This window comes from Brachyhypopomus gauderio, chromosome 8 (assembly GCF_052324685.1).
Source record: "Brachyhypopomus gauderio isolate BG-103 chromosome 8, BGAUD_0.2, whole genome shotgun sequence".
Classification (NCBI taxonomy): Eukaryota; Metazoa; Chordata; class Actinopteri; order Gymnotiformes; family Hypopomidae; genus Brachyhypopomus; species Brachyhypopomus gauderio.
The window spans coordinates 15,831-160,009 of record NC_135218.1 but is presented as its reverse complement, the minus strand read 5'-3'; the positions used below and the strand labels follow the sequence as shown (position 1 = coordinate 160,009).

At 41.7% G+C, this 144,179-nt stretch overlaps 1 protein-coding gene and 4 long non-coding RNA genes across 6 annotated transcripts; all 5 read right to left on the bottom strand.

Moving 5' to 3' along the window:
* Positions 1–25,958: 25,958 nt before the first annotated feature.
* LOC143521141 (uncharacterized) lies at positions 25,959–28,620 on the bottom strand. The gene is made up of 3 exons (XR_013132661.1): positions 27,605–28,620; positions 27,297–27,428; positions 25,959–27,116 (listed from the first exon to the last, which is right to left on the bottom strand). It is a non-coding gene; the product is annotated as an uncharacterized LOC143521141 (long non-coding RNA).
* A 670-nt stretch (positions 28,621–29,290) lies between these two features.
* LOC143521136 (uncharacterized) lies at positions 29,291–32,796 on the bottom strand. The gene is made up of 2 exons (XR_013132659.1): positions 31,681–32,796; positions 29,291–31,596 (listed from the first exon to the last, which is right to left on the bottom strand). It is a non-coding gene; the product is annotated as an uncharacterized LOC143521136 (long non-coding RNA).
* Positions 32,797–39,869: 7,073 nt separating this feature from the next.
* On the bottom strand, positions 39,870–103,655 carry mtif2 (mitochondrial translational initiation factor 2). 2 transcript variants are annotated; one of them, XM_077013693.1, is made up of 14 exons: positions 103,574–103,655; positions 103,013–103,169; positions 102,593–102,725; positions 102,295–102,466; positions 101,718–101,878; positions 92,026–92,202; positions 91,693–91,832; positions 90,548–90,672; positions 82,806–83,010; positions 80,977–81,229; positions 50,269–50,409; positions 49,749–49,913; positions 49,107–49,247; positions 39,870–40,214 (listed from the first exon to the last, which is right to left on the bottom strand). In XM_077013693.1, exons 2-14 carry the CDS (start codon positions 103,163–103,165, stop codon positions 40,045–40,047), a joined length of 2,136 nt encoding a protein of 711 aa, XP_076869808.1. In that variant the 5' UTR covers positions 103,166–103,169; positions 103,574–103,655; the 3' UTR covers positions 39,870–40,044. The 2 variants fall into 2 exon arrangements, with proteins under 2 accessions (XP_076869808.1, XP_076869809.1); XM_077013694.1 differs by lacking the exons at positions 102,295–102,466; positions 102,593–102,725.
* A 6,203-nt stretch (positions 103,656–109,858) lies between these two features.
* Positions 109,859–115,929, bottom strand: LOC143521134 (uncharacterized). The gene is made up of 6 exons (XR_013132658.1): positions 115,593–115,929; positions 115,254–115,387; positions 113,506–113,635; positions 112,450–112,743; positions 110,710–111,505; positions 109,859–110,579 (listed from the first exon to the last, which is right to left on the bottom strand). It is a non-coding gene; the product is annotated as an uncharacterized LOC143521134 (long non-coding RNA).
* Positions 115,930–140,194: 24,265 nt separating this feature from the next.
* On the bottom strand, positions 140,195–141,527 carry LOC143521132 (uncharacterized). The gene is made up of 3 exons (XR_013132657.1): positions 141,397–141,527; positions 140,838–141,311; positions 140,195–140,408 (listed from the first exon to the last, which is right to left on the bottom strand). It is a non-coding gene; the product is annotated as an uncharacterized LOC143521132 (long non-coding RNA).
* Between the last annotated feature and the right edge of the window lie 2,652 nt (positions 141,528–144,179).

Here is a 144,179-nt window from a genome sequence, read left to right as displayed (position 1 = left end):
TTTCAGAACAGTGCCCAATTAATTTGTTAGGTAGAGATTTGTTGTGTCAATTTTCAGCCATTATTGAATGCACACCGAGTGAAGGTAAATTAGCTGTCTCTGTCACCAACCACGATGAGCGCCTCAGAATACTTAATCAACAAGCAGCAGACGGCCCAGCTCACATTTACTGGGCCACATTACAACATCCTGAGGAACAAGCAACTGCAAAAAATTTGCTTTACACGTTTAATTTATGGAAACCATGGTTCCTGTCACTTCAGAGTATGACCCCACCAATAGACAGCACACACTGCACTTTTAATTACATCAGAGGGGAGGATGGGGTTTACGGACAGCTGTGGAATAACATTGAAGGTCAATTACAAAATATAAATTGTGAATCAATGATTTTTGGACCTGAAGGTGTGGCTGCACTAGTTGTGTTAACAGGAGAACAGATGACGTACTGGAGAAACCCGGACCAGCAGGATTCACTACCACATGTCTCGCTGTTGGTCTCGGCTGGACACGAACCTCGTGAGCTGGGCCCCATGCTGGCCACTGCCATGAAGGAACAGTTTCGCCCAACCTGTCTGCCAGGGGTAGAGGGTACGTCGGATGGTAAGTACTGGAGAGTCGCATGTGACACCAGTGACTTGGCGTACTTCTGTAACCAGCCCCTGACAGCCACACACGGCAGAGCACTGTTGGATCACCCCCAGGCCAAAGAACAACTAGAGACAGTCCCAGCCAACTTGTGGACCACGACAAAGGTAGATGTAGGATGTGCATCACACCACATGGCTCCTATTAGGTTAAAGCCAGGAGAAACAGTCGTTCATCAGCCACAGTACCGAATCAAGCCAGAAGCCATGGCAGGTATTACAGACACCATTGCAGATTTAATCAAAGTTGGAGTTCTGAAACCCACGACGTCACCGTGGAACACGCCCATACTACCTGTTAAAAAACCTGGAAAAGATGAGTATCGTATGGTGCATGATTTGAGGCGCATTAATGATGTCACTGTAACTGAGAACATACCAGTACCTGACCCCTATCGATCTTTGCAGAACCTAACGACTGAACACTGCAGCTTTTCATGCATAGATTTAGCTAATGCTTTCTTTTCTATACCAATTGATGAGAATGTGAAAGACATTTTTGCGTTTACCTTTAAAGGTCAACAGTACACATACAACAGGCTACCTCAAGGCTACAAAGACTCACCAGGCATCTTCAATCAATGTCTGTTGAAAGATCTGTCTAGATTAACTGACAATGATTTGATTGACTCTAACACCGTACTAATACAGTTCGTGGACGATTTGTTAATAGCTAGTACTTCACCCGATAAGTGCCTTAGAGACACCATAACCATTCTAACCTTGTTAGCTGAATTAGGTTACAAAGTGAACAAGTCAAAACTCCAGGTGGCCAGGCCGATGGTCACCTTTCTGGGGAGAAACATCTCACACAAAGGTCACACCCTGACTCCAAATCAGAGACAGTCAATACTGTCATTTCCAAAGCCCACTACAGTGTCCCAAATGATGTCATTTTTAGGCCTGACAGGCTACTGCCGCAACTACATACCTAACTACAGTGATTTAGCTCACAGCCTCAGAAAACTCGCAGTGTCAAAAGGTCTGAGTAACGGGAAGGTGGAGCTTGACTGGACGGTTGAGGCAGAGAGGGATTTTATAACTCTAAAACAAGCACTTGCTAGCGCTACTGAATTAGCAGCACCAGACTACACACAACCTTTTCATTTAAATGTCTCTGTAAGAGACAATCATGTTCATGCTTGTCTCTTTCAGAAGGGGGAGAGTGAAGGAAGGAACATTTTATTTTTTCACAGTTCCAAATTAGATCAACCAGTGATAGGAACAGGACCATGCACAACATACATGGCAGGACTCACCACAGCGATAGAGAAGACAGCACACTTGGTAATGTGTCACCCACTAATAGTCAGCACCAATCACGGAGTAATGGCGTTCATAAACTCACAAGCCTTTTCTTTGTCAAGAGCACGACAGAACAAGATAAAAGCCATACTCACACAGCCACACATCACGTACAACACTGCGTCAAAACTTGTGAATCTGACTGATAACATTGAAGTAGCCGAAGATGCGACACCACATGACTGCGCTGACGCCACAGAAAGATACATTCAGCTCAGACCAGAACTGCACAAGGTCAGAATTACTAAACCAGGAGCATGGGAACTCTGTTCAGATGGGAGTTGTTGGAGACAAGGTAACGAACTGAAGGCCTCTTACGCTGTGGTACAAGCATGTGGGGAAGAGTGGGAGGAGGTGGAATCAGGAGTGGTTCCACAACCAGCTTCAGCTCAGCTGGCAGAAATGGTCGCACTCACTAGAGCACTGGAACACGCGTCAGGTCAGATTGTGAACATTTACACAGATTCAGCATACGTGCACGGGGTCATCCACCATGAACTAGTCAGGTGGATGGATAATGGGTATACTAACGCCACGGGACAGCCAATCAAACATTTGAGAGCAGTACATGAGTTGAGTGAAGCTATCATGTTACCCAAAGAAGTGGCAGTGATAAAGGTAAGAGGACATCAGGGTAATGACAGTTTTGTTTCTAGAGGTAATGAAGCTGCTAACAGAGCAGCCAAAGCTGCTGGAGGGTACAACCCACAGAGCTTGTTGTTGCTGGAAACTCATAACATGCCTGAGTTGACGGAGAGCCACCTGGCACAGATCCAAGAACAAGCCACGGTCTATGAGAAGCAATTGTGGATAGACCGGGGAGCCACAGTCACTAAAGGACTCTGGAGGAGTCCAGAAGGGAGAGTAGTTTTGCCCTTAGAGAAGATGAAATTGATACTATGCGAAGCACATGGGCCTACTCACTCCGGAGTGTCGGCCATGGTGACCAAATTAGAATGTTTATGGTGGCATCCATACCTCAGAGACCACGTGAAGCAATACGTGAGCGAATGCGATATCTGTCAGTCATACAATGTGAAGAAACCATACCGGGTGAGAATTGGAGGATACCCAGTGCCCACGGGGCCATTTGAGGAGATTGTGATCGATTACACAGACATGGGGCCAGACAACAGGGTAAGGGGGTACAGGTACCTGCTGGTCATGGTAGACAGATTCACCAAGTGGGTAGAAGCTATACCCACCAAAAAGGAAGATTCAAAATCAGTCATAAAATGGTTGCAAAATGAGTTGATTCCCAGGTACGGCCTACCAAAAGTGATTAGAAGTGACAATGGGTCCCACTTTGATAACAAACACTTGGCAGAAGTAGAACAAAAGCTGGGCCTAACCCACAAGTTTGGCACTGTCTACCACCCGCAGTCACAGGGGTTGGTGGAAAGAGCCAACCAGACCATTAAGACTAAACTGGCCAAGGTGTGCGCAGCAGGAGACATGGACTGGGTTCAGGCGCTGCCACTAGTGTTGATGTCCATGAGAGCAACCCCCACGGGAGAATACAATCTCTCACCACACCAGCTCATGACAGGACGACCCATGCCAGGGTGCCCTCGACCAAGGATTGAGGGACCAGCTTTAGAAATCCAGGAACAGGAGATGTCAGAGTACATGAGAGAATTAACCAAATTGCTTTGTGAAATCAATAAGTCTGTTCAACAGGAAAAAGGAAAAGAAGACCTGGAATCACCCAAGGTGAAGGTGAAGCCAGGGGATTGGGTAAGGATCAAGGTGCACAAGAGGAAGTGGAACGAGCCACGGTGGACAGGCCCGTGGGAGGTCGAAGGTGCCAACGAGCACTCAGTGAAAGTGAGGAAAGACAAAGGTAAGACTTGGTACCACATTTCACACTGTGTTGCAGCAAAAGAACCAACAAGAACCACAGGAGAGATCAAGACACACCTGGAGGAGACAGGAGAAGCCCCAGGGAAGGAGTTAGTGGTGAGTACCGACCCCAGTGTAGCTTTTTACAGAGAATACATCACAGCCGAGGACTGGTGGGAGGAAGGTGAAGGAGACCTGTTGGAGACTGACTGTGAGGCTATAGCACACTGTGTGAGTGCGGACCTGAACCTGGGAGCTGGAGTGGCTCTGCAGATCAGACAAGCGTTTGGCACTACAGGTATAGCCAAGGTGCCCATAGGCAAGTGTGCCACACAAACCACACAGACACACATTATATTTCATTTAGTGACCAAAAGATACTACAGGGAGAAGCCAGAATTAGGAGATCTGATTTCAAGCATACAACACCTGGCCACATTGTTAATATCATTGAACATTAACACTCTAGCCATACCGAAGCTGGGTTGTGGACTAGACGGATTAGACTGGAGGACTGTGAAACCAATCATTAAAACTTTACTTAAACCAACCGGTACCAAGGTGGTGGTGCACCATCTTCCATCCTAGGATGGAATTGTGGGAAATAAGAGACATGTTGTCGGGACGTGTTGGACGTCCAGATGAGGCTCAGTACCAACAATATGTTAGAGTAGGGAGATTAACTTTGAGAACATGGACTTGGCTATGGGGGGGAACATTTCTAGCCGCGGTGATAATAGGAGCGGTGGTGATATTTAGTGTAGGAAATCAGAAACAATCCAATAACGTGAACGTGACTTTATGTCGGTGGGACGACAATCACACTGCCTGCAAAGAGGTGAGGCCCGATGAGATCCACAGCCCTAACCCGCTAGTAAACGCGACCAAACCAGAGAAAATAGACTTTAAAGTAAGAAAACCAAGAGGAGCTGGAACCAGGCCAGTAGGACAGTCCAAGGACCGGTGTGTACAGACATACGGAGGTGTGGAATTGAGTTATAGAGATGGTACAGCCTCGAGCTGGACTTTTGACTTATGTGAGGTAGTGGACTGCGGGGGAGCCAATGCCTCATACAGAGGATGTGATTTGTACATATGTTGGACCAATCAAGTTAATGCGGGCTGTCAAGGAAGGGGAAGTTTCTATAGTGCAGACTGGTGTCCTGGTTGGGGGTCGGTGATAAAGTACTCGGGGAGATGGAAACCGACATTAGGAGATAAGAAAGGTAACCCTTCCACGACCTCTTTGAGCAAATGGTGGGTCGATGTGTCGTTTCAGCGAGATTATCACGTGTCCCAAAATCCAGTAACTTTTTCTGTCAAATGGAATGGGCAGATATGGGGTAATAACAGACCGTTGTACTTCACCCTGGGGGTGGAGCAATCAGGACGTGACATATGGGGAATAATTAAACTCAGCTATTTAGCCAAACCCAAGCCACTCAGCCCAGCAAAACCTGAGGCAAAAATAAAAGAGGTGGAGGATTCAGCAGACAAGTTCACTCTAACCACAGATTTCACTAAATTATCGTCCCAGCAGTTAATAGAATTAGCAACCGGTTACAGCGGCTCGAATTTGTGGTTGTCATGGCTAGAACAAAACAGTAGAGAAAATGGGTTAGAAGGTTGTGTGGCCTGTGCAGCGGCCCGACCCGCGTTAATGACCTCACCAGCCCCACTGAATCCTGAAACAGATCCAGTAGGATATCAGTGTATGTTGAATTTAACTAAGGTGAAAAGTATTACGACCCCAAATTGTTCCAGCCTGGACAGTATTTTTCCGTATGTAAAAAATTTGGAAGGAGGTAACGCTCCTTTCGTGCCAGTAAAACTTAAAGGACAGTACCAATGTTTTAACTTGACCGAGAAAGACGCAATCATGAGTGTGGGAGAAATTGAACCAGATTGGTGTAACGCCACAACGAAGGTCCCGGGGATAGGGAGAGTAGCCCGGGCAGGGATCTGGTGGTACTGCGGAGGACACACTCTGTTGGCATTAATACCAGGAAGAGCTAAAGCAATCTGTGCTATGGTTAGACTAATCACACCAATAACAATGATAGGGCTGAGGGAAATCACACCGCAGCCTGCTACAGCCCAAGGGAGAAAGAAGCGTGATGCCTTTGATTTGTCCATAGGGTCACCAACATACATTGACTCCATAGGAGTGCCTCGGGGGGTTCCCAATGAATACAAGCTAGTTGATCAAATAGCTACGGGCTTTGAGAACATTCCAATTATATCAGCCTTGTTTCCAGTAACACCGAACAAGAATGTAGATAGGATCAACTTTGTCCATTACAATGTGCTGAGATTAACCAACCTAACGAGAGACACAATAGAGGGGCTGAGCGAACAACTGAGAGCTACCTCACTGATGGCCGTACAAAACAGAATGGCTCTAGATATGCTCCTGGCGGAAAAAGGGGGTGTATGTTTCATGTTTGGCGACAACTGTTGTACCTTCATTCCCAATAACACCGCACCGGACGGGTCGGTGACCAGAGCTCTGGACGGACTGAAGGCTTTATCTAAGGAGATGCAGGAGGCCTCAGGTATCAGTAACCCCATGGAGGAGTGGTTCACGAAGGTGTTTGGGAAATGGAAGGCATTAATTATGTCTTTGTTTATGTCAGTAGCAGTGTTCATTGCAATTGTTGTTATTTGTGGATGTTGTTGTATACCATGTATCAGATCTCTCACCCAAAGGTTGATCACAGCCGCGATTGAGAAGGGGGACCCAAAGAACCCACCACCATACACTATGCCACTGATGGCGGAGGATGATGATGACATATCATCTGAAGAAGACGATTCTGTGTGAAAAACTTGTTGTTTTTGATTAATTATGCTTGCTTTGTAGGTATTGGCAGCGTCTGCGACTGATGAAGAATGAAGACGCACCACACATTAGAGCACAACCAACAGCACATGAAAGCTGATTCACTAGTTTAAAAGTAATATGCATGACACATGGGCACATTAATAGAACGGGTCGAGGTGATCTCCCACCAGGCGGGACCTGGGTCTCGGGGACAACGTCAAGTCACGAGACCGTGGGAGATGAAGGGGGGCATCTCCAAATAGTCTGAAAGGTCTCGGCCCACGACTGGGGAGTGATCCAGAACCCACCAATCACATAAAAGAACACATAGACGTTGTACTAACTGACATAGTCACACTATGAATGTATACACATTTAGGGATTTTTATGATTGTCTTTCTTTTAATAAGTGCACTGGGCTAGATAGATTTTAGTATTAGATTAGAGTTAGACCAATGTTTGGGTCTAAAAGGGGGAATGTTGGAAAAAAGAAAATTAAAGGCTAATAACTTGATGTGTCAATTTAGTGTTTTTCAGGAAGACTGTGGGAAAGCAGGAGTAAGGAGGTCTCAGTGGCCTTGAGGAGAACAGAAGGGGCCTATTCAGTGCAGGATGTGTAGCAAGCAGTTTTTAGATAACCAGGCACACAGGCTGGGAGAAGAGGAGCAGGTGAATTTCCATGGAGAGCAGCCAGGATTGGGGAGTTATCGAAACTTAACAAATCGAAACTTATGGACAGAGAGTATGAAAGAAAGGACATCGCCCAGCACGACAGGCTTTTCGCTTGGACACTGCTGAGATCCACTTGGGTTAGGTAGATTCCTAGGCAACTAGCACCAGTGCACTGAAGAGTTTGTACCACGTATACTTCTATTATATTGCATTCAATTATATTCTATATAAATCATTTTAAAAGAACTTTTGTTGTCAAGACTTTGCTTGGACCACTCAGTCAAAAACCAGTCGGTTCATCGGGGCGGTGTTGGGGCCCGTCTGGGTCGGAGAAGAAAATTCCCAACACGTTCCAATCATACGAACGTTCTTCATTCATGTTGTGAAGCAGGACCGAGTGCTATCTACACTGGGGACAAGGCAGAAGAGCGTACATTTACCACTACATTTACCAGAACATACATTTCCCAGTGGATTTAACTGGGTGATTAATGGTTTCAATCGATTTATATTTTGCGGTAAAACAAAGTTACTGCCGTTCGCTACAGCTTGCGTTGAACACTGTCAGAGCTAGCCACAAACTCTTGTGAAAAAGATAGATAGATAGATAGATAGATAGATAGATAGATAGATAGATAGATAGATAGATAGATAGATAGATAGATAGGACAATTAAGTTTGTGTTGTTTTGCGTGTTATTTTGTTCGCATCAACAGTGACAAAATAAGTAACAAGATTTTTTTTCTAGTGTCTCTGTAGTTCTAACTGGTGAATCCATAGGGACGCGTTAGGATAACATTTGCGCCAGGGCTGAAAAGGTTGAAGATGAAGTTGTAAACTCTTGTCATTTGATAGCCTACCCTGTGCTTTAGCCCAGGTTAGAAGCCTTTTGTGACAAAATAAAAACATGTGAACCCTGGTATTTTTTACACTCATTTTCGCCGCTGATGTTATTTATTGGTTCATTATGACGTAATGGATTTGACTGAGCCATCTGGAATGGCGTTTACAGATCTGGCTCCATCCAATGATTGATTGATTGCTTTTTTATTTTGAGCAGAGGATATATAATTCAGCCATCAATGCAACAATATAATAACACAATATTAAATTAACAACAAAACTAAATTAATGACAAAGTATGACAAATCCATGACAAATCCATTGACAAGACAGGTCAATTTTTTTTCAGCGCGACATTATGTTGTGTTGAGAGAAGACAACAGGGAAGAGTGTGTCACGAAAGGCTTGCCGTGTGAAAGCTACTAAGCTGTTGCTATTATTTTTAGTAGGTGCTGTAGCTTTTATTAGTTCCACAAATTAATAAAGTAAGAGCAGGGGGAAGAGCCTTTTCTTATAAGGCCCCCCAGCTTTGGAACAACTTTCCAAAATGCATCCATGACTCTGACACAGTCACAATCTTTAAGTCTAGGTTGAAAACCCACTTGTTTAATTTAGCGTTTGATAATTAATATCCCTCCTTAGATAAAGATACAGATCCAGGGGTTCATAGGCAAAGGGTTTTATGGGGCGCTGGTGCTGTCATCTTGTCACTGTTTGTGGTCACTCAAGTTTGTTGACAGTGCAGTGGATGGATGCCAATGTCTCAGAATGTCTCAGAATGCTAGGCTGTAATAACACAGGTCTGCAAAAAAATATTTTTTAAAAGTTGTTTGAAATTTGATAACTGTTTTTTATGTATTTCTCAGCGCTGATTTCGAAAATGCAATCCATTTTTTTCTATCACATCAGGTTTTCTCACAAAAAAGGGATTATTTTTGGGTAAAATAACAAAATTTGACCAATTTTTCACATTTTTCAAACGTTACAGAATTTTATTTAATGTATAAATCATCTTCTAAACTATATTTCAAGAACACTTACATTTCTCTTTCAGCTTATAAGTCCTTATAATAACGTTTTCGCTTTCTATCGAAACTTCTTTTATTGCTTTTCCGGCTGTGGACTAACCCTAACCATCCAGCAGTAGTCCGCTATCATGTTGACGTTCCATCTTCCCTGATATCTTCTTTCCATTTCCTTGATGTCTTGGTGAAATCTTTCGCCTTGCTCTTCACTTACATCACTGAACTATTTATAAAAAATATCGAAAAAGCTAAAACTAGACAAGCAGTTTGTGAAATAACTGTACATGATGGAATTTTTTCACTATTTTTCCCAAAATCAGCGTTGAAAATACTATAAAAATCACTTATTAAATTTAAAACAATTTTTATGTCGCTGACCTGTGAATTTAACAAAAAAAATGTAAAACACAGTAGAGAAACTGCCAACCTCTGAGCAGTAGCTCCTCATCCTTCTGTTGATAGCTTGCTAGCATAGCTTGCTAGCGTAGTTTGCATGCTTCGTAGCAAAGTGACGGCTGATAATGTATTCTTTGAAAACAGCAACCGTTTCTTGGCATATCATACATACAGCCGTTGATGGGACTGGGTTAGTGTCTACAACTGCATTGTTTTTGCCTTCTAGCTGGGAGTTGACATGGATCTAGCACAAACGTACAAAATACCTGATACAGAAGTACTGACAGATCAACGGGTGTTTTAAAAAGAGAAATAAAATCATCTGTAAAATAAAATTTAATGGAAAAACAGATTATTAACTTACCAAAACAAATATCAAAACCAAAGCTTGGACTTGGCTGTTGCAAAGAAATGGCGAATCACACCATCACCAATTGCTGGATCTCCTGAAAGAAAAAAATACAATGCACAGCAGTAAACAGAAAATGTAGTTATGAAGATTTGATTATTTGTTAGTGTGGCAATCCCATGGAATAAACTGTAGTTCCAATTAAAGAAACCATGTGCAGGGGTGGCCAACAAAAAATAAGTATTATATCGCAATCGATCGATCGCCAGTAGTTGGCGAATTAGTAACTCGTGTGAGCGAGTCAAATGCGTGGTTTCCACTACGCCGGTTTTAAAAGTATTAGCGGCTCGCTAGGCTTGTAAACAAACAAGATGTAGCAGTGTGTCGCCCTCAGAGCTGATGAGGTAACCGGGCTACGGCACAGACCGTTAGTGCAGGTGAGAGCGGACCGGCTGGGGAGCCGCATGAAACCAGGCAAAGAGCCGCATGCGGCTCGCGAGCCACAGGTTGGCCACTCCTGATATAGACATTCACAATAATTGTTTTTCTACATGCTTACGATTGCTTTTGCTAAACTTACAAAATATTGTCTAATTCCTGTTATATTAATGTTTATCACTTTTATATTGTTCCTTGTAGTTTTGTTTAACAATCTTTATTTTTGTTAGTAAGAGATTTAGAGTAAGAGAGGGCACGTCCCTGAGGTGTCACTGGGGCTTGCATAATTGTCTGATGTGGCACATAGATATCTTGTGTTGCAGGTTTCCTGTACATGAATTCACATGTCCATCTTCACCTTTGGGGGTACTTGCATATTCTGTGGCTACCTCCATCACTACTCTGCAAAAGTATTGGATAAAAAGGTGATTTTGTTAGTGCATTAATACTTTTTATATTGCAATCTAGTACAACAAAAGACACAAAGTGAAATGTAATGGTAATTTTAAAAGTATACATTTAAATTAAAAAGAAAACCTCAAAAAAAGACCTACATTTTAACCTTTAGAGAGTTTATTATGGAATTTTAAAAGAAATAATTTATCTTTTGTCCCAATTTTTATACAGTCCATATAAGCTCACTGGACAAAAAAGTTAGTAGCAAATTCAGGATACAGCAGATGGGTGATCAGGCTATAAATTGTTCTGGTGGGCGCCAGGTGGTACAATGCATTGACGGTCTCATTTCATGTGTGGAAATGGCCTTTGGTTCACCCAAATTGTTACGTCCCGGTCTAGGCTACGGGGTATAACAGCAATGAAGACAAACTTAGAGAAACATGCGGAAGTAAATGGGGTTGTATTTACATATGTGCATTCATTTTACATAGTGGAGGGTTATTTTCTCAGGAACCGACAGTGCTCATAATAACAAACAATAATCCAACAAAAACACAAAACTGCAAATAAAAGAGTGTCGTGTTCCCTACTCACCCAAACCACACTCAAATATTATTTACAGTAATTACAAGACGTGGGCTTTATGCAGCTATATACAATTAACCAACAACCGAACCAAATAGGGCAAAACCAGAATCAATATCAAAAACCAGATCAAATCGGTACACAGAAAATCTAAGTCACAGAACACCCACAAAATCGCAATATGCTCACTCTCTCTACTCTCCCGCCCGTCCCTGCCGACTCTGTGCGATCTTTATCCGACGCTAAGGGCACACGTCACGTCTTGTCCACCAATCACGTGGGGAATCTGGTGTAAAGGCGTGGCGAAGGAGTTATGGACGAGAGGGTGCGGCGGCATCCCGAGGACGACAGCGGAGCAGAAGAAAAACACAACAACAAACAACAACAACAACAACAACACAAGGCACGCAGGGCCGTAACACAAATGCTGTCACCTCATAAACAGGCCATTGTTAGCATCATCTTTGTGACCCATGTTCCACATCTCTGAAGTCTGAAGTTACTCCAGTCCCACATGCAAGGTGATTCAAGGTGATTCAAGGTGATTTAAGGTGTACATTCACATGCACATACAAACATGCATTTTTTCATGGTGGTGCACTTCCTATGCCTCATGTCATGTGTCCGATGTATGAAAACATATGCCTTGAGCTAAAAAAAATGTGATGATGTAGCTGTGTACAGCAATACCTCCTGCACTCATCACTGTGAGCCTTGATTTGTGAAAAGGGGAATTCTTCTTCACAGGTGATGCATTTCTGAGGTGATCCAACTAGCTGCATTCTGGTCGACATACCTACAGAGGAGTTAAATGTTACAATTCATCACAAGAAGTAATGATCTGATGTTCACAAATGGAGCAGCAGTTTTAAGATTCAAGATTCAATAGAACTTTATTGTCAAAAATCTATGTAACAAGGTTAACACAGAAGTTTGAAATTGTGTTTAACCAGTTCCAATGTGCAGTTAAGCAAACATATAGATAGGACATTGATAATCACTCACTAACTCTCTCACACTCACACACAGACAAGCAGTGCAAATTAACATAACATGTTACAAAACATTAACATAGTAATAGACACACACACACAGTGTGCAGTAAAAAAAGGCTACACACACACAAGCAGTGTGAACTAACAATGATTCAAAACATTAACATAGTAATACAGACACACACGCACAGTGTGCAGTAAAAAGGCTAAAATACTAAGTACATACATACACATAGCAGCAGAAGGAACAGTCAGTGGTCGTATAGATTATGTTTCAAGTAATTTGGATGTAATATGTAAGGTGCAAGGGTAAAGTGCATGAGGCATGGTGAAAGAAATATGCATGGAATGTTCATAGGTAACTTTGAAATGTTCATGTAGTTCTCATCAGTGTGTTGATGAGTCTGATGGCTTGTGTAAAGAAGCTGTTTCCTAGTCTGGTGGTACGGGACCGTACGCTACGGTAGCGCTTCCCTGATGGGAGTATTGAAAACAGTTTGTGTGCTGGTGTGTGGGATCTTTGGTAATGTTCATTGCTCTCTTGAAGCAGTGTGAGGTGTACAGATCCTTGATGGCTGGTAAGGGTGGTCTGATGATCTTTTCTGCAGTCCTCACCACCCACTGTAGTGCCTTCTTGTCTGCAGATAGACAGCTGCCATGCCAGACAGAGAGGTTGCTGATCAGGATGTTTTCAATGGCACCCCTGTAGAAGGTGGTGAGCAGTGTTGCGTTAGGTAACGGCGTCATTTTGTGAGTAAAGGGATAATATAATTAATTACTTTTCGTGTCGTTACAACGCCGTTGACGTTACTGGTCATTAAAAGCGGTGCGTTACTATATATTGATATACTAACAGTAATGCGAGTGGACCGCTGCCCAGGCTAGTGAGGAGTAACAGATCTCGATAGGTCACAGTTCTCGGTGTAACACCTGTTTAATTTAACAAGTCAGTAAGCGATTGGCTAAGGCAGCGTTATGGTAGCCAATCAGAGCCAGTGTTTTTACACGTGCGCCGAAGCACGCCAGTGACACACGACATGGAGAAGAGGCAGAAATGGCGAGTCAGGAGTAAGCCGAAGAAAAATTTGTATTTTCAAGGTGGCGATATAAACATTATTTAAGAAAATACTTGAAGTTCCTGAATGTCTACCAGACTGGGTATTTGATTTATTTAATTAAGAATAGAGGTTTTATTGTTAAGTTTACTTCTGTTGTGAACAAACCAGTTGTCTCAGGTTGAGAGAATTTAATTTAATTTGATAGATGTAAATGCACTTTATATAGTGTAACTGTTTACTTTTGCTTTTTTTCCCCCAAAGATTTGGGATTTTAAAGGATTTTATCCTGCACTGGTCTGTTGATGTGCAATAAATGTCAAAAGTTAAACACCTTTATGATCTACTTATTTCAACTGACTGTGAAAACTGCTTTTTCAAAAAATCCTTATTCATTGGCATAAATGAATAAGGCACAATTGGCACAACTTCTGTGTGCGCAGTTAGAGCAACATCATCTGCGAACAACAATTTCCTTCCCAATTCGCAGTGGTGTGAAACAGTGTTGTGTTCTTGCTCCAACGCTCTTCAGCATATTCTTCTCCCTGTTGCTGCAGCGTGCTTTTGACCGGTCAGAGGATGGAATTTACATCCACACAAGAACTGATGGTGGTTTGTTCAATCTCGCCCGCCTCCGTGCAAAGACCAAGGTGCGCAAATTCCTGTTAAGTAAATTGTTGTTCGCAGATGATGTTGCTCTAACTGCGCACACAGAAGTTGAGCTTCAACAACTTGTCAACCATCTGGCACATGCAAGTGATGAATTTGGCCTGTCAATCAGTCTTACAAAGACCATCATCTTGGGTCAAGGTGTCAGCTCTACCCTCTGTATAGCTATTGGTGAACACACTCTAAACGTGGTGGAGAGCTTTATCTACCTTGGCTCCACCATCTCCAGTAATCTCTCGCTGGACCCTGAGTTAAATACTCGGATCGGCAAAGCAGCAGCAGCGTTGGCCCGTCTGAATAAAAGGGTTTGGAGTAATTCCATGCTGACCACAAGCACTAAGATGAAGGTGTATCAGGCCTGTGTTTTGAGAACTTTGCTCTATGGCAGCGAAACATAATGCATTTTATTTAATGCATTTTATTTATAGGCGCCTTTCAGGGCTCTCAAGGACACCGTACATATAGCAGCAATTAAAACATAAAACATTCAGTGATATAAAACAAAAAATACAAGATAAAACACAAACTAGGAGCTGTAAGCAGACCTAAACAGATGAGTTTTTAGTTGTGATTTAAAAATGTCCAGTGAAGTAATATTGCGGATATCAGGTGGGAGAGAGTTCCAGAGACGAGGAGCAGAGCAACTGAAAGCTCTAGCACCCATGGTGATTAAGCGGGCTGAGGGAACTGTAAGTGATATGGATAAGGAGGATCTAAGTGTCCGGCTAGATCTATGTATGTGGAGGAGCTCGGTGAGATACGAAGGGGCAAGTTGATGTATAGCTTTAAAGGTGAGCAGTAGAAGTTTGTAGTTGATGCGGAATTTAACAGGGAGCCAGTGGAGGTGTCGAAGAACAGGGGTGATGTGGTGAGTGGATGGTGTTTTAGTGATTATGCGAGCTGCAGCATTCTGAACCAGTTGTAACTTCTGGAGGTACTTGAGGGGAAGACCAAACAAAAGAGAATTACAGTAGTCAAGACGAGATGTGACCAGGGAGTGAACCAGGATGGCAGTATCGGCAGAGGTGAGGGAAGAACGAAGACGATTTATGTGACGAAGATAGAAATAAGCAGAACGAGTGATGGTATTTATGTGGGATTGAAAAGACAGAGTGCTATCGAGGACAACACCCAAACTCTTAACCTGCTGAGAAGAGGAGACCAAGGTGTTATCAATAGAAATGGATAAACTGTTAGCTTTGGAGAGGACAGATTTGGAACCAATGAGGAGAACCTCTGTTTTATCACTGTTGAGTTTGAGAAAATTTGAGGAGAACCATAACTTAACTTCCTGGAGGCAATCACATAGGGATAAAGGTGGAAGGATGGAATTAGGTTTGCTAGAGAGGTAGAGCTGGGTGTCGTCTGCATAGCAATGAAAATGGATGTTGTACTTACGAAAAATGTGACCTAGGGGAAGAAGATAAATAATAAAAAGAATAGGACCAAGAACCGACCCCTGTGGGACACCAGAAGTGAGGGGGGATGGCTGGGATGCAAAAGTTTTTAACTGAATGAACTGAGTGCGGTCAGAGAGGTAAGAGGTGAACCAGTCCAGGGGTTTATTGCAAAAACCAATATCAGACAATCTCTGGAGGAGGATAGGATGGGAGATGGTGTCGAATGCAGCAGTCAGATCAAGAAGAATGAGTATGGACAGTAAACCTGAATCTGCTGCAGTCAGTAGATCATTTGTTATTTTAACTAAAGCTGTTTCAGTGCTATGATAGGGACGGAAACCAGATTGAAACTGTTTATAGAGGTGATTGTCGGAAAGGTGAGAATTAACTTGTGCCGCTACTGTCTTCTCCAGGATTTTGGAAAGAAATGGTAGGTTGGAGATAGGACGAAGGTTATTTAGGTTGTTTGGATCTAAACCGGGTCTTTTTAAAATAGGGGTGACTGCAGCAGTTTTTAAAGACGAAGGAACACACCCAGAGGTGAGAGAAGAATGAATAATATTCGTTATAAGAGGCACAATGGAGGGTAAACATGTTTTAACCAGGGGTGTTGGGAATGGATCTAGCTGAGAAGTGGATAGTTTTGATTTATGAATAAGCTTGGTAATATCAGAAATAGTAGGAAGCTGAAAATGTGTAAATGGAGGAATTGGAGGAACTGAAACCAGGGCAGGGAAGGTGTAGGAAGTCACAGCCTGCAACTGAAGGTGTATTTGATTGATTTTTGTATTAAAAAATGACATTAATAAATTACAGTGATCAACAGAATAAAAATGTGTAGGTAAAGAGTCCGGTGGTTGGAGAGTGGAGTTAACAAGGGAAAATAAAGCCCTAGTATTACCATCAGAAGTGCTGATTAATTGGGAGTAGTATTTGGACTTAGCTGTTTGAAGACTGTTTTTATAGAGAAGCAGGTGGTTAAAATATAGGTCCTTATGAATTGTCAGACCTGTTTTCCGATGGAGTCGCTCCAACCTGCGTCCAGCTGTTTTGAGCTGACGCAGCTGGGAGGTAAACCATGGAGCTGAGTTAATAAAAGAAACAGTCCGGGTTTTTAATGGAGCATGTGAGTCCAGTAGAGAATGAAGTTCTGAGTTATAGTGGTTAACCAGATCATCAGTAGTGGCAGATGGACCCGGACTATGAATGAAACATGGACCTTATATTCTTGTCAAAAACACCGACTCAACACCTTTCATCTGCGCTGTTTGAGAAAGATTCTAGGTATCAGCTGGCAAGACCGTGTTCCAAACAAGGATGTGCTAGCAAAAGCAAAAATACCTAGTATGTTTGCTCTCCTTTCCCAGTCACAACTACATTGGCTTGGTCATGTTATACGAATGCAGGAGGGTCGGATCCCTAAAGACATCTTATACGGTGAGCTTACCCTGGGCTCCAGACGCACACGCAGGACACTTCTCCGTTTCAAAGATGTGTGCAAGAGCGGGCGAGAGAAGAAGAGTGGATCAGTGGGAGGTTAAGAGAATGCGCAAACAACAGGCTGTAGTGCCAGTAGACTCTAACGCTAACCTTGCCTGCAGAAATTGCGGCAGACTGTGCCGCTCGAAGCTTGGGCTGTTGAGCCATGTTAAGCGTTGTAACTATACAGGCCAAAACCAAGGCGCAAATTCCATTGTCTCTTGAGACAGACGGATGCCAACAACAACAAAAAAAAAAAAAACTTAAAAAAATTTTATTAATTTAATTTTTTTTACTGTAATGCAAACTGTTACTTTCCCTGGTAACGAGTTACTTTTACTATAGAGTAATTCAGTTACTAACTCAGTTACTTTTTTGAGTAGTGAGTAACTATAACTAATTACTAAGTAGTGAGTAACTATAACTAATTAAGTAACGTTCCCAACACTGGTGGTGAGTGCAGATGTGGGCAGGTCAGCCCTTCTCATCCTCCGCAGGAAGTGGAGTCGTGTCTGTGCCTTCTTGACCAGGGCGGTGGTGTTTGTAGGCCATGTAAGATCATCTGTGATGTGCACTCCCAGGAACTTTGTGCTTTTCACAGACTCCACAGCACTGCCATTGATGAGTGGGATGTGTGTTTGTTGTTTTTTCAAGTGAAGAACGTACAGGCTCTATGTTTAGGTTCCTTTGAAGTGGTCAAATGAAAATGGTGGCATGACCAATCTGGGTCTGTGGATCTTTCACATGTCTTACATGCCCATGGTGGCTGCTGCGGAGTGTTTTTTTCCTATCTGTTTGTTTGTTTACATCTGATACATCTACAAATACTTTCTGGATATATTTACTCATAACTCCGGCTACAAGAATCTCCACAATCCTTCGAAAGACAGAGTTGTTGACGGGGGAGTGGCGAACGTTAATTGTTGAGCGGGGGGGGGGGGGGGGGGGGGGGGGGTGGCGAACGTAAGTTGTTGAGCGGGGTGGGGGTTTGTATATTGCGATCAGTGATGGCTGTTACCTTGAGAAAGTAATCCGATTACTGATTACTCCTTTTAAAAGTAACTTGGTTACGTTACATATTACTTGATTTTAAAAGTAACTACGTTAGATTACAAGTTACTTTAGTAGTTACATTCAGCAGCAAAATACATTTTTCCAATACTCACTTTATTGGAAGTGCATTTTTAACAGTAACAATGTATTGAAGCAGGTTCGGTAACCGAGGCAGAAACTGCTTAATCCAAAAATCCCGAGGAGGGAAACTTTATTGATAACGCAACCCTCGCGCGCGCAGTCGCCGCCCCCCAGTGTCACTTCAAGGGCAAGACTCGCTGTGAGGAGTAGTAGTCGCTACAGTATCTCCTGACATTACGTTTGTGTAGCTGCGCGGTATTATTTGTAAATTTATTTGTAAACGTAATACAAGCGAACTGGGGTGGGTTTCCCGAAACGTTCGTAGCGCCAAGTACTTCGTAACCTCGTATGAAACGTACGAGGTTAAGAAGTACTTAGCGCTACGAACGTTTCGGGAAACCCACCCCAGTTCAGTCAGACAGCTTGTGAAACGAAATACCATTACAATTTCAAGCATTTTAAAGTAGGCGACGTTAGTCAAAATTCCAGCACTTTTCAAACGTGGAACACAAAGCAACATTAAAATTGGTCAGGTAAATGTTCCTTCCCCTGTTTTTGAGGGGTGTTTCTTTACACTACCACATATCGTTACGGGAGGACACTGCACAGAATGACGTGTAAAAACGCGCTCGCGCTCTCACAGGGTCGCGCGCAGCGTGCGGAGTCGAGCGCTACGGTCAGACGCAAAAGTAGAACTGAGCCAAGAAGAAAGCAAAAATATATATTTTACTAGGGAAAATATAAATAGTAACGCACAGTTATTTGGATAAGAAACTTTAATCTGATTACTGGACTGGAAATAGTAGCGCGTTATATTACTTGTTACCGAAAAAAGTGGTAAGATTAGAGTAACGCGTTACTGACATCACTGATTGCGATCGATCGCCAGTGGAGGGCGACATAGATATGGATCGGAGGTAAATAAACTAGATTTTTTTTTCTCGCCGTGTGAAATCGGAAGTGTGGCGTGTGAGCGTGTGAAGACGGTCAAATGCGTGTGTCACACGCTCAATGCGTGAGACTTGAGAGCCCTGTCTATGATCTTCCTGTCTTTTCCTTTTGTCCTTTTTTTGTCTTTTTTGTACTTCAGATTTGTTCTGACTGGCCACACATATCTGTCATCTAGCTCAGATTTACATAGTATCAGAAATGTAAAATTCCCACTGTTGTCCATGGGCCAGCTACAGTCAGTGCAGGATCAAACAATTTTTCTGTGGATCACTGAGGTGTATGCACTAATAATGTTTAGTTATTGAGCTGATTTTAAGTGGAAAATGTCATTCTAATGAAACATTCCAAGATTATATAAAATAATAGAATTAAAATATAAAATAAATTAATAGGGCTCTAACTCTAATAGGGCTCAATCGTTCTTTCTTACGATTGTAAAGCTGCTCTGTGACAACATGTATTGTAAAAAGAGCTATATAAATACATTTGACTTTTGACTTTGACCCTGAGGTCAGGGACAGGGGCGGACTGGGGAGAAAAAGTGGCCCAGGAGTTCCTGACAGACTGGCCGTGTGACGGGCAGGGTGAGCAAAAATAAATGGAAGCGATCACGGCGAGTCTCAGGGAAAAAGGATGGTTTAATATGTAAAGTGCGCAAACCAAAACCCGTGAACTGATCCAAATTAAGGATATAATAACCAGCGGTCAACTGGTACAAAGACAAGACATATATAGATGAACAAACGACCATGATCGCGGGCTCCGCCCACCTGAGGGACGAACACAACACCACACCCACAGGACAAGCTGCCGCTGTAGACGGGGGCGACCAGTAGAGGGGCGCTGTACCGTGACAGGCCCACTACATTTTATATATATATATGTGTGTGTGTGTGTATAGGCCTGTGTTGAAAAAATCAATTTTCCGATTCAGAATCGATTCGCATATAATGATCTGATAATCGATTCGTATATCCAAAGATCGATTTTTTTTTAGTGAACTTTTACCCCCGCCTCGTCACTGAATTCACGCAGGCGTGCTCGGTCTAACTAACTGTAAAACGACTTGGCGTCAGACAGTGCCGGTAACGACGATAGTTAAATCGGAACTCTAAAAACAGAAGGACAGTTTATCCAGTGTCAGTGACTATTTACAGTTAGTCCGTGTCACTGACCGTTTAACCCAGTGTTTTTACAGTTTAAAAAAAGTTTAAAATGTTCTTGTAACGTTGGGCGCAAGGCGATGGACGAGATAGAATCCTTTGCACTTTCCAAATCATTACGTTTATTACATTTACCAAAGCGCAGACAGCGCACATAAAACACGTTTACATAGAACATGTGTGACTCAAACAACGACGAGCACAGGACGCTGCGCGAGCGCAAATTAAATAGACAAACCACATCAACCCCACGTGATTACGAGACGAGCCACAGGTGAGGACTATCACAAGACGCACCCGCACCCACGGAGATACACCGACGTAGACGATTGGACGCAGACGGCGTTAACACGCCCAAAACGGAGGGGTCGGGGACCGTAACGTGAGAGTTCTGTTCTTATATTCTCACTTTAAAGAAAAATACACGTTTACATTTTATACTTTCAGTTTATTAAGTGTGAGCACTTTTAAAATAAAAATGCATTCGGTAGCAACAGCTTTTGTGTGAATTCTTAATTATTTCAATCATAATAATAATGCACTGGTTAGTGTCCCAGTAGGAGCCCACTGTTGCAGATATAGACACCTCAAAGATGTCCTCTGTTTATTGTCCTGGATTACCTTTCTTGAAGGTAGATTTATGATGACCCTTTTCACCAGTCTTCCAGCCATCAGTAACTACCAACTACCAGTAACTATCGATATAATACTAGTTTTAACATGTTGCTTCTGTACACAGTCAGGAAACAGCTCAAATACATTTTTAATAACACTAAACCCCGAATTGGATCGAATCGGATCGAATCGATTAAATCGGATTAAATCGAAAAAAATCGATTCCTAATCTTCAGAATCGGAATCGGATCGATTCTTGGAATTTGAATCAATACCCAGCCCTAATATATATATATTATATTATATTCAATCAGACCCTCCAGAAAGTCACGATGTTGCGATTTGCAACTTCAACGCAACTTCAAGCAAACCCCGCGAATTCAGGGCGGTGTTGCAACTTCAGCCAATCACCGCAACTTTCCCGCAAATTTGACCAATCACTGATGTCGTCTTGATGTGACGTCGACAAACTCCCGCCTTACTTCCGTATATACGTTCAAGAGGAGCAGACTGAAAGCAGCATGAGCGACGAAAATAACGGCAAAAAGATCGGGAAAAGCAGTATCCCGGTACACTACATGAAAGCGGGGATAAACTGTCCAGATCCTACCCGCGAATTGATTATCTATGGCCCCCTGGATGATATTTAATTACTATTAGAACCGGCCCGCAGGCCACAGCCGCCTGATGGTGTTATGCATGCACAAACACTACATTCCCCACAATGCAACGGTAGCCCGCAAAGTCACTGCAGCGCACGCAAGCGGCGAGGGTCTGAGATAAAGTTTATAAGTTTAAACTTTTTAAACTGAGATAAAGTTTAAAGTCAGAGATAAAGTTTATTTATCTCTGATCCATATCTATGAGTTACTAGTTCGCTCTGGCACAACCACTGGCGATCGATCTCGATATAATACTTAATTTGTGTCCATTTTACAGGCCGCCGGGTAACAACTTACGTTTAATTAATGTTCGCCACCCCCTCCAGGTTCAAATCTCACTCCAAGCGATCTTGAAAAGTTGGCAACCCTGAATAAATAGGTAAATAGATAATTAAAATGGACTACTAAATAGAGGAAACCATACAACATTTACTCCCTATTGTAATGTACTCACAAAAAAGCAAAAACACACCGCAACTTCCATCGCAATTTTTTTTTAAAACACCCGCAACATCAAACATTTTAGCCCGCAACAATCACAAAAAAGGCCCGCGAAATCCTGGTGGGACTGTTCAACGGGGAACTGGTAGTGACGTTTTAAAGTGTTCGGTGGTGTTTAATGTATGTGTTGGGGTTCAGACCAGTGTTGTTGTTTGAATTCAGGAGGCAGAGTTCAGGAGTGTGACAGCTTTTGGAAAAAAGCTGTTTCGGTACCTGGTGGTCTTAGTCCGGAGGCTCCTGTAACGCCTCCCAGAGGGCATGAGGTTAAAAAGTTTGTGTGCTGGGTGGCTGGGGTCCTTGATTATTTTCCGAGCCCTATCCATACACCGCTTCCTGTAGATGTCCTCTATGCCAGGAAGTGGTGCTCCAATGATGCGCTGGGCGACTTTCACCACCCTTTGCAGCGCCTTCCGGTCTGTGGCAGAGCAGCACCCGTACCATACTGTGATGCAGTTGGTCAGGGTGTTCTCAATGGTGCAGCGGTAAAAGTTCACCAGGATGTCTGAGGCCAGGTGGTTCTTTTTCAAAGTCCTCAGAAAGAAGAGGCACTGGTGGGCTTTTTTAACTAGCTTGGAGCAGCTGGTCATCCAAGTGAGATCCTCAGAGATGTGGACGCCAAGGAACTTGAAGCTGTTCACACGCTCCACAGCCGTCCCTTTGATGTGGATGGGTGGATGTGGGTCAGCATTCCTTCTGAAGTCCACGATGAGCTCTTTGGTTTTCTCAGTGTTCAGCTTGAGGTTGTTAGTGTCCCACCACTCAGCCAGACAATCCACCTCCTCCCTGTAGGCAGTCTCATCGCTGTCTTTGATGAGGCCGATCACCGTGGTGTCATCTGCAAACTTAATGATGACGTTGGAACCATCGACAGGTTTGCAGTCATAGGTGAAGAGGGAGTACAGGAAGGGACTCAACACACAGCCTTGTGGTACACCAGTGTTTATGATGATGGTGGATGAACAGTGGTTGTCCAACTGGACATGTTGGGGTCGGTTGGTTAGGAAGTCCAGTAGCCAGTTGCAGGTGTGGGAACTGATACCTAAGTCTGAGTTTTGTGAGGAGTTTTGAGGGGATGACTGTGTTGAAAGCTGAACTAGTCTAAGAACAGCATTCTGACGAAGGTGTTTTTATTGTCCAGGTGTGAGAGGACAGAATGCAGTGCTATGGAGACTGCATCCTCTGTGCTTCTGTTCTGGTGGTATGCAAATTGGTGGGGGTTTAGTGTGAGTGGTAGACAAGACTTGAGGTGTGCTAAGACCAGCCGCTCGAAGCACTTAGTGATGATGGGGGTGAGGGCTACCAGGCGGTAGTCATTGAGTCTTGTTGGGTTGGAGGTTTTGGGTATCGGGACGATGGAGGTGGTTTTGAAGCAGTTCGGTACCACAGCATGAGCTAAGGACAGGTTGAATATGTCCGTCAGCACTCCTGCCAGCTCTCCAGAACACGCTCTGAGAACACGTCCAGGAATGCCATCAGGACCTGCAGCCTTGTGGATTTAAATCCTACCCAGCGCCGCTCCTACATCAGTGGGAAAAAGAGTGAGGGGTTGGTGATCTGCAGACACATATGCCCTGGTTGAAGGTGTTGTATTCCCTCTCTCAAAGCGAGCATAGAAATTGTTAAGCTCGTCAAGGAAATGGGACATCAGAGGAGGGAGGGGAGGTGTTGATGGTCCGGTAATCAGTGATTGTCTGAAGACCTTGCCACATACGTCGGGAGTCAGAGTTGGAGAAGTGTTCTACCTTTTCCTTGTATTGGTGTTTGGCCTTTCTGATGCCCCTCTTTAGCTCAGCCCTGGCTGTACTGTAGGCCTGTGCATCCCCTGACCTGAAGACGATGTTGCGGGCCTTCAGCAGGAGACGAACATCCCTGTTCATCCAGGGCTTCTGGTTGGGGTATATGGTGATCTGTTTCTGGGTGGTGACACTGTCTATAGTGGTGGAGATGTGGTCCAGTACAGATGAGGCATACTGATCCAAGTCTGTATGAGTGAATGTATTCCAATCGGTGTTCCTGAATCGGTCCTGAAGCACAGCATCTGTCCCCTCTGGCCAAACTTTAATTGTCCTCACAGTGGGTTTCACACGTTGGATGAGTGGTGAATACCGAGGTGTGAGGAAAATGGAGAGATGGTCAGATTGACCAATGTGGGGGAGGGGTGTCGCTTTGTATGCTCCAGCCAGGTTAGAATAAACATGATCCAAGGTTTTGTCCCCTCTGGTGTGGCAGGAGACATATTGGTGGAATCTGGGGAGAACTGTTAAGTTGGAGTGGTTGAAGTCTCCAGCAACAATAAAAGCAGCCTCAGGATATTTAGTTTGATGTTTACTAATGGCTGAATAAAGTTCTTTCATAGCCAGTTTAGTATTAGCATCCGGGGGGACATAAACAGCAATGAGGATGATTGAAGTGAGTTCTCTTGGGAGATAGTAAGGTCTACATTTGACCATAATAAACTCCGCATTCGGTGAGCAATGTCTCTCGGTAGTAGCAGAGTCCGTGCACCAAGCTTTATTTATATAAATGCACAAACCTCCACCTCTGGTCTTCCCGGAGTCATCTGCTGTCCTGTCGGCGCGGTGTACATGCCGTCCTACTAACTCAATAGCGTTGTTTCGGCAGCTGTTGTTAAACCATGTTTCGGTGAAAATCATGGCCATAATTCGTCTATTATTGTCAATGGAGAGTCGTAATTCATCCATTTTATTAGCCAGAGAACAGACATTAGCGAGGAAAATGCTGGGTAACGGCAGCCGGTGTGGAGTTAGCTTAAGCTTAGCTCGTAGCCCTCCACGCTTACCCCGCCTTTGTTTACGTTCTCGGCGCCGCCTGCGTGCACTTCCGCCCGGCCGGGACGAGTGTGCAGCCTCCGGTGTTCTGGAGATCTCTGGAATGAGTTGGAGATCGGCTTTAAAACTGTCGGCGATTTGATTTTTGATGTCCAGAAGCTCGAGTCTGCTGTAGGACAGTAACGCCGAGCAATTCTGGATGAATAATCCATGTAAAAATAGGCAAAGAACTGTTAAAAAGCAGATTCTGGATAGACGCTGAGCCTCGCTTTGTTCACGCGCCGCCATCTTGGTCATATCTAAAGCATTGCTTGTTAATTAAATGATTACCATAATCTACCTGGACCTAACCAGACGACTATATGGCACTAAATGAAGCTATATCTGTCTGGCTATATATATGCTATATCTTTCTGGCTATTGATATGTTCATAAATCTGTCCAAATGGTCGAGGAGGTGGTGTCACCACAATATATGACTCTAATATAGGCATTTCTCAAAAATTCAGCTTCAAGTTTAATTCTTTTGAACATCTCATCGTCACTGTATCAAAAACAACCAACAAAGCATTGCAGCCGTTTATGTTAATTACTATTTACCACCCCCCCGATTCTTGCAGGAGTTTTCAGACTTCCTGTCTCATGTAGTGCTATCAGCCGATAAGGTGATTATAGTTGGTGATTTTAACATTCATTTTGAAAATCTATGTGACTCTTTTAGCATATATTTTCAAGCAATTCTTGATTCAATGGGTATCACTCAGAATGTGGTGGGTCCTACGAATAATTGTAGTCATACTTTAGACTTGGTCTTATTTTACCGGGTCTGACAAACATTGATCCGGAAGGACTAGACCATTTTACCGAGCACATCGAGACTGTACCATTGCAATATAAGAGAGCCACTGACAGAAAAATAGCGCTATGGTACAACGAGCACATGTGTAGTCTCAAACGATCCACACGGATCCTGGAGTGTAAGTGGCGAAATTCTAAGTGTATAGACCAGGGGTGGCCAACCCGTCAGAGACCAAGAGCCACTTTTTTTTTTTTTACTGTGTTACGGCAAAGAGCCACATCATAGTAAAAAAGTGGACACAGCGAGAAAAAAAAGACAGATTTAAAGTGTGCAGATACAATTTAAACTAACCTAGCGAAAATTAGGTTAATTAAATTATTTTTTTTTTTGCCGGGACCGAATATTAAAAAGAAGGAAAACCGGGACAGCCCGGGACAGGTGGCCAACCCACTATTGAGGTTTCCATAGTTAGCTACCTGCTGGGCTAGCTACTACCATTCACTTGAATGTGTTTGTCCTTTAGCACGCTAGCTTGATTTACAGGCTAACCAAATTAGCTGTTTAAAGTCCTAAACAGGTATTCGTTGAAATCATACATGACTATTATAGACAATGACAGATGGTATCAAATGAGTATTTATGACTGTTTGGTGTTGGAAAAACGTTTGTCGATGTCTATGACACGACCTAGCCTACCCAATTGGTATCTTTGGACCTATCTTAGACCTACCGTTCAACAAGCAATACATTTAAATTAAATTTGTATGAAGTAATGAAATGCAGTTTGGTATCTAATCAAGTGCAACACGTGCAGATTGTATAGAATGCAGTATTTAGAGATAAAATGCAGTTATTTACAGCTAGTGTAAGTAAAGATGGTTAATAGATATGTGCAGAGTAGATAAATTACCTAGGGAAACGCATGTGTGTGTAATGTAGTTATGGCAGTACAATGCACAGGGCAAAGAAAATATATGATATAAATAAATGTGATAAATACAGATGGAATCATACAGATAATATACAGATTATCCTATACCACTGTAGAAAGGGCTTTATGGATGTGAATTGAAGAGGAACACTGTACAGATTAGGGCAGTCGTGGCCTGGCGGTTAGGGAACTGGTCTTGTGACCGGAGGGTTGTGGGTTCGATTCCCAGACCTGAGGCCATGACTGAGGTGCCCCTGAGCAAGGCCCTTAACCCTCAATTGCTCACTTGTATAAAAAAAATTAGATAAAAATGTAAGTTGCTCTGGATAAGGGCGTCTGCCAAATGCCATAAAATGTAAATGTAAATTTTGTGTGGATGGTAAGGTATGGATAGAGGGGAAGGAAAGAATGGTCTTTGGGAAGAGTTCAATAAGGTGACCGCTGTGGGAAAGAAGTGGTTTCTGAACCTGCTTGTCTGCAAACGGTGAAAATGGTGGAGCCTGGTGGAGGAGCAGAAAAGAGTATGGCCCGATGACAGGAGTCTGATCTTACATGCCTGGTGCAGGCATCTCTTCTTGTGGACCTCCTGTGATTGCCTGTCAGCAATTCCCTCTCAGCATAGTACTCTTAAGTTTCACACTGTCAGTTCTCAAAAATTAAATGTTGATCATGGGTCAATACTCATTTAAACCTTAAAGTAATCAAAAAGTAATCCAAAAGTAATTAGTTACATTACTTTTCAAAAGTAATCAGAAAAGTTACACTACAATTACATTTTAAACAAGGTAACTTGTAACTGTAACGAATTACTTTTTTAAAGTAACTTACCCAACACTGTATACAATGAAGGTGTGTATATGAAGGGTGTGTATATTGGCGCATTTCCACTAGGGCAGGGGTGGCCAACCCGCGGCTCTTTGCCTGGTTTCATGCGGCTCCTCAGCCGGTCCACAAGCTCACCTGCACAAACGGGGTGACACACTGCTACATTTTCGTGGTGCGCGGTTAGTTTACAAGCCTAGCGAGCCGCTAATACTTTTAAAACCGGCGTAGTGGAAAACACGCATTTGACTGTCTTCACAGCTAATAATTTACACTCGCCGTAGTACTACAAGCAACATTTTGTGTGCTTTTACTGGCGTCTGTCTCGCATGGTGTTCACAAGTTCGCCAAGCACCCCGAGGAAAGCCCGGTTGAAGGAAACATTTTCCGCCAACTCCGCTCGCCTCGTCAGTGGAAGGGGAATCTTGAACGTAAAAAATAACAAATATTAAAAACAAGCATTCCCGTGAAAGCAACAACAATATAGCGTAACTGCACAAAATGGGTAGCACGTCATCGCTGCTCACACTTTGTTTATGGCTACAGCTAACTAGCAACTAGCAAGGCTAAGAGCTAGCTATTGTACAGTAGTGACTGTGGTGGTAACATTAACTACAAACACAGCTCTAAATTCCTGCATTTACAATATATGCGTTCATATTACGTTCATATTACATCTTTTATGAGCCTAGTAGTAAAACTGTGAAATCACAATACACTCACCATTCTCCGTGGCCTCCAGCACCGACATTGTCATGTCCAGCACGTTTTCTCTTCCGTTACTGGCTGGCCGGTGACCGTATATGGCATCCATTTGCTGGAACCATTTCCAGTCTTTGCGGTTTGCTCCGCTGCGTTCGTTATGGTCCTTCACCGCCCAGTAATCGCTTTTAAGCTTTTTTAGCTTGGACCGACCGGCACTGCTGAACGGACCGCTGGTAGCCATGAGTGGCCATTAGCGCGGAAACCTCGCTAAAAGCCTTTACATTTCTAGTGGCCCCGTCCAGTTCGCCCTGGATTTTTTGATCGCTGATTATTAACAGAAAGGTTTGTACCTCAGCGTTTGACCAGGGAACAGACTTCGCTCCTTGGGTTTTAAAAATGGCTGAGGAGTCCATAGCATAGCGGAGGAGTCGCTCTCCTGTCGCAACCTGTGACGACACTCCCTGGCCAATCAGTGTCATGCTGTTCGTCCACGTCACAGAACTGTACCGCTTCGGAACAGTTAGAACCTCGAGCGAGTAGGTACGAAAAAAGTACCCGAAGGGACCGGCAGACTGGGACCTGGAAACACTCCCAAACCGTCGCGAATCGAACCGTACTTATGGAGCTATTATAGTGTCACCAGAACCTGAACCTGAAATCATTATTACTTGAAAAAACAGTCTGTAAAATCCTCGCAGGTATGCAAAAATTCGAGTTAAAATTCAGGTTCGGGTCGCAATTCAGGTTCGGGTCGCAATTCAGGTTCAGGTCGAAATTCAGGTTCGGGTCGAAATTCAGGTTCGGGTCGTAATTCAGGTCCGGGTCGAAATTCAGGTTCGGGTCGAAATTCAGGTTCGGGTCGAAATTCAGGTTCAGGTTGAAATGCGGTTCATCCGGGATACGTAGGATGAGCAAACAAACTCAGAGCTAATCGAACTGCATTTAGCCAATCACAAAACATATCAGAGGTCATTAAGAGGCGCGTCTTTCTGCTAAATTTCCTGTAAGAGTGCGGTCCCTGTTTGGCGTGTAAGTAGCATGTAAGCAGCACGAAAGTGACCACTGTGCCACCCAGAAATGGCACCTTGTGGCAGCTGCCACATAATCGTGGCACTTAGTGTGACCAGTGCTGCGTGACTGTGGTCTCCGTTGTCCAGAAACGCCGCCTGCCTCTGCTGACAGACATCTAAAGACTCTTGGGTGACTCTGCGTATCGGCCACTCGCTTAAAATCATCCCGACGAGCTCCGAATCGCCATTTGTTGAAATGAAGATGGTTCATAACTTTTGTTTAAAAATTATGTTGAGTGAAATACTAGCCGACATCCAGCTAGACAGCTCTATATTACTAGTTCAGAATACTGTTTAGCGATAACGTCGAATTAAGATTATAGGAGGGTACGTGAATCTACAGTGGTAGACCGTTAACGACAGCACTAAATTTAAAGGGTTTATTATTATAGATGTATGGTTATCAGTGAATGTTCCTACACGCCATCAGCGTCATTTAAACCTCTGCGAGCGAATGGCATCGCATTTAGTATTTATGCAATTTGTAGTATATTTCGCTTTGTATTGGTTTCTATTGTTAGTCTAGATTGCGTCTGTTACAACCCCACGATGTCATGGGTCTAGGTTTGGGGTGTGTGGGGTAGTAGCATGTGCGTAGTGGACAAGATGAAATTAAAGAAGAACGCGAAAACCAGACGGATACGTAAGAAAACTCTTTACTGCAGAGTGGTAATGGGTAGAAGAGCCTTTTCTACGCAGCAAAACACTGAACAGACACGTACGTACAAAAATACACGATTGACCATAAACCAACCAAGGAAAGGAGCAGTAGACGGAACCAAAGAAAAGAAACAAACAAAATATACTACACTAAGTTAACAAAGCAAGACTCACACCTTACTAACATAAATAAAGAAAATATATCTACGACGATAAATATACATACACGGTGCCCGCCTCTATACTGGTGTTTCTTATAAAACATCCCTGCATGGGTGTCTATAATTGTGCACATGCTACTACGTTCTTACTCCATGGTGGCGATTTTCACAACGCTATTCATGACAATTCATGACAAAAGCTATCGCACAAACCCTCACCTCTCACATGAGAATCATGAGCTACAGTTTCTCAAAAGTCACACACACAACCGTAAAGGCAGTAAATGCTCGCGTCGCCTCCCGGCAACTTCCAGCAACTCCGTCATGCAGATTATGAAGCCGAATATCCTCCCCCTCATCCAAATCACGATCTTCGATTGGCCGACAGAATCCACCCGTACCGAGGCAATCCACCTGTTAAACCAAAATTAACCGAAAGAGAAAATAACCTCCCCAAAATCCACAGTTCACGTAACACCGCAGCATCAGCCATCAACCACCGAGCGGCTACTGCCACTCATTGTCTACCACTAATCTAAATTCGACATTATCGTTAAAGAGTATGTGTTCTGTATGAGAGTATGTGGTGTGTGCATGGGCAGTGGCGTGCACAGACATTTTGGGGGGCAAGTGCTGGGGGGGCACTTTTTAGCGCACGTGGAACAATTCATTATAAAAAAAATTACAAGCGCAATTACAAGTTGAATGAAATTTGACTTTTATTAGTAACATTCTCTAAACTTGAGTTTTCAATGGAAAAAGTCACACCGCCAACTGATAAAATCCATATCCAATATTAACTATACAGTCATTGTCCTTCAGTTAACTTCTGTTTACCCTCCACTGTCTGCAGGCATTGTTGCATATATTTTGCAATTAGTAAATCAATATAGGCCTACAATTAAGACAGTAAAAAGACCAAAAAGTACGAGAATGAGTTATAGGCTACTGACTGTTGTCATTACACGAATGCAGATGGACATTTTTCACAGGTAATGGGGAACTTCCCGTTTCTTCTTTCACAAACGAATGTGTTAATTTATGTTGCCTAACAAAACGTATACAACAGAAAACGTTGTATGTGACCTGGCTGGTGGGGACGGGAGAAGAAGTCTATCTGTGAGCGTGCGTGCTGTGCTGAAGACGCTTCCTTCCACTCGCTGAACTGAACTGCTGCTGCAGCGCATCTGGTGTTAAAGGAAGAGAGAGGTCGGGTGTGTGCGAGGTGGTGGCGCATTTCAGGGCATTGTTTTTAATCGCTCAGGTTTTCAAAAGATCATTTCAAACCGACCTCAGTAAAATGATAATAATAAAAAACGAAGTTTCAAAAGGGCACTTTCGTTGATAAAGGGCAGAGTTGGGGTCTAATTGTGCACGCCACTGTGCATGGGTAAGTTTGAGTGTTTTCGTGTTTATCTGTACTCGTTCTCTGGTATGTTCGCTTTAGTCATCCGTGTAGCGGACCACTTGGATTAATCACACAAACAATGCTCGGAGCTTCGACTGGTGTATCTTTATTCTCTCCTCCTTTCGCCACCGACATTTGACACCGTGAAAACTACAAAATGTGGCAAAAAATAAAAAATAAACACAAATGCCCTAGCACCATACCTCACAGATAATGTGTAGAACAGGGTCCAAACTTTAAATACGTCACTCCTAGCAAACTTGCACATGAACTCAACTTTATGTTATGAGCCGCAGCTCTTACTGAAAACAAAACAACAATCACATCTCCCTTCGTTTTAAATTAAATAAATCACTCTTTTGGATTAATACAATTTTTCTTCCTACCTCCTTCTGCTTCCAAGGGCGCTAAGTTTGAACTTTGTTTTACATTTGACATACAACAACACAAAAAAAACGAAGCCAACTACAGTAAAATATCTTCCACAAGTGTCAACAAGGAATATAACAAGTAATTCGTTTGTTCTTGTGTTTTTTCAAACTCTGGAGCAACGTACATGAACGCGCACAGAAGAACTCGCGCTGAAGAGCTCGCGCTGAAAGTCTCGTGCCGAAAGTTTAGTTCAGCGATAACAGGAGGTAGCAGAATAATCAAATATTCAATAATAAACAAATAAATAAATATATTTATATAATATAAATATATATCCGCGAATATAAATCCGTGTTGTGTCGCTGTAGTGGTTTGTGGTGTCGTCTAGTTTAGTCATGCCTCATCATGATCGTGCTGTCCTTGTGTCTTCTATTATATTAACGTAGTTAAGTTAATGTTAAATGTGAAACCCCTTATATAAAATGCTCTTCTCAGCAAGTGTCCTCCCACTGATAACACTTCACCCCCACGTCACAACATAAAACAGATTTATTACAGATTGTTCGTCAGTGAACGTTCATCACGCCATCAGCGTCATTTAAACCACTGCGAGCGAGTGGCATCGCATTTGTAGGATTCGTGGAAATGAAGATCGTTTATATTTTTTGTTTGTTAATTTATGTTGGGTGAACGATTCGGAGCTGACCGACAGCTCCAAACTACGAGTTCAGGATGCTGTTTAACGATTATGTCGGGAGCCGCTCGGCTGACATTATAGACTAACAATAGAAACCAATACAAAGCGAAATATACTACAAATTGCACAAATACTAAATGCGATGCCATTCGCTCGCAGAGGTTTAAATGACGCTGATGGCGTGTAGGAACATTCACTGATAACCATACATCCAGGGGCGGACTGGGGAGAAAAAGTGGCCCGGGAGTTCCTGACAGACTGGCCCACTAATATATATATATATCTGTATGTGTGTGTGTATTAGTGTTGCCACCTGTCCCGGTTTTACCGGGCTGTCCCGGTTTGTCCCGGTTATTCTTCTTTTTAATATTCGGTCCCGGCAAAAAACCTAGGTTAGTTCAAACCACGATTCAGACTGTTCCTGCACACTTTAAATCTGTTTTTTTATCGCTGTGTCCATTTTAAACCCCTCCGGTAACATTTTACGTTCGCCACCCCCCCCCCCTTACGTTCGCCCCAAGTTGTTTTACGCAAAGTGCATCCAAAGAACAACCTACAACTCTAACGTGGGTATTTCTTCCTCTTACCTATATTTGGTGGTTAGTTTTAATCCAAGAATTTCAATAGCTTAAAAAAAAAAACTGTGTGCAGTGCTCTGGAACCTTTAAGACCGCCACTTACGTCCGTGTTAATCGTGTTAAGGTAATTTGTACATGGTGCTTTAGACGTTGCAGAGGCGACAGCAGTACATTTAAAATAACATGTTATCTACAATTTAAACTGCTGTATGTTTTCGTAGTCCGGCCCGGATTTTCTGGGACAAGTTGTTTTTTTCTGATCTCCGCCCTACCGTCAGCCCGCATCAGCTGGCCCAGTCCGTGGCCCGGTCCAACTCGTTCATGTGTTTACAGGCTGAGTCCGCGGCCGCGCAGGTTAAGGCTGGAACATACTTGCTGTTTGCCCATGCGTTCGCGTACACAACCGGCTGCGTTGTGAACGTTACTGAGAACATACTAGCCTATGTGCAACACGTGAAACTGGAGGCATCCACTAGAGGACAGAACGTAGAAAGGGCTTCGGTATTTTAACGATGCAAACATGGCAACACTCGAGGAGATTAGCCTTTGGGTAATTTTACGGTCACGGCAGAAAAAACGACGACAGCGATCCCTTCGTAGGTGGTATGTAAGGCCGTTAAATCAAAGACGTGGTGAGAATGGCGAATTTGTGCCGTTGGATATCGTTGTGTCCATTTTGATGCTGGTTAGCGGCTACACTGCCCCTAGCGGTTTTGTGTGTATTGCACCTTGCGTACGCGTCGCGTTAACTTTTGGAGGACGTGCAAGACCTACGCGCCAAACCGACGCAGGATACGCGAAGCAGCCATGATGCGTACGCGTACGCGTAGTTAACAGCAAGTATGTTTTAGCCTTTAGTCTGACTGGAGCGGGGGAGGTAATAACACTGTTAAACAGCAGCGTGACTACGAGCCGGGGCCGCAGTGCGCGGCAGTGGCTCCTCCACCGGCCGAGTTAAACCACCGGCGGCCCACCGGCCCACTAACCCATCGGCCCACCGGGGAAATCCCCGGTAGCAATGTATGCCAGTCCGCCCCTGCATACATCTATAATAATAAACCCTTTAAATTTAGTGCTGTCGTTAACGGTCTACCACTGTAGATTCACGTACCCTCCTATAATCTTAATTCGACGTTATCGCTAAACAGTATTCTGAACTAGTAATATAGAGCTGTCTAGCTGGATGTCGGCTAGTATTTCACTCAACATAATTTTTAAACAAAAGTTATGAACCATCTTCATTTCAACAAATGGCGATTCGGAGCTCGTCGGGATGATTTTAAGCGAGTGGCCGATACGCAGAGTCACCCAAGAGTCTTTAGATGTCTGTCAGCAGAGGCAGGCGGCGTTTCTGGACAACGGAGACCACAGTCACGCAGCACTGGTCACACTAAGTGCCACGATTATGTGGCAGCTGCCACAAGGTGCCATTTCTGGGTGGCACAGTGGTCACTTTCGTGCTGCTTACATGCTACTTACACGCCAAACAGGGACCGCACTCTTACAGGAAATTTAGCAGAAAGACGCGCCTCTTAATGACCTCTGATATGTTTTGTGATTGGCTAAATGCAGTTCAATTAGCTCTGAGTTTGTTTGCTCATCCTACGTATCCCGGATGAACCGCATTTCAACCTGAACCTGAATTTCAACCCGAACCTGAATTACGACCCGAACCTGAATTTCGACCCGAACCTGAATTTCGACCCGAACCTGAATTACGACCCGAACCTGAATTGCGACCCGAACCTGAATTGCGACCCGAACCTGAATTTCGACCTGAACCTGAATTTTAACTTGAATTTTTGCATACCTGCGAGGATTTTACAGACTGTTTTTTCAAGTAATAATGATTTCAGGTTCAGGTTCTGGTGACACTATAATAGCTCCATACGTACTTTGTTTTCAGGGAAGCAACAGCTGAAAAGCCAATCTCACAGAGATAGGATGTGTCAAAGGGAAGAAGAATGTCCACAGCTCTCTGTCCAATGAGTGGATACTCCCTTTCCACTTCAAGCCAGAATGACTGAGTGGCTCAGATGTGAATATTAACCTCAGGGTGGAGTCATAGGTCTCCTCCATCAGTTGTTCCTCTGTAGCAGAGCTAAAATCAGCTGGTGCTGCAGAAAGAAATAAAATACTTTAGTTGTCATTGCAAGTCCACTAGAAGTAGTAGGTATAGCATATAATATATAGCCTACAACATTTAAAATAACCAAAACACCTACCTGCTGCATTGACCGGGTCCACAATCCAGTCATACTGAGCAGCACTATTTGGAAAGTATTTTTGAAACAATCCTCTTAATGCATTATTGTGCTGTTGTATGCATGGGATCACTGTGGCTGCTCCAGAATCAACGGTTTCAGCAACTTCAGTCAGATTCTCAAAGACATCAGTATTTCCTTGATCGAGGAACCTGCCCCATACTTCGAGCTAACCTTAACCCTAGCTTTTGGATGAATGCAGTTATCTTGTCTGCTAGGTGAGGTAGGTGCTGGTCTCTGCTTTGAAGCTGAAGATTTAATTCATTCAGCTTTGCAAATACATCGCTGAGATAAGCCAGTTTCATCAGAAATGGTTGATCACCAAATTTGCAAATCACCACAGCTGTGTGATCAGCTCCCATCTCCTCACGAAGAGCGGAGAACAGTCGCGCTTTCAGAGGTCGCATTTTGATGAAATTGACCACATCCACAACCGCTGTCAAAACCTCGTTTAGTTCGGGGCTGAGCTGCTTGGAATTAAACATTTTCCTACAGTGATCGAATAAACTTTGGAGTTAAAACATGTCCATGTGTACCTGCCATATAGTTCTTTCAACCCATTAGTAGTAAATGAGAGCAGAGAAGGACAGGGAGAGAAAGAACAGCATGTCAGCCCACTGGTGAGGAGAGAGACAGAGAGATGAAAAAAAGATGCTGATCGAGAGACTGAGAAAGACGGGCTGAGAGATATAGAGATATGAGACCCATATCAACGATCTATGATGCAGTTTTACTTAATCATATGAAAAAACAGATGTGCTTGTTGTTTGCAGGAATGTGTTCCCACAGACACCTCCAGAGCCGGAGTGGCTAATCGGGAGATTCGGGAGGATTCCCGATGGGCCAGCTCATGTCAATCTCTAGTTTGGTCGATTGGGAGGGAAAAATAATTTGGGCCGGATTTGGGCATGAAACTCCCGAGGTGAAACGGGGGCCCACTCCGGCCCTGGACACCTCCACGCTGTGGTGTCTCATTTGGGTGGCAGCATGGACAGTGGTGAATAATGTAACATTATCCACAAACATGCTGTAGAAACTATTAAGTGACTACTAACATCTTGCTACCCTGACATGTCACTACATTAGTGACATAGCTGAGGAGGAAGGAGAGAGCTGGCTATCCTTCTATGATGCAAAAGTTTCAAGAACAAATGAGCAAATGTAACACATCTACTCAGATCTGTTAAGGTCTACTTCACACTTTCACTCCATTGTTAATGCTAGGAATGTCCCGTTCTAACACATTCAAAGGTGCTCTAAGTACAATTAATCAGAGAACCATTTTGAGTTCACATGATCTGTGTAACCATTGCAAACAGACCAAAACCATGAATAAACATGTTGATATGTTGTAGGAATTGGTTAACCCCAAAAATTGCTGGAGTGTGCAGAGTGATGGTGATGTGTTATGCCATTATAACACATAAGGCTAAAAGGTCATAAAGGAATGGACATAAAGGAATGTCAGCAACAATACTCACCAATGCATGTTGAGTCCATGCTGTTGATGCCAATTCTGACCCTACTAAGTGTATGATTGAGGAGAAAATGAGATTTATCAAACCAGGCACCACTGTTCCAAATCTCTAACTGTTCAGTTTCAGTGAGCTTTTGCATGTGAAAGACTCAGATTTCTGTTCTTGAATAACAAATCTGGAACCTGATGTGGTCTTCTGCCATTGTAGGCAATCCACCTTGAGCTTTGACATGTACATTATGAGATGCTTTTATGCTCAATGTGATTTTCAAGAGTGGTTAACTGAGTAACTATAGTGTATGGATCAATCTGGCTATGGTTCACAGACCTCACTCGTCACAAATGTTTCAGAGCTACCTCTCAGTGCATGCATTGGTTTGCAAGGTCGGTTTGTATCCTTTTACACCATAAAAGGATGAAAAGGAAGTTTTTTTTTTCTCTCTCACATTCTATCACGGTATTTAACTAGCTATGTCTGTTCTGGACAATTTCTCTTGCCTCTGAATGCCATTGTCTAATCAGAGTTGAGGTGAATTTAGTCTGACTGAAAATCGCCCTGATTGCTCTGGTAGACACTTACGTGCTTGCATCAGACGTAACCTAGGGAAAATAAAGGCAGCTAGCGATCTGCTCAACATGGCCAGGGTTCCTTCAACTCAGAACAATTCAATCATTTCATTAAGAGAAGTGCCATCGTAATAATCAAGATAAACTAGTAACTAAGGAATTAGGGCCACCGAGACCAAATTTAAACATCAAACAAGTGAAGTGTCCACAAAGGGAGGAAAATAATATAACTGGATTTTGGTGAAACTGGTATGAAGGGGAAACATGGCCAGCAGGCTGTGAAGTAGAGCGCCCTGTTCTGCTTTCCCTGCATTCTGTTCCATCCTTAATGCTGTTGCCCATTTATATTCTAACACACAACACCTACAATAAAATACTGTCTGAGGAACACAGAAATTATTGTGGGTGGGAAAGATTCACTTTATTTAATTAATGGTAAATCTGGCCTCTCTCCATGTTTAAAGGTATTTGTGAGGGCAAATTGAGAGATGACAATTTTTGTTGACCACAGTTAATTGTTCAGTCATTGTAGAGCTTTAACCAAGATTATATTTACAAGATATATCAGTGCACAAATACTGTACAGTCTATAATGTAAAGAGAAATATATATTTATGATTAAATTTTCATTGGTTAAGTCACTGTTCTTTATTTACCCACTTAAATGGTCACCTTGGATGTCATCACAATTGCCCCCCCTGAGATATTTGTCAGAGGCCGCCACTGTTGGTTTGGTTATTGACCAAAGAGCCCCTCCCTCAGGCCTGGCTCCAGGGTGAGGCCTCAGTAACACTGATCCAGGCAAGTTAATTTACAGCTGTTCCTATAAAGGAAAGTTATATAAAGGAACAAAGGAATGTTATATATACACTACCGTTCAAAAGTTTGGGGTCACCTAGACAATTTTGTGTTTTCCCTGAAATCTCATACTTTTATTTATCAAATGAGTTGCAAAATGAATAGAAATATAGTCCAGACATTGACAAGGTAGAAAATGTTTTTTTTTTTTTTGAAATAATTTTCTACTTTAAACTTTGCTTTCGTCAAAGAATGCTCCCTTAGCAGCAATTACAGCATTGCAGACCTTTGGCATTCTAGCTGTTAATTTGCTGAGGTAATCTGGAGAAATTTCACCCCGTGCTTCCAGAAGCCGCTCCCACAAGTTTGATTAGGTTAATGGGCACTTTTTTCGTACCATACGGTCAAGCTGCTCCCACAACAGCTCAATGGGGTTGAGATCTGGTGACTGCGCTGGCCACTCCATTAACGATAAAACACCAGCTGCCTGCTTCTTCTCTAAATAGTCTGTGCATAATTTGGAGGTGTGCTTTGGGTCATTGTCCTGTTGCAGGATGAAATTGGCTCCAATCAAGCGCTGTCCACAGGGTATGGCATGGTGTTGCAAAAGGGAGTAATAGCTTTCCTTATTCAAAATCCCTTTTACCTTGTTCAAATCTCCCAATTTACCAGCACTAAGGCAACCCCAGACCATCACATTACCTCCACCATGTTTGACAGATGGTGTCAGGCACTCTTCCAGCATCTTTTCAGTTGTTCTGCGTCTCACAAATGTTCGTCTGTGTGATCCAAACACCTCAAACTTTGATTCATCTGTCCATAACACTTTTTTCCAATCTTCCTCTGTCCAATGTCTGTGTCCTTTTGCCCATATTAATCTTTTTCTTTTATTAGTCAGATATGGCTTTTTCTTTGCCACTCTGCCCTGAAGGCCAGCATCCCGGAGTCGCCTCTTCACTGTAGACGTTGACACTGGCGTTTTGCGGGTACTATTTAATGAAGCTGCCAGTTGAGGACCTGTGAGGCGTCGATTTCTCAAACTGGAGACTCTAATGTACTTGTCTTCTTGCTCAGTTGTGCAGCGGGGCCTTCCACTTCTCCTTCTACTCTGGTTAGAGCCTGTCTGTGCTCTCCTCTGAAGGGAGTAGTACACACCATTGTAGGAAATCTTCAGTTTCTTGGCAATGTCTCGCATGGAATAGCCTTCATTTCTCAGAACAAGAATAGACTGTCGAGTTTCAATTGAAAGTTGTTTTTTTCTGGCCATTTTGTGAGTTTAATCGAACCAACAATTGTAATGCTCCAGATTCTCAACTAGCTCAAAGGAAGGTCAGTTTTATAGCTTCTCTAATCAGCAAAACTGTTTTCAGCTGTGCTAACCTACTTGCACAAGGGTTTTCAAGGGTTTTCTAAATATCCAATAGCCTCCTTACAGAGTTAGCAAACACAATGTACCATTAGAACACTGGAGTGATGGTTGTTGGAAATGGGTCTCCATACATCTATGTAGATATTGCATTAAAAACCAGATGTTTACAGCTAGAATAGTCATTTACCACATTAATAATGTATAAAATGTATTTTTGATGCATTTAATGTTAGCTAAATTGAAAAAAAAACAGCTTTTCTTTCAAAAATAAGAACATTTTAAGTGACCCCAAACCTTTGAACGGTAGTGTATATATTGTATGTTTGCGTTTAACTGTGAGATTTTAGTTGTGTATTCATATATTGAAGATCTATATATATATATATATATATATATATATATATATATATATATATATATATATATATATATATATAGGATAAATCATGCTCTCTAAACCACATTTATTAAAATTATGACTAACTTTTTATTTCCAAATTGGTTGAAACCTTTATATGGAAAGTCTACAAAAAACCTTTATATATACTGCTGCAGGTGTATACACTGCCAGATTTTTAGGTAATGTTCTCCATGAAAGTCTTAATTTAACAGTTTTTGTAGAAGTCCTTTAAAATCCTGGATCCCAAGATATTTTCTGTGGTTTTGCAATCTCTTCATAGCAGTAAACTTCATCGCCAGCTTTAAACCCAATGACCGTGTCCAACGACAGACCACAGTCCATCCCTGCTTTCACAATATGTACATCATCCTTATGATGTTTGAGAGATGTTAGATATCCTGAAAAGAAAATAATTATTAATATATAAATATTAAATAATAAATATTATTGAGGACAAAATATGCTTTAGAATCATTTAAAAATTATATTTCTTTCCCACAACTACAGTCCCTGACATAAGTTTTGTTGCTTATCCATGTTATGGAAACAAAAGCTTATAATCTGACTTTAAATTCATCGATTGGTTTTAGAAATGACTCATATGAAAGCTGAAACCCTCCCAAATGAGATTTAATTTACGAAAATAAATTTGCTTTACTGCAGAAATATTGATCATTTAATGAACACAGAAAGGTCAGATTTTGGCAAGACAAAAGTTGTCGCCTTGTCATATAATGCACCCAATCCTAGTTTACAGCCTCACCTGTGCTCACTAATTGATTGGTTAATTAGTGGTTGTGTATAAAAAGAACTCCAGCACCCCAGACCTTCACTTGCACTGCAACTTGACCTCTGACTAGGGGTGAGTATCACCACTGATTTCCCAGTTCGATTCGATTCTAATCGCATGTGGCATTTGCCAAGGCACACAGCCTGCTAAATAGATGGATGCTGGAAAAGTGGCAGAAGGTGGATTTCTCAGTTGAATTACACCACAGCCGCCGCAAATACTGCAGGACACCTACTGGAGCCCATATGGATCAAAGATTCACCCAGAAAACAGTCAAGTTTGGTGGTGGAAATATCATGGTCTGGGGTTACATTCAGTATGGGGGTGTGTGAAACATTTGCAAGGTGGAAGGCAATATCAATAGCATAAAATATCAAGAAGTATTAGCTATATCTTACATTCCCAATCATCAACTTTTGCAGCAGGATGGTGCTCCATCTCATACATCCATCTGTACATCAAAGTTCCTCAAGGCAAAGAAGATCAAGGTGCTCCAGAACTGGCCAGCCCAGTCACCAGACAAAACCAAAGAATTTTGATGACATCTGGGAGGCATGTAAGACTGCATTCTTTGCTATTGTATGAATCATTGTCGAACCGCATAGATGCGGTCCTTCAAGCTCGTGGAAGTCACACAAAATATTAAATATGGCTCTAATAGCACCACAACATCATTCACCAGTGTTATGAAGAATATTGTCACTGCTCGTGGTCACTCAAGTTTGTTGACAGTGCAGTGGATGGATGCCATTGTCTCAGAATGCCCCCAAGTCTGTTACCTTCTGGTTCTGCCTTTTTTAGCTAAGCTGTAATAGTTTAACTTAATGCCGGAGTTGCTGCCACACTCCAGTAGGGTTGCAACGGTATGAGATTTTCACGGTATGATAACCGTCTCAGAAAATACCGCGGTATCACGGTTATCATGGTATCACAGTTAGTTTGTACTATTTATTGTAGAAACCTGCAACTATTGTATACAAAATGTCTCCTTTAAAAAAAGCTGTAAACATGTTTATATAAATACTGCAAAATTAGAGAAACCTAAATCATGGATTTCAGTACAATTATTTAAGTTTAAATTATTTAATATCTGATAAACTCAGCCTGGGTCAGTGTCTGATCAACAACTGTTGTAAACGTCCGTTGTACTGCCAAGTTAGAATATAACCAGATACTGCAGAAAGAGAGGATTTATTTCTGACATCATCACAATAGAGATTTCTATTTTAAGGCTTTCACACCGAGTCTGGTTTTAACATACGAAAAACAGGCACGTTAGAATTTGAAAATGAACGCATGTAAATTAATGGTCTTTCACATCCAGTGAAAGCAAGGACCATAAAAAGCTAGGTTTATTCTTTTCACTAGTGACCGTAGCGCGCGACTCCGCACAGTTCTTTTGTATTACGTTAACAAATACGAGCCTCTTGTAATTCCAGGACGAAACATGAGAGAACGTGAAGACGTTAAGATTGGGCGTTTTGAAAATAAACAACCATTAAATAATGTGATGAAAAAGCGAATTATTTCGAGTATATGTATAAATATTTAACTTTATTAAGTTTAAGGTGCTGGGAAATATTGAAACGGACCTTTAAAATGACGTACAAGTGCTTTAATTCCACCTTATAAAGGTGTGTGAACCCTGCAAATATGACTTTGTTCATTGCGCTGAGGCGCAGCGCGCGCAAAGTTACAAAATTCGAGAGGTGCACGACCTTGCTAATCGACAGCGCGCGAGACCCTCGCGCACGGGCTGAGCCACCCCGATTACGTCATTTTCGCCGCTGACATTAGTTTAGCTTTTTTTTGTTAAAAAATTTGTTAGGTCTGATACACTTTCTGAAATTCTCACCGCTGTGCTGAGTAGCTGAACCGGAGCGCAGTTGCGCATGCGCGGGTCAGTTTCTCCGCTGGCTTGCTTTTTACCGGTAATAAGCAAACGCACACGGTATGATAACCGTGCATTTTAATACCGTGGTATACCGTGAAACCGGTTACCCCTGCAACCCTACACTCCAGAAATGTGTTTAATTTCATCTGTCCTGTACATGTCCTCATACAGAACTAATTCTCCCTGTTTTATTTTCTCCACATGGCTGCCCGCCTGCTCGAGGAAAAATTAGATGAGGAGAAACAAGCGATTCATCCAGTGCCAGCCACCTACTGCCTGACCGGATAAGCCTACACCATGATGGACATTATTACATCTTTTCCTTTTCTTTATTTCTTTGTCTAAATCAGTGGTTCCCAAAGTAGGGGGCGCGCCCCCTAGGTGGGGCGCGGAGCTATTGCAGGGGGGGCGCGGAGCTTGAAAGTAAAACATGCACATGTGTCAATAATAGGGATGCACCGATTCCGATATTAATATCTGAAAAAATTCTAGATCGGGTATCGGGGACAATGTGACCGATCCATAAAAACAGATCTATTCAGTCTAATTCTATGCTTGTATTGCTTGCTTTTCGGAGTTAGTTCAACCTTAATACTCGCGCTGGTGGTATTCCACTCAAGCCTGGTTTATACTTTCGCGAGTGACCGTAGCGCGCGGCTCCGCCCACCTCGCACGACCCTGCGCGAGCGGTGTAGGCGTTTATACTTTCGCGAGCGTCGCTGCAGTGTTCTCCGAAACGACAGGTGGCGATAAGTGGCAGTGGAGAATAAAAAACCTCTGCAAAACCGGGGAAAGAACATTTTTACCTGACCAGAGACCGTATATACATACCAGGCATCAAACGTAAATATGGCTTTGCAGTGTTGTCCGAAACGATATGTGGTAGTACAAAGAAACACCTCTCAAAAAAAGGGGAATGAACATTTACCTAACGAACTTTAATGCTGCTTTGTGTTTCAGGTTTGAAAAGTGCTGGAATTTAGGCTAAAGTACATTAAAATATTGAAATTGTAACTACTTCGTTTCACAATAGCTGTCTGACTGATCCGTTCTCTTGTATTACATTAACAAATGGGTCATTCTACAAAAATGTCCACTTTTGACATATGGAAAAACTTGAAAATAAATGTATTTTTCTAGGCTTTAAAATTATACTACATTATTACTGTACTAATTGGCTATAAGAACATACATAAGGTACACCTAAACAGCTTTTTGCCTTTTTTGTACATTTATTTGAAGATTTCATGTACCATGTATTTGTCACTGGTGTTACCTGAACTTATTTTGAATAAAAGCAACTTTTATTAAATAATATTTCTCAACTTCTGTTGCACATGCAATCACAGTAACTGTACAATAATGATGAGGCTAATTATTAAGAGATAATTATTAATATTATTATTTTATGTTTGTTACAACTGTGTTTGAACAATATTTCTTCAGTTTTGTAACCATGTATTTACTTTAAAAAGGAAAATGTTATTGAAAACAGTTAAGATGAAGTAAAAACTAAATGTTGTAAATGTGAACTCTTGAGTAGAGGAAATATGAACTCATTCAAAATCCCTACCATGACAAATTTGACATGTTTTTATGTGATGTTCCCGAAAGTGCACACGGTGACACCAGTGACATAATGAGACACCAGTGACATCCATACGACTTCCATGGAGTCCTTAACACTAACGAGGCATTTTCTTTGATAATTTACTTGCAAAATGTGCTATTTATGTTGTTCTATGGAACTGGTGCTTTAATTTCAATCTGTAAACATATATAAATACAATGTAAATACTCTGGGTCACCCCTAGTGAGGACTAATTTGCTTGGGCTCAGAGCCATTAAGGGTGATCAGCCAATGAATGCTCCAAGTGACCAGGTGTTCATTAATGGGGGGAACATAAAGAGACATTAGATATTGGTGTTTTGTAAGTTTGAAGAAAGCTAGACAGCCAGAACGTCACTTTAAATAAAACATGGAGCAGAGTGCGCGGCATCTGCGGGACAGTCATGGCCTGGTGGTAGGGAACTGGTCTTGTGAGCGGAGGGTCATGGGTTCAATTCAATTCTTGGCATGCATGCATTTTACTTGCACATTTCCTTCCTCCACCTGAAGAATGATGCCAGGGTAAGGGGTGTTATCGTACTGGACAACACACCACTGACCACAGTTATGAGGTCCAATGACAGTGGGCCTGAACTGATTGCTGGGATGACTGATTGATTCCGGTACAAGGACAACTTCCAGTAATGAGTAGCATGGACAATCAATTCCATCTGTTCCGGTCCTAGATCTCGCCCTGCACCTTTACTGGTGACCCCTCCATTCTTTACACTGCACTCTCTTACTTCTTTCAGTAAGCTCACTTATTCTCTTCTTCTTTCCTGTTTCGATGTCTCTGACATAGCTCTCTTTCCTTTTTTGGAGGTATTCCTGCCTGCGTTGAGGGTCAGCATCCCTACGCTCTCTGTACCTCCTCTGCTTCTCAGCTGCACTCAGCTTAGCCATAGCTGTCCAAAGCAGGATTATCAGTAACACAAAATGTTATTAACTTAAAATCTAAATATAATATAATATGCAAATCAACTTTAAAAAAGCTTTGAATAAAGACTATTTACACATGGGCATCATAGTCACTGGAGTTACCTATCAGGATTGTAACACCAGTGACAGTAACACCAGTGACAAATGTTATAAAAAAACAATTTTACAAAATGCCTGCCACAGGGAATCAAACCACATGTTGACAGTCATGAACTAATCACTGAATTATGTATAAATTAATCAATTTTTATTATTCTATGTTAATTTTCCAAAGATTAAAGTAGGGCATACCAGTGACACTGCACTGAAGCTTCAAAGGAAATCTGAGGGTAGATGATAAAATTAATAAAAAATGAAATATGACATTGAACTTACAATGTGTCTGTCTTCATTGATCTTCAGAGAGGAAGCAAAATGTCATCAGCATGGCTTTGTATATTAAAATAATAGTATTTTGTCATACGGTAACACCAGTGACATGAATATAGGGGACGTACACATTTATTATGTATTTTATTATATTTATTTGCAATATTGTATTTTTAAATATTTTGTGTGATATATTGGACCTTTATGGACACATAACTGCAGTTGAGTTAATAAAGTATATGTTTTCCATTAAGAAATAAAGCCCTTAGTTTCCCAGCATGACAGTTAGGACAGGCATTTTTGGGCATACTTGGAAAAACACTAAAGTGGTTGAAAAGAAAAGCTGGTTCAAAAGTGGTTCAAAAAGGTATAATTGTTCAAATATCATGTTGTTTTGTCTTAAAATGTAAAAAAATCCCTAAACTTGAGGTGTTTTAAAATGCAACTGCCCTGTGAAGTCTAGGGACAGAAAAGTGGACATTTCTGTAGAATGACCCAAATACGAGCCTCTTGTAATTCCAGGACTAAACATGAGAGAACGTGAAGACGTTAAGATTGGGCGTTTTGAAAATAAACAACCATTAAATAATGTGATGAAAAAGCGAATTATTTCAAATCATTTCGAGTATATGTATTAATATTTAACTTAATTATGTTTATCGTGCTGGAAAATATTGAAATGGACCTTGAAAGTGCCGTACAAGTACTTTAATTCCACCTTTTATAGGTGTATGAACCCTGCAAACATGACTTTGTCGCGCGTGCGCGAAGTTACAAAATTCGAGAGGTGCACGGGCGGAGCCTCAGCGATTACGTAATTTTCGCCACATGGACCCTCGCGCCGCTCGCAGCGCGTCAAGTATAAACCAGGCTTAAATCAGGCTTCAGTCCGTTTATTTGCTGGTTGACCAAAATAAACCTGGGCTCCAGCAATACTTCACTGTTCATACATGAACTGGTGAGTTGTCCAAAGCTCATTTAATGCGTTACTTACAGAAATAAATTAAAGAGCAGTGGTCTGACTCGGTCTACGACAGAAAGCTAAAAAAACAATATTCCATACGCGCTCAACTCGCTCCCTTAAAGAGACAGTACACATATTTCTGGCTGTTACATGCTTTGTGCTCTGCGTGATGTCTGCGCTTGCAAACTAGCCACATATGAATTGCTGTTCCTCTCATTTCATCTCCTTATTTATTTTAAATTATATTTAGAATTCTTGAACCATTTAAAAGGTTTCTTGCAGTTTATTTTTTTCATGTTTGACCAAAGTTGTGAACCTATTGTTTTTGTAAGTTTTCAACACATCCCTAGGGGGGGGGGGGGGGGGGACGCAAAAAAATTCTCATCTACTAAAGGGGGGCACGGCAGAAAAAGTTTGGGAACCACTGGTTTAAATTGTTGTTGTCATGGTGACCGGTGTCGGCCAGAGGAGGATGGGTTCCCCCCCTGAGTCTTGGTTCCTCTCAAGGTTTCTTCCTCATGCAAAAAAACTAGGGAGTTTCTCCTTGCCACTGTCGCCCTTGGCTTGCTCACTGGGGGTTAGGACTCGGACACTTGTAAAGCTGCTTTGTGACAACAACTGTTGTAAAAAGCGCTATATAAATAAAATTTGATTGATTGATATATTGAAAACAGTGTTTGGATGTAATAAGCTGTTTTATCATGTTTGTAATGTGACACATGCATTTCCAAGCAAGCAGTAAGTCTTGCATTTAGGCGTTCAAAACAGCGTTTGCTGGCGCTGTAAACGCTCTAAACAGTGTTTCTGAGCATAACTTGGAGCAAAAGTGCAACTTTTGAAGAATGAACTGAAAACTCACATTTTGTTTCAAAACAGTGTTTGGATGTGATAATAAGCTGTTTTATCTTGTTTGTAATGTTACACATGCATTTCCAAACAAGTAGTAAGTCTTGCATTTAGGCGTTCAAAACAGCATATATGAAGTGAATTATTTGTTTGATTTTCACTAGAGGTGAAACGATTCTTCGAGTAACTCGAGTAATTCGATTACAAAAAATACTCGAGGCAAATTCTCGAGGCTTCGTTTAATTTATGTCACCATCTATTTTAAATGTTTAAAATCCCGCTTTGTACTACTACGCAGCTCCGGTATCATTGTTTTACACTGACTGTTATAACTGACGCACAGGTTTAAGGCAGCGTGATTTGTTTTGATGGAAATGGCGGAAAACGAAGATAGCGGTGTCCGTAAAAGGGCAAAAATGTCAAAAGTGTGGGACCATTTTTCGCTGCGCAAGGTGGACAACGTAATGCAGTGTATTTACTGTAAAACGGATCTGGCCTACCCAGGGCATAATTTGAGCCGGATCCTGGCGGAACAAATAGTTATTGAACAAATAATTCTATAAAAGACATTTTTTAAACACAAGATCCACATTCAGGCTTCCTAAATCACACTAAGAGCTCTCCCTTTTAGCGATGCCTTTCTGCGTCTCCATAAAGCTAAAAGCTAGTTATACTTTCGCGAGTGACCGTAGCGTGCAACTCCGCGAACGGCGGAAGCGTTCATACTTGACGTGTCACAATTCTGTGCAGTGTTGTCCGTAACGATATGTGGTAGTATAAAGAAACACCCCTCAAAAAAAGGAATGAACATTTACCTGATGAATTTTAATGTTGCATTGTGTTTCAGGTTTGAAAAGTGCTGGAATTTAGGCTTAAAATGCACTTCTGCACTTAAAACACTTATAAGACACACGTAAATCATTTAAAAGTAATTTATATAAACGGATTGGCTTGTTATTTTGACATTTGTGCGCCTAAGCGTTGCGTTTTGTGTGCGATCCGGTGACATTGTTGGCCTCAGTGACCCCTTGTCTCATGCCGCTGTTTGCGTTCCGGCATCGTTTGATTTACAAATTAAGAATTGGCCTACCATAACAGTACTTCCTCAATGCTTCAGTACCTAAACTGAAAGCATCCGCACGTGAACTGCGCTTCTCCAAGCGGAATAACAGCCAATTGCTAGCTCATTTTATGAGAACTTTCATGTTGCATTACACACTATCAATATTATTGTGTTAAAAACACAAAAGTGTGATTTTATCCGATTACTCGATTAATCGATGAAAAAATCGACAGAATACTCGATTTAAAAAATATTTGATTTTCACCTTACTTTCTGTGGGCGATAAAACTTTTGTCTTGCCAAAATCTGACCTTTCTGTGTTCATTAAATGATCAATATTTCTGCAGTAAATAAAATTTATTTTCATAAATTAAATATCGTTTGGGAGGGTTTCAGCTTTCATGAGTCATTTCTAAAACCAATCGATGAATTTAAAGTAAGGTTATAAGGTTTTGTTTCCACAACATGGATAAGTGACAGAACTTATATCAGGAACTGTACTGCATTTTTAAGTTTTTGTTTTGGGAAGGCATTTACAAAAGTGGAAAAACAGTGATCATTTATATAAATCATTAATATAAACACAATTTTCTCAAAACAAATGTTTGAGCTCCCTTAATCATCATTCCCACAATATATAATTTTGTTTACTATTTAAAAGTGCTTTGTGCAGACATCTTATAATAATCACATAATGATGGCCAGTCCTAGCCACATAATTGGTAGTCCTATGTACTCAAAAGAAGACAAAATACTCAAATTCTCAAAATACTGCTGTCTTTCAAGTATTTGACTATGAATCAGAATGGGAAATACCTTCCCAAAGAACTGTTTTTCCTCTGATAAGTCGAAATTTCATCTTCCTGTCCAGCTGGCCTTTCTGAACTCTGCAGCCAGCCACAGGTACTACCTTTTTCCCAACAGTTACATCAAATGTGGCAAGAATGGAAGCTTCCCCTATACATAAATGAGAAGAAAGATAAGCATGCAAATCTAATACAATTGGAAATGGTAGATGTCTAATAGTTACAGATTCATGCTGTACATCACTGATATAAACTGAAACGTCTATTTTTGATGCCTACATTTGTTGTCAGTATACATAATAAACATTAAGGATGTCTTTGGAGTTAAAGGAAATAGTTTTGAATGCGAAAAGAAAATTAAATTAGAACTACAGCTAATTTTCCTAACTATAAACTGTAAACAAAATATTTTGATCATATATTGCAAGTATATTGCAAGATGCAACTCACTCATATAAAAACGCTATTAACAGAAGTTATTGGTAGAAGCAATATAACAAAAAAATCACCTGTAAGCAATCACTCCTCATTGGCAACAATGTGTTAATTATTATCTTCATTGTTAGACACTTTAAATATACTCCTATAACAATGTGCTCTAATGCCTTCAGAGTGCACTGTATTTGTAACTGATTGTCACCTAAATGCTCACCTATTATATTCTCCTCGGTGAGTGATGGCAACTTTCTGCTAAGTTCCTCTTTCAGATCATCTATCAGATGGTAGATAACACGGTGTATTTTTAAGTCAATACCCTTTTTCATAGCCATATCCTGAATTGATTTACTTGCTGCAACATTGAAACCATATACTGTTCCTGGAAAATGACAGAAATGCAGAAATACATTAGAAAAATATTTGGCTAGTGTGAAAGTTGATAGTTTCCAAACAGTTAAAGATGTGCTATAATATATAATATATATCATACACTATATTGTTGCACAGGTGGCATCCTATTCCATGCAGGAATTCAGTGAGCTCCTCTTTCACAAATGTTTGTAAAAACAGTGCATGCCTAGGTGTATTTTATACACCTGTGGCCATGGAAGTCATTGGAACATCTGATTCCGATAATTTGAATGCGTAAGCGAATACTTTTGGCAATATAGAATATATATACCTATATATTACAGTGATAAACTAACAAAAGACAAGAAGGATTTATGGCATACCTGAGAATGTCTCGGCCAAGTTAATGTCATTTTCTGAAATGTCTCCTACTCCAAAATGCACTATATTCATCTGGCACTGTTCATCTGCATCATAACTGTCAAGTATGTTCAAAACAGCCTCCACTGAGCCGTCAACGTCACCTAAACTCACACATACAGTTCACAAGATTATTACTACAAGCTTATTATATACACAACATCACCTAAACTCACACATACAGTTCACAAGATTATTACTACAAGCTTATTATATACACAACATCACCTAAACTCACACATACAGTTCACAAGATTATTACTACAAGCTTATTATATACACAACATCACCTAAACTCACACATACAGTTCACAAGATTATTACTACAAGCTTATTATATACACAACATCACCTAAACTCACACATACAGTTCACAAGATTATTACTACAAGCTTATTATATACACAGCACTGTTACATATTTTTTCTTTATTGTATTATAAAATACACAATTTGTCTAAACATATGTGGACATCACTCCAGTCTTACCATCACCCTACAATAAACATCCCATGGGTAAGTAAAAAAAAATAAAGTTTTCAAAGCTTATAACATACCAGGAACCAGATGTTTGTGGAAGTCTTAGTTATACTACCATTAACATGATTTTTTTAAACAAATGAAGGTTTATGACTTTTGCAAGGACACGTGACTAGATGGCTAGCAGCTGGATCAGCTGGCTGTGATGACTAGAATCATGAGGTCAGTGTGTGTGTATGTATGGATGTGGACACCTGCCTTCCACACCTGATTCCTGTTAAAAGCTGGTTGTACAAAAGCAATACCAAATAAACTTATTTGCATGAGCCATCAACGTGTAAAATAGATATGTCTTACATAGATAGGTTCATATTACCATGTCTTGAGGAGAAATTATATATATATGCATCTGTTCCCAAAGGTTACAAAGTAATAGCAGTTTAGCATAGTAAAACCTAAAATGCTATAATAAGGTAATGTAATGTTTTATTGCAGTGTAATCTTTTTACTTTTGTTTTATCTTCCATTATTTTGGTAATTTGCACGGGTCATAACAGGTAGGCAGTCCGAATATGATAGGTAAATGGTCAATATGACACTAGGGCAAGAATGAATCAAGGTAAGGTAATAGAACAGACAGGAACAAACGATAGTATAAACAATGAGAACAAACTAAGCAAACTCACGAAATACAGCGATGACAAATTTTACAAAATAACCCACAAGGGACATGGGAAACATAGGGACTATAAATGCAAAACGCTAACAAGACACAGGTGGTAACACTGATGACACGGGCGTGGCAGGAAACCATGGAAACAGACAAGCAGGGAACAAGACAGACACGAGGAGCAGGGAACGGGAGTGACAGCTAGAAGAGGGGCCGTAGCCCTACGTGACAGTGGCACGCCCAGTCACAACATCAGTCCCCTGGAGGGGACTCAGGCAAACTCTCTTGGTCAGTCAGGGACGACATGCAGAAGTTGTACTAATCACGGTACCCCCCTCCTTAAATGGCAGGGTCCACGTCAGAGAAGAAGAGCCCTGCTATTGCCAATCCCCTCCCTGGCTGTCCGATCCTCCCTACACGAGAGGTCTGGCTGTGAAACTGCTCCCGTCACTCAGGCTTGCAGAGTGCTTAGTGCTAAATCTAACAACACAGGACAACTGACAATGAATGTAGACAAGACAAACACTTAAATAAACAGACGCCAACAAGAGACAAGTGTTCCAAATAACATACCAAGAGTGTGCACTTGACGTCACTCTCGATACCTGAGCAGAAATCATTTGAAATTTTGGCTGCAAAGCTCCATAGATCCAAGCCAACCATCATTGCTGTGCTGTACAGACCTCCCAAGTCATCATCAAGTTTGTTCATTAATGCACTGTCAGCACTTTTAACTACTCTCAGTGCAATGTCTCCTAATATCATGTTAATGGGAGATTTTAATGTTCATTTTGGTAACACTGAAAGTATGCACACAAAAGATCTTAAAGCAACGCTGGACTGCTTTGGTCTTTCCCAAAGTGTTAATTTTGTAACACACAGTAAGGGTCATATTCTTGATTTAATCTGTTGCTCTGGAATCACACACCATATGACATTTCTTCAGCTGAGTTACCTATTTCAGACCATAAAGCAGTATTATTTAATGCTGATTTACATCTTGGTAAATCAAAGGTGCTTCTCATGATGTCATACCAAAACATGAGACATGATAACCTAGAAGATTTTGCCAGGTTAATCACGGCTAGTCCCATTTCATGCACATTTTCTTCACCCACATAATTAGTGGAATAATACAACAATAATTTAACCTCAACGATAGATTTTTTAGCTCCTATAAAAACACAAGTTTTTTCCATTGTCCATACTGCCCCCTGGTATACACCTGAACTAAGCAAACTTAAGGGGATTGGCCGGCGTTTGGAGCGTCTCTACACCAGGACTGGACTGACAAACAGATGTATTTTGATCATATGCAGCACTACAAAAATGTACTTTCAACAGCAAACACTTCTCATTATGCACACATCAATTGAGGTGAAGGGTATATTAGGTCCCTTTTTTCAACAGTGAAACAATTACTTCAAGCACCTACTCCGTTTTTCAACTCCAAAAAAAAAAAATTACTACAGGCTTCTAAATTACAAAAAATTACTAAAGGCTTCTTTCCCTTCAATCATCTTCATCATAAGTTCTTTGATTACTGGTATTGTTCCCCCTTCACTGAAAGTTGCTGAAATCCGACCCACTCATAAAAAACCTTTCTGATTTAAATAAATATCTCAAATTTGCCATTCATCTCTAAAATCATTGAAAAGGTAGTTGCAGTTCAACTCCAGCTGTACCTTCTTAATAATGATCTCTTTGAAAGATTCCAATCTGGTTTCTGTTGTAAGCATAGTACAGAAACTGCAATAGTTAAGGTAACCAAGGACTTCCTGAGAGTTGCGGATGCTGGCTTACTTTCTATTCTTATTCTCCTCGACCTCACTGCTCCCTTTGATAATATACTAGCTAGCATTGGGGTCTGTGGTACGGTGTATCAATGGTTTGCTTCCTACCTTGCCAATAGAACACAGTTTGTACTGATCCAGAATCACAGGTCAGACTACTCAACAGTCTGTAATGGAGTTCCACAGGGTTCAGTATTGGGACCACTCCTGTTTAATATTTATCTTCTTCCACTTGGCAATATTGTTTGTCATTATGGTATTAAGCATTGTTCAGCATTCAGCATTGTTACACGGATGCATTGTTTTAGACTCCTTCCCGCACTCTCTCCTCCTCAGCAGCTTCCTGGCAGAACCAACTGTGAATCTTAACATGATGGGTGCCAGGGCCTTCTCCTAAACACAATCCCCACACACATACGAACACACACACACACCCCCCACACACATACGAACACACACTCCCCACACATACAAACACACACTCCCCACACATACAAACACACACTCCCCACAAATACAAACACACACTCCCCACACATACAAACACACACTCCCCACAAATACAAACACACACTCCCCACACATACAAACACACACTCCCCACACATACAAACACACACTCCCCACACATACAAACACACACTCCCCACACATACAAACACACACTCCCCACACATACAAACACACACTCCCCACACATACAAACACACACTCCCCACACATACAAACACACACTCCTCACACATACAAACACACACACCCCACACACATACGAACAAACCCACACACATACGAACACACACACCCCACACACATACGAACACACACACCCCACACACATATGAACACACACACCCCACACACATACAAACACACACACCCCACACACATACAAACACACACACACCCCCCACACACATACGAACACACACCCCACATACAAACACACACACACACACACACCCCACATACAAACACACACACACACACACACCCCACATACAAACACACACACACACCCCACATACAAACACACACCACACACATACGAACACACACATACAAACACACACCCCACACACATACAAACACACACATACAAACACACACCCCACACACATACAAACACACACACACACACACCACACACACATACAAACACACCACACACATGCAAACACACACACACACACACACCCTACACACATACGAACACACACACACACTCCCCACACACACACCCTACACACATACAAACACACACACACCCCACACATACGAACACACACACACCCCACACATACGAACACACACACACCCCACACATACGAACACACACACACCCCACACATACGAACACACACACATCCCACACATACGAACACACACACACCCCACACATACGAACACACACACACCCCACACACATACGAACACACACACACACACACCCCACACACATACGAACACACACACACACACCCCACACACATACGAACACACACACACCCCACACACATACGAACACACACACCCCCCACACATACGAACACACACACACCCCACACACATACGAACACACACACACCCCACACACATACGAACCCACACACACACACCCCCCACACACATGCAAACACACACACACACCCTACACATACGAACACACACACACACTCCCCACACACATACGAACACACACACCCTACACATACAAACACACACACACCCTACACACACACACCCTACACACACACACCCTACACACATACGAACACACACACACACCCTACACACATACGAACACACACACACACACACACCCCACACATACGAATACACACACACCCCACACACACACGAACACACACACGAACCCACACACACATACGAACACACACACACATACAAACACACACACACATACAAACACACACACACATACAAACACACACACACATACAAACACACACACACATACAAACACACACACACATACAAACACACACACACATACAAACACACACACACATACAAACACACACACACATACAAACACACACACACATACAAACACACACACACACACCCCACACACATACGAACACACACACACACCCCACACACATACGAACACACACACACGAACACACACACTCCCCACACACATACGAACACACACACATACGAACCCACACACACACACCCCACACACATACGAACACACACACACCCCACACACATACGAACACACACACACACACCCCACACACATACGAACACACACACACACACCCCACACACATACGAACACACACACACACACACCCCACACACATACGAACACACACACACCCCACACACATACGAACACACACACACACACTCCCCACACACATACGAACACACACACACCCCACACACATACGAACACACACAACCCACACACATACGAACACACACACACAAACACCCCACACACATACGAACACTGCATTCCATTACAGAATTCAAAACTGCTCTTAAGGCTCATTTGTTTAAAACTGGCTTATTCTCTTTAACAAATGTTATTTTTATCTCTGTTTGTTGTGCTAGAATTTTAATACATACTGTATGTTTTGATTTTGTTTTAATTGTTGTAAGGTGACCTTGAATGTCATGAAAGGTGCCAACAAATCTGGCTTACAATACTAAGCTAGCATGTGATGATCTTCACAGACACTTGCTAGCAGCTATTTGAGTGTGGCATGACAATAAATCACCATTCTTTGATGCTGCAAGTTAGCTTGACATGGCTAAGTTCTCATCCTTGCTATATAGTCAAATTGCATTGTAGAGTATAGTAATTTGCGAACATTGAATTTTGCATTTCTGTACATATAAATATCTGTACAATCTAATGCTGAATCTGAATGCTTCGAGCTTTTGTGACACCTGCTTGAGAAAGGTAGGGAAGAAAGTAAGTTAGTTGGGTAAGTTATTTTGGAGTATTCTGTCACTTTATTTACTTTCTTTTCAATGTGGGCCATCTTGAAGACTGACTTGTGTGCTCATCTCTGTTTTGTTTGGTTATTTGTATTACAGATTACACAAACAATATATCTATCCATTTTACATCCATCTTTGTGCAGTTTGTGGATTACTTCTTAGGCATTGCCATATTCCACTTATACAGTTATTGCCATTATATCTGGTTCACAAGGCTCTGCATTGCTGCTATGAGCTCAAACTAGACTGGGTCATAACAGACACACACTACATCTATTGTAATTCCTTCTGAAAAGAGTGGAGGCTGTTACAGCGGTTAAGAGGCAGGGAAACTCCATATTAAAGCCTCTATAACCCCCATACTCAAATAGCGGCCCGCGGGCCACATGCGGCCCACGGGCTATCTATTTCTGGCCCGCGAGATGTTTTTAAAAGTGTTTTTTTTTTGGAATCTTTTTTTTCAATCGCGCTATCCGCTCTTATTTTGAAATTGCGCACCGCGATCTCAAGACGATGCCGGGGGATTGCCTTTATGGCAACAACAAACAGGTAGCAGACGCCCAAATGCGTCCCCCCCCCACGTAACCGGCCCCTTCAGTTATTGAAAAAATAAAATGTGGCCCGTCATAATTTCTATTTGAGTACCCCTGCTCTATAACAATGGTTTGAGAATGTGATGTCCAAGCTCATGCAAGTTGATGGACAGGTGATATATATATGACTTTTAAATAGTTTATATGTGTGTTACTGCTGCAAATTTGAACACTTGTGAAAATCAATGTTAATATTTGGTACTGCAGCATGAACAACGCAGAAGACCTTTCATTACCTTAATCTGAGGGCCTACTGTCATAATCACAGGAAGTGCATTGCCTCACAAAGTTTGAAACTTAACCATCTCTGTTCCTTTAAGGTTCCCGCAGCATGAAGTGAAAAATGCTAAGAAAGGTTTTCCTTCAGCCCCTCCACAGCACAAGTTCCCAGGACCGAGGAAACCCTTCTTATCAGATTCACCAGGACCTAGTCTGAGGAATTATGGCTTTCACCAAGGAAGCGGGCCTCATTTATGGCCTCCACTGTTTACCTAAGCACATAGGGTTAGGGTTAGTATCGCCTTTGGAATTTGCGAACAGACCTACAGTCATGGCCAAAAGTTTTGAGAATGATACAAATATTCATTTTTACAAAGTCTATTGCTTTCAGTTTTTATAATGGCAATTTGCATATACTCCAGAATGTTATAAAGAGTGATCAGCTTAACAACAATTAATTGCAAAGTCAATATTTGCCTAGAAAATGAACTTTATCCCCCAAAGCACATTTCAACTTCATTGCAGCCCTGCCTTAAAAGGACCAGCTAACATAATTTCAGTGATTGCTCCATGAACACAGGTGTGGGTGTTGATGAGGACAGGGCTGGAGATCAATCTGTCATGATTAAGTAAGAATGACACCATTGGACACTTTAAAAGGAGGCTGGTGCTTGGCATCAGAGAGATAATGGAGGTCTGCTAAAAAAAAAAAAAATTTACGACTTTGACCTTTGACCTCTGCACCCCCCCATCCGCCCCACCACCACCTCGTGACAGTGACATCATCACATCAATCAACGTCAAAACGATCAAAGAGCATTTCTTTGAACTTGTTTAAGCAAACAAGTTCATGCTTTGATCTTGTACATAGGAAATATACATTTCCTATGCTATGTTTTCCTATGTATATCCTACTAGCCACCTGTGACACACACACACACACACACACACACACACACACATATTGATCACATATCCTGGGCACATTTTGCCGAGCTACTCCTACTACTACTAGTATTTCTTTATCACCTTTTGTTTCTTCTCACTTTAACTTTTCAGAGATTACGCAGAACGAGTTGTGCAATATTTTAAACTCTCTAAAAAGATCACATTCATGCGACATCTATGGCCTATCTACAGATTTTTTGAAGGTTCATGCTAATTGTTTTATTCCTCTTTACCATCATCTGATCAATCTCTGTATCAGGCTTTCAATTTTTCCATCAGTCTAGAAAACTGCTTTAATTACTCCTATTTTTAAATCTGAGGATCCAACGCTTATGTCAAACTATAGACCGATATCCATTTTTCCAGTAATGTCTAAATTATTGGAAAAAGCTCTTTATAATCAGTTAAGTTGTTATCTTGAAAAAAATAACCTTCTGAGTGATTCAAAAAATGGATTTCGTTCTGGTAGATCAACTATGGATGCATTATTATTTTTTACAGAACAAGTACGAACTTCTCTTAACAAAGGACAAATTACTGGTGCGATTTTTATAGACTTTTGTAAAGCCTTTGATACAGTGAATCATCAGATTTTGTTAAATAAACTTTGGTCTTTTAAATTGTCCTCTTCTGTGATACCGATGATTTTTTCTCACTTATCTAACAGGTGTCAGTCAAAATTGATCATGTAAAGTCCTCTCCTATGGCATGTAATCTGGGTGTCCCACAGGGTAGTATTTTTGGTCCGTTACTTTTTCTTTTGTATATTAATGATCTCCCCAAAATTTGTAGAAATTCTAATTGTCTTCTGTATGCTGATGACACAGTCATCTTCCTTTCTGATTCAAATGCAGATGTCATAAATTCAAAATTGTCTAATGACCTTCAGTATCTTTATGAATGGTTGAAAGATAATCAACTAACTATAAATGTTAAGAAAACGGAATGTATGTTTTTTCATTCCTCTAGAAAATGCATAACTGTGTCAGAGCCCATTTGTCTCATACAGCAGCCTTTAATAATTTCAAAGTCTTACAAATACTTAGGAGTTTATTTGGATTCACATCTTACATATCGAGATCATATGCAGAATCTAACAAAAAAACTCAATAAGAAATTGTATGTTTATGGAAAAATTAGATCATATCTTACATGCAATGTTTCTTATACATATCTTCATGCAATAATTTTGTCCACAATTTCCTACAGCTTACCTGTTTGGTCTCTTACCACCAAAGAAATCATTGAACCAATTGTAAAACAATATAACAGAGCATATAAAATCCATGCTAATTTGTCCTTATGGACTCATCATTGTGCTGCTCTTGAACATTCAAATGCATTGACTTTTCATAATTATGTAAATACTCTAGCTATGAGATTTTATTTTCAGTTTCAACACAGCAACGCTCACTCATCATTAGCTGATCTTCTTCCAAGGTTTAATCAGAGGCAAGAATACATTACTAGATCTGTCTCAAATATTCTTATTCCAGTTCCAGCTTATAAAAACAACTATGGCTATAGGTCTTTCATATGTACACCAAAGTCTGGAACGAGATACCATATCATATTAGAATGAGCACATCTAGTGTACGTTTTAAACAAGCATATAATCAACATCTTATGGACAGCTTTAATTGTAATCACTGACTAAGTTTGAAAGGTAGACGTGTCCCCCTCTCATTCTACTTTACTTTCTTAATTGTATGTTTAAATGTTTTGTATATCTTGTATTGTATTTCTTTTTGTGCTGCAGAACAGGAACCTGCTGTAAACCAGTTTTTAACTGAGTCAGGCCAGTTGTGTGTGGCATATTCTTATGTTGCTTAACACTTTCCTGTATAAATAAAGAAAGAAAGAAAGCTATGGGGGAATACCCTTTTCACTATCCACCCCACGACACATACACACACACACACACACACACACACACACACACATACACACACATACACACACACACACACACACACACACACACACATCCTGGTCACACACACTGAATAGCGCGCACATGCATTTTTGGTGATCTATGGGAATCCCCATCACTATCTGCCCAGCGACACACACACACATACACACGCCCATACAGGCACACACACGCACACACACCCCATCCTTGGTCACACAGAACATCGCACACACACTTTAGGTTCAGTCAGGGATGGTACCTGTTGAGATTGAATAATGACATTGATGAATAACTTCAAAGTAGTGCGTACTTAAAAAAACAAACTCTGATGAACCAATGAAGAATCATTCTCAACCGACCAATCCTGGGCAAACTTTTTTCATATTTTTCAGTCTAACGAGCATTTAAAGATGGGCAGACTAACAAGGAGGAAAACGTTTTCTTGAACAATCAACATGCGTACGATTGCGGTATGTGGTTGTCCAAACGCTCCTAAAAAACCATATCTCGCCAAGAAAAGAAGAATCAATGCGATTGCAGGGGGCGACACACTCAACGTTACTGGCCTCTGAAGGACAAAAGTAATGGAGGGTACCATTTTGATTCAGACAATTGCATGATTTCCTTCTTCACGATCCCGAAAGCGGTTTACCTTAAATCTTGTAATGCCACCGAGAAAGTGGAATACGATCTTGAAAAGACACATACCCCGATAACAGAATTTCGTGCTACAGGACGCATTTCTTAAAACCTATAGAGTTGTCTGGTGAGTGGGAGGTAGCTCTCACGGAGGTGCAATATCCTAACACGTGGTTCATTCTGCACAAGGAGACTGGCAAGGAACCTACCTTTGTAGTTAGAAGGGAAGACGGTGAGAGCAAGAAGTTTTTAATACCACAATACAATACCTTTGATCTGATGGGACATATTGACTCAATCTGAAAATTAAATTTGCAAGGAGTAAAGACGAGTTTTGTCTAATGAATGAAGGAGCTATGTTATAAAAATACTCTCGGCTACTGTTTGTGAAAAAAGTCACCGTATCTCCCGCGGTGAAGTTGGGTCACGCGCACGTGTTTCTGAACGCCACGGCCAAGTAACCCGTGGAAAGGGTGTGCATAAAGACATTCAGTTTACCTGCGGGGAGCCGCGTATGCAACCAAGAAAATCTGTTCCTGGGGCCTCTTCCAAAAACCATCGTTATAGGAATGGTGGATAATGACGCGTACGTAGGAGCCTACAATAAAAACCCCTTTAATTTCAAACACTACGACACAGAGTTTATCGCTCTCTACGTGGATGGAACCCAACATCCGGCTAAGCCTTTTCAACCGAATTTTCAAGACGGTAACGCGGGCCGCGAATACCGTCAGGAAATATGAGAATGGAGCTCCGGTTTAAAAATCCATTGCCGAGGACCATAAATCTCATTATTTACGCAATGTTTGATACCATACTGCAAATAAATAATCACCGTAACATGCTCACCAACTATCAATAATAACGCATGGACACCGGAGAAATTACCGAGGTGATGATGAGCATTGGAGAAAGTCTTTTCGGGTGTGGTTCCCTGCGATTGGTTACCTAGCATTAAGCTGAAACGGTTTCCCGCAATGTTTGTCGTAAACACACACCCAAGTCATATGCCCGGGGAGCACTGGCTGGCCCTGTGTTTGAACGACGAAAGGTCCAGAGAATTTTTTTATTCTTACGGTAACCCTCCAAACTACGAACTCTTTCCTAAATCTATTTATTCATTTATGAAAAAGAACTGCAAAGAAATAAGACATAACTCTAAACAAGTTCAGAGCTTTGATTCCGTTTGTTGCGGCCCTCACTGCATTTTCTTTTTATCTCAAAGGGCTACAGAAATATCAGTTAATCAAGTTATATCGAATTATAAGGACGATGTAAAAATCAACGATAAAATGGTTGTAACTTTTGTCAAAAAAATGTATACTAGACTGAATAAGAGATGTTCCGTTACTTGTAATCAGTGCACGTGTTCTGGCGAAAAGTTTAAATACTCTGTAAAAGACTAGACGTACTCATTTTGTCTTTTAGTATTTTTCATTAATAAATCGTAATTACAATGAATAAATAAACGATACAACCGCCTATTGTGTTTTTAAAAGTCCTTAATCAAAATTCACCCACGCTGAAGAGTTAAAAGTATAATCAGAACTCAAACTAGTTGAATCAGAACTAGCAGGGACGAAACTCAAGGGTGCCGAGTTTTTAATGGCCGACACTTTTTGACGAACGAATCGCTAGGAATGGTTGAATACGGTACATTTAATTTAGCTACCGTGTGTAGTATTTCATCCCAGCCTAGGGGGCGTCTGTCGTCGGATATCTTGTGGGCCGCCGATTCTCAATTCCAAACGAGCTACTTCGGTCTGCAGGCATGAAAGCAGAGTACATTTATAAAGATATTATAATTGTAAAGGTTTTATCTACATATTGCAATAATGTAAACACACAAAGGTAAATCCAAGACAACATGTCTGAGGCTGACACTCAGAACACTACATTAAACTAATAAAACTGTAGTAAAGTAAATAAAATTGGTAGGCTTAGGCTAGCTGCCAGAAAAAAATAAAAAATGAAAGTGCTTCCAAAAATAAAAGTGCTGTTACATTAATAAAATGGGTAGGCTTACGTTAGCTGCCAGAACTTTCACTTCACACACACCGTATTTTCTAAAAGCCGCATATATCTACTGAACTGGGGTGAGTTTCCCAAAACATTCTTAGCGCTAAGTACTTTGTAACCTTGTACTTACGTCCGAGGTTACGAAGTACTGAGCACTAAGAACATTTTGGGAAACTCACCCCTGATCAGTTTCTGAACGTTGCCTGTAGCATTTCATGTGTGATAGATTTGGCTTGTGTGTTGTGGCGAATTCTGACTCCCCTCGTTTATCCGAATAAAGACGCTACAGATTATATTGTTGATTTACGTTTCTATGCATAAATAAGAGCTAGACTTTAATTATCCATCACAGCAAACGGCACTGCATTATCTATGTCCAAAGACACAGTGGCTCAAGGGTGTTAATTATTTTAAATAAAATACACACCGGCTATACAGAAGTTCACCTCTGACCACAACTTCGCAGTATTACAGCAGTATTAAGTCTAAATATCTAGTTAGGACAAAACTAGAGTGCTCAATGAACTAAGTTATTTTTATTTTAACTTTATTTTACCAGGAGTTATAATGACTAACTCCCGAATATCATCTGTAGCGTCTTTATGCGTGTGCAAACGATCAAGCCCATTCTAACCCAGTCCGGGTTGACAGTAAAATCTAAGGTGTTTCCAAATGGTTACTTTCAAAGACCGCAGAGCCGTTTGGACTTCACACTTTAGCGTCGCAACAAAAAATACCATACACTACACAACCCACTGTAGCTTTACTAGCATGCCTGCACATAGTCAAAGCTGTTTCTTTGTTTTGCCTAGCACTATGGTGGCTGAGAAGGCACACACGCACCTGAAAAAAAAAATTGATAAAAAAAAAATGAGAATCGATTCTGAATCGTTCAATGTTAGAAATGCGATTCGAGCTCGAATCGATTTTTTCCTGCACCCCTAACTGATAGTCTGCAAAAGGTACAGGGAGTGGACTGCTGAGGACTGGGGTAAAGTAATTTTCTCTGATGAATCCCCTTTCTGATTGTTTGGGACATCTGGAAAACAGCTTGTTCGGAGAAGATGAGGTGAGCGCTACCGCCAGTCTTGTCTCATGCCAACTGTAAAGCATCCTGAAACCATTCATGTGTGGGGTTGCTTCTCAGCCAAGGTAATCAGCTCTCTCACAGTCTTGCTTAAAACACAGCTATGAATAAAGAATGGTACCAGAATGTCCTCCGAGAGCAACTTCTCCCAACCACCCAAGAGCAGTTTGGTGATCAACATTGCCTTTTCCAGCATGATTGAGCACCTTGCCATAAAGCAAAGGTGATAACTAAATGGCTCAGGGAAAAAAACATAGAGATTTTGGGTCCATGGCCTGGAAACTCCCCAGATCTTAATCCCATTGAGAACTTGTGGTCAATCATCAAGAGCAGTGGGGAACCGTCAGGGCCCTCTACGCCCTCTCAGAGGGCCTAAAATATTCTTAAAGCATTATATATATAATTATCCAATTTTATTTTATCTACTTACAGTTTGACATTCGACATCTAAACAATTACAAAAATATAAGCAAATAAAATATTCAACCATGTCTATTCAATCTGTGTTGGAAGGTGAGGGGTTAAGTGGAAGCCTGTGAGTCTGTGTCTCCCCCTATCAGGACTGTGATGCCCACTGTTCCTTTACAGAGGGCCTGGCAGTTATAATTCAGCACAATACCAGTTTCAAATGACAGCAAAATTGACCAATCATATCTTCTCTCTTAGTGGGCGGGCTTAACTGTATGATAATTTCCGCCCGCTGTGGCGACGCTAGCTGTCGTTAGCACCACCGCTAGCTAGTTTTGATTCATTCCTTTGACGTCCTCGTGTGCGTTGTTTACATATTCCGCTTCCGAGAACCACGGAGCTGTGAACCTTATTTTGTTTGGAAACTTATTTCGCTTTGTTATCTAGTACAGATATTATTGTTTATTGCGTTTTTAAAGCTGTACTGTCGTCTCAGTTTTTCTTTATTGCAGTTTATTAAGAAAGGAAAAAAAATTTTCGGGGGGGGGGGGGGGGGGGGGGGGGGTGTAGCGGGCCCAGGTTTAAAGGTCACGGTTCGCTACTGATCAAGAGACAGGTGGACAAACAAAAACCTACACATTCTGACAAAATGCAAGCACTGATTGTGCAAGAATGGACTGCTATCAGTCAGGATTTGGTCCAGAAGTTGATTGAGGGCATGCCACGGAGAATTGCAGAGGTCCTGAAGAAGGGTCAACACTGCAAATATTGACTTGCTGCATTAGCTGCATATATTTCTGTATGTGATAAAAACATCTGACACAAACACAAAAACCAGAGGGCAGCAGGTCATGTGAAAATATAATATTTGTGTCATTCTCAAAACTTTTGGCCATGATTGTATATCCCAGAATGCCAGAATTAACCATGATTCTTATAACTATATTCTGGGATAGGTACTGAGTTCTAACCCCTTTTTAGGGGAAGCAGCTTTTAAAGACTATTCCAAAGACAACACACTTGGAATTATATATATATATATATATATATATATATATATATATATATATATATATATATATATATATATATATATATATATATATATATTAGGGGTGGGATGCGATCAAAAAAATTAATCGAATTGATTACAAGCGTTGTAATTAATTAATCGAAATTAATCGCATTTTAATCGCATTTCAATATTTAACGTGAGAAATATTAATTTAAGTTTGAATGATGAATGAATCAATGAACATAAGCATAAACTTCAACATCTTGTTTATTTTTCCACCAGTCTACTACACAGACCAATAGATGAGTGCAGAAAACAGAGCAAACAGTTTTCAGAACACTGGAAATTCTGACCAAAAATATTTAATTTTGGGAGCTTTGCTCATGATATTGGAAGAATAAGAAGAAGTGAAGTAAATCAGATGTTTTTTAATACCATTTTAGATGGTAGACTTTTTCTTTAATTTCCCAGGCCTCTTACACAGGCATCTCCATAGTGCCTAGTGATCTTCTGCATGCTCAAAGCAAATGACTGGATCTTTCATTCATCATCTATAATATGAGCTGTCACACCAAGATCATTCTTGTTGCTAACAGAGGTCCAGTGATCCCCAGTCAGAGCCACATTTAGGGCACTCTTCACAATAACCAAATAATGTGATGCGTAAAGTATTGTAATGATCCTTAAGGGATTATTGGGTTACTGTTTCTTTAAGTTAAGTTGTGTGTGCGAGTGGAAAAGTGCGCGAGGAGCGAGAGTGAGAGAGAGAGAGGATTCGGTTATTTTTCTTGAGTGAGTTCGCTTGTATTAATGTTTAAATAAAAGAGACGAGTTGTCAACAGTAAACTGTCCTGGTATTTAACCAACGTTACAGTATAAACGCCTCCGCCGCTCGTGCGAGGTGTGCGGAGTCGCGCGCGTCACTAGCGAAAGTTTAATCCAGTCTTGATTGGGTTTAATCAGTTTTAATGGTCCAATGAAGGTAATTTAAAAACCAGGACATTTCCTCACTTAAAAAAAACCCCGGGACAGGATGTGAAATACGGACGTTTGTTCACCCTATCGTACTAGGAATACATTTATCAGCTAAGTGATCATTACTGACCTGCGCATTAGTACCAACATGTTTTGCGTTGAGGCGGTAACGAAGGGTGGAAGTGCTCGTGTGATAAGCGAACTCCTTCCTACATAAAATGCAAATAACACTATATTTATTTTTACTTCCATCTGGACGTTTCTTATATTTATATTTCCCATCCACCAGCGTAGCGTCTTCACTCATCTCCATCATGCTCATCTTATTGTGCGTCCATATAATCTGTATGTCTGGAACTCGTGCACTGAGAAACATTCACGGTGCAAAAGTGTCTCATGCGTTAAATGCGTTAATTTTTTTAGTGCGTTAATTTTCCTGTAATTAATTAATCGAAATTAACGCGTTAAAGTCCCACCACTAATATATATATATATATATATACACACACATACAGTCCCTGACATAAGTTTTGTCGCTTATCTATGTTGTGGAAACAAAAGCTTATAATCTGACTTTAAATTCATCGATTGGTTTTTTGAAATGACTCAAATGAAAGCTGAAACCCTCCCAAATGAGATTTAATTTACGAAAGTAAATTTGCTTTACTGCAGAAATATTGATGATTTAATGAACACAGAAAGGTCAGATTTTGGCAAGACAAAAGTTTTGTCGCCTTGTCATATAATGCACCCAATCCTAGTTTACAGCCTCACCTGTGCTCAATAATTGATTGGTTAATTAGTGGGTGTGTATAAAAAGAACTCCAGCACCCCAGACCTTCACTTGCACTCAGAGGCGGTCTTTGCATAGAAGTGTTGCTAGGCAACTGCCTTGGGCCCCTCCTACTGCAGCCCACTGTAGGGCCCCCTTGACTAGCCAACTTATTTCTCCCATATTAATGTTGATGGGCCCCTTAGCTAAATTCACCTTGAGCCCCCAAATTGCTAAGTCCGCCACTGCTTGCACTGCAACTTGACCTCTGACAACATGCCAAAAATCCATCCTGCGACCAAAGCCTTAATTATCAAGAAGCTGAAGACCAAATCCACTGCAGAGGTGGCTAGCACCTTTAATGTGTCTCAGCGTCAAGTACAAAGAATTAAAAAAAGATTTGAAGAGACTGGAGATGTTTTTGACAAGCCCAGGTCCAGCAGACCCCACAAGACAACTGCTCGGGAGGAACGTTTGTTGGTTAGAAAATCCAAAGCCAATCCCTCTTCCACTACAGCAGAGCTCCACCAGGCCTGGTCACCTCAAGTCCCTGTGTCAACTAGAAAAGTTTGTACAATTCTGTCTTGAAATGGCCTCCATGGTCAAATCACTGCCCAGAAGCCAGCACTAAACAAAAGGCAGGTAAAAAACCGTGTGGCATTTGCCAAGGCCCACAGCCTGCTAAAGGGATGGACACTGGAAAAGAGGCAGAAGGTGGATTTCTCAGTTGAATTACACCACAGCCACCACAAATACTGCAGGAGACCTACTGGAGCCTGTATGAATCCAAGATTCACCCAGAAAACAGTCAAGTTTGATGGTGGAAAGATCATGGTCTGGGGTTACATTCAGTTTGGGGGTGTGAGAAACATTTGCAAGGTGGAAGGCAATATCAATAGCCTAAAATATCAAGAAGTATTAGCTACATCTTACATTCCCAATCATAAAAGGGGTTACATTTTGCAACAGGATGGTGCTCCATCTCATACATCCATCTCTACATCAAAGTTCCTCAAGGCGAAGAAGATCAAGGTGGTCCAGGACTGCCCAGCCTAGTCACCAGACATGAGCATCATTGAGCATGTTTGGGGTAGGATGAAAGAGGAAGCTTGGAAGACAAAACCAAATAATTTTGATGAACTCTGGCAGGAATGTAAGACTGTATTCTTTGCTATCCCGGATGACTTCGTCAATAAATTGTATGAATCATTGTCAAACCGCATGGATGCGGTCCTTCAAGCTCGTGGAAGTCACACAAAATATTAAATATGGCTCTAATAGCACCACAACGTCATTCACCAGTGTTATGAAGCATATCCTGTCAGAGAATCTGTCCACAGTCTCAGAGGTAAACTCCAGGAGATTGAAGAGGTTCTGCAACACTACAGTCTGCAGTCTTGTAGGAATTCACCTACTTCTCCTGCACACTCAGTGAATTCTCAGGTCTGACACACTGGAACCCATGCTCCTAGTCCGTGTTACATTCCAGTACTTTTAAATAGCCGGTGGCATGGCTCTCAGAATCGAAATAAAAATGTAATCAGAAGAAAACATAAGGGTACAAAACATTGTAACAAACTAAATTTGATCCCAGTGAAATGCACAAGTGATGTAGGCGATGCTGATCAAACACATCAAGTCTTCAAAGTCTCCTTACTAAACGTCCGCTCACTCACAAACAAGTCTTTTATAATAGCTAAATTAATTGAAGATTATTGTCTGGACTTTCTTTTTACATTTATGGCATTTGGCAGACGCCCTTTTCCAGAGCGACTTACATTTTTTTTTCTATCTCATTTTTATACAAGTGAGCAATTGAGGGTTAAGTGCCTTGCTCAGGGGCACCTCAGTCATGGCCTATGTTTGGGAATTGAACCCGGGACCCTCCGGTCACAAGACCAGTTCCCTAACCACCAGGCCATGACTGCCTAATGAGTAATGAAACATTTCTAACAGAGACTTGGCTTGATAGCAATGGAGCAATAGTGCTAAATGAAGCTTCGCCTCCAGACTTTAACTATTTTAACGTCTCCAGAGTAAATAAGAGAGGTGATGGTGTTGCATGTTTTTACCATAAAGCATTCCGCTGTAAGCAGATCTCATTAGGGGAACATCCTACGTTTGAATATCTGGCAGTACAACTCAACAGTACTTATTCAGTTCTTTTGATTGTTATCTATCATCCTCCCAGACTACATGCAGATTTTCTTGAAGATTTTGAAGAAATGCTTTCAAGGATTTTAATTGATTTTGATTATGTTTTAATTGCTGGGGATTTTAATATTCACGTGGATATATCCACAAATCCAATCACTTCAGAATTCATGAGGATGCTTAACTCTTTCGATCTCATACAGCATGTATCAGGCCCTACTCATAAGCATGGCCACATTTTAGATTTGATCATTTCTAAACGTATAGAGGTTAATAATACTGAAATTACTGATGTTGCAATCTCTGACCATTTTGGTGTATTTTTCAATATGTCATTATCTACTAGAACACTCAGAGAAAAGCGCACAATAACCAAGCGTTATCTCAGTGCTGGCAGTGCCGTGGCCTTCACAGACATGATACAGTCCCTCCCTCCCCTCTCAGAAAATGGGAATGAGCTAGTTGAAACATTCACAAACAGAGTTAGGAACTGTATTGATGCTGTGGCACCAAAGGTAACTAAAATAATCTCTGGTAAAATTAAGATGCCCTGGAGAAACACTCCATCTATTGTAAAATTTAGGCAAGATTGTAGGCAGGCTGAAAGACGTTGGCGAAAGTCAAAATTGCAAGTACATTTTGATATTTATAAAACAACACTGCAGACAGTGAAGTGAAATCAGCAAGGAAAAACTATTTCTCTACCTTAATCAATTCATCCAATAATAACTCAGCTGTCTTGTTCAGAAGCATAGATCAGCTAGTTAACCCACCTCCTGTGGCTTCCCTGAGACTGTTTCAGTTAAAAAATGTGAGGAGTTTGCTATATTTTTTAGGGACAATATTACAAGTATAAGGCAGAACATAGCAACAAGCACTAATAGACCATCAACCCTTACATCAGTTACTCAAACCAGTTGAATGACTATGTCTGTCACGGTGAGGCGGCCCCCTACCGGCCGCCTCTGTCCACAGCGGCTGTGTTGTTGTTGTTTTGTGACGTCGTGTACGCCCCTCAGGTGGGCGGAGCCCGTGATCCGTTCCCACCTGATGGTCGTTTGTCTGTCTATATATGTCTTGTCTTTGTACCAGTTGACCGCTGGTCATTATATCCTTAATTCGGATCTATTGCACGGGTTTTAGGTTTGCACATTTTATATTAAACCATCCTTTTTCCCTGAGACTTGGCGTGATCGCTTCCTTTTTGTTGCTCACACCTGCCCGTCACAGAATGACCAGCCACCCTTCGGAAGCCGCCGAGTCTCTTTTACTTTCTCCTTTGTTCGTGGTCATGTCTCGTGGTAAGTGTTTGTCTGCGTAGTGTTTTGTTTGAAGAGCTCCGCCGTGCTTTTGTGTTTTGTGTGTGTGTGTAGCACGGCGAGGACCAGGGCAGTCTGCCCTGAGAAAGCTCTTCGGGTCTGTTGTCAGTGTGTGTGAAGAGTTCCGCCGTGTTTTCGAGTTGTGTCCGTGGCACGGCGAAGACCAGGAATGTCTTCCTGGCGATAACTCTTCGTGTTGTTGTGAATGTGTGTATGCGTGAACGGACGTGTCGATCGGTATGCGCGCTCGTTGTGTTATGTTACATGTTCTGTGTGTGACGCTGGTGCCGCTCCTCACCGTCGCCTCGCTCCCCGTGTTGTTTTGTGTTTCATGTGGGGAGCGACTGCGAACGTGAGCGGCGCGTCACTGTGTCTGTTTATGTAGAGCGCGCGTTTGTGGGTCCCGTCTGTTTGTGTGTACGCCGTTTTTTGTTTGCTTGTCTAGTCTTTGCGTGTGTGTTGTGTCCTAACGTGTTGTCTAATGTTTGCGTGTAATTCCACGCATGCTCCTCCCCCTGAATGTGTGTTTGGGGGGGACCGGCTGTGGTCCCGTGCCATGGGGTGTGGCACGGAGGGCGTCGCTCCCGAGGGAGGCCCTGACCAGGTAAGTGGGGGGTTCTCCTGAGTTAGGATGGAGACCCCTCCCCCCTGGAGGGGGGATCAGGGTAGTGCGCGTTTGTGTTCTGTGTTAGTGTGTGTGGGTGTGTGTGTGCATTTGTGTTTTATGTGCAGGTGCTTCTCCCTGGCGTTGAATCGTGGCATTCCTGGACCTTGTGGGGGTCTCCAGCTGGCAGGAGCCCCCTTATGTTGTGGGGTGACCGGAGCCCGGTCGGAAAGAACCCCTCCCTAGAGGGCTGGGGCCCCCGGATGTTTGGGGACCATGGGGCTCCGGTCTGAAGAGCTCCTGCACAGGACGGAGGACCCTTCCACGGGGTCCTGGAGGTGACGTAGCCACGCCCCAGGGAGGTAACCTGCACACACATACACCCCGGACGGACAAGGAGCCGAGGCCCGCCGTCCTCGCACCTGTGGGGCTATGCGGCTTAAGGCCGGTTAGGGCGTGAGGGCCCTGTGACCGACCGGGGCGTGGTTTTGTCTTGTTGACGGCCCAGTCGGTCCAGGGTCCCGCCCAGGGAGGTGAGCTGACTAATGTTATGTGTTTTGTGTTTCAGCTCGTGGACTGCAGGAGGTGTGTCCCTGCCTGTCCTTGCCTTCCTGCCCCTTCGTGTTGTTGTGCAGCCGCTGTGTGCCACACACCCAGTGGAGGGGAGTGCGGCTTGGTGGGGGGGTCTGTCACGGTGAGGCGGCCCCCTACCGGCCGCCTCTGTCCACAGCGGCTGTGTTGTTGTTGTTTTGTGACGTCGTGTACGCCCCTCAGGTGGGCGGAGCCCGTGATCCGTTCCCACCTGATGGTCGTTTGTCTGTCTATATATGTCTTGTCTTTGTACCAGTTGACCGCTGGTCATTATATCCTTAATTCGGATCTATTGCACGGGTTTTAGGTTTGCACATTTTATATTAAACCATCCTTTTTCCCTGAGACTTGGCGTGATCGCTTCCTTTTTGTTGCTCACACCTGCCCGTCACAATGTCAAAGTAAATCAAATAAATGACACTTTTCAATCTGGTTTCAGAGCGCTCCACAGCACTGAAACAGCCCTAGTTAAGGTAGTAAATGACTTGAGATTGAATAAGGATGCAGGCAAACTCTCAGTCCTTTTTCTGCTTTTCTGATTTAAGCGCCGCTTTTGACACCGTTGATCATGAAATACTTCTTGATCGACTACAGAGTTGGGTAGGCCTTAGTGGCTTAGTCTTAGACTGGTTTAGATTGTATCTAACTGGGCGTGATTACTATGCAGCATTAGGTACCTCTTCCTCCACACGTCAAAAAATAACTTGTGGCGTCCCCCAAGGATCAATTCTTGGGCCGTTACTATTCAACCTATATATGCTTACGTTACCACACATCATTAATAAACATGGTATTAGTTATCATCAATATGCAGATGACACTCAACTTTATATTTCGCTAGAACATAAAGCCCTAAAATCAATTTGCTCACTGTTTGACTGCATAGATGATATACAGACATGGATGTCTGAAAATTTTCTGCAGTTAAATAAACAGAAGACAGAGGTTCTTGTTCTTGGCAGTGATTCACAAAGGAATGATGTCCAGACTTATTTAAATCAAATGAATCTGAATGCCAGACAATGTGTTAAGAACCTGAGCGTCACCTTTGATAATGAGCTCAGCTTCAAATCACACATCATGACTACATGCAAGACAGCTTACTTTCACCTTCGAAACATCGCTAAGGTCCGAGATATGCTCTCTCCTGCTGACAGTGAAAAACTTGTCCATGCATTTATTACATCAAGGCTAGATTATTGTAACGCTGTTCTATCTGCTCTTCCAAAGAGCTCTATTTCACACCTACAGCGAGTTCAGAACGCGGCTGTGGGGGTTTTGACCCGCAGGAGAAAGAGAGATCATATTACACCTGCACTCCACTCACTGCACTGGTTACCTGTCAGCTTTAGAATAGATTTTAAGGTTCTAGTCATGGTTTTTAAATGTCTTTATGGTCTTGCCCCTCTTTACCTCAGTGAAATGATGGTTAGATATGTTCCAGTCAGGTCTCTCAGGTCTTCAAACAGTAATCTACTGGTGATTCCTAAAATCCGATTAAAGACTGGCGAGGGTGCTTTTAGTCTCTTCCTGAAGAGCTCAGAGGCATTTCATCCCTGCATGGTTTTAAGAACAGTCTCAAATCATTCCTGTTTAAATCTGCTTTTAGTTAAGAAACTCTCAAACTTATGTACTTTATTCTAAATCTAATTATCTTAATAGTTTTATCTTATTTACTTTACTTTTTTATTATCTTATTTACTTTACTTTTTATCTTATTTACTTTACTTTTTATGTTATTTTAATATTTTTATTAGTGGTGGGCCGTTAACGGCGTTCGTTAATTTGATACTCTTATCGGGCAATATAAAAATTATCGCCATTAATCTATTATTAAAGTTGGGTTGGGAACTGGGTCAAAATGGGTAAGCAAACTATGATGACTTTCAAGTTGATAGTTTAGCTCGGCTGTATTCCTAACCAAATTGCACACAAGGGGCGAGAATGAGTCTTCAAACCTGTGAATTACAAATCGTACGTGTGTTTACATGGATGCAGCCACGAAGTCGCCAGGTTTGCTTTATGGAAAATTCATTTTTAGGAACGTAAAGTGTTATCGGAGCGGAGCTCGGAGTGATCGTTTTCTGCATGGTCCTAGCGCTAGATTCGTTGCTATTTAAATATTTCTTTTTAACCATTAAAACTGCAGAGGACCAAAACCGGCTTTTGAAAAAGTCCCCCCCAAATTACGTCCGTGAGGTTAAATGTACTAAATGTTGGCTTACATTTCAAATATCATGTTTAGCTGAATAAACATGTTATCAACCCCTTTTAATGTACAGTATGTAGGCTTACAAATTCATGTTTAACTGAATAAATCGTTGAACACGAGTAGCCTACATTTTATTGAGCATGTTTTTTTTTATTCAAGTATCAAAGTAGAACAGCTTTCTCAAGCAGTCATTGATGCATTTTGGAAACAGGAGATGAGCCCCTGGTCTAATGCACCCTCTGTATTAAGAAGCCCTATCTCAAAAACTGACTTTTAGTCATTACTTGGGTAGCACGCATATGAGCCATTTTATTATAGATTAATCTAGATTAATTTCAAGATTTCAGTGAGATTAATCTAGATTAAAAAATTTTTTCTATGCCCACCCCTAATTTTTATCTTTAATTTCTTTTAACATTTTCTTTTTGTCTTATCTCCTTTAATGTTTCTTTTTATTTATACTGTAAAGCACTTTGAGTTTCATGTATGTATGAAAGGTGCTATACAAATAAAGATTATTATTATTATTATATATCTGAGTGATTCCATACTTTTTCCTCAGAGTTATTCCATATTTTTTTCTTGTGCTTGCACAATAAAAGTAACATTTACTTTGTTTCCAAAATATATTTTTTTATATTTCTTTTATTGTTTCTGAAAGCCAACAAGTTGCACTTTGGAATGACCTTATTATTGCATCATGTTTTTGATCCGAGTTTGTTCTACAGAATAAAATGTCTGAATGAGTGAATGAGCTAACCCTAGCTCGTCCCAGACTGGTGATTCCATACATCTTGCCAGGGGGTTTATATATATATATATATATATATATATATATATATATATATATATATATATATATATATATATTAGTGGTGGGACTTTAACGCATTAATTTCGATTAATTAATTACAGGAAAATTAATGCACTAAAAAAATTAACGCATTTAACGCATGAGACACTTTTGCACCGTGAATGTTTCTCAGTGCACGAGTTCCAGACATACAGATTATATGGACGCACAATAAGATGAGCATGATGGAGATGAGTGAAGACGCTACGCTGGTGGATGGGAAATATAAATATAAGAAACGTCCAGATGGAAGTAAAAATAAATATAGTGTTATTTGCATTTTATGTAGGAAGGAGTTCGCTTATCACAGGAGCACTTCCACCCTTCGTTACCGCCTCAACGCAAAACATGTTGGTACTAATGCGCAGGTCAGTAATGATCACTTAGCTGATAAATGTATTCCTAGTACGATAGGGTGAACAAACGTCCGTATTTCACATCCTGTCCCGGGGTTTTTTTAAGTGAGGAAATGTCCTGGTTTTTAAATTACCTTCATTGGACCATTAAGACTGATTAAACCTAATCAAGACTGGATTAAACTTTCGCTAGTGACGCGCGCGACTCCGCACACCTCGCACGAGCGGCGGAGGCGTTTATACTGTAACGTTGGTTAAATACCAGGACAGTTTACTGTTGACAACTCGTCTCTTTTATTTAAACATTAATACAAGCGAACTCACTCAAGAAAAATAACCGAATCCTCTCTCTCTCACTCTCGCTCCTCGCGCACTTTTCCACTCGCACACACAACTTAACTTAAAGAAACAGTAACCCAATAATCCCTTAAGGATCATTACAATACTTTACGCATCACATTATTTGGTTATTGTGAAGAGTGCCCTAAATGTGGCTCTGACTGGGGATCACTGGACCTCTGTTAGCAACAAGAATTATCTTGGTGTGACAGCTCATATTATAGATGATGAATGAAAGATCCAGTCATTTGCTTTGAGCATGCAGAAGATCACTAGGCACTATGGAGATGCCTGTGTAAGAGGCCTGGGAAATTAAAGAAAAAGTCTACCATCTAAAATGGTATTTAAAAACATCTGATTTACTTCACTTCTTCTTATTCTTCCAATATCATGAGCAAAGCTCCCAAAATTAAACATTTTTGGTCAGAATTTCCAGTGTTCTGAAAACTGTTTGCTTTGTTTTCTGCACTCATCTATTGGTCTGTGTAGTAGACTGGTGGAAAAATAAACAAGATGTTGAAGTTTATGCTTATGTTCATTGATTCATTCATCATTCAAACTTAAATTAATATTTCTCACGTTAAATATTGAAATGCGATTAAAATGCGATTAATTAATTACAACGCTTGTAATTAATTCGATTAATTTTTTTGATCGCGTCCCACCCCTAATTATATATTTAGGGCTGGGTATTGATTCAAATTCCAAGAATAGATCCGATTCTGATTCTGAAGATTAAGAATCGATTTATTTCGATTTTATTCGATTTAATCGATTCGATCCGATTCGATCCAATTCAGGGTAGGCGGTAGGCGAATAGGGTAGGCCTGATCTACGACCGCAGCACAGCAGTGCCAATATTACATGTTATAGCACGAACCTCGAGTGTATTATTGCGTAAATGTGCGTTAGCGCAGCGTCTTGTGCTCGTCGTTGTCCGAGTCACATGTTCTATGTAAACGTGTTTTATGTGCACTGTCTGCGCTTCGGTAAATGTAATAAACGTAACGATTTGGAAAGTGCAAAGGATTCTGTCTCGTCCATTGCCTTGCGCCCAACGTTACATGAACATTTTTAACTTTTTTAAACTGTAAAAACACTGGGTAAACTGTCAGTGACACCAGATAAACTGTCCTTCTGTTTTTAGATTTCCGATTTGACTATCGTCATTACCGGCACTGTCCGACACCATATGCGAATCGATTCTAAATCAGAAAATCGATTTTTTCAACACAGGCCTTATATATATATATACACAGATTGTTGGACGGCTCTAACAACAGAAAGTTACATTACTGTGACGTGCCACTACACTGACGAGAACTGGCAGCTAAAATCTGCAGTGCTGATTACGACAAACATGTCGGATAGACACACCGCTGACAGTTTAACTGACAAGCTCAATGATGTTGTGGAACGATTTGACTATCGTCGTTACCGGCACTGTCCGACGCCATATGCGAATCGATTCTAAATCGGAAAATCGATTTTTTCAACACAGGCCTTATTATATATTTATATATTTATATATATATATATATATATATATATATATATATATATATATATATATATATATATATATATATATATTTATTAGGGATGCAAATGATTAATCGAATTTCGATTAATTGTCGATTAAGACGTTACTCGATCAAAATGTATTAATCACGATTAATCATTAGAGAGCGCTCCTGTATTAACTTGAACAGAGTGTAAGAACGAGAGGTGAAGACGTGTCGCGAAAGACCAGAGTGGAAAACAAAATGAAGCGGGCGAAAAGACGTGTGGTGTGGGACCATTTTGAAGCATGTTCGGGAAACGAGGCAGAAACTGCGTAATCCAGAAAATCCCAAGGAGGGAAACTTTATTTTCCACGCAACTCAAACAATAGCACTGTTCTCTTCTCCTCCCCTGGCGCGCGCAGGCGCCGCTCTCCCAGTGTCACTTAAAGGGCCAAGTGCCTGTCTGTTAGGGAACTCGCTGCGAGGAGTAGTAGTCGCTACAATTTCAACATTGTTAATTTAGGCAAAGAAGTCAAATGTTCTGTGTGTAATGCGGTATTGAAGTACAACAGTTCCACTAGCTCACTCAATTATCATTTGAACACCATGCATGCAGCTGTCCTGCATATCACCAGTGCACCTGGTCAACCTAAAATCACAGCTACACTGGGAAGGCGAGCGTTTTCGAAGCTCGCTACAAAAAAATACGAGTGAGCTAAAAACAAAGCTATCTACTGCTACTACTGTAGCCCTTACAACAGATTGTTGGACGGCTCTAACAACAGAAAGTTACATTACTGTGACGTGCCACTACACTGATGAGAACTGGCAGCTAAAATCTGCAGTGCTGATTACGACAAACATGTCGGATAGACACACCGCTGACAGTTTAACTGACAAGCTCAATGATGTTGTGGAAACTTGGGCACTCTCCGGTCGCGTTACAGTATGTGTTCACTACAAAGCTAGACACATTGTCCAAACATGGGCTCAATAATATTCTGTTTGGCTCTCTATTTAATTTCTTCTTTTTTTAAAACATTTTTTTAAACCCTTTTATTTTGGTGAGGAAAAAAAACCAATATTATGTTAGGGTCATTTTGACCCCTGTTGTGTAAATCCACTAAAAACATCCAAAATTGAAGATAAACCTATTTTAGATCATACAAACATTTAGAACAGATTGAGCAACATAAATCAGAAAATATTTGCAGTGACCACCCCCCCCCCCCCCCCCCCCCATACACCCCCCTTCACATTTATATTACATCCAGGGTCCACTGGACCCTGGGCTAGTCAAAGTCGGCAATCAACATTGGATTGGAAAGTTGATAGTTGTCGGTATGACTTCAAAGGATATACAAACAAAGGACAGAGGTGTTTGGCATGCAAAGGTGGGCAACCATCAACACTTTTGATGGTTGCCACATCAGGGGTTGATTGCATATTGTCAGAGAGCAGACGAAGAATATCCATAGAGACAAAGGGGTGAGATCTGAAAGAAGCATCTTTTCTCTCAGCCCTCATTATCACTCCCTCCTCTCTGGACCTGTGTGTGTGTGTGTGCGTGTTTGTGTGTGTTTCACCCAATCATGGGGACGTGATGCTGTAAATGCTGTCAGCATGCTTCCATACCACAAATGATCAAGATGGCAAAGCGATTCTCAGTTCAGACTGCCTTACAGCTGATATTAGATCTTTATTTTAGATCATACAAACATTTAGAACAGATGAAAAGAAGAGAAATACAAATCTTGAAGATTTCAATGTTCAACTTTTTCAGTGTTCCCCACATGATGGACAGGATGTGACCGTGTGCTTTCTGCAGATGTACTTCTTGCACCTCACACAACATGTACTTGTTTTACTGTCATCCCGGGAGGGACAAACTTGGCATCTTTTGCGTTTCTTTGCACCTGTGTACAAAGGATCCATTGTCGGTTGGTCAGATGCCCTGCCCTGGACCTTTGCGATGATAGCTGCAGCTGCTGGGGTTCGAGCTGGCCTGGCCCGGTTCTGGATCTTGGGAGTGACGAGTGCTTTGCCTAGTTCTTCCAAGAAAAGTCGACGTCTGTACAGTTTGCTGGCATTCCACTGCTGGTTGATCTCAATCCACAGCACATAGGCATTGTAAGCAGACACGTCCACAATGTTGTAAAAAACCACCAAGGGCCAACGGGCAGTCTTGCGCTGGCAACTATATGTTGCTGTGACTTTGTCCAGATTGTCCACTCCTCCTTTGGTGGAGTTGTAATCCAGGATCATTTGTGGCTTCATGTCGTCTCTTGTGGTCACAGATGCATCTCTGTGCATTGTGCTCATCACAAGAACATTTTTGTTTCTCTTTGGGCAGTAAGAAACAAGTGTTGTTTTCTCTGTGAAAGCAAATTTTGAGGAATGCTGAGGTCTTCCTTGCATCTTCAGCATCTCACTGGGAAGTTCTGGCTTATTTTTTCTGACTGTTCCCAACATGGTCAGCTTTTTCTCCAGAAGTTTTTCTCCAAGATGGTAGGATGTAAAGAAATTGTCAAACGTGATGTTATGACCTTGCAACCCTTCAGTCATGTCCAACACCACACGCATTCCCTGATTCTTCTCAGGTGCTCCTCCAGGTGGCTTTCCAGTATATACTTGCAAGTTCCACGCATAACTGGATTTGGCATCACAGGCTGCCCATATTTTTATTCCATATTTCGCAGGCTTTTTTGGCATATACTGTCGGAAAGGACAGCGTCCTCTGAATGGAACAAGACGCTCATCAACAGTAACATGTGGGCCAGGATTATACAATAAAGGCAGGATTGCGACCCATTTATCCCAAACATCTCTGATCGCTGCAAGTTTGTCTCTCTCACGTCGACCACCTCTGGTGTCACGGTTGTCAAATCGGATCACACGAGAGATCATGTGAAATGTCTCTAAAGACATTGTTGCTCGGAAGATCGGCCTTCCATTTTCTTCATTCCATAAACTTGGTTGCTTCACCCTTTGACCTGTATACTCCAGCCAACACCAGAATTCCAATGTAAGCATGCAAGTCAGTTGGATCTAATGACTTCCATTTTTCTTGATAGACACGCCTGCCTTCCAAGTTGGTCATGTCAAGGATTATCTTCTCTATGGGTGGGGATATGAAGAGTTGAAATGCTGATTCAATATCATCAATTCTTGTGATGGCATATTTTGTCGGACCAGGAGTCATTTTGATGACATTAGAAGATGAGAGTCTCCCTCGGCTTTGGTGTGGTGATGTTGACCATTTTATTTTACCATCTTTAGACGTCCATGTTCCCTCTGTGGATGATGATTGTTGCGTTTCATGGTTTTCATCTGATGAATGCACACTGGCAGACTCGTCCTCTGAATCCTCCTCATTGTGGAAAAATTGATAATCTGGATCATCAATTGCATTGTCCTCTGGCTCTGAAGGATCTTCCATCTCAGAAATCTCTTCCTCTACATCACTATCCCAGTTCAGAAGCTGTGATAAAACCTCTTCAGCTGTAAATTGTCTGGAGCGCATTTTTTATGTACTTATTAATGTCTAATGTTTCAAATTGAACTGAGCCAGCCCTTAATTTATTCCTTTTTTAAAATGAAAGAATGTATTTTGTTATACCATAAAAATTTCCTCATGCATAATTACTTGAGCAATATATAATATAATACAATATAATTATCATAATATAATATATACTTTTTGAACAAAATGTTTTAACTACACTGCTCAAAAAAATAAAGGGAACACTTAAACAACACAATGTAACTCCAAGTCATCCACACTTCATGTTCAGATAGGAAGCAACACTGATTGTGAATCAATTTCAACTGCTCTTGTGCAAATGGAACAGACAACCGGTAGAAATGAGAGATTTTCAACTGATTTCAAAGATTTTTATTAATTGAGATCTAGGATGTGTTATTTTTGTGTTCCCTTAATTTTTTTGAGCAGTATATTTAGCTGATATTTTTTAAAGCCCTATTGAAACACTGAAATTCAGGTGAAAAACGCCGCTTATCGATTAATCGAAAGTCGATCGATAAGATCAGTCAACTAACGATTAATGAATTAATCGATAATTTGCATCCCTAATATATATATATATATATATATATATATATATATAGATAGATATATATATATATATATATATATATATATAGATAGATAGATAGATAGATAGATAGATAGATAGATAGATATGGGGACATTTTTACCTTTGACAATGATAGGAAGACTTAACTCCTTTGTCTCACTTCTCTCACTTGGTCTGACAGCCATGTGTTGCTTGTTGGCATGGTACAAAGCAGCTTTTTTCTGCTTCCAGTTTAGATGCGCCAGGCTTTCCCTCCCTTTAGTATAGTTGTCTTGGTGCTGCTTTTGCTTGGCTTCAATAACCCTCTGGTGTTCCTTCAACTTGTTCTGCTCCTGCATGTATGTGCGCCACTCCACTACCTCCCGAGCCCTTTTCTGTGGATATAAGGAGTCCAATAGTTCTGTATTCACTAAAACTGCTGCTAGCTGCTAACAAAACTAACCAAAGTGACATGTCTGGCAGCTTCTATTGGTTCTATTTTAATTAGTAGCATATGTGACATCAGTCACGGATGTAGCTTGTAGTAACTTGTACACCAATCCTTTCCTTTTTTTGAGTAAATTGTAGACAGCTAATTTTTTTAGGCTTGTCCATCTCTACTCATAACTAAATATTTGAGGTGTTATTGGTGAATTGTATAACAAAATTACCGTATTTTCTGGACTATAGAGCGCACCACAATACAAGCCGCACCTACAAAGTTTTTTTTTTTTTTTTTTATGGAAAATGTTGAATAAGCTGCACCGGGCTATAAGCTGCATATATCTACTGAACTGAATACATTGAGTCCGCGCTTAACGACGGGTCTGATTAACGATGGACCGGAGTTACGACCGACTTTTTTACATTTTGCGCGGTGCGCAGAGGAGCAGTGGCAGCACAGTGGAGTGTTGTGGGGTGTTGTGTACGATAAGCTGATGCAGCGCAGCCTCCACCGCAGCCCATCTTGGCAATGCAATCGCTCTTTCTCACGCTGTACGCACACACGAGAACATTGTTAGTTTTTTCTATACTGTATTTACGATCAAAGCGTATCTAAATCTAGGGTCAAGCTTAACAACAAAAATGCTTTACGATGGATTTTCAGTCTCTAACCCCATCATTAAGCGGGGACTCACTGTACATTGAACTGAACAGTTTCTGTTCAGTTTTAACTGATCAGTTTCTGAATGGTGCCTGTAGCATTTCATGTGCGACAGTTTTGGCTTTCAGCCGGTGTTGTGTTGAATTCCGACTCCCCTTGTTTATCCGCGCATAAAGACGCTACAGATTATATTGACAATTTATGTTTCTATGCATAAATAAGAGCTAGACTTTAATTATCCATCACAGCAAATGGCACGGCATTATCCATGTCCAAAGCCACACTGGCTCAAGGGTGTTAATTATTTTAAATAAAATACACCTCTGACCACAACTTCACAGTATTACAGCAGTATTATGGTGCTCAATGAAGTTATAGTCACTGTAACTCCCAAATATCATCTGTTGCAACTTTATGCGTGTGCAAACGAGGGGACTCGGAATTGTTGGTTTGAAAACACATGTTGGTTTGAAACAATTTCTCTGTCGTGCCTGCTGCTTGCATGTACTAAATGAAATTGAGCACGTTCTTCTTTGATTTACAACTTTGACCTACCACCTGATTCATTTTCTGCTCCGCCCCCTGACGGGTGAAGAAAAATCTACAGAAAAGCCGCACCTCAGTATAAGCCGCATGGTTCAAATCGTGGGGAAAAAGTAGTGGCTTATAGTCCGAAAAATACGGTACATTTTTAACACTGATGTAAAAATAAAAAAATCTAATTACAAAATATATTTGGGTACATAGAAAAGACGATACGAGACTCTAAGGATACAATATGATTTGATTTTATATTTTATATATATATATAAATAACTGTAGGAAGTTACAACATCTTATATTTATCTATATGTCCAAACACTGACCTCTGACTCAACTTCCAGTATTTCCTTGCCAGTAGAGGGTAGCTCCTTCCAGCCAACAATCTCAACCGGAGTACCAGGAGGTGCTTCCATCACTGCTCTGTTGTTCTCATCAAACAGCCAGCGTACTTTAGCCCAAGCATTCCCTGCCACGAGCACACAGCCCTTCTTCAGAGTGCCCCGATGAATTATGGCTGTTGTTACAGGTCTGCAAAAGGACAAAGATACAGAGTTCTCTGATAAACAGCACTAGTCGGATATTCACTGCTTACTGCTGTAAATCCTACTAATAAAACTTCTGAAACTTAAACCAAATTATGCAAAGGTGTACATTTTCAGATAATAGAGGGAATAGATGAAAGTCGCAGAAGTATATCTCGTAGATCAGAGCAAAAAATAAATTTAAAAATGGGGCAAAATGCAAAACAGTAGTTAATGTTAAATGTATATTATTGCACCACTTTCAGGTCAACTGTCATGCTAGTGACTAGTGAGGTGGATGGAGTTTCTGCAAATTATGGTCTTGTCTGAGCATACTGTTTTAGCAGAGAATCATGAGAACAGAGCTCACACACCTTTAAGACTTGGAATACAGAAAGAAAGAAAAAAAACACTGGATTTCACTTTCACCATTCCTCCAAATTAATCTTGACGTATATACACTCTCCGGCCACTTTATTAGGTACACCCGTCCTAATGCGCTTTATTTTAAACCCATTCTAGTAATGGGTATGGTTTCAACATGAATTCAGTAATTAGGAGTTAGGTCCACATATCAGTCAAATGGGTGCAGATCCCTAATGAGCAAGCCAGAGGTGACAGTGGCAAGGAAAAACTCCCTATGATGATGGGGGTTAGGAAGAAACCTCAGGAGGACTAAGACTCAAAAGGGAACCTATCCTCCATGTTTAGACAAACTGTGTATTTTGTAATACAATGAACAAAAAATATTTAACAGTGCTGTGCATATGTAATGGAGCTCTCGTCCGTTCCATGTTGTGAGCTATTATAATGGACAGAACCACGAGAAAACCTCAGTTTTAAAGACTCTTTTATTGAAACCCACAGGGCTGCAGTTGGACTTCGTCAGAACTCTGAAAAAAAATAAACCACTGTGATTATCTTGCACTATTCAGGGTGGCCCACTAGTGGTGTAGAGGATTACAAAATTCCATGCATTTTTAACTGTTTATTATGGGATTTGAAAATTTGTTCAACTTACCTGTTTGTCCCAGCATGTTCGCAGCCTCTTACAGGTCAATGGACCTGAGCCCAGGGGTTTGTGGGGTTTTGTAGCTTGAGGTTGTTACAGGTGGAATGTTCCATTTCGGATGTTTGAGCCGGGGGAGTGGACCTGCTTTTATGATTCTGGTTCTGAAAAGGGTATTCCAGCATGAATGTTTTATTATGAAATGTTTTATATTCATACTAAAATATTGCTTAAATAATAAAATGTTTGATTTAAGATAAAATGGAAGAAGGTAATTAGGAACTGATGCATTTTAAACCTTACCTGCGGGCGTGCCGGTCGGTGGTTGAGTCCAAGGGGTAAGCTGTTTGAAAAAGGCAGAACTCTGTGATAAGAGGGAGAGGGCTGGCTTGGAGTGCAGAGGAGTTTGAGGGCCTGGTTGACATATGTCTATTGAGTTGATTAGTTTATGTTAACTTTGTTTTTTTTTTTTTTTTTTCGCATTCTTTCTTAATGTTTGTTGGGTTCGAAGGCACTCTTCACGGTGGACTCAATGAAAGTGGTTTATTGGAACTTCCAGTTCTGTTTTTCAATTTTTTGCAAGTGCCACTCGGCTATCCTGCAAAAGTATATAATAAGCTTGTAGTAATAATCTTGTGAACTGTATGTGTGAGTTTAGGTGATGTTGTGTATATAATAAGCTTGTAGTAATAATCTTGTGAACTGTATGTGTGAGTTTAGGTGATGTTGTGTATATAATAAGCTTGTAGTAATAATCTTGTGAACTGTATGTGTGAGTTTAGGTGATGTTGTGTATATAATAAGCTTGTAGTAATAATCTTGTGAACTGTATGTGTGAGTTTAGGTGACGTTGACGGCTCAGTGGAGGCTGTTTTGAACATACTTGACAGTTATGATGCAGATGAACAGTGCCAGATGAATATAGTGCATTTTGGAGTAGGAGACATTTCAGAAAATGACATTAACTTGGCCGAGACATTCTCAGGTATGCCATAAATCCTTCTTGTCTTTTGTTAGTTTATCACTGTAATATATAGGTATATATATACTATATTGCCAAAAGTATTCACTTTCCCATTCAAATTATTGATATCAGGTGTTCCAATCACTTCCACAGCCACATGTGTATAAAATTAAGCACTTAAGACATGCACTTTTTACAAACATTTATGAAAGAGTAGGCAACTCTCAAGCCGGGTTTCCATCCAAACCTTTCGAAAAAATAATGCGCAATTTCCAAGTTTCGGCAGAAAAAAATGCGAATTAAGCCTTGTTTCCATTCATTACAGTTGTGTGAATAAACTTTAGATCACGTGAGAGGACGCCAAACAATAGTGGTTTTACATCCATCTGGCAGTTACGCATTTTTGCACGTTGAGGTTTTGAAACATTTTTTTCTTTTTCTTTTCTATACATGGAGAAGTTAAATTCAATTTTTGCTCTCTCCAGAACTGTTTTTGCATGTATTTGCCATCTTTACATCGTGATCATGTACAGAACCACATGACTTGAGGCATGATATGTCATCGTTTATGCGAAAAACCCTTTTCCACCCAGTTTTTTTCGAATTTTGTCGATGCGATAGTCTAACTTTTCCACCTCCTCCTAGCGTAAAAATCTTTTTGCGATATTTGGGGCTTTTTTCGAATTTTAGTCTTTTTCCATCCAGCTTTTTTCATGCGCATTTTCAAAATGCGCAAAAACTCGGTGGATGGAAAACCCTCTTCAGGAGCTCAGTGAATTCCAGTGTGGAACTGTGATAAGATGCCACCTATGCAACAAATCCAGTTGTGAAATTTCCTCGCTCCTAAGTATTCGACAGTCAACTGTCAGCTTTATTATAAGAAAATGGAAGTGTTTTATTCAGAGTATCACTGAATGGATGAGATGGTGGAGCTTTAACACGCAGCGGCCAGTCCGGGTCCGAAAATGGTGCTTTTGTGTTACTGGTTGTCGCTACTTCCAGTTTTTTTCTGCTGTTAAGTGCATGGGAACACAAATGCACATGTTCTACCACTGCCATACCCTGCTACAGTGGAGAAATTAGTCAGGAAACAAGCTCCAAGATGATGTTCCGCAGACGCTACGAGAGCTCAGCCTGCTACGAGACCCAGGCCTGCAGACCGCGGCGTTGCCTGAGGGTGGAGCGCTGAGGAAGTATCATTGCAAGCAGTGCGAGCGAAAGCGCGGAAAAAGAGCTGGGATCCAACACAGAATGGTGCAACAACGCTGCGACTGTCGCTAGACACTGCTCTCCACTGGTGGAGTTCCTGATAGTCAGATGTAGACCTTTTTATTTGGCATGAGAACTCTCTGCCGTGCTAATAGCTGCTGTGTACATACCACCTAGCGCTAGTGCTAATGCTAAGGAGGCACTATGTGAACTGTACGGAGCTATCAGCGATCTGCAAAACAAACATCCGTACTGGGCGGTGCCCCGCCCCACCTCGCATTCTCGGACCACATGTCTGTGTGGCTCACCCCAGCCTACAGACCGTTCATCAGACACTCCAGACCAGTTCAGAAGCAGGTAAGAACCTGGCCGGCAGGAGCCATCTCTGCTCAAATGTTTTGAGCGCACTGTGTGGGACATGTTCAGGGAGGCTGCAACTGACGGTGACACAGTTAACCTGGAGGAGTACACAGCATCAGTCACTGGCTACATCAGCAAGTGCATTGATGATGTTACTGTCTCCAGGACCATCACCACACGCCCAAACTAGAAGCCGTGGATGACTGCTGAGGTATGTGCGCTGCTGAGGACCGGCGACTCAGCCTTCAGAGCAGGTGACAAGGCGGCCCTGAGGACAGCAAGGGCCAAACTGTCACGAGCCATCAGAGAGGAAAAGCACACACATGCCCAGAGAATCCACAGCCACTTCAAAGACACTGGTGACACACGGCGCATGTGGCAGGGCATCCAGGCAATCACCAACTACAGGACAACACCACCGTCCTGTGACGGTGATGCCTCCCTCCACGGTTCGAGGCACAAAACGACACGTCGGCAAGGAAGACCACGCCGGCAGAGGACCAAAACCGGCTTTTGAAAAAGTGGGGGGGACATGTCAAGATTTCAGTGAGATTAATCTAGATTAAAAAAATGAATCTATGCCCACCCCTAATATATATATATATATTAGTGGTGGGCCGTTAACGGCGTTCATTAATTTGATACTCTTATCGGGCGATATAAAAATTATCGCCGTTAATCTATTCTTAAAGTTGGGTTGGGAACTGGGTCAAAATGGGTAAGCAAACTATGATGACTTTCAACTTGATAGTTTAGCTTGGCTGTATTCCTAACCAAATTGCACAGTAGGGGCGAGAACGAGTTTTTAAACCTGTGAATTACAAATCGTTCGTGTGTTTACATGGATGCAGCCACGAAGTCGCCAGGTTTGCTTCATGGAAAATTCATTTTTAGGAACGTAAAGTGTTACCGGAGCGGAGTTCGGAGCGGTCGTTTTCTGCATGGTCCTAGCGCTAGATTCGTCGCCATTTAAATATTTCTTTTTAACCGTTAAAACTGCATAGGACCAAAACCGGCTTTTGAAAAAGTCCCCCCCAAATTACGTCCGTGAGGTTAAATGTACTAAATGTTGGCTTACATTTCAAATATCATGTTTAGCTGAATAAACATGTTATCAACCCCATTTAATGTACAGTAGGCATACAAATTCATGTTTAACTGAATAAACCGTTGAACACGAGTAGCCTACAGTTTATTGAGCATGTTTTTTTTCTTCAAGTATCAAAGTAGAATAGCTTCATTGATGCAGCTTCATTCAGTCATTGATGCATTTTGGAAACAGGAGATGAGCCCCTGGTTTAATGCACCATCTGTATTAAGAAACCCTATCTCAAAAACTGACTTTTAGGTCATTACTTGGGTAGCAAGCCATTTTAATATAGATTAATCTAGATTAATTTCAAGATTTCAGTGAGATTAATCTACATTTAAAAAATGTATCTATGCCCACCCCTATATATATATATATATATATACACACACACACATACACACATACATACAGAGGTCCAGCTGTGAAAGCAAAGTGATTCTGAATTAATTATATACAAATAATATTTGTATATACAAACCCATTCCAAAAAAATTTGAATATCATGGAAAAGTTGATTAAACATACAAATCCCCACCAGATATTTTCCTGGCACACTTTGGGTCCATTAGTACCAAGTGAGTATCATGTCAACGCCACAGCCTACCTGAGTAGGTTGTTGCTGACCATGTCCATCCCTTTATGACCATAGTGTACCCATCTTCCGATGGCTACTTCCAGCAGGATAACCCACCATGTCATGAAGCGAATCATCTCAGACTGGTTTCTTGAACATGACAATTCACATCATGGATGTGCAGCCAACAAATCTGCAGCAACTGTGTGATGTTATCATGCCAATCTAGATCAGACTCTCTGAGGAATACTTCCAGTAACTTGCTGAATCTATGCCACGGTAGCAAACCGTGGCCATTATACGTGGGCCTGCTCTCATCCCATCCTGACATTACGTTTGTGTCACTATGCGGTATTATTTGTAAATATATTTGCAAACGTAATACATGCGAACTATTCAGTCAGACAGCTATTTGTTGTGAAATGAAATATTACAATTTCAAGCATTTTTATGTAGGGTACGTTAGCCAAAATTCCAGCACTTTTCAAACGTGGAACACAATGCAGCATTAAAATTCGTCAGGTCATTGTTCCTTCTCCTGTTTTTGAGGGATATTTCTTTATACTACCACATATCGTTACGGAGAACACTGCACAGAATGAAGTGAACGCGCTCGTGCTCTCACAAGTTCGCCCGCAGCGTGGAGTAGAGCGCTACGGTCAGACACAAAAGTATAACTGAGCCAAGAAGAAAGCAAAAATATACATTTTACTAAGGAAAATAAAAATAGTAACGCACAGTTACTTGGATAAGTAACTTTAATCTGATTACTGGACTGGAAATAGTAACTCGTTATATTACTCGTTACTGAAAAAAGAGGTAAGATTAGAGTAACGCGTTACTGACATCACTGCCAAGGAGATAACTACTTTGGCTGCATTCAAGGGTGCTGGCGAGACAATAATTCCCAACTATTTACGAATATTAGCAAAAGAGTTGCATGCAGTAATAAAGTTTTAATTAGGGGTGGGCATAGATTAATTTTTTTAATCTAGATTAATCTCACTGAAATCTTTAAATTAATCTAGATTAATCTATAATAAAATGGCTCATATGCGTGCTACCCAAGTAATGACTAAAAGTCAGTTTTTGAGATAGGATTTCTTAATACAGAGGGTGCATTAGACCAGGGGCTCATCTCCTGTTTCCAAAATGCATCAATGACTGCTTGAGGAAGCTGTTCTACTTTGATACTTGAAGAAAAAAAAACATGCTCAATAAAATCTAGGCTCGTGTTCAACGGTTTATTCAGTTAAACATGAATTTGTAAGCCTACATACTGTACATTAAATAGCATGTTTATTCAGCTAAACATGATATTTGAAATGTAAGCCAACATTTAGTACATTTAACCTCACGGACATCATTTTCAAAAGTCAGTTTTGGTCCTCTGTAGTTTTAACGGTTAAAAAGAAATATTTAAATAGCGACGAATCTAGCGCTAGGACCATGCAGAAAACGACCGCTCCGAGCTCCGCTCCGGTAACACTTTACGTTCCTAAAATGAATTTTCCATGAAGCAAACCTGGCGACTTTGTGGCTGCATCCATGTAAAAACACGTACGATTTGTAAATCACAGGTTTAAAAACTCGTTCTCGCCCCTACTGTGCAATTTGGTTAGGAATACAGCCGAGCTAAACTATCATGTTGAAAGTCATCATGGTTTGCTTACCCATTTTGACCCAGTTCCAAACCCAACTTTAAGAATAGATTAACGGCGATAATTTTTATATCGCCCGATAAGAGTATCAAATTAACGGCCCACCACTAGTTTTAATATATATTAAAACTTCAACAAACATTTATCAGCTAATGTATAGGTTTGCAACCCTTACCTCCATATCTCGTGGATTTATAGGCAACTAAACCTGTTGTAAACAAAAGCCTACTGCTCAAACACTCAAGCCTACTGCTCAAACACTCTGGAGTTGGACTATTTTCCAGGCCCAATAGCATACTGCTCAATGTAACAGATAACATATAAGATAACTCATAATATTTATTTTGAAGTAGTAGCATACTACTCTTCCTTGCTGCAGCCTGATGCATATCTCAGATATGAAGTGCTGATGTCTAACATTAACTGTTGATCCAGTTTTGCTTGCTTCAGTGACTGCAGCATGCAGTATTTGGCAGACAAATTATGAATAAGCATGTGAATCAGCTTTGCATATTTCTGTAATATCTGATGACATATCATGGTCATGTTATAAATTAGTACAGTAAATATTACTTATTGTTCCTTTAAGCAAAGAATGTTTTATATTCATACAATGTTTACACACAAGTAGAGTACATGCTACGTTAATAAAACATATTTGCTAAGATACCCACCCTTTTCCTTTGTCCGTGCGGCTTTCAATAATGGTGCCTTCTACTAGGCCTCTGGGGTCAGCCTTCAGCTGTAACACCTCTGCTAATGTTACTGTGGCTTCAAGCAGATCCAAAAGATTATCTCCCTGGAGATACATTAAACACATTTGAACAAAAAATGTGAAAAACTAATTCTGTTTAGAGCCCCGTTTAAAGACCCTGCTCCAAACTTGCTCATCATGTGCAGTTTCAGTGTTTCCTGTTTCAATGCACTATTTCAGTTTGTCCAAATCCATGCAGATGCTGGAATTTGTTGATGATTTGCATGTGTGACTAAACACTGAAAGTTCATGCAATCCACATCAGCTTCTTACTGGAAAACGTTTTTTGCAAAGCAGTGTTCTATTATGACAATAATATCAATAATATCATATGCAAATTATATCACATATTCTGTAATTTCTGTGATAGATTTTGCATATGCCAGAAAACACATTTATGAAGAGGCAATATGATACTGTGGTGCAATTTCTGTTAATGCCCATCAATGTTTTATGAACTTGTCCCCTATGCTCCGTATATTACATGAGATATGAAATTACATAGAAATTACAGTGAAGTGACATTTGACAAGTTATAAACAGCAAACACTTTTTCCAAGAAAAATGGTCCTGTTTTTCTTTCTAACCAGAATATTGTCAGAATACATATCCTCCAGAGTAGTGAACAAGTTATTAATTTGTTGCTTTGTTCAAGTAAAATTCAAGTAATTTCTTCTTCTTGATAAGTAAATATAGATAGTGATTAATTCTAATGTCAGTGAAATTTTAATCTAGCAAGAAACCACTGTTATCGATCTGGTAAAACAGAGTTAATTAGTTTGTTAGCTATCTAGCTAGGAGGCTATTTAGACACAAAAGTAGCTAACAAATCATCCTTTGTTTGAGAGCTTGAATTTCACAATAGGTTTGACACACTATGGAAACCAAGACTTTATTTGATCGTAAACCTCAAAACAAGCCAGAACTGAGAATGATCTAAAACCTAATGTTTATATGGACCATTGTGGGTGCCTGCACATCAGAAATCCCCTTGTATCTTCCATAATTGCTTTTCTAAAACAGCAACTGTAATATTAGGTTGTAATAATCATGTGATGCACACACCTTTGAAGCCGAAATGTGGACGGACTGGACATCTCCTCCTAACTCTTCACACACAACATCATGAGCCAGCAGATCACGTTTCACCTTCTCAGGGTCTGCCTGAGGTTTATCACATTTATTCACTGCCACAATAATAGGCACTAGAAAAAAATACACAAATCTTACTATCTCAGCATCACAAAGACAGTACTCTAGGTTTGCTATTTTTTGCATTTAGAAATTCAAAAAATTAGAAGAAATGAAACGTTTGGACTAACAATTTTTAACTATGTCAATGAAACAGAACAGCTGATCACATGCTGATGATATCCAACTTTAAGCTATGTTGATTACCTTTGGCTTTCTGGGCATGTTGTATGGACTCAATGGTCTGGTCCTTTACTCCATCATCAGCTGCAACTACCAAAATGATGATGTCTGTAACCAAGGTGCCACGGGCCCTCATGGCAGAAAATGCTCTATGTCCAGGGGTGTCCAGAAAGGTAATCATTTGGCCAGAGGGCTGCTGGACTATACAAACAATGAGTTCAAATCATATTAATATATTTGCATAAACTTGTATTCAAACATAGTGAGTCTTTATATCAACATATTCATATAGCTCACAGTGGGGAAACTAAGTATTTGATACAGTCCTGTTGCAGTGTGTGCAAACTTGGTCCAGAACTACATGAAATGTCTGACCTCTGTAATCGAAAAGGTTTCCGTACCAAATAAGTTCTGTTTTTCTATTGTATCAAATACTTATTGAATGCAATAAAATGCAAATTAAAATCATAAAATGTTATTTTCTGGGTTTTTTTTTAGATTCCGTCTCTCTCGGTTGATATGTACTGACAATAAAAATTACAGACCTCACCATTCTTTGTAGGTGGGAACATTAGCAAAATGGCAGTGTATCAAATACATGAAATAAGTATTTGATACAATACAAATACAGAACTTATTTGGTACAGAAACCTTTGCAATTACAGAGGTCAGACATTTCCTGTAGTTCTTGACCAAGTTTGCACATACTACAACAGGATTGTGTATCAAATACTTATTCTCACCACTGCATTTCAATATGTTAACAATGTCTACAGTCTCTGGGGAAAATGTTTTAAATATGATTGCAAATGAGAATGCAAATATTCCAAGCAAGGTTGGGAGGATGACCGAGCGCCTCTTGAGTTTTGTAACTTCTCGCGCGCCGCGCCTCAGCGCAATGAACAAAGTCATGTTTGCAGGGTTTATACACCTTTACAAGGTGGAATTCAAGCACTTGTACATCACTTTCAAGGTCCATTTCTATATTTCCCAGCACGTTAAACTTAAGTTAAATATTTATACATGTACTCGAAATGATTCGAAATAATTCGCTTTTTTTATCACATGATTGTTTTAAGTCGGCTGCTAGCACATAATTCTACTCTTGTGTGGACGCTGTGGTTTTGGTACCACATATTTGTTTGTTGTTTGCACATAATGTTGGTTAAGAGTTGACATTTGCTGAAATCTGTTAATTTACTGCAAACATGCTGCTACAGCTGCACTTTTTCAGTTTGTATTTCTTTGTTCAGTTCTCTGGAGTGTGGCCTTGTACTTGCCATATTGCTTTCGTTTGATTAAATAAAATAAAATGGGAGTTTTGAAGTTAAATGGGAGTTTTGAAGTTAATTCACCATGGATTGCTACTACCAAGATGCATCAATAATCGTTTTATAATCGAATCGCAGACCTCTGAATCGTAATCGAATTGAATCATAGAGTGCTTGGAGATTTCCACCCCTATTAGTTATTATTTTTTAATAAGCAGTTTAAAAGTGGCTGCAGGTAAAAGGTCTGGGTGTTCCAATGTAAGGAATTCAAATCATGAAGAATTTTGATTGTATGACTTGCAATTTCGGAACTACACAATAAGATAGCAACATCCATACCATCCAAATAAAATACAATGATGTGAAGACATCTCTGAGTAGCAGTTATTATATGCCACATTTTGATCAAGTTACAAGACCTAGGAGTATTGCTGTTGAACCTGCTGGAGAAAATATTAAATATAATTATTTTAAAAATATAAGGTTTCCAAGCAATGCAGAACCAAAGAGAAACTCTACATTTTACCAGCATGCTTCAGCAGCATGTTTGTTAATTGTGGGGAAGATTTGACTAGTAGCTCATGAGTTTGAGCAAGACAAGTAAACAAGTCTACTTGCAAAAATGATAAAAACCTTCATTACATATTGCATATTTCCACAGGCAAATCCTGAGCAGTTCAAAATAAATGTTTTCCTACTGGAAAAAGTAGAACATTAGCTATGTAATATTGGCTAGATTATTAATTACCACCACTGCTGCCACCATTGCCAGCATAATTACCACCAAACATACTTGGTTATTAAGTAATGATTAAAAGCTGATCATTGTATCTGCATATCTAAAAGCCATAAGCATTCTGAGCAAGAATCCCAATATGGGTGGAACAGTGAGAAAAGGGAATGGAACAACATAGACCACCTAAAGAAAAAGAACCTTTGGGCAAAAAACAGCAGCCAGCAAACTGGTGATGTCACCAGCCAGCACACTGGTGATGTCCCCAGCCAGCACACTGGTGATGTCCCCAGAGGATCAACCAGCATCAGAGATTTCTGGTTATTGTCACAAGCCTGCTGATGTGGTGGAAAACAAATGAAACTCGTTTTCCAATGAGGTCTATGTTAGACAAAAATTGCTTGTATGCTTGTGCCACAAGCTCACTATCAGAGCTGTTGTTCAGACATTACTGTTAGCTTTGTGCATAATTTCTGTGTAACTTAGACCTGAAAGCAAATCAGTCATTTATTCTGGCAAACAACCTTGAATAATGTAAAATATACTTTTGTTCATAAAACTGTGCCTAAAGGTTTTTGCCAATGTTTTCTTAACAGGCAGTATATGAATAAATCTATTACTAAAATAGTGTTTACCCATTTAACTGTTTTGTGCTCATGTTATAAATGTTTGTTTTGTCTTATTCATTGTTAAAAGCTCCATTTCATTTACTTGTTTGTTTCTGGGTACATTTACGGCTTTTGGCAGACACCCTTATCCAGAGCGACTTACATTATTATCTCATTTTTTATACAAGTGAGCAATTGAGGGTTAAGGGCATTGCTCAGGGGCACCTCAGTCATGGCCTCAGGTCTGGGAATCGAACCCACGACCCTCCAGTCACAAGACCAGTTCCCTAACCACCAGGCTATTAATGACCGGGCCATGACTGGGTAGATAGTAGTCAGTGACTGATACAATTTTTTACTCAAAAGAAATGACAAATTTACACAAAAGTGATTATGCCTTTAAAATGACCATGCAGGCCTGGTTAAACAATGTCAATAAAGTTAGAATGTTACATTACTATTATATCATTATGTAATCTCTGCTCCTAAATCATGTCCAGCCTATTGTCAACAACACAACCAAATATAGTTCCTGAATGAAAAAAACTTCCGTTTACACCTAAATAGTGCCATGCCACTGTTCCCATCATTTATGTGAAACAAACTCTGTTGTAAATGTTTAATTACAAAATATCAACACTTATTTTGTGCATTTCTGTAACGTATTGAACAGGCAGAGAGGGATCCAAATGCGGAAGAACACCGCTTTTATTTAAATGAGACGCTGGTACAAACACAGGCAGGTGAATCACGAGTACTAGGATCAGTAACAGCGTTCTCTTGGCTTGGTCAGGACGGTCCAGGGTCATACCGGGGGAGCAGAAGTCAGGAGGTACAGAGGGGTTAGGCAGGAGACAAGGTCGGGGACGTAAGCGAGGGTCAGGACACAGGAGAGCAGACAGGATATAGAAAGGCTTGGTACGCGGCATGAGTCGGCAATACTTCGCAACTGAGATGTGCTGGTGAAGTGCTTAAGTAAGGCTGAAGGGGGTGTGGTAATGAGGGGCAGGTGAGGTTGATTAAGACAGATCAGGTGGCATTCCTTACAGTATCCCCCCTCAAAGGAGCGGCACCTGACGCTCTATGACGTGCTGGGGGGCGACCGCGGCGCCGGGGGGCAGGAAAGTTAGGATGTGTAGCGTGGAAATCCACGATCATCGTGGGGCAGAGGACATCCCTCGCTGGAATCCAGGCCCGTTCCTCGGGGCCATATCCCTCCCAATCCACTAAATATTGCAGACCTCCTCGCCGGCGCCGGGACTCCAAAAGCTCCCGGACGATGTACGCTGGACGACCGTCGATTTCCAGAGGGTCCGGAGGTTTATCATACACAGGGGGCACGGTGAATGGGCTGTAGTGAACCGGTTTCAGGAGAGAGACGTGGAAAACAGGGTTAATACGGTAATGTGACGGCAAAAGAAGCTTGTAGGTAACGGCATTAACTCTGCTGAGCACTTTAAATGGACCGATATACCGTGGACTGAGTTTTTTACATCGTTGCTTCAAGTTCAGGTTCTGTGTCGACAGCCATACTCTCTGTCCCGGGTGGTAAATCAATGCGGGGAGACGACGACGGTTTGCATTGAGCCGGCGCGTGTGTAGGGCACGCCGCAAGTGTACATGCGCTAGCTCCCATGTACGGGCACTGTGTTTAAACCATTTGTCCAGGGCGGGGACATCAGCCGGTGTCTTGTCCCACGGGAAAAACGCAGGTTGGTAACCGTATACACATTGAAAGGGTGTGAGTTTGGTCGCGGTGTGTATAATGGAATTCCGGGCGTACTCTGCCCATGGGAGGTATTTATGCCAGTCGTGTTGAGAAACGCAGTACTGTCGGAGAAACCTCCCTAACTCCTGATTGTAACGCTCAACCTCTCCGTTAGACTGGGGGTGGTGGCCTGAAGTAAGACTAACAGTAATGCCAAGGAGTTTGCAGAACTGCTTCCAGACTCGAGACGTAAACTGTGTCCCTCTATCTGAGACGATATCCTCGGGTAAACCATAAATACGGAATACGTAATGGAAGAGGTTAAGAGCTGTATCCATGGCAGTGGGTAATTTGGGGCAAGGAATGAGACGGCACATTTTAGAGAATCGATCTACGATTACCGTAACAACAGTATTACCTCCCGATGTGGGCAAATCTGTCACAAAGTCAACTGCGAGGTGCGTCCATGGCCGGTGAGGAACAGGTAAAGGAAGGAGTTCTCCTGCTGGAAGTGCACGGGGAGTACGGGTCTGAGCACAAACGGAACACGCCAGCACATAATCACGAACGTCATCCTCCCAGGACGGCCACCAGTAACGCTGAGAGATCAGGTGTCGTGTGCGTGTAATACCTGGGTGGCCTGTGCCCGCCGTATCGTGTGCGAGTTGTAGGATGCGTCCCCGAAGGGATACGGGCATGTATTGTTTCCCCTCCGGACATTCCACCGGACTGGGTTCAGTGCGCAAAGCCTCGTCTAATTCCTCTTGTACTGCCCAGCGAATAGCTGCGAGGAAACAGGACTCTGGCAGAATACGTCCAGGTTCATGAGTGGCTTCGTCCTTTTCGTGGATCCGTGACAGGGCATCGGCTTTGATGTTCTTTGACCCGGGTCTGTATGAGACAGTGAAACGAAACCGGGAGAAAAACAGTGCCCACCTTGCTTGTCGCGGGTTTAGACGTCTGGCTGATTTCAGGTATTCAAGGTTCTTGTGATCAGTATAAACAATGAAGGGGTGTTCCGCTCCCTCTAACCAATGACGCCACTGTTCGAGCGCGAGTTTCATCGCCAGGAGTTCCCGGTCTCCCACGTCGTAGTTCATTTCCGCGGGGGTCAGCTTTTTGGAGAAGTAGGCGCAGGGGTATAGTTTCGGCGGGCTTCCCTGCCTTTGAGAGAGAACAGTGCCCACTCCGACCTCGGAGGCGTCGACTTCCACGATGAACTGGAGTTGGGGGTCAGGAAGGTGCAGAATGGGGGCTGACGTGAACGCCTTTTTGAGGAGTGAGAACGCCTGTTCCTCTTTAGCAGTCCAGGTGAATTTCCGATTCCTCCCCCCCTTTAAGAGATTCGTGAGAGGGGTAGCCAACTCACCAAATCCTCGGATGAAACGGCGACAGAAGTTAGCGAATCCCAGGAATCGCTGCAGCTCTTTCGTGGAACGAGGGGTCGGCCAGTTTAAGACAGCTTTTACTTTCTGTGCATCCATAGAGATCTGGCCAGGGGACAGCGTACATCCTAGAAACGTCACCGAGGAGCGATGAAATTCACATTTCTCCGCCTTCACGTAAAGATTATGCTCACGAAGGCGTTGCAAGACTGCAGAGACATGTCGGCTATGTTCAGAAGCAGACGGGGAATAAATCAGGATATCGTCTATATAAACGAACACGAAGTCATCGATCAGGTCACGGAAGATGTCGTCCATAAACGCTTGGAACACTGCGGGGCTGTTAGTTAGTCCATACGGCATTACTAAGTACTCGTAGTGCCCTCTGGCGGTAACAAAGGCTGTCTTCCACTCATCGCCCTCTCGAATACGGATCAAGTTGTAAGCGCTGCGTAAGTCCAGCTTGGTGAACATATTCGCCCCCATCAGACGCTCTTGGGAGGCTGTGATAAAGGGGAGAGGGTAAGCATTTTTCGTCGTTACGGCGTTTAAGGCACGATAGTCAATACAAGGTCGTAATCCCCCATCCTTCTTTTCGATGAAAAAGAAACCAGCAGCAACCGGGGAGGTAGATGGTCGAATAAACCCCTTCTGCAGAGCCTCGGTGATGTAGGACTCCATCGCCTGATCTTCAGGGCGAGATAGAGGGTAAGGTTTCGTCTTACGAGGTAAGGGGGCTCCAGGCAGGAGGTCGATTGCGCAATCACAGGGACGATGAGGAGGCAGACGACAGGCACTGTCCTTGTCGAAGACGTCAGCGAATGCGCGATACTGCTCGGGGATGACGTCAGAGAGAGGAGTGTCGGGGCTTTCCACCGAGGAGGACCTGAGTGGTAGGTGCATGCACTTACTAAGACAATTCTCATTCCAACGTACGAGTTCTCGCTTCTTCCAGGAAATTTCAGGGTCGTGCATTGATAGCCACGGAAACCCGAGTATGACGGGATCTCGGGGCGTGGATATGAGGAAGAACTCTCTCATTTCACTATGGAACAGACCAACCCGCAACTCTACGGGGCAGGTACGTAGCGTAATCACGCCCTCTCCTATAGGCTGTCCATTCAGCGAATTCACTCTCACGGGGGGATCTATAGGTACAGTGGGAAGGTGTAGGTGGTAGGCGAGGTCCTGGTCTATGAAATCGCCCGCTGCACCCGAATCAACTAACGCAGACAGGTTAGTATTTATGCCGCCCCAAGATACTTGTACGGGTAAGCTAACTTGACTATACTTCAGTAACAATCGGCATGTTAGTGGGGACCTGCCCAGCTGCACGAACTCGTCTGACATTCGAAGACTCGGAGCACATACATGTGGTGCACCAGACGTAGCGACAGGAGCGTCAGTCTTACTGGAGTGGTAAGTCAACAACAACTTGTCAACGTTAATCGACGCTTGGATAAACTCTGATAAAGTGAGGGCTTCACTACGACAGGCGAGTTCAACCTGGACGTCGTCTCGCAGACCACGGCGGAAAACCGTTTTCAAGGCAGACTCACTCCAACCGCTTCCTGCAGCTAGCGTACGAAACTCCCGAGCATAATCGGCAGCACTGCGTTGTCCTTGTTTGAGTTCGTAGAGCCGATCTCCCACATCACGTCCGTCCGCGGGATGATCGAAAACAGCCCGGAACACTGCGGTGAACTGACTCTCCGACTGGAGGGCAGGGTCCTGGCTTTCCCACAACGCTGTACCCCAGGCGCCTGCTACTCCCGTGAGGAACGACAGGATAAAGTGGACTCTGTGTAACTCGGCTTGGAACCGGGCTGGATGATACGTGAAGTATATGGAGCATTGCATGAGGAAATTTCGACAGCGATCAGGAGATCCATCGTAGCGTTCCGGTTCTGCTGCAGGAACACTCACGGAGGTGGGAGCAGAGGTCGTGACGAGGCGGACAGCCTCCTGAAGGGCAGCGATGTTAATTCCCTGACTCCGTATGATATCCGTGAGTTGGCGGACCGTTTCAGTGAGAGTCGCGATGGTTGCTTCTGCTGAATCCATTTGATGGCGAAGTATTTCTATAACGTATTGAACAGGCAGAGAGGGATCCAAATGCGGAAGAACACCGCTTTTATTTAAATGAGACGCTGGTACAAACACAGGCAGGTGAATCACGAGTACTAGGATCAGTAACAGCGTTCTCTTGGCGTGGTCAGGACGGTCCAGGGTCATACCGGGGGAGCAGAAGTCAGGAGGTACAGAGGGGTTAGGCAGGAGACAAGGTCGGGGACGTAAGCGAGGGTCAGGACACAGGAGAGCAGACAGGATATAGAAAGGCTTGGTACGCGGCATGAGTCGGCAATACTTCGCAACTGAGATGTGCTGGTGAAGTGCTTAAGTAAGGCTGAAGGGGGTGTGGTAATGAGGGGCAGGTGAGGTTGATTAAGACAGATCAGGTGGCATTCCTTACAGTATCGAACAGAAAAACTGGGACTTCTTTAAAATAATTAATTAAAAGTTAGTTAAGTCAGATACGCATGGTTTCTATGGGTTCACTGTATCAAAGGAAAGAGTCATGGTTCAGGAGATATAGGCCAAATGCTGCACTATATCACCACCATCAGGCTAGATGCTCACTGTATATTACAACTGCACTACGTGCTAACTGCACATTATATTTTAAGGCAGAAAAATAATACTTACAACAAGAACCAGAACAAGAAGAAGCAGAAGTAGAAGTAGGAAGTAGTTCCAGGACATAAACCCCTAGTTCATGTCCTGGTATTAGTATTATTACTACTAATAATAAGAACAACAAATATAGTCACAAATGACAAAGTTTCTAAGCAAGCTGGAACCAAGGGAAACCTTCAGATATGTTGCACATAGACAACATGCTTATCAAACATGAAACACATTGGACTATGAACAAGTCTCAGATGCTCCTAAAATAAATATTACACACAAGTCTGTATACATTTGGAATAAGTCTGTTTTTGGAATACAGAATAGGTATTTCTTTAAAAATAGAACTTGAGCAAGAATATATTTTGATGCTGTTGTGTCCGCTTATTGGCTAAAATGTAAAATTTTTGTGATACTCTCTGGAGTCGGATGATGTTTACAGGAAATCATCGCAATGGACATTGATATTGTCAGTGAGGAGTCAGAAGAATTGGGTAAGGGTAAGGGTAGTCTCACAAAAGGTATTATACATTTAGATGTCCTCTTTTTTTTAATCAGAGGGTCACTTAAGCCTTTCTTACATTCATTAGGTAATTTGTTTAGAGGTGTCAATTCCAGGTTCAGAGATTAAAAGTCCTCACCAGGATTTTGCTCAGGCTTCCTGGATTGTGTTGATTCCACTAATTTTACCTGGATTGCTAATTAGAAAATCTAGCAAGCCTGAGCAAAATCCTGGTGAGGACTTTTAATCTCTGAACCTGGAATTGACACCACTAAATTTGTTTATACTCTGCCATGAACTGATGTTGGTGCTGGAGATACAGGCTACATTCTACAACATTAAAACAATACAAAGCAAGATTATATGTATAATTTATACCCAAATATGAAGTAAGGCAAGTAAAAAAACAAGCTTATTTCAGCATTTTTATGTAAAATGTTTTAAATTAATGATATATGCTTTTATTGTTGGAAGGACTTGACAATCCTTAAAATACATCCTTTAATTTTAAATACTTAAAAAAAAAACCCTGCAGGTTTCAGGGGAAATGTAAATTAGCTCAAATTATAGGGAGGTATAAACGGAGTGTTTGTATGATTTTTTGTATGGAAGTGAGATAAAGGTAAATTCTGATTAATGTTTAGGAGCTATGGATCAGAATACATTTATGTCATTTAATAGCTATCACTATATTACAAATTTTGAAAGGCACTTTTTGAACAAATTCAATAGATTTTCAATTGTTCATGCTTACTTGGAAACGTACTATATACACAAAGAAGTTATCATTCAAAGGCCTATAAATCCAATAAGAATATTACCCAGAAATGCTCCAATGTGTTGAGTGATGCCTCCTGCCTCTTGTGAAGCTATCTGAGTCTTCCTCAGGCTGTCTAGTAATGTAGTTTTCCCATGATCCACATGCCCCATAATGGTTACTACTGGAGGTCGATTTACTAAGCAAGCAGGATCTGCATCAGGTCTATAAAAAATGATATAAGTCAGGATTTACAAATCATGAAACCTTACAAGAATCAGTCATATACAATATACAATATAATCTTACTGACAATGGTTATTTAAACACAAATTGTCAACATTTTATGACCCAATACCATAGAAAAAGATTTATATACACAAGAGAACGCAAGTTCTTGATCTAATTAAGTTCTAATTATGATATATGGTGCTGATGTTTTGAAGCCTAGTCATGTATCAAGACGGTTTTTAAATCAGATTAAAGCCTTACTTGTTTTGAAAGTAAAAAGTTTGTTGGGCCTCTCCAAATAATTGCAAAGCTTTGCCATTGTTTTCATACAATAATAGTAACGTTATTAAGATTTTTAAAAATTGCCATTTTGTGCAGTGCTTTATGTAGAAATAATACATCCTTCTTACTGTCTCTGGATGTCTTTGTTTTCTCTGACTTTGGTCTCCACTATCTTGGCCCATCTGTATTTCATCCCAGACTTCTTTACCACCTCCTTTACCCACACCTCCTCCAACACAGTGTCTGGCGTTAGATCATCCAGGTCTACAGATGTGTTTAGTAGTGTCTCATATACATGATCTACAAAAGCACAATTTTTTACAGTTTTACAAATCATGTGTTTAAGCCTGTAGCCTCTCATTGTGCATGGGAAACCCTTTTGAAGATTTTGAGTTAAGACTTTATGGAGAATTTATGAACACTAACCTATATTTTTGTTCATAGCATGAGCAAGTTCAGACACCTTCATAGAGTGTTTAATCTCTACTTCCTGCTTCTCCTCCTTCTCCACTTTCACTGGTTTCAGGTTAAACTTTGGAATTTTTACAGAACTTTTACCCTAGACCAAAAATGAACACAAAGTCAATATTAAAATATATCCTTAGGCAGGCAGAAATAGTTTCTATTGTTTATATATTTTTTTCATTTCTCCAAAATACCTGATCAATTGAGTATCTAATTACAAAGCTGTTCATGTGGTGAAACAGGTGTTTTTGATAAGATGAAAAAAGACAAACATATCAGAATGAAACCTAAACCTGAAGAAGAAACAGCTCTAGGACATGACTGTACCTACCTAGTATTACACTATGTTTATTAACTATAAAATTATATATGTTGTGTCACCTGTTTAGCAGACAGGTACCGAGCATGACAGCAAGTGGATGGAACTGCATGAGCCCAGGTAGAGCTGAGAAAGAAAGCAGGGAGGACTGGGACACCAATAAGCCTCTGGGCTGTCAATGCCCTCCCAGTCAAGGTAACCACATGTGTCATCATGGCACTGATAAAACAAACACACAAAACTGGGCAGTGACCAGGAAACAACTGAAAGCAGTTAAAGAGCAGCCACAAAAAATAATTATCATCATCAGCCAAAGAATGCAAATAGGCTGCTGCCAACTTAAGACTATTAGTACACACAATTGCACTAATATCCGCATGAACAACGTTAGAAAAAATTAGTTCCACGCTCAGGATCCTCCATATACGCTGTAGGAAGGCAATCTAGCTAGCTGACTAGCTAACTGCTGCATTAGCGAATGTGTGTTAGAAAGCTCCGACCATTGACTAAGATTCCCTTTGTTTCAGTTAGCCAAAACATGAATGTCGACAAACTAGAAATGGTTACAACGAGCACATGGCTAATGTTAAATTCTAGAACTGTTGTAGATTTACTGAATTTACCTTAGCTTAAAAAGACGCTTTCAATTCATAAGGACGCCGCCATGTCAAATTCCCACTATTCATAGCGAGCTCTTTCTTTTCCCTGTGTAAGCATTTAATTTCAAAATAAAAGTTGCAATAAAGAAGATAAATATTGCAATAAACAAGGGTTCAATAAACAAGAACCCTTACAAATTATAATTATATAATTATAATTATATAGTTATATTTATTTGCAGATGCTAAGACCCAATTTCAGAAAATATTTCTCCTTTTGTCAAAAGTTAACACACAGCAGCCAATGCCACACACACAACTCACAAAACATCTCACACTTTTGGGAAAAGCAAATTATTTAACCAAAACTCTTTCAGTCTCTTGCCAAACCCATATTTTTGCATCCAAACTCTACACACAATTATCAGATGAACAGCCTTTCCTATATGACAACTGATGAACACCTTTCTCATGAAGAACATTCCTAAATGACAACTGATGAGCACTGATAGGGCAAATGTAAAACACTACCAGGTGTTTTTGAGTGTTCAATCTGCTGTAAAGGTTCATCATAGTACTCACAGTACATATACATGTATATTATATACTATAAAATACTTTTATTAACATATAAAACACTGCATGGCTTGGCTCCAGACTATCATGCCCTATCCGGACGGGATTAGTTTTTCAGGGGGACGTCTGTGAAAAATATTTCACCCTTGTACTCAGTGATAAAACTCTTGCATCCGGACAGCAATTGAAAAAACAGGAGGACCCGTGAGTTTTTGGCTTTCTCGGTCACATGACATCGCCTTGTCACGTGATAGCATGTTTAATAATGTCACACTGCCAACTCTGATGATTCCTTTTTAACTTTTAACTTTACTACTGTTCAGTTCAGCATTTAAGATCTCCGTTTAAGTTAAGCTATTTTGTTAAACCAATACAGAAAACACATTATAAAAAATCGCTAATGAATGTAAATAGCTAAATAAATCCGTTAAATAAAATAAAATAAATCCATTAAAAAATCCAGTAAATCCATTTTCGCTCGCCGCTGTCTTTACGTGGATCTCCGTGAAAACGCGCGCCCAACGTGTAACTACGGTGCGTGGCAGTGGACATATAGCTGTTTTATTAAACGCGAGGTGATATGTATAAACTCAGACATGTGGATCCGGACGGGACTAAAATTACCAGACGACCACGGAGTACAGCGAAAAACAGTAGGTAATTCCGCCTGTAATTTTCTCTGAGGACGTCTGAGAAAAACACGGACATGCTCGTTCCGGACGGGATTAAAATCACAGAGGACCCCCCGTAAAAGTGAAAATTACCCCAGGACCCCCTGAGAAACTAATCCCGTCCGGATAGGGCTTTAGTGAACTTATTGAACATTATAACCCAGCACGTTTACTTCGCTCGCAGGACGCAGGGTTATTAACTGTTCCTAAGATCAAAAAGATCACAGCAGGTGGAAGAGCCTTTTCTTTTAAAGCTCCACAATTGTGGAATAATCTTCCTGCCTTTATTCGGGACTCAGACACAGTCTCAATGTTTAAAACTCAACTAAAGACTCATCTGTTTAGTTTGGCCTTTGAATAATCTGTTACATATTTACCACATCACATATCTTTCTTCTCCGAGGTTCACCTGGGGAGTAACACTGCAGTTGGAGCCTACAATATCAGTATCATCGCTCCGACATGGAATGAAAACCTTGAAAAAAAAATTAGATAAAAATGTAAGTCGCTCTGGATAAGGGCGTCTGCCAAATGCCATAAATGTAAATGTAAATGTAAAACCTGGCGTTCATCATAAGACATTTACATTGACAATATCAACACCCAGAACTTTCATTCTAGTTACCTTATACTTAGTCTGGTTGTGTGATTTGCAGTGTTGTATAAAGTATTAGAGACCCATACTTGAGTAAAAGTACAAGTACTCTATCAAAAAATTGACTTGAGTAGAAGTTGAAGTGTTCTTTAAAAATTTTACTTAAGTAGAAGTACAGAAGTATTCAGCATTTTTTGTACTTAAGTAGTGCAAGTAGTTTATTCTAAAATTTATTACTCAAGTACTGAAAGTAAAAAGTATTGTGTTTTGAATTAATTAAAGAAAGCCATCAAAGTTTGATTATCAATTGTTTTTATATATCACTTGCAAATCAAAGATGTCAACGACCACAAATACAAGTGGTCTGTATGTACAAACAAGTAGCAACTTTAAAAACTGGGCTTAACACTTCGTACACAAAAAACATGACCTATGTCCCGCTACGTCATAGGTTTGATGTTAATTTAGTTTTAAAGAAAACGAGGTGTATTTTGGACGTAAAATTTGTCTGTCGGATTCTAAGGGTGAGCCTACTGACCTGTTTACCCTCAATAAATGCCCTCACCCTATAAAAACACTACACTATAAAAATGGGCACATGTTTAGTCAGCATGAAAAGAGACATGGCTTACTGTTGCTAAAAACACATCGGCTTTATGATTGCCAGCTAATGTTACGTGAACACTGCAGCACGTCATGAACATAATTAGGTTAGTTAGCTAATTATGTTAGCTCAAGCTGGCGTGTCACCTGTAGGCCTACATTATATTTATAACTTACATTAATGTGTTTCTTCAAGTTCGAAGGTGAATTTTTGAAGGCCAATATTTCACCCTCTTTAGGGAGGCAGAGATGGCACTTCATCCTATAGGAATTTACTTTCATTCCAGCAAACGCAAACACTGTCTCTAGGTAGGGCCAGGGTGGTCTCCTTCCTCACTCTCACCACCACGATCACGCGATGTTGAAGGTGCCAATATATGGACATTAAAACGCCAACAAGTTTATTATGCAGCACTTATGCAGCTATTCTGCTGTTACCAAACACAATACCATCTCTTTAATGAGATAAAAAGCAAATTATTTGGAATAATTTCGAGTATATGTGCATATGTAAATTAAGCTGAAGGTGCTGGAAAATACTGAAAATGGACCTTCAAAGTGCCGTACAAGTGCATGAATTCCACCTTGTAACTTCGCACGCACAAAAATCGAGAGGTGCAGGACCTCGCGACGCGACCACGCGCGTGTGGCCAACGCGCATGGACGAAGACACCGCGATTGCGTCATTTTTGCCGCGTGGACCCTTGCGGCATTCATATCGAACGCCGTTTGGGTCAAAACGTCTAGAATGACGTCCGTGTTAACACGTCAAATTTGGACGTCTTAAGACGTACAAAAATGCCGTGTTAAGACGTCACTTTTTGACGTCTTAAGACGTTTTAACGTCTTAACACGACGTTTAAAATTGGGTGCTACCACTTCATCAATTGCTGAGGGGAGAAATCCAAACACTGCCAAAAAGCCCCGCCCCCATTGTGAAAGCAGCAAATAGAGCAAAGAGTACACAGAACCCCTTCTCTTTAACCCCTTCAGACCCGAATTATGTTCCAGTAATGAAAGAATATATACAAATGCAATTTTCTGTCTGTAATGAACTCCAAAACAAGACTCAGTAAAAAAAATTAAATATAATACTTTTATAGTAATTTTTTTAATGTCCACTGCAGTGGATGGTGGGTCTTAACTGTTGTAAAGCAATGCTATACAATATGTATAATTTTATGGTTTGTTTGTTTTTCCCTTTTTGAACATAAACCTGATCAATAGACTAAAAATGCTATCTTTTCCGATAGCCGTCGGGTAGCAGGGTTGTTGGTAATTTTGCGATGGACTACATTGTGAGCTTGGAGGGGGGTGGGTCTGGGATGCCAGACTCCACTGATGAGCCTTCTGGAGGTGTTGGGGGCTCAATTCATCGAAACACCAACGAAGGGAGGTGCCTTCCTGATGACCCCAAGGAAAAGCTTGCAAGGTATTGTGTGTGTCCATGTCACTTTGTTTTGAAGGTCAGTCCAGGTTTGTTTGGTGGTCTGAGTACTTGGCAGTTGAGGCAATGGACCATGAACATAGTGCGCTGTGCTTCTGGATCCTTGTCGAGCCAGTATCAGATTGTAGCTGCTGCTGTGTTCTGTTCAAGCAACTAGTGTGTGCATAGGGTGTGTGAAATCTATCTTGTCCAGTAGTATTGTGTAGGTATTATTAGATCATGGTTGTTGGTTGGTTAATACATCCTAGCCAAGCCTGTTGCATGACTCCGGATGTTAGGTGCAGGATTTATCATCTTCCTGTTTTATGTTACTATCCAAGTTTTGGGAACATCTCTTATTATGAAAAAGTAATATATATAACAAGGAGAAATTAGTTGAAATTATGGATGCATGTACGATTCCCAGTACATTCGCAAACCTCAGAACTCCCATTGCAATGTGCAAGCCTACAAGGGCTTCTATTTCATGCACTGATGCACTGCCATCTTCAGAAGTTTTCTGATGACTCTGCAATAGTTGGTTGTATCAGCAGGGGTGAAGAGGATGAGTACAGGACAACGGTGAAGTCACATGGTGTGAGCTGAACCATCTACAGCTCAATGTGATAAAGACAAAAGAACTAGTGGTGGATCTAAGGAGGAACAAGGCACCAGTGACCCCTGTGTCCATCAATGGGGTCAGTGTAGACACTGTTGAGGAATATAAATATCTAGGGGTCCACATCGATAATAAACTGGACTGGGCTAAGAACACTGACGCCCTTTACAAAAAGGGACAAAGTCGTCTCTACTTTTTGAGGCGCCTGAGGTCCTTTAACATCTGTCAGGTCATGCTAAAAGTCTTTTATGAGTCTGTGGTGGCGAGTGCTATCCTCTATGCCGTCACATGCTGGGGTAGCAGACTGAGGAGGGAGGACGCCAACAGATTCAATAAATTAATACGCAGGGCCGGTGATGTAGTGGGTGTGGAGCTGGACTCTTTGGATGCAGTCTCTGATAGAAGGACGCTGTCTAGACTGCATGCCATTATGGACAATGTCTCCCATCCACTACACAATCTAGTGATGACACATAGGAGCACATTCAGTGCTCGTCTCATCACACCAAAATGTACCACAGAGCGTCACAGGAGGTCATTCCTACCTGTGGACATGAAGCTCTATAACTCCTCCCTCAATACATGACACAATACAGGACACTACTGTTTATTTTCAGTTTATTTTTATTTTATTGTTAATTTAATTTAATTTTATTACATATGTGCAATACCTACTTATTTTACATTTTATTTTAAATTCAATATTAGGATGTTTATTCTTTATTATTTTGTACATATTTTTATATTTTATAGAGGTGTTTTATTAAAATAATATGCAAATGGTTGCACTGTAACAAAAGCAATTTCCCCCTGGGATTAATAAAGTATTCTGATTCTGATTCTGATGCATGTTTGTAGCCCCTCACAGCAGTTTTTTCAGCATAGACATTTGTCATGGTGGTCATCAGCTCAAACATCTCTTGTGGAATGTATCATTTGAAGTAAGCATATGGAGTTAATGGTTCAGTGATGTTTGTGATAGGATCTTCCCAAGTAGACGCCACTGGACGTTTGTTCTTTGTCAGGCTAGCATAAGGATCACCTTCACAATATAAAACAATCTCTTCCTAATTTTCCTGCCCTGATCCTTCCTCATCATGTAGTATCTCAAGAACAACGTCTTGTCCTATCACTGGTACTTCCTCATCTCCTGGAATAAATAATAAAAGTAGCTATATGTTCATACATTGTTTTATGGACAACAATGGGAGTGTTGGAGTACCAGTATTTAACAGATAGCTACACTTATCTACTCTTGAGAGACATGCACTCTACATCTTCACCATCATTACTATCCAAACTTTCAATTTCTGATATATTTCTGCTGTCAAATAACTGAAATATTAATGAATTTTTTTAATGGTTCTGATATTCCAAAATTTGTTTTATTTCTTATTTACAGAATGCTTTTGAAGTTTATGTATTCAACTGTAATTTATTTGTTCATTTGTAATAAACATCAAGTGACTGAGACTGCTTGCTTATTCTAAAACTTAGTGTAATGACATTAATTCAAAGTTGTATGTGTGTATGACCTCACTGTCTCAACCAATATTTTTACATTAGCTTCCTATAGCCATATACAAAGAATTAACATGACAATCATAGATTTAATATCAATTTGTTCTGTCTCACTACCCTGGTATCGTGAAATAACTTACACCATTAACAGTTTAGAACATATTTGGTAAAAGTTATACTGCATCAAGATGTGAGCTAGTAGCAGTTTAAACACAACCATGGGTATTGTCTTCTGTTTAGCAAGAATCGTTGGTTTCTTCAAGAAACAGGAGTGGGGATTTCCAAGAATGAAGTCTACCAACACATAGGTTACATACAGAAAAAACCACACCCCTTGAGGTGTTAAAGAATTTACATACAGACATACATTGTCGGGGGAGAATCCCATATGGCAGACTGTAAGATAGCCCCAGCCGGGTGGTTGTTACGTCAAAGGAGCGCACCAAGGTCAAGGGGCTTTTTATTGTCATTACATCTGAGCACAGGTACAGAGTGTGATGAAATTTTGTTCCTCCGGAACCATGGTGCAACACAAATCGACAGTACAACAGACAACAAAGTGCGGCAGGGTAACAAAACAATGTGCAAAATGTGCAATCTCACAGCAAGACATTACAATAAATACAACAGGCCAGAGACAATTGAGACATGGTGTAAAGTGCTGGTGCAGTGCAATGTGGTATGAGATAAGTGATGTACCGTGTCATATGGAACATACATGAACACAGTGGTTCTGAGGTAGTTATTAGGTCCTGTGGGAGAGCAGCAAATATTTCTGGTGGAGGGTTTCAGTGCGTGTGTGGGGACAGCTCAGTGTTGGTGTGTGTCAGTTCAGTGTATGGGAGTTGAGGAGCCTGATTGCCTGGTGAACGAAGCTATTACAGAGTCTGGAGGTGGAGGCTTGGATACTCCTGTATATTTTGCCGGACGGCATCAGAGTGAAGAGACCGTGTGATGGGTGGGTTGGGTCTTCCACAATGCTGGTGGCTTTGCGGATGCAGCGTGTGGTATAGATGTCACTGATCGAGGGGAGAGAGACACCAATGATAGATGCAATCAAGATTAACACAATAGGTAAATAGAACAAAGAGAGGTCTCGCGGGAGATCAGTATAACTGGCATATGTATCATATTTAAGAGAGGAAGTACCTGTTCAAAAATATCAGTTCCCAAACTGTCTCTTGCACTCCCCAAAGGATTTATGTTTTGCCTGAGGTGTCCCAATTGTTCTTCAGTAGGTATAAACTGATTAACAGGGACATCAATTGTTTGAGGCCAGTCAAAGGCAGGCACTCTAGCCCCGTGGCCCTCCGCTGCGGCCGCCCCTGCCCCGTGGCCCTCCGCTGCCCTCAATCCAACTGTTGCAAACGGGTTCCTGACCATCCCCTGGCACTGTCTGTTCATCTGCAAACACACCTTGAATGCCAGTGTGATGTTGCAAATGTTGTGACAGACAACCTTGCACAAAAATCTGATACGGTGACATGTGTTGAGCAGTTCTTAACCTGTGGTGGTTCCACTGACTAACAAACAACCTGAGATCACTTTGTTTATCTCCCTCGGATAAACCGTGAAGAGCCCAGATGTGTATTTCTTTACTGGATTCCACAATTTTCGTTCATTCTCCAGATATACAAACAACGAATGGTAGACGTTTGTAACACCTCTCCACACATCGCCTCACAGTCTCTCAATGCGCTGGTTATGAGTGCTCCTCCCTCGTAAAGCACTTCCCCTGCTTGAGCCTCGGAAGACATCCATAAAGAGACACATCACATTGTTTTCCCCTCCATGGTCACATCTGACCCTTGAAGGGACACCATACTGGCTGACCGCTCCAATGAACAGATCCATTAGAGTGTCACTTCTGTTGTTGTTCGACGCATGAAGGAACACCACAAGTCTGCTGTAACCATCAATACCTCCATGGATCACAATTCTCCACCTAAAAAATATGGAAAAAGATCAGGGAGTGACAGAAGAAGAAAAAACACATTAAATTAAAAGCTATTCACACAAATAGTTTGAATGTAGCTACAACGAGGACTACGCCTCTATGCTATGGTTGGGCTTTCATAGTGGGGGGGGATCACTGCTGCATTCAAATGAATTCACACTTAATATAATGTCATTATTAGTCCCCCAATATCCCCCACTTATAACTAACAGGCATCTTTATATCCAACCAACTTGGGCAAGCATTGTATGTGCAAGAGGTAAACAGTAGTGTTTTTATTCTCCTGTTTTAACACATAACCAAAAATCTTAAATGATAGTTGGGATGATGATTATTTTTGTAATAGTATAAATATTCCAATCCATTACACCAGACTCTTAAATAACAGTTATCATAAAGAGTACAGCAACCATCTTTTATAGCCTTGAATTGGAGGTTGGGTGACTGCTGCCCCTACTTTTTTAATATTCCATTCTTGCAGTTTGGCCTGATTAGGTCCCAAATGAGCCTCCACCTGTTACTATATGGATATAAGTGGTACGCAGTTCAGTAGTTGTTGCTTTTAAAGACTTGACACCTATTGAATTTATGATTCAACAGTTACATTTAGAGCTGTTCCCATCCATTTCTAATACCATCTTGTTCCATTAACCCTGTTCCCATCCATTTTCTAATGTCTTAGGCAAAAACTGCATTTTCTTTGCAACAGATGTACTCTTTGTTCCTTCCTAGACACACAGTCCTGACCTGAACTAATCTAGACACAGACTTTAGACATTTTCCCCATTTACATTGTTGTCATTCCCTAAGATTATACAAGATTGAACTTAACAATACCAACTTCATAATCAAAGAGTTAGCTTTACATTGGCTATTGACACAGTTGGTGCAAATAAATCAACTTAAGTAAAACAGTTTCTATTGCTACTTACTTAATGAGTTTATGGTTTCCATCTATATGCCACAGTGAATTTGGTCCTGCCACTCTGTATGTTCTTCTGTGAAGCCTGTGGGACATAGTCCGGAGAGCAGCACCTTTAGGATTAGTCCTGATTACACTTTGACGAACACGTCGTCTCTGGACTAGGACGCCTTCACCAGCAAACCGAGCCCCAACAGCTTCAGGTCCTATTTCGTCATTGGCAGAGACAATCTCCAGCACACGGTTGTCAAGTGCTTCATCTGATAGAGCTGTGTAACGGCCCCGGAAAGATAGATTGTACTGTCTAGAAACACAAAGTGTATAAGAATGCGGATTAGTTTTACGATAAGGGAAAGACATACTTTCATATACTTTCACATATTAATACTGTGCTACAGTAGTAAAATACAGTCAATACAGTCAACTGCTTTACAGTGAACAAATCATAAATCAGATACTAAAACAAACAGAACTCATTCACATATTTTAAGTGCAATTCCAAAAATGTGGCTAGTAAATTAGAATTTTCAACTGCTGTGTTATATGAATACAAAAGGACTACACTAATACACGAATCATGTATGTTTTTTTCAAAACTGTGATTTTATGCAAATAATTTAAATCAATACAAGCTGCACTATACTGTATCTTGAAGTAGTTACTCCACCCCCTTACTTACTTTAATGTGTTTCCACTTAGAAATTCCTATTTAAATGTCCAAAATACACAAAAATTTGGATGGAGGGGGCCACCACTTTTAATCACAGATCATGCTCCATCATGCACTCTACTCCAGATAAGAGCTAATTAGCACAGGTTTCTGTTAGCTAATGGATCAGAGCTAAGCAGTGTTCTACTGCGAGCATATTAGCTTCCTTGTGATGCTGCATCAGTGTTAGTTCAAGACAGTGACTGTCTTCACATATATCATGTGTTATTCTACATCCAACTGGTGTGCAATTAGATTTGCAGTTCCAAAATTTCGTGTTCATTATTCAATTTGTAGACAGAACAATTCACAAATGTCTCATATAAGTGCTTAAAAAAAAGACCTATCAACACATACCTTAACCGGCATTTCACTGTGCTTCTTGATACACAGTTAAATTATAACATCTGCAACTGTTGTTGTGTTACTTGAAACACTGATCTCCCCACGTGTCCTGCCCTTCGTGGTACAGTGAAACCAGGAAAAGCTATAGTCCAAGAGAAAGTAGCATAGAATTAATAAAAATAACAGAAAATGGAAAAAACAAAATCAACTTCAGATTTGAAATAGAAAAACCAATGAGCCCAAGTAAAATGATTTGCTTTGGAATTTCATATGTTGGTTATACAGTTTATACAGAAATATTTTTGCAAACATTCAATTGCAGTTGTTACTGCTAAGGGTGTCACAATCAGTTAATAAGCTTAAATAACCTTTTCACATTCTATACATTTTAACTACATTTTTATCTATGATAAACGTATTTATGAAATCAGCTGGAGAGCATTTGAACACAACACTGTTACAAAGCTAACTAGAACAATGCATTTCCTGAACGAAATACTATAGGGCTTGAAAAGGTGTGCCCCTTATTAAGTTAGTTACTGTTGACAATTCAACCCTAAGCTAAAAATAAGGGTTGCAGATGTCTGCTTGGTGTATGTGTGTGTTAGTGTGTGGACTGGGTATGAGATATGTATGTGTGTGTGGTGTATATCTGTGTGTGTGTGTGTGTGTGGAGTGGGAATGAAAGGTGTGTGTCTTTGTAGTGTTTATGTGTATGTGGAGTGGGTATGAGAGACCGGTCTTTATGTGTGTATGTGGAGTGGGTATGAGAGATGTATGTATGTGTGTGTGGTGTATATGTGTGTATGTGTAGTGGGTATGGGAGATGTATGTATGTGTGTGTATGTGCAGTGGGTATGAGAGATGTATGTATGTATGTATGTGTGTGTGGTGTATATGTGCAGTGGGTATGAGAGATGTATGTATGTATGGTGTATATGTGTAGTGGGTATGAGATATGTATGCATGTGTGTGTCTGTGTGGTGTATATGGAGTGGCTATGAGAGAGAGATGTAGTGTAATATTATTGGGTTACTGTTTCTTTAAGTTGTGTGTGTGTGAGAAAGAGTGCGCGAGGAGCGAGAATGAGAGAGGAAATTTACTTCTGTTGAGTGAATTCGCTTGTATTAATGTTAAAATAAAAGAGAAGAGTTGTCAACAGTGTGTGCATGTGCGTGTGTGGGGGGAGGGGGAGAGACATTCCTCACACTAACTAATCTCTGTTACTGTGAGTGGAGAAGGCTTGTTTAATGTGATTTGCACACTCCTAACAAACGGTCGTAGTTCGGGACATATTTAACTTATCACTTAACCGAAGAGATTGTATGAGAGAGGACCCCTTGGTGATGATTTTGGTGTAATTGTTTGACCCCAAAATGACAATTCGGATTTTGAGAAATTAACATGGGAGCTAATGGAGCAGTTTTCTGTGCCTAGTGCCAAACAAATGCTCATAACTCGATTAAATGATTAGATATCCCGGCGTGCCAGAAAGGACAAGTTTCTCTCCCATTTAAAATTTAAATGGAGCTTCTAGGTGAAGGTGTAAGGATTTTACAGCAGTTTATCCAGGAGAGTTTTGATAATTTTTCATGCCTGCACACCCTCTAAGTCACACGGTAACTCGCAGTTGTAATTTGAAACCTCCATTCATTTCAATGGGGGGCTTAAACATTTTAAAACTTAAATTCATTCAAATCTATACATCCTATCGACTCAAAAATTACATAGCGGCTGTTTTATTTGACAAGCAAACTTACCATGTTGTTGTTGATTGAACAACATTGAACAACTTCCTGAATTAATTCACTGATGAGTCCAAGCATTATCAGCCACTTCGGCTTCAACCAGTCGGCCACTGGCCCAGCGAATGCTCGAGGCCATAGTCTCCAATCTGTTTCAGTCACATAAAACGTGATATAAATTCACTGTCGTAACATGACCCGTGTTCTCTACTTTCTACTACAAATATGTTGATGAACTCGGTTCAGAATGAAATACAATTCACTTTAAAATATCACGAAGCCACAACTAAATTTATGTGAAGAAACCAGAGTATATCAAATAACTTTTGTACACTGTACTAATTGATAGCATACCTAGTTATAACAGGTTGTACATTATCAAGTTGCTGATCATCCGACGATAAAACTCGTGAACATTCTAAAAATGTTCTACGGCAGTCGTTCAAAAAATTCCTGGAAGCCATCGCGTTCTCTACTCGACCAAATTACCTGCGCAAATAAACCCACATGGACTATTCCAAACACACCTTCACCGCCTCATCTAAGTCACGTGATAGATACGTAGCCCCAGAACCAGCCCACGTAAGGCCCATGTGACCACAACGTAAAGCCCATGTAACCACAACGTAGAGGCCATGTCACCGCAACGTAGAGCCCATGTGACTAAAACGTAAGCCCTACGTCAACAAGGGGTGGGTATATTGGCGGCCACCAATAGTATGGGAGTCTAAACATCTAAACGTCTTTAGACGTCCAAAAGTTACGTGTTAACACGGCACATTTTGTCGTGTTAAGACGTTAAAACGTCTTAAGACGTCAAAAAGTAACGTCTTAACACGGCATTTTTGTACGTCTTAAGACGTCCAAATTTGACGTGTTAACACGGACGTCATTCTAGACGTTTTGAGCCAAATGGCGTTCCATACATTCACGACGTGTCAATTGAACCTAGATTACGAAGATCAAGTGTTGAGTGAAGGCAGCAGCAGAGTAAACGAGACGTGACCGGAGCATGCGCAGTTTTCTCATAAGACAGCCTGATCGCTTGACCCGGTGACAGCGCCAGCTAACATGTTTATAATTGTAACAAGTAACTATACAGCACGTAAAAAATGTATAGGAGTAAAAGTATTAAACTGATGGAAAATATATAGTGAAGTAAAAGTGGAAGTAGGAGAAAAAAATAATACTCCAGTAAAGTAGGCTACAGATACAGCATTTTAGTACTTATGTACAGTAGTGAAGTAGTTCTAATCGTTACTATACAACTCTGGTGATTTGTGTGTAACTTGTGCATTCGTCTGTATAGTTTGGTTTTGTGTAATTTGTGTGTTAACGGGCCACCCAATGGAGGATGGGTTCCCTTTTGAGTCTTGGTCCTCCCAAGGTTTCTTCCTAATCCCCACCATCATAGGGAGTTTTTCCTTGCCGCTGTCGCCTCTGGCTTGCTCATTAGGAATTTGGACCCATAGTATTGTTAACCTTGTAAATCCTGTAAAGCTGCTTTGATACAACATGTGTTGTGAAAAGCGCTATACAAATAAATTTGATTTGATTTGATTCACAAATATACAGGTTATTTATGCATATTCAGTACACTTACACCATAAATGGAAACATGATTACAAGGGGAAGGTTTACTACAGCTATAGGCTACAGTATATAGCCTACTGTAAACATCAAAAACCACCAAAAAAAAAGAAAAGAAAAAAAAAACAAAAAAACAAACAAAGCAAAATAGGCTTGTAACTCCAGCATAAAAAATGAGGGTACATCTTGTCTCACGTTTGGGTCTTGCTACAAGATCTCATCAACATCTCATTCAATGTCCAGGTTCCAGCTTGTGCTAGGTTGATGAAATGATGAATCTTTTAAATTCCCTCTCATGCTCCCTCGTCAATATCACCTCAAGCTTCCTCCATCGTCTGCTGATTGGATTTACGTTGATGGGTTTGGCGACCACCTCCATGCCAAAAAGAACTCAATAGCAATGGAGAGAACGGTGAAGCTGAAGAACAACAAATCATGGCTGTTCAGGGAACCAGTTTCATACTTGACCAACCCAGGGCAAACTTAGGTAGTCCTAGATGACAACCCCAGACTGTCCTGGTTTATCCCCCTAGGAAGGTGATGACACGAGCGGCAGAATGACAAACACCACCATTCTGGAAAATGGATGCACACATTGTAATGTTGCTTCCATGCTGCCAGGGATTCTATAACAATGATACGGTGTACTATGATGTTCATTACAGTATTGTATGACAGTGTGAAATATGCATAAAGTTGTCAATATTGAGTGGCACAGGACACCAGAATGAAGTATCAATGAGCCGATAGCAGACTATGCTTGCGCATATTCATAGTGCAGTTGTTTGGCGCCATCACGGGCCCAGTGCGGAACCTTGACACAAACCTTGACACAAACACAGACAGACACACACACACACACACACACACACACACACACACACACACACACACACACACACACACACTCTATCCACATACCGTACACACACTGTACACATTTTCATACACAGCACACACCTTCATACACACACACACACCATTCTCCATCACAACAGCCAGGGCCTATATCTAAGAATAGTTATGAGTGCTTAGAGAGTGCCAGTGAAAGCAACACACTCACGCAAATTTGTTACTTCACCGAAGCACTCTAGCTTATTTCTCATGATACCAACTGTGGTAAGACCACGCTGATCACTTGATAATGAAGTGCTGACAGAGGACTTCAGCCTGAGGATCAGCTCTTTGCTACTCTGGATATCACTGTCCTAGAGAGTTTGTAGCAGCTAGCGCAGCTAGCGTAGCAGCTAGCGTACATAGGGTAGCAGGCCCGGTTTGCACAGCCGTAGTTAGCGAGCCCTCAGCTCCGGCATTAGAGCCCTCGCAGCGGGGCGAATGGGTGACGTCTCGGCGGCATAACCGTAGGGCTGAGCACCGTTTGTCTCAGGTTCCCGTGTCAAACAGGTTTGCCCCACTCAGTAATACACTGACTGAGCGACCTGTTAAAAGATCTCTGGTGATAGGAAATTCACAGCTCCAACACGTGAATGTAGCGACCAGTTTAGAGACACTAGCGGCCATAATCAAGTGTATCCCGGGGGCTAGAGCGCCTGACATCATGGCTAATTTAAAGGTGCTGGCTAAACGTAAATATTCTAAGATAGTTATACACGTCGGCATCAATGATGTGGGGTTGAGACAGTCTGAAATCACCAAGGATAATGTTAAAGAGGTGTGTGAGTTAGTGGGGACGATGTCAGACGCCGTAATATGCTCTGGCCCCATTCCAGTTCGGCATGGCGCTGAGACCTACAGCAGGTTATGTGCGCTACACCGCTGGATGTCTAAATGGTGCTCAGATAACAAAGTGGGTTATATAGATAATTGGACAGGCCAGGCCTTTTGAAGCGAGACGGGATTCACCCCTCTTGGGAGGGTGTTGCTCTCATTTCCCGTAGCATCTGCTAGGCTTAATAATGGTAGTGTAGGAGTAATTAATGGGGATTGACAAACCAGAGCCGAGGCCAGGCAGCAGACACACAGGCTCAACCGACTGTCTGCGAGCTGCAAAGAGACATCACCTAGGTCACACCAGATTGAAACTGTGTCTGTTCCTCGAGTACAAAAAAATAATTCTCGCAAGGTTAGTAGACAAAATTTATTCAATGTTAAATTCAACTATGCTTCCTCAGAGAGCGGTTTAAATCTGAAACTAGGACTACTAAATATTAGATCCCTGTCATCTAAAGCATTGCTTGTTAATGAAATGATTACCGATCATAATCTATGCATGCTTTGCTTGACGGAAACCTGGACCCAACCAGGCGACTATATGGCCCTAAATAAAGCTTCTCCCTCTGGCTATAGATATGTTCATAACCCCCGTCCAAATGGTCGAGGAGGTGGGGTCGCCACAATATATGACTCTGATATAGGCATTTCTCAAAAATTTGGTTTCAAGTTTAATTCTTTTAAATATCTCATCCTCACTGTATCTAATGTTTCAAATTTAACAACCAACAAAGCGTTGCAGTCGTTTATGTTAATTACTATTTACCGCCCCCTGGTTCATATTCTGAGTTCTTGCAGGAGTTTTCAGACTTTCTGTCTCATATAGTGTTATCAGCCGATAAGGTGATTATAGTGGGTGATTTTAATATCCATTTTGAAAATCTGTGTGACTCTGTAAGGATTACCGTCTGATATGTCCCTCCCAGCTTCACCTGCTACTAATCACCACGCCCCCTTTTCAGTCACATATATACACCTTCCCACCACTTCCTCGTCGCGAAGTATTGCCGTTTCTATGCAGCATACCAAGCGTTTCCATTGCCTGTTCGATCGCCTGTGCTCTGACCCTTGCTTTCTCCTCAGACCTCGCCTCCTGCCTAGCCCTCCTGTACCTCCCGGATTCTGCCCTCTCGTTATGACCCTGGACCGTCCTGACCACCCCAAGTTGTTGCTACTACATCTAGCGCTAGTGATACTTGTGCCGTTTTCTGTAAACGTGACTCATTTGAATAAAAGCGGTATACTTCCGCAGTTGGATCCCTCTCTGTCTGGTCAATACGTTACAGAATACTTTGCCTACAACATGGATCCAGCAGAAGTTACCGTTACGACACTCACCGAGACGATCCACCAACTCATGAAGATCATACAGGATCAAGGGGAAAACATCACTGCGCTCCAGGAAACTGTCCGCCTGGTCACCGCTGCTGCTTCTACAGCTATGAACGTTCCCGTAGCAGAACCTGAACGTTACGATGGGTCTCCTGACTGCTGCCGTAATTTTCTCATGCAGTGTTCTATATACTTCGCATATCACCCTGCCCGATTCCAGACCGAACTGCAGAAGATACACTTCATTCTGTCGTTTCTCACTGGTGTAGCAGGTACTTGGGGCACAGCGTAGTGGGACTTTAACGACCCAGCTCTCCAGTCCGAAAATCAGTTCACTGCCTTGTTCAGAGCTGTCTTCGGTCATCCCGCAGAGGGCAGTGACGTTGGAGACCGACTTTACGAACTCCAACAAGGACAACAAAGTGCAGCCGACTATGCGAGGGAGTTCCGCACGTTGGCTACAGGGAGTGGATGGAGTGACTCGGCCCTGAAAACGGTATTCCGCCGCGGTCTGAAGATGGAAGTACAGGTTGAACTCGCCTGCAGGAGTGAAACCCTCTCGTTAGCGGAATTGATCCAAGCTGCCATACACGTTGACAAGTTGTTGAGAACCTACCGTTCTATTAGTGTTGACTCCCCTCTCGCTACGTCCTGCACACCACCGTCCCAGACGTGCGACACTAGCCTTCATGCAGCTGATGAGTCCTTACGGCTGGGCAGATCCCTACTTATGTGTCAATCTTTATTGGCTACCCGAAGAAATAACCAAGTTAACCTACCCGTACAAATATCCTGGGAAGGTATAGTCACACACCTGTCAGCTTTGGTTGATTCGGGAGCTGCCGGAGATTTTATAGATCAGGACCTAGCCTATCACCTATGCTTCCCCCCCTTACCTGTAGAACCTCCCTTGAAGGTAAATTCGCTAAACAGTCAACTGTGTTAGAAATTTTGAAACCCTTAAATGGTGAGCACAATAAAAGTCAGAAGCAGTTGGGTTAGATAATAAAGTACAATGATTTATTTTAACAAAGCATGGATTAACCCCTGAGATCTCCGTTACAAACACGCCAGGTGTCTGTCACAGAGAGAGCTCAGAGACCCTTCTCCAAGTGATCCCTGCTACAAACGCACAAGGCGTCTGCAAGAGAGAGCTAATTCCCCATTTCGAACTCTCATCTTTTATACGTTTAATCATCAACACACACGGTGTCCACGAGGTGAACACGAGGTGATCAACCAAATGTGATTGGACAATACAGGAAATAAGTAACGTTGATTTGACAGATGCATGTGACGCATGCCCCCTCCACGCTCAGCATCCTCGTGATGTCATGACAGCCTGAGTGTCGCCGTAGTCCCTTCCAAGTAGAGATTAGGCGTCTTCCAGCGAGGTCAGTTTTGGAACACCAGAGGAACATCAGATTAGGCCTCAGCCGAGGCCAGAGAACACACACACACACATCTGAGGCCTACTGAAGTCACGAGAATGGCTTCAGTGCCATGATTAACACACGTATGTGTAAAAAGATCTCTAACCCCTATATCTAATGTGTTTAATGTATACTAAGAAAGCCTGACATAAATGGAAATCATCAAATTTCCACCACACAACCTATAGGTGAGAGTGTAATAGCCAGTGTTGGGAACGTTACTTTAAAAAAGTAATTAGTTATAGTTACTCACTACTTGTTCAAAAAAGTAACTGAGTTAGTAACTGAATTACTCTATAATAAAAGTAAGTAGTTACCAGGGAAAGTAACTATTTGCGTTACAGTAAAAAAAAAAAAGTTATATGCCAATGAATAAGGATTTTTTTGAAAAAGCAGTTTTTACAGTCAGTTGAAATGAGTAGATCAGAAAGGTGTTTAACTTTTGATATTTATTGCACATACATAGACCAGTGCAGGATAAAATCCTTTAAAATCCCAAATCTTTGTAAAAAATAAAAGCAAAAGTAAACAGTTACACTATATAAAGTGCATTTACATCTATCAAATTAAATTACTGGTTTGTTCACAACAGAAGTAAACTTAACAATAAAACCTCTATTCTTAATTAAATAAATCAAATACCCAGTCTGGTAGACATTCAGGAACTTCAAGTATTTTCTTAAATAATGTTTATATATATTTATACCTTGAAAACGCTAATTTTTCCTCGGCTTGCTCCTGACTCGCCATTTCTGCCTTTTCTCCGTGTCACTGGCGTGCTACGGCGCGCGTGTAAAAACACTGGCTCTGATTGGCTACCATAATGCTGCCTTAGCCAATCGCTTACTGACTTGTTAAGTTAAACAGGTGTTACACCGAGAACTGTGACCTATTGAGATCTGTTACTCCTCACTAGCCTGGGCAGCGGTCCGCTCGGATTACTGTTAGTATATCAATATATAGTAACGCACCACTTTTAATGACCAGTAATGTCAACGGCATTGTAACGACAGGAAAAGTAATTAATTATATTATCCCGTTACTGACAAAATGACGCCGTTACCTAACGCCGTTATTTTTAACGGCGTTATTCGCAACACTGGTAATAACGCTTCGTACCTGTCCCATCGAACTGCGAGTAGGCCTGTTCCACAGCGAAATGCGGGAATTCTTCCTCATCTCCACACCCCGAGATCCCGTCATACTCGGCTTCCCGTGGCTGTCTAAACACGACCCGGAAATCTCCTGGAAAAGACGCGAGCTCATACGGTGTAAGGCCAGCTGCCTCAGTGAATGCATGCACCTACCCCTCCGGTCCTCCTCGGTGGAAAGCCCAGACTCTCCTCTGTCTGACGTCGTCCCGGTGCAGTATCGAAGCTTCGCTGACGTTTTCAACAAAGACAGCGCCTGTCGTCTGCCTCCCCATCGTCCCTGTGATTGCGCAATAGACCTCCTACCTGGAGCCCCCTTACCTCGCAAGATGAAACCTTACCCTCTGTCACATCCTGAAGATCTGGCGATGGAGTCCTATGTCACGGAAGCTCTGCAGAAAGGGTTTATTTGACACTCCACTTCTCCATTAGCGGCCGGTTTCTTCTTCATCGAAAAGAAGGATGGGGGATTGCGTCCTTGTATCGATTACCGTGCCCTGAACGCTGTTACATCCAAGTATGCGTACCCTCTCCCTTTAATCGCCGCATCGCAGGAACGCCTTATGGGAGCTAACGTGTTCACAAAGCTGGATTTACGGAGTGCTTACAACCTGATCCGTATCAGAGAGGGCGATGAGTGGAAGACTGCCTTTGTTACCGCCAGAGGGCACTATGAGTACCTAGTAATGCCATATGGACTGACAAACAGCCCCTCCGTATTCCAAGCATTCATGGATGAGATCTTCCGCGACATGATCGATAACTTTGTGTTTGTTTACATTGACGACAACCTGATTTACTCCCCTTCTGTCTTGGAACACGTCCGACACGTCTCTGCGGTACTACAACGCCTACGAGAACATAATCTCTATGTAAAGGCAGAGAAGTGCGAGTTTCATCGCTCATCGATGACGTTCCTGGGGTGTAATCTTTCCCCTGGTCGGATCTCCATGGATTCGGGAAAGGTGGAGGCTGTCACGAAGTGGCCGACGCCCCGCTCCACGAAAGAACTACAGAGATTCCTGGGGTTTGCAAACTTCTGTCGCCGTTTCATCCGTGGTTTTGGTGAGTTAGCAGCCCCTCTAACTAATCTCTTGAAGGGTGGGGGAAATCGGCGCTTCACCTGGACAGCCGAAAAGCTCCAGTTCATCGTGGAGGTAGATGCCTCTGAGGTAGGAGTAGGCACTGTTCTCTCTCAACGGCAGGGAAACCCACCTAAGTTATACCCCTGCACCTACTTTTCCAGGAAATTATCACCCACTGAGATGAATTATGATGTTGGTAACCGAGAACTCCTGGCCATCAAACTCGCCCTCGAACAATGGCGTCACTGGTTAGAAGGAGCGAAACATCCCTTTATAGTTTATACTGACCACAAGAATCTTGAGTACTTGAAGTCGGCCAGACGCCTGAATCCACGACAAGCCAGGTGGGCACTGTTTTTTTCCAGTTTTCGCTTCACTGTATCTTACAGACCTGAGTCTAAGAATGTCAAGGCAGACGCACTCACACGGATCTACGATAAGGACGAGGCAGTCAAAGCACCTGAGCGAATTCTGCAAGATTCCTGCTTCCTCGCAGCCATAAGATGGGACGTACAAGAAGAACTGGACGAAGCTCTACGCACTGATCCTAGTCCAGACGAATGTCCTGAGGGTAAGCAGTATGTGCCCGTCTCCCTTCAGGGGCGTTTACTCCAACTCGCCTACGACACAGCAGACACAGGCCATCCAGGTATCACACGCACACGACATCTTATTTCACAACGTTACTGGTGGCCGTCCTGGGAGGATGACATACGTGATTACGTACTCCCCGTACTCTTCCCGTGGGACAACTTCTTCCTCTGCCCATTCCTCTCCGACCATGGACACACCTCGTGATCGACTTCGTTACTGATCTGCCCACATCAGGAAGTAACACAGTGATAATGGTGATCGTAGACCGTTTCTCTAAGATGTGTCGTCTAATTCCACACCCGAAGCTACCTACAGCCATGGAAACAGCTCTTGACCTGTTTAATTATGTCTTTCGTATATACGGCTTACCTGAAGATATCGTCTCTGATAGAGGGACGCAGTTTACCTCCCGAGTTTGGAACCAGTTTTGCAAACTTCTTGGTATCACAGTCAGTTTAACTTCGGGTTACCATCCCCAATCCAACGGTGAAGTAGAGCGGTACAACCAAGAGTTAGGGAGGTTTCTACGACAGTATTGCGTCTCCCAACATGATTGGCACAAGTACCTCCCATGGGCAGAGTACGCCCGGAATTCTATTGTGCACTCCGCCACTAAACTCACACCTTTTCAATGTGTTTATGGTTACCAACCTGCGTTCTTTCCCTGGGACAAGACACCTACCGACGTTCCGGCTTTGGACGAGTGGTTGAAGCGCAGTGACCGCACCTGGAAGATGGCACATGTTCATGTCGCGCCATGCATACGCGCCGGATCAACGCAGACCACCGTCGTCTTCCTGCTTTGATCTATCACCTGGGACAGAGGGTATGGCTATCAACACGGGACCTTAATCTGAAACACTGGAGCAAAAAACTCGTTACATCGGACTGTTTAAGATACTCAGCAGAGTCAACACAGTCACATATAAACTCCTCTTACCTGCACACTACCACATTCACCCTGTCTTCCACGTCTCTCTCCTGAAGCCGGTTCACTACAGCCCTTTGACCACTCCTCCCGTATCTGCCAGGCCTCCGGACCCTCTGGACATCGATGGTCGTCCTGCCCATATACTCCGGGCATTGTTGGAATCCCGACGCCGACGTGGGGGTCTCCAATACCTGGTCGACTGGAAAGGATATGGCCCTGAGGAACATGCCTGGATCCCGGCGAGGGATGTTCTCTGCCCAGCTATGATCGCGGACTTCCACGCTGCGCACCCTAACTTTCCTGTGCCCCGACGCCACGGTCGACCCCCGGCTCGTCATAGAGCGTCATGAGACGCTCCTTTGAGGGGGGGTACTGTAAGGGATTACCGTCTGATATGTCCCTCCCAGCTTCACCTGCTACTAATCACCACGCCCCCTTTTCAGTCACATATATACACCTTCCTACCACTTCCTCGTCGCGAAGTATTGCCGTTTCCATGCAGCATACCAAGCATTTCCATTGCCTGTTCGATCTCCTGTGCTCTGACCCTTGCTTTCTTCTCAGACCTCGCCTCCTGCCTAGCCCTCCTGTACCTCCCGGATTCTGCCCTCTCGTTATGACCCTGGACCGTCCTGACCACCCCAAGAAAATGCTATTGTTGCTACTACATCTAGCGCTAGTGATACTTGTGCTGTTTTCTGTAAACGTGACTCATTTGAATAAAAGCGGTATACTTCCACAGTTGGATCCCTCTCTGTCTGGTCAATACGTTACAGACTCTTTTAGCATACATTTTCAAGCAATTCTTGATTCAGTGGGTATCACTCAGAATGTGGTGGGTCCTACGCATAACTGTAGTCATACTTTAGACTTGGTCTTATCATTTGGTATTGACATATCCAGTTTAGCAATTCTTCCTCAGAGTGAGGCTGTTTCTGACCACAGCCTCATAACGTACGAGTTGTGTTTAACCGACTGTATTCATCGGCCACCCCGCTACCAAAGTAAACAAACTATAACACCCAGCACCATAGCCGCGCTCACTGATATTTTACCGGGTCTGACAAACACTGATCCACCTGTAGCTCTGGAAGGACTAGAGCGTTTTACCGAGCACGTTGAGACTTCCCTTCGTACAGCTTTAGACAAGGTTGCGCCATTACGATATAAGTGAGCCAGTGAGCTGCACAGCCTAAATTATTCACTGCGGAGAGGGCAGTGAACAATTTAGGCTGTGCAGCTCACTGGCTCACTTAGGTTAGTCACAAGGAGTGCACAGCACCGAAAGAGAGATGAGAAACAGTTAATCTGTAGGTGGGTGACTGAGTAGGGGAGTGTATGGGAGGTAGAGTGTGCGACAGTGGGCATCTATTCTGAGGTGGTGGTGTTTGTTTTCATTTCAGTGTATGCCATCAGGGTATTCTAGAAAACAGGCTTAACAAACTCTGAGCCATGAGCCATGAATTGAGTTCTAAGCCATGAATTCATTTACATTTACATTTATGGCATTTAGCAGACGCTCTTATCCAGAGCGACAAACAAAGTGCTTTGCATCTGATCACAGAATTCATCCTAGGCAATAGTACGGATAGGCCAGAATTCAAGATACACTTTTTGAAGTTTGAAAAGTTTTTATTTCGGTTATGTGCTCCAGAATCAAAAAGAATATATATACCAACAAAACAAACAAAACAACACAACCTCAGTTATAAATAAACCTGTCAGCAAAATACATATAACCGAAAAGGTATAGGTTGAAGCTTGTAGCTTATTTTACATACCCTTTTTACATTAAGACATTCTCACAATTTGTATATCAAAGCCAAGTCACAAAATAAGATTAAAATAAATAATAAATAAATGAATCAGTAAATATCACCTAATCCATATATAATCACTGTACAAGTTTATAAGAATTTACTATTTTACTCTTGTACATTTTTTTGAATTTACTTACTGAACTACACATTTTCATTTCCTTACTGCAACTATTCCATAAAGTTAACCCCCTGACCGATACACATCTATTTTTTATATTAGTCCTTGCTCTTATTTTTTTAAATCTACTTGTTTCCCTAAGTTCATATGTGTTGTCTCTGATTTCAAATAACTTTTGTATACTGTTAGGAAGAGAATTTTTTTCCGCCTTATACATTATCTGTGCAATATGTAAATCAACTATATCATGAAATTTTAGAGCATGTTTTTTAAGAAACAGTTTATTGGTTGATTCATAATATCCTGCTTGGTTGATAATTCGTATTGCTTTTTTCTGCAGCATGAAAATTGGATGTGTGTTCGTTTTATATGCATTTCCCCATATCTCCACACAATAGGTCATGTATGGAACTATTAGAGAACAGTACAGTATATATAGTGAATTTTGATTTAAAATATGTTTGGTTTTATACAGTATTGCAATAGTTCTGACCATTTTAGTTTTTACATTATTTATGTGTGGTTTCCAACATAATTTATTATCTATTATCACCCCCAAAAATTTATTTTCGTACACTCTTTCAATTTCAACATCATCTATACTAAGTTTTACCTCAGTTCTAATTTCTCGGTTACCAAATATCATAAACTTTGTTTTAGTTAGATTCAATGATAGCTTATTAATGTCGAACCATCTCTTTATAGTACTTAATTCTCTTCCTACTGTATTCAGAAGCCATTCCAGTTTTTCCCCAGAACAATATAAATGTGTATCATCAGCAAATAATACAGTTTTTAGTAGATTTGAGACTTTACAAATGTCATTTACATATAATATGAACAGTTTAGGCCCCAACACTGAACCTTGAGGAATACCACAAGTAACATTCAATAAGTCAGATTTACTATTCCCCATTTGCACATATTGATATCTATTGCCTAAATAACTTTTGAGCCATGAGTATGCTACCCCTCTCATTCCATATCTTTCCAGTTTTTTTAACAATATATCATGATCAATTGTGTCAAATGCTTTTTTTAGGTCTATAAAAACTCCAACTGTATATTCCTTATTATCTATTGCTGTAGCTATGTCTTCTACTTGTTGCATTACTGCCATTGAAGTGGACCTATTTTCTCTAAAACCATATTGATGATCACTCAATAGGTTGTGCTTTTCTAGAAATTCATCGAGTCTATGAACAAATAGTTTTTCTAAAATTTTTGAAAACTGAGGTAGAAGAGAAACTGGTCTATAATTAGAAAATTGATGTCTATCACCACTTTTGTAGATAGGAATAATTTTGGCTATTTTCATTTTATTAGGAAAAATGCCTGTCTGCAGTGACTGATTACAAATATGTGTAAAAGGTTTCACTATGCATTTTATAATGTTTTTCACCAATGTCATATCCATATCGTTGTAATCAGCAGACTTTTTATTTTTACATTTATTTATGATTTCAAGTATTTCATTTTCTTCTGTTCCTCTGATAAAAATGGAGTGAGGGTTTTTAGTAATTATGTCATATGCTATTCCATCCTTTATTTTAGGTTCCACAATCTCCCTTGCTAAATTATATCCTACATTAGCAAAATAATCATTAAATTCATTTGAAATTTCTTTTGCTTTATTTACAATTGTTTGGTTGTCTTTCACAAAATACTTAAGGTTACTTGTTTTTCCATCATTTTTTCTAATTATGCTATTTAGTACTTTCCAAATTCCTTGCATATTATTCCTACACTGCTCTAGTACTTTCTGATAGTAATCCTTCTTGCTAACTCTAATAATACTTACTAATTTATTTTTGTACCTCTTATATTTATATTCGGCTTCTTTTGTTCTTTGCTTTAAGAATCTATTATATAATAAGTTTTTCTTTTTACATGCATTTGCAATTCCCTTTGTTATCCATGGCTTGCCTTCAAATTTGTTCCTTACTTTGATTTTTTTTAAAGGACAATTTTTTTCATAAAACCCTGTTAGTATGGACAGAAAAACCGCATATGCCTTATCTGGATCATTATATTTATATACTTCTGTCCAATCTTGTTTCATTAAGTCCTCCTTGAGAGCTGTAATAGTTTCTGGAGTTCTATGTCTAACTAATTTATAAGTTTTTGGCCTGTGTTCTTTTTTAACTATAAACATGTTCTGAAAGACTGCAAAGACGGGAAGGTGATCACTAATATCTATTATGAACAGCCCGCCAATTATTCTATCCTCAATTTTGTTTGTTCATATGTTATCAATTAGTGTTGCAGTGTCTGTAGTTATTCTGGTTGGTTTTATAATTACAGGGAATAAACTATTACTATATAGTGTATTTATGAAGTCAGTTGTTTTTTTATATCCCTTTGGATTTAATAAATCAATATTAAAATCCCCACATATAATGTGTACTTTTTTTAACTGTTCCAGTATACTCTCTAATCTAGCACTGAATGTATCAAGGCAGGTTCCTGGTGTTCTATATACGCAACTAATTAATATATTTTTTGTTTTTTCTATATTAATTTCTACAGTTACGCACTCCATTATATTATCTATTGCATATGACACATCTGTGACCATATTACATTGTAAATCTGAATCAACATAGAGAGCAACTCCCCCTACTACTTTATTAACCCTGTTAACCGTGAACAGTTCATATCCTTCCAACCCTACTGCATAGTCTTTATCATGTTCAAGCCACGTTTCAGTTACTGCAATGACACTAAACTTTTTGAATTTATTCAAATACTCCTTAATTTTAGAAAAATTTTTGTTAAGGCTTCTGCTATTGAAGTGTATTATAGAAAATGCTCCTTCCATGTTGACCTTACTATTGAACTGTTCACTAGTGTAATACTCACACGAGTTATTGTTGTTATTGTAGAAGTTGTTTTCTGGATCAATGTCATTTCCAAACTCATATATTTTATGTTCTATCTGGTCAGTAGTACTAAAATTCAAAATTTCACCTTTACCATACTGTCTATTTACATACTCAACCACACAGTCCTTGTTAATGTGCTCAAAGTCTTCCTCATCAATTTCATTGAATGGAAATGAATAAACCTCATTTAGGTTATTCAATGGAAATGAATAATCCTCATTTAGGTCTGTCATTTGTTGTGAATCCAATCTAGTATTAGTCTCCATGTCAAAGTAACTATGTTTATCTTATCATGACAAGTGACTTATACTTATATGTACTGATTTAAATCTTCTAACTCCCTTATCATGATTACCTTTGCTAGTTCTGGTGTTCCGTTTAACCGTATCATTACTTTACAATTCCTTGTCCATGTTGATTGTATTTTATTTTGTTTCCTGAGTATCCTTGCTTTTCTGGCTATGTCTGCGTTCTTTTTGGTGAGGTGCTCATTCACATACACCCCTGTCCCCTTCAGCTTTGTTCCCTGTCTCAGCAACTCAATCTTGTTCTTCCTGTTTGCAAATCGAATTATAATAGCTGGCTTCGTTTTGCTATCTTTTCTGGGGAGAGTGTGACAAGCTACAATGTCTTTACCTTGAATTTTTATGTTCCTCTCCTCAAAAAAGTTTATAACTTGCGTTTCCAGTGTTTGTAATTCCCTTGGCGAGGCATCCTCTCCATCTTTACTTCCAGCAGTAGTACTGGCGTAAATTCTGTGCATTGTCTCTAGTCCACTTATAATTAAATCGTCCATTCTTGAGTATTGTTCAAGGTCGTCAATTCGTCGTTCAAGTCTCTCAATTATTTGATCTTTTTCTTTGATGAGGTTTTTAAGTTGTTTGACTTCCCCTAATAAATCAAGTAGCATAACCTGCTGTTTGGCCACTTTACTAAGTTCTTCTGACATGAAGTTCAGGGATTTTCTGATCTCTTCCATTTCTTCCTCAGATACGTTGCTAGCTTTCTTTGGTGGCATTATTGCAATTTAATCTGTTAGCTAGGACTAGCCGAGCAGAGTTAGCAGCGGTTGTAGCAGCCCCCAGGCGGGTAGCCGAGCAGAGTTAGCAGCGGTTGTAGCAGCCCCCAGGCCGGTAGCCGAGCAGAGTTAGCAGCGGTTGTAGCAGCCCCCAGGCCGGTAGCCGAGCAGTTAGCAGTGGTTGTAGCAGCCCCCAGCGGGTATCCGAGCAGAGTTAGCAGCGGTTGTAGCAGCCCCCAGCGGGTATCCGAGCAGTTAGCAGCGGTTGTAGCAGCCCCCAGCGGGTATCCGAGCAGTTAGCAGCGGTTGTAGCAGCCCCCAGCGGGTATCCGAGCAGTTAGCAGCGGTTGTAGCAGCCCCCAGCGGGTATCCGAGCAGTTAGCAGCGGTTGTAGCAGCCCCCAGCGGGTATCCGAGCAGAGTTAGCAGCGGTTGTAGCAGCCCCCAGGCCGGTAGCCGAGCAGTTAGCAGCGGTTGTAGCAGCCCCCAGCGGGTATCCGAGCAGAGTTAGCAGCGGTTGTAGCAGCCCCCAGCGGGTATCCGAGCAGTTAGCAGCGGTTGTAGCAGCCCCCAGCGGGTATCCGAGCAGAGTTAGCAGCGGTTGTAGCAGCCCCCAGGCCGGTAGCCGAGCAGAGTTAGCAGCGGTTGTAGCAGCCCCCTGTAATGACACTCTGCACCTTCTCATCATGTTCAGACCCAATGAAATGGAATGGAGCTGTAGGCACTTGAATCAGACTACTACTAAACTACAGAAGTCAATGTAATTATCTAGTGTTATTTCATTATCTAGTGTTCTATCTGCTGAGTTAGTGCTCTGTTAACACTAGGGCTCCTGAGAATTCAGGATTCTGAGGACATCACCCCTCCTTCTTCTCCTTCTTGCCAGCAATTAGCAAAGCCAAACATCACCCTTTATTATGTTAATTCACAGAGCAAGACTGAGGCAGCAGCCTCACCCAGAAAGTCTCTGCACCCAGAAGTCACAGATCACAGATCACAAACAAGCAGAAACACAAATGCTTCTACCAAATGCTTCTAACACAAATATAGATAGATAGATAGATAGATAGATAGGTAGATAGATAGATAGATAGATAGATAGATAGATAGATAGTATAAGAAATGTACAAAGAGCAAGATTCAAGCCTGCTGTTTAGATCACAAACAAGCAGAAACACAAATGCTTCTATCAAATGCTTCTAACACAAATATAGATAGATAGATAGATAGATAGATAGATAGATAGATAGATAGATAGTATAAGAAATGTACAAAGAGCAAGATTCAAGCCTGCTGTTTAGATCACAAACAAGCAGAAACACAAATGCTTCTATCAAATGCTTCTAACACAAATATAGATAGATAGATAGTATAAGAAATGTACAAAGAGCAAGATTCAAGCCTGCTGTTTAGATCACAAACAAGCAGAAACACAAATGCTTCTATCAAATGCTTCTAACAAAAATATAGATAGATAGATAGATAGATAGATAGATAGATAGATAGATAGATAGATAGATAGTATGAGAAATGTACAAAGAGCAAGATTCAAGCCTGCTGTTTAGATCACAAACAAGCAGAAACACAAATGCTTCTATCAAATGCTTCTAACACAAATATAGATAGATAGATAGATAGATAGATATATAGATAGATAGAGAGCACATGAATTTGTTTTCCTGTCTTTTCCTCTCCTTTTCCAGCCTGCTGTTTAGATCACAACATTTATCAGTGATGCAGTGATGCAACGCGACCATGCTAATTTTCGCTAGCAATGATATGGGATTTCCTATATAACATTAGCATCAAGCTAATTGCGCCATATAATTTCTTAGCTTTTCAAACGCGAATTCAAACGCGGAAACAGAAAGTGTTTGATTACAACAAATATTATATAGTATAGTATATGAAATATACAAAGAGCAAGATTCAAACATTTTTATTTTTTTTTATTGTTTGACGGGACTCATTCGAGAAACTGTCGTCTCTACGTGCGATTGAATTGTAACTTTTGAAACACGAGTCTACAAATTTTCTGCCGTTTATTGTAGTATCGGTAACATACAGTCTGCTTGTAACTTCAACTTTTTCGTGAAGTATCACGTTTGGCGTTTTGGTCATATGAGCTTGGGGGTGAGCCAGCTTGTGCTTTGGCAGGCGTATGAGCTGGGGGTGAGCCGCTTCCACCGCATTACCAAGACAATGGGCGTTAATCCCTTCACAGCAGGGGAGTGGGCTACATGGACCCTACCAAGCCCTGTGAAATTTTTCGCTTCTCTAGGAGCTCTAGTGTTAAGAACTCAACAAACAAGTGAGAATTCAGTTCTCAGAGTTGACTTACCCCGATCTGACATACGTAGTTTTTGGTTCCAAAACAGCTCATCAGAGTTAAAGTAATCAGGGTATGTCAAATCTGAGTAGGTTGACCCTGACAGAAGCGCGTTCATGCGTAACACAGGGAAGTATGGCAAGGGGTCCAACATATCACCCAGCCTCGTCGACAGGGGGGGGGACAACCGGGTCTGTTGTCCCGGGCCCCAGGGCCAGGGGGGTCCATCAAAGAGCCCAGCAATTTATTTTTTATTTAAAGTCTATAATTTTTAAACAATCTTGAAATCTTTCATTAATATAAAATTCTGTACTCAAAATAAGCTCAATGGCTAAAATATATGTTTTTTACCTATCTGCATATTTTCCATTAAGTGCATACACCCCCGCCTCCCACTGAAAAATGGTTTGATCGGGCACCGACTGTAGCCGGTGTAGTGCCGAATTCAGCACCCCCGCCGTGAAATGCATCCCCTTCTCGTGAACGCGCACAATACGGTCTGCTTTCGAAAACGGATACAATCCGCTTCGATATCGCTAAAATAGCGAGAGAAAATATCTTACTTTTCAGTTAACGTTGATGGAAATCACTCATTTACAGAAAAGAGCTCAATGTAGTTTTATACTATGATTACACGATAAATCATGCATAATGTACAAAAACGATGGTTTCAGCGATGTGATTACCAAAAGGTAGTGACTTTAAAATGATTTTACAAAACGTTGGCATATTAAAGAGTTTACGAAGTAATGTTTTCATTGATTGATAGCATCAACAACAGCTGCAATGAAGGCATGGATAGTTATGTCCTGTGTTCGACACATACTGTGTTGTATGTGAGTGCCGTGCTTGTTTCAGTCTGTTAGAAAAACCATGTACTGACGACGAGGCCTGACAGCAGTGCATCCTGTTATATTTAATACTGAGATATAATTATAAAATTAGTATTCTGTATTTTCTAACTGACTTGCATATACATTTTATATTAAAGTTATGGTGTTGCATCTGTAAAGCTGGTTGGTTGTGTCTATATGGCTACAATGATTTTGAGCTAGAATCAACAACATTCAAACAAAAAGTGAGAGCTATAAGGGGGTGCTTTTTACGGCAGGCTACCTGCCGTAAAATGCACCCCTCCCCTAATATTGGCTACACTGGTGCTACATGCATGAAACTCATAGAATCAACATGATTTGGTCTCAACTGTGTAACTCTAAAGTGAATTTGACCTACCATCAACAGAGGCTGAGTTATAAGGGGGTGCATTTTACGGCAGGCTACCTGCCGAGAAACGCACCCCCTCCTAATATAGGCTACACTGGTCCTACATTAATGAAACTCATAGAATCAACATGAAATGGTCTCAACTGTGTGACTCTAAAGTGAATTTGACCTACCATCAACAGAGACCGAGTTACAAGGGGGTGCATTTTACGGCAGGCCACCTGCCGGAAAATGCACCCCCCCTGTAATTTAGGCTACAGTGGTCCTACATTAATGAGACTCATACAATCAACATGATTTGGTCTCAACTATATCATTATAAAGTGATTTTGACCTACCATCATCAGAGACTGAGTTATAAGGGGGTGCATTTTACGGCAGGCCACCTGCCGGAAAATGCACCCCCCTCTAATTTAGGCTACACTGGTCCTACATTAATGAGACTCATAGAATCAACATGAAATGGTCTCATCCATGTAATTTTAAAGTGAATTTGACCTACCATCAACAGAGACCGAGTTATAAGGGGGTGCATTTTCCGGCAGGCTACCTGCCGGAAAATGCGCCCCCTCTAATTTAGGCTACATTGGTCCTACATTAATGAGACTCATACAATCAACATGATTTGGTCTCAACTATATCATTTTAAAGTGAATTTGACCTACCATCATCAGAGACTGAGTTATAAGGGGGTGCATTTTACGGCAGGCTACCTGCCGAGAAACGCACCCCCTCCTAATATAGGCTACACTGGTCCTACATTAATGAAACTCATAGAATCAACATGAAATGGTCTCAACTGTGTGACTCTAAAGTGAATTTGACCTACCATCAACAGAGACCGAGTTACAAGGGGGTGCATTTTACGGCAGGCCACCTGCCGGAAAATGCACCCCCCCTGTAATTTAGGCTACAGTGGTCCTACATTAATGAGACTCATACAATCAACATGATTTGGTCTCAACTATATCATTATAAAGTGATTTTGACCTACCATCATCAGAGACTGAGTTATAAGGGGGTGCATTTTACGGCAGGCCACCTGCCGGAAAATGCACCCCCCTCTAATTTAGGCTACACTGGTCCTACATTAATGAGACTCATAGAATCAACATGAAATGGTCTCATCCATGTAATTTTAAAGTGAATTTGACCTACCATCAACAGAGACCGAGTTATAAGGGGGTGCATTTTCCGGCAGGCTACCTGCCGGAAAATGCGCCCCCTCTAATTTAGGCTACATTGGTCCTACATTAATGAGACTCATACAATCAACATGATTTGGTCTCAACTATATCATTTTAAAGTGAATTTGACCTACCATCATCAGAGACTGAGTTATAAGGGGGTGCATTTTACGGCAGGCTACCTGCCGAGAAACGCACCCCCTCCTAATATAGGCTACACTGGTCCTACATTAATGAAACTCATAGAATCAACATGAAATGGTCTCAACTGTGTGACTCTAAAGTGAATTTGACCTACCATCAACAGAGACCGAGTTACAAGGGGGTGCATTTTACGGCAGGCCACCTGCCGGAAAATGCACCCCCCTCTAATTTAGGCTACAGTGGTCCTACATTAATGAGACTCATAGAATCAACATGAAATGGTCTCATCCATGTAATTTTAAAGTGAATTTGACCTACCATCAACAGAGACCGAGTTATAAGGGGGTGCATTTTCCGGCAGGCTACCTGCCGGAAAATGCACCCCCCCTGCCGTAAAATGTACCCCCCCCCTAATATTGGCTACACTGGTCCTATAATAATGAAACTCATAGAATCAACATGAAATGGTCTCCACTGTGTAACTCTAAAGTGAATTTGACCTACCATAAACAAGAGATCGAGTTTCAAGGGGATGCATTTTACGGCAGGGGAGGGTGCGTTTCTCGGCAGGTAGCCTGCCGGAAAATGCACCCCCTTATAACTCGGTCTCTGTTGATGGTAGGTCAAATTCACTTTAAAATTACATGGATGAGACCATTTCATGTTGATTCTATGAGTCTCATTAATGTAGGACCAGTGTAGCCTAAATTAGAGGGGGGTGCATTTTCCGGCAGGTGGCCTGCCGTAAAATGCACCCCCTTATAACTCAGTCTCTGATGATGGTAGGTCAAAATCACTTTATAATGATATAGTTGAGACCAAATCATGTTGATTGTATGAGTCTCATTAATGTAGGACCAATGTAGCCTAAATTAGAGGGGGTGCATTTTCCGGCAGGTAGCCTGCCGGAAAATGCACCCCCTTATAACTCGGTCTCTGTTGATGGTAGGTCAAATTCACTTTAAAATTACATGGATGAGACCATTTCATGTTGATTCTATGAGTCTCATTAATGTAGGACCATTGTAGCCTAAATTAGAGGGGGGTGCATTTTCCGGCAGGTGGCCTGCCGTAAAATGCACCCCCTTATAACTCAGTCTCTGATGATGGTAGGTCAAAATCACTTTATAATGATATAGTTGAGACCAAATCATGTTGATTGTATGAGTCTCATTAATGTAGGACCACTGTAGCCTAAATTACAGGGGGGGTGCATTTTCCGGCAGGTGGCCTGCCGGAAAATGCACCCCCTTGTAACTCGGTCTCTGTTGATGGTAGGTCAAATTCACTTTAGAGTCACACAGTTGAGACCATTTCATGTTGATTCTATGAGTTTCATTAATGTAGGACCAGTGTAGCCTATATTAGGAGGGGGTGCGTTTCTCGGCAGGTAGCCTGCCGTAAAATGCACCCCCTTATAACTCAGCCTCCGTTGATGGTAGGTCAAATTCACTTTAGAGTTACACAGTTGAGACCAAATCATGTTGATTCTATGAGTTTCATGCATGTAGCACCAGTGTAGCCAATATTAGGGGAGGGGTGCATTTTACGGCAGGTAGCCTGCCGTAAAAAGCACCCCCTTATAGCTCTCACTTTTTGTTTGAATGTTGTTGATTCTAGCTCAAAATCATTGTAGCCATATAGACACAACCAACCAGCTTTACAGATGCAACACCATAACTTTAATATAAAATGTATATGCAAGTCAGTTAGAAAATACAGAATACTAATTTTATAATTATATCTCAGTATTAAATATAACAGGATGCACTGCTGTCAGGCCTCGTCGTCAGTACATGGTTTTTCTAACAGACTGAAACAAGCACAGCACTCACATACAACACAGTATGTGTCGAACACAGGACATAACTATCCATGCCTTCATTGCAGCTGTTGTTGATGCTATCAATCAATGAAAACATTACTTTGTAAACTCTTTAATATGCCAACGTTTTGTAAAATCATTTTAAAGTCACTACCTTTTGGTAATCACATCGCTGAAACCATCGTTTTTGTACATTATGCATGATTTATCGTGTAATCATAGTATAAAACTACACTGAGCTCTTTTCTGTAAATGAGTGATTTCCATCAACGTAAACTGAAAAGTAAGATACTTTTCTCTCGCTATTTTAGCGATATCGAAGCGGATTGTATCCGTTTTCGAAAGCAGACCGTATTGTGCGCGTTCACGAGAAGGGGATGCATTTCACGGCGGGGGTGCTGAATTCGGCACTACACCGGCTGGTACCCACCCAACAGCGGGAAATATAGTGGTGGATAGATAAAGAAAACAGAAATCTGGAGCGCAAAAAAGAAAGTAAAAACATTTACCTGACAAATTTTTATGTTGCATTGTGTTCCAGGTTTGAAAAGTGCTGGAATTTAGGCTAAAGTACTTGAAAATGCTTGAAATTGTAACTACTTTGTTTCACAACAAATATCTGTCTGACTGAACAGTTCTCTTGTATTACGTTAACAAATACGAGCCTCTGGTAATTCCAGGACGAAACATGAGAGAACATGAAGACGTTAAGATTGGACGTTTTGAAAATAAACAACCAGTAACATTACAAACATGATAAAACAGCTTGTTATTACATCAAAACACTGTTTTCATTCAAAATATGAGTGTAACACAGCTTGTGCTGCGGAGCAAGGAGACGGACACAAACACTGAGGAGAGCGAGATTTATTAAAGGGGATACCAAAACCATGGTCGAATGGACAGGCGTGGGTCAAACCAGGAGGGCAGCCAGAAAATGAAAGGTACACGGACATGTTAAGACAAGGAACTTAAACACGACGGGGAAAACACGGAACAGGCAGAGAATAAACGGAAAACACAGAGCAAACTCACGAGTAGGTTCGATACAGAGAACAGGAATGAAGAAAACAACCGATAACCAGACTAGGGAGAATACAGGGATTATATGGACATAGAACTAACAAGACACAGGTGAGGGCGATGTTATTACATCAAAACACTGTTTTCATTCAAAATATGAGTTTTCTTTTCATTCTTCAAAAGTTGCACTTTTGCCACAAGTTATGCTCAGAAACACTGTTTAGAGCGCTTACAGCGCCAGCAAACGCTGTTTTGAATGCCTTAATACAAGACTTACTACTTGTTTGGAAATGCATGTGTAACATTACAAACATGATAAAACAGCTTGTTATTACATCCAAACACTGTTTTGGAACAAAATATGAGTTTTCAGTTCATTCTTCAAAAGTTGCACTTTTGCTCCAAGTTATGCTCAGAAACACTGTTTAGAGCGTTTACAGCGCCAGCAAACGCTGTTTTGAACGCCTTAATACAAGACTTACTACTTGTTTGGAAATGCATGTGTAACATTACAAACATGATAAAACAGCTTGTTATCACATCCAAACACTGTTTTGGAACAAAATATGAGTTTTCTTTTCATTCTTCAAAAGTTGCACTTTTGCCACAAGTTATGCTCAGAAACACTGTTTAGAGCACTTACAGCGCCAGCAAACGCTGTTTTGAACGCCTTAATACAAGACTTACTACTTGTTTGGAAATGCATGTGTAACATTACAAACATGATAAAACAGCTTGTTATCACATCCAAACACTGTTTTGGAACAAAATATTGTAAGGAATGCCACCTGATCTCCACCTAACCAGCCTCACCTGACACTCATCACCACGCCCCCCTGTATCTCTACTTAAACGCCCACATTCCACTTCCTAGTCGCGAAGTATTGCCGACTCATGCCGCATACCAAGCCTTTCTATTACCTGTCTGCTTTCCTGTGTTCCGACCCTCGCTTACGTCCCCGACCTTGTCTCCTGCCTAGCCCCTCTGTACCTCCTGACTTCTGCTCCCCCGGTATGACCCTGGACCGTCCTGACCACGCCAAGACAACGCAGTTGTTACTAGTACTCGTGATACACCTGCCTGTGCTTGTACCAACGTTTCATTTCAATAAAAGCGGTGTTCTTCCGCATTTGGATCCCTCTCTGCCTGTTCAATACGTTACAGAAATACTTCGCCAAATCATGGATCCAGCAGAAGATACACTAAGGACACTCACCGAGACGGTCCAACAACTCGTGGGGATAGTTCGAGATCAAGGACTCCAAGTGGCAGCACTCCAGGAAGCCGTTCGTCTCGTCACAACGACAACCTCCACACCCGTGAGCGTCCCCGTAGCCGTGCCCGAACGTTACGACGGGTCTCCCGACCGATGCCGTAACTTCCTCATGCAGTGTTCAATATACTTCACGTACCACCACGCTCGATTCCAAGCAGAGTTGCCAAGAGTCCACTTCATTCTCTCGTTTCTCACTGGCACAGCAGGTGCTTGGGGCACCGCTTTGTGGGACACCAAAGACCCCGCCCTCCAGTCAGAGAACCAGTTCACAGCGCTGCTCCGAGCAGTCTTCGATCACCCTGCTGACGGTCGCGACATCGGAGACCGACTCTACGACATCCAGCAAGGACAACGGAGCACAGCAGATTATGCTAGGGAGTTCCGCACACTGGCAGCAGGGAGCGGTTGGAGCGACTCAGCCTTGAGGACCGTGTTTCGTCGGGGACTGAGGACCGACGTGCAGGTCGAACTCGCCTGTCGGGGAGAAGCATTCTCTTTAGCTGAGTTCGTTCAGGCAGCGATACGAGTGGACAAATTGTTGGGGCCCTACCGCTCCGAAATAGATGACACTCCCATGCCCATGTCCTGTACACCATCTCCCCGCGTATGTGAACAGAACCCCCCTGAATCTGATGAGTCCATGCGGCTAGGCAGGTCCCCACTCACTTACCAACCCTTACTGGTTACCCAGAGAAAAAACCAGGTTAACCTACCAGTACTAGTATCTTGGGGGGGCATAGACACGAATCTGTCGGCTTTAGTGGATTCAGGAGCGGCTGGCGATTTCATAGACCGAGACCTAGCCTATCATCTCCACCTTCCCACCGTACCTATGGATCCCCCCCTGAAAATCAACTCGCTGAACGGACAGCCTTTGGGTGAGGGTGTAATTTCACTTCGTACCTGCCCCGTAGAGCTACGAGTGGGCCTGTTCCACAGCGAGATGCGGGAGTTTTTCTTAATTTCCACGCCCCGGGATCCTCTCATACTAGGCTTTCCCTGGCTATCGGCTCACGACCCGGAAATCTCCTGGAAGAGACGAGAGCTAGTACGGTGGAAAACCCGTTGTCTCGAAGATTGTATACACTTACCACTCCGGTCCTCCTCAGTAGAAAGTCCTGATACACCCCTGTCTGAGGTCATCCCCATACAGTATCGTGGATTCGCTGACGTGTTCGACAAGGACAGTGCCTGTCGTCTGCCTCCCCATCGGCCATGTGATTGCGCAATCGACCTCCTCCCAGGAGCCCCCTTACCTCGTAGGACGAAACCTTACCCTCTCTCACGTCCCGAGGATCAGGCGATGGAGTCCTACGTCACCGAAGCCCTACAGAAGGGATTTATCCGACCATCCACTTCTCCTGTCGCAGCTGGCTTCTTCTTCATCGAAAAGAAAGGAGGGGGATTACGTCCTTGTATTGATTACCGTGCCCTTAACGCAGTCACATCAAAGTACGCTTACCCTCTTCCCTTTATCACCGCCTCACAAGAACGCCTGATGGGAGCGAACCTCTTTACGAAGTTGGATCTACGGAGTGCGTACAACTTGATTCGAATCCGAGAGGGCGATGAGTGGAAAACCGCCTTTATCACCGCCAGGGGGCACTATGAGTACCTCGTAATGCCATATGGACTGACGAATAGTCCCTCCGTGTTCCAGGCATTTATGGATGACATCTTCCGTGATATGATTGATGATTTCGTGTTTGTCTATATTGACGATATCCTAATTTATTCCCCGTCTGTCTCTGAACATGTCCGACACGTCTCAGCGGTGTTGCAACGCCTGCGGGAACACCACCTGTATGTAAAGGCTGAGAAATGTGAGTTTCATCGTTCCACAGTGACTTTCCTCGGATGTACGCTCTCTCCTGGTCAGGTCTCCATGGATACAGATAAAGTCAAGGCAGTCACGGACTGGCCAACCCCCCGTTCTACTAAGGAACTGCTGCGATTCCTGGGTTTCGCCAACTTCTGTCGCCGTTTCATCCGCGGCTTTGGTGAGTTGGCAGCTCCTCTTACCAATCTCCTTAAAGGGGGAAAGTCACGGGAGTTTATCTGGACTGCCGAGGAAGACCGAGCGTTTTCGCTCCTTAAACGGGCTTTCACGTCGGCTCCTGTACTGCATCTCCCTGACCCCCTGCTCCAGTTCATCGTGGAGGTCGACGCCTCGGAGGTGGGAGTGGGCGCTGTTCTCTCGCAGCGTCAGGGAAACCCGCCGAAGTTATATCCCTGTGCCTATTACTCAAAGAAACTGTCAGCCGCCGAGATGAATTACGACGTCGGTGACCGAGAGCTCCTAGCCATCAAACTCGCCCTCGAACAGTGGCGTCATTGGTTGGAGGGAGCGACACACCCCTTCCTAGTCTATACAGACCACAAGAATTTAGAATATCTGAAATCTGCCAAGCGACTGAACCCGCGGCAAGCCAGATGGGCGTTATTCTTCTCTCGGTTTCGCTTCACTGTAACTTACCGACCCGGATCAAAGAACGTCAAAGCGGATGCCCTTTCCCGACTGTATGAAAAGGACACTGTTGTTAAGGAACCCGAGTATATTCTGCAGGATTCCTGTTTCCTTGCTGTCATCAGGTGGGAGATTCAGGAGGAGTTGGATGAAGCCCTGCGTACCGATCCAGGTCCCGTGGAATGCCCCGAGGGTAAACAGTACGTCCCCGTACCCCTTAGAGGGCGTGTCCTCCAACTCGCTCACGACACGGCAGGCACGGGTCACCCAGGTATTACACGTACACGACACCTCATCTCACAACGTTATTGGTGGCCGTCCTGGGAAGATGACATCAGGGATTACGTGTTAGCGTGCTCGGTCTGCGCCCAATCCCGCACTCCCCGTACTCTCCCAGCAGGAAAACTCCTTCCTCTACCTGTTCCTCTCCGGCCCTGGACTCACCTCGCTGTGGATTTTGTCACAGATCTACCCACTTCTGGAGGTAACACAGTTGTTATGGTTATCGTAGACCGATTCTCTAAAATGTGCCGCTTGATTCCTCGCCCCAAACTACCTACAGCTATGGAATCCGCGCTGGATCTGTTTAATTATGTATTTCGCATATACGGCTTACCTGAAGATATCGTCTCAGACCGAGGAGCACAATTCACGTCTCGGGTCTGGAGGCAGTTCTGCAAGCTTCTAGGCATAACTGTTAGTCTGACTTCGGGTTACCACCCCCAATCTAACGGAGAGGTCGAACGATACAACCAAGAATTAGGGAGGTTTCTCCGTCAGTATTGTGCCTCCCAACATGACTGGCACAAATACCTCCCGTGGGCAGAATATGCCCGTAACTCCATCATACACTCCGCAACCAAACTCACACCCTTCCAATGTGTCTATGGTTATCAACCTGCATTCTTCCCGTGGGACAAGACACCCGCTGACGTCCCGGCCCTGGATGAGTGGCTCAAGCGCAGTGCCCGCACCTGGGAGATGGCACATGTCCATTTACGCCGCGCCCTGCACACACGCCGGCTCAACGCGGATCGCCGTCGTCTTCCAGCCCTAATCTATCATCCGGGACAGAGGGTATGGCTATCGACACAAAACCTGCATTTGAAACAGCGTAGTAAAAAGCTTAGCCCACGGTACATTGGGCCATTCAAAATACTCAGCAGAGTCAACGCTGTCTCGTATAAGCTCCTTATGCCTGCTCATTACCGTGTCAATCCTGTCTTCCATGTTTCTCTCCTTAAGCCAGTTCACTACAGTCCGTTCACCACTCCCCCTGTGTCCACTAGCCCTCCGGATCCCCTGGAAATCGACGGTCGACCGGCATACATTGTCCGGGAGCTTCTGGAGTCTCGACGCCGAAGGAACGGACTCCAGTACCTCGTGGACTGGGAAGGATATGGTCCCGAGGAGCGGGCCTGGATTCCGGCGAGGGATGTCCTCTGCCCCACCATGATCGCGGATTTCCACGCAACACACCCCAACTTTCCCGCTCCCAGACGCCGCGGTAGACCCCCGGCTCGTCGTAGAGCGTCGGGTGCCGCTCCTTTGAGGGGGGGTACTGTAAGGAATGCCACCTGATCTCCACCTAACCAGCCTCACCTGACACTCATCACCACGCCCCCCTGTATCTCTACTTAAACGCCCACATTCCACTTCCTAGTCGCGAAGTATTGCCGACTCATGCCGCATACCAAGCCTTTCTATTACCTGTCTGCTTTCCTGTGTTCCGACCCTCGCTTACGTCCCCGACCTTGTCTCCTGCCTAGCCCCTCTGT

What these genes read in the sequence shown, in the direction of transcription:
- mtif2 (XM_077013693.1), bottom strand. Translation starts at nt 103,165, where the DNA reads ATGATGACACATGTGGTTACCTTGACTGGGAGGGCATTGACAGCCCAG. An exon ending in TACTGGAAGTTGAGTCAGAG is followed by an intron (nt 81,230 to 82,805) that starts GTCAGTGTTTGG and finishes TTATATCCACAG; the next exon opens with AAAAGGGCTCGGGAGGTAGT. An exon ending in TCTTCCTATCATTGTCAAAG is followed by an intron (nt 50,410 to 80,976) that starts GTAAAAATGTCC and finishes GTGTGAGTTTAG; the next exon opens with GTGACGTTGACGGCTCAGTG.